This window comes from Salvia splendens, chromosome 8 (assembly GCF_004379255.2).
Source record: "Salvia splendens isolate huo1 chromosome 8, SspV2, whole genome shotgun sequence".
Taxonomy (NCBI): domain Eukaryota; kingdom Viridiplantae; phylum Streptophyta; class Magnoliopsida; order Lamiales; family Lamiaceae; genus Salvia; species Salvia splendens.
Window position 1 is genome coordinate 14385649 of NC_056039.1, and position 144179 is coordinate 14529827.

Here is a 144179-nt window from a genome sequence, read left to right on the forward strand (position 1 = left end):
TTTGTCATATCATCTCCGTGTTATTTAAAATTGTCATTAGACACGCTGAATAGGATTTAATTTTGTCATAACTACATTCAAAGTTGATGGTAAAAATTTGAAGTGGCATATAATTGGACATTGGTGTATTTTTCTATTATTAGGCCTTAACACAACTTATTTGAGAATCGAAAACGAAATTAGAAAAAATCTATTGGTTTCTAATAATTTCCTTGTGGGAGCTTGTTATAAAGCCAATGACTGTTGAATCAACATGATTATATTATGTACTCATATTCAACCATGATCAACAACTCCATGTGAGAGTTGAGACTCGTTTATAAAGAGAAACACCTAACCAAACCAAACCAAATTATCCACCAAATTACTATTTCAAATTTTATTGGTTCACCTGTGATTGTGAATTATAAGGGTGTAGTTGGTTTTAGAGAAAAAATAGATACACATAATAATTGTATAGAAGTTTAATCAAATATTTAGTGAGGTGGGCTTCATACATATAATAATTATATAAAATATTGTTAGTAAAAAATGAAGTCCACCTCATTAGACACAAAAGTTATTAAAAGTAAAAAATAAATTATTTTTATAGAAGTCATAAAAATAGAGGAATATCTATCCTTATGGGATGGGGAAGGTATCAGGAGTAGTAGTAAAATGGTCAATTTGAAACAATAGAGATGTTTTATATACTCCACCTGTCAATAAAAAACTAATCTTATTTTATTATTTGAGATATTCAAAAATATAATTTCATTTTAGAAATAAAAAATTTCTCTCACACTTAGTCCACCTTTTCTCATGTCCTCCAAAGAAACATTTGAGCATCATTTGGTCCCTGTTATGTACCCCTCCTTTCTAAAAATTGGGATTTTGAGAATGAAATCAGTTTTTATGCATAATTGATAAAAGATTAAAAAATAGTATTAATTTTGTGGGACGACAAACAATAGAAAAATGAGTGTATTGTTTAGGGACTAAGAGATAATAATATTAAAATTTGTTTTTGATATTATAGCGATGAAATTTTTTAAATATCAAATTTTCGATAATTTTTTTGAGGATCATGTGTTATAAACTACCATTGTCAAGTGACTCCTATCATGTTATTACGTAGTTAAAGGATGATGTTTAACACAATTTGATATTAATGTCAATTTTCTATTATATCGATCATTAATTTATGCACCAAAAGATTCCTTGATATTTAATAAGTTGTCTGTATTATGTTACTACTACTTTTATCCCTAATATTGTATGCGGATAACTTGACTAATTTTAAAATTACAGAGATATAATTTAATTTTTGTAATATCAATTTCCCAAATCTTATCATTTTGTGCACCCGACATATATATGAGGATCGAGTGTTATAGACTTTCATTGTTGAATGACCCCTATTATGTTACTCCCTCCACTCCATAAAAATATGAACTTTTGAAGGAGACAAATTTTAGTGTTTTATTAATAAAGTAAGAAAGATATAGAAAGAAAATGTGATTGAATTATTATTAATTGAACATATATCTCACCTTATTACATAGAATAACCTAAAATAGAGAGTTCATAATTTTAAAAGACAGACTAAAATAAAAATAATTCAATTTTTTATAAGAATAAGAGAGTATTACAACTTATACATACTAAGATTACAAAATCTGAACAATAGTATTATTTCACTTAATTTAATTTTTAATACAATATCATTTTTCAATAATCGCATGAACTTACGAGACATAAATGATCTCAATTATGAAATTAATATTTAAAATAAATTAAAATATATTATTGAACTATATTTTTTTAAAATCAATTTCTTTTAAGTAATTTTTACATTTGAATTTTAATTTTTCCCTTTATCGTTTATACATTTTTTAATTTTCTTTTGATTTTTTCTATATCCTCCGTCATATTTCTAAAATATAAATTTACGATGTGTATCAATAAGTGAACTATTTAGTAATTTATGATTATAAAATATTTTATTATTTTTAATAAAATATTTTATTATTTTTAAAATCGGAATTAAAACTTTAAAGAAAATGTTTGTTTTACTTAAAATAAACCAACCTTGACTTTAGAAATTATGAAAACGACTAAATTGTCCCAATTATCTCCTACTCTTATTTATATTGAAGATCCTCTCAATTAAATCATCCAATCAAAATTAATTAATGTTTCCCTACCTAATGTAAGTTTAATCTTTATAACAACTCTAAGTTAGAGTTATAAATATGGGTCAACTTCTATTTAGGTGCGTAAATTGATGAGGAAGCAAATTTTTGGTTTCAAATGTTCACCAACCATATTAGTGAACTTTCCAGCGATTGATTATCAATTTACATCAAATGTACCCCATAAGCTTAATTCGAAGTTTCCCCCCCCCCAACATTTGGTAGCTAACTAGCAAACTTAAAATGACAAAACTACCCCTTCAGCTTTCCTAAACATAGTCCTTATACCCTCTGTTCCATAAAAATAGAGATATTTTCCTTTTCTTCCCGTCACATAAAAATAGCTCATTCTCATTTATGGAAAGTTCTCCACAACTCATATCTTATTTACATCAGTTTATTTACAACTTACTCCCTTTGTCCACCATTAAATGTCTCATTTTTCTTTTTCGCCCATTTGCTAATAAATGACTTATTTCACTTTTACTATACATCTTTCTAAAAATTGAAACATTACTCTCTCTACTTTTTCCCTCTCTCTTTACTTTATTCTTTTCATTTACTCACAAAATAACACTACATAAAATTTCGTGCCGGAATAGAAAATGCTTCACTTAGAGTGGGACATAGAGAGTATTTGGTAAGTGGACCATACATTCCGTTAACTCATATCACTCATATTTTATTATAAAACCAATTTGTAAAAATAGGTCCCACATTTTACTAACTTTTTTCTCTCACTTTACTTTATAAAGTTAAACAATTTCTTAAAACTCATGTCGGTCAGATATGAGATATTTAATCATGGACATAGGAAGTATATCATTAGGGCTCATAATTAAACATTAATAATAATATAGATCTCACTATCCATTAACACTATTTTAACTATCATTCTCTTTCTCTCTCCTACTTTACCATTTATGCATTAACTCATGTAGTGTCCCAAATATCCCTATTTTTATAGGACAAATTGAATACTTCTAGTACCAATTTCTAACTGCGACTGAAAACGATCATCCTCAACCAAAACATTTCTTTCGCTTAACTCTTCATCTCTCACACACAAACACACACACAAACACACAAAGCAAAGAGAGTAGTTAGAAGCTGATGATGAGAAGTAAGCAGCTGAGAAAGACCTCCCTCCCTCCCCGCCACCACCGACAGCTCCATCCCACCAAATCCATCTCAAAATAATCCAAATCCCCTCAACAAACGAAATCCGCCTCCGTTTATTAAAAAGAAAAGTAAGCCCCATCGATCATGTCACTCTTCTCCCATCTCCTCTTCTCCTCTCACATCCCTTCTCCACCATGCAGCCCTCCCTCCGCCGCAAGTTCTCCTCAGCCGCCGCCGCCGCCTCCTCCTTCTCCATGAAGCCCGCCGCCGCCGCCGCCCGCCGCAGCGGCAACCTCTCCGCCTTCGTCGTCATCCTCTCCATCTTCCTCTTCGGCTGCTTCATGTACAACGAGGACGTCAAGTCCCTCGCCGAGTTCCCCTTCTCCTCCTCCCGCCCGAGGGCCCTCGACACCCAGACCACCACCGTCTCTGTCGTCATGAACGCCAGGACGGTGGTGGAGACGGAGGTCGAGGGCGCGGTTTCCGATGATGGAGTGAAGGGAGAGACCAAGATGATTCAGTTGCCGGTGCAGGAGGAGGAGGAAGACGAGGAGGATGGGGTGGAGATCCCGCCGGAGGAGTGTGATTTGTTTGATGGGAATTGGGTTTTTGACAACACTTCGTACCCAATTTATAAGGAGGATCGGTGTGAGTTCTTGACGGCGCAGGTCACTTGCTTGAGGAATGGAAGGAGAGATTCTTTGTATCAGAATTGGAGATGGCAGCCTACAGAATGTTCTTTGCCCAAGTAATTAACTTCATTTTATATCTTTTTAATATCAACCATATTGTTGCGTTCGATGCACATCTCAACGCCACATTTGCATGAGTATAGCATGGTGGACTAATACTACATCCGTCGTATCGAGGGGTTGATCGGCGACGGGCTAAGTCCTCATGGTGGACTGATACTACATCCGTCGTATCGAGGGGTTGATCGGCGACGATTGGAGCACCAGATGATACGACCAAGTTCGTATCATCTGGTGCTTTCATTATATTACTTAGTATCTTTATAATAATATATGAGAGATATGGAAGATAAGTCTCTATCACTGAAACTTTCCAAAAGAACTCCTATTAGTAAAGCGGGGTTGCACATATATATATATATTGCTTGTACATTTTCTAAGTTTCTGATTTGGGATGATTTGAACTTCTAGCACGTATATATGGGTCATTTGCTATTAACGTGGTTAGAGGTCATTTATTTGCTTGCACATTTATTTCTAAAAGTGGTCATCATTTAAGTGGGTCTCGAGTCATTATAATGTTTTAACTAATGCTTGCAAAATAGGAAACATGATTGTAAGTTATGTAACTTTTTCTTTGATTATGTGGAGCATTACTTGCTCAAAGATACTCCTTTGTGTTTTTGCTTTTCACATTTGAGTATGATCTATTGATCATGATCTCCTTAGGTTCTTTTCTTTCTCCTTATATTACGGTTTTAATTTGTTGCTCAATTAATGAGCTGATTAATTATTCTCCACATATGTTGATAAATTTGCTAGATTTAAGGCAAGATTATTGCTTGAGAAGATGAAGAACAAGAGATTGATGTTTGTCGGGGACTCGTTGAATCGGAATCAATGGGAATCGATGATTTGCTTGGTTCAATCGGTAGTCCCACCGGGCAGGAAGAGCTTGAACAAGAATGGTTCCCTATCAGTTTTCAGAATTGAGGTAATTATTTTTCTACCAATTATTGCTAATTACAACTCTCTATCTATGTCTCAATCATATCATATGGTTAATATGTGATTATTAGTAGTACTATAATTTAATTATTGGATCAATACAGAACAAACGAAAAAAGGTCCACGAAGCAAACCTTTGATATCGATGTGAATGAATAGGACAACAATTAAGTGTTATTATTAGTCAAAAGTATATGCAATAACTAAGGGTTGTTATTACTTAGCCAAAAGTTTTATGTTATAGAGTATATATATAATATAAAGCTGGGGCGTAAATCCCTTTAGTCTTTACTTTGAATCTCTTTTTTTTAGGATTAAATATTAGATAATGTATCTTTTTGATCGGAACATATTCGAGGCTTTGCCAATCATTAGTTGGTGCGCATGTTACTGAAATTACAAGTATCGAATACGTGCTACATTACACGATACACACACAAATATATTATGTCCAATATTCCTAACGAGCTAACCACCTTTGATATTGTACAACGTGGTAGGTGGGGTTGCAATACGTTATTACAAATTAAACATTCTTTATTACAACAAATTTAGTTTTAATTTCATCCCCTCTCATTTACATTAAACTTAAACCCATTTTTGAGTATATCTCACACGAAAAAGTAGCATTACTCCAATCATTTACACCAAATTCAAAATTTACATCATTTTAAAGTTTTTTCTCACAAAACTTTTACAGTAAACACCATATTTGGTGTTATTCCATAGAACAACCCAAAAATGAGTTTGAGTTTGGTGTATGGTTAGATAAATTTTCTACATCCAAACTCATTTTTAATGTATAATTGGAGATAGTCTAATAGGGTAATTGGATAAAAGTTATGAAGTTTGGTATGGACGATCCAGTAACTTTCAAAATAGTTAATTATATTATAATTGTAACTTTTTTTTTTCAATTGTCTCGTTATAAATAATTTTAATAGCTACGTTTCTAAATTTTTTTAACATGGCACATAAATATGTAAAAATTAAAGGCTACGTATATTAACGACGTCGTTTAAGTAGTCGAACCTTTTGTCCGCGTAATACATAAGGAGTCGAACCTTTTACCTATGGACAGTGGAAAAAATACTAAAATTATGATATAAGTGATTAGCTATTTTTTAATACTTATAAAATTTCATTGGCAGGATTACAATGCCACAGTGGAGTTCTATTGGGCACCATTCTTGGTGGAGTCAAATTCGGATGATCCAAACATGCACAGCATCTTGAACAGAATTATCATGCCTGGTTCAATCAAGAAACATGGCAAGAATTGGAAGAATGTGGACTACCTCATTTTCAACACATATATTTGGTGGATGAACACTTTTTCCATGAAAGTTCTGTAAGTCACACTAACTCCAAAAATATTTATCTCATGCCCTAAAAAAATTAGGAAATTTTGAAATTATTTAATCAACTATAATACGATGTTGTCGCTGCCTAAAACGTGACAACGTTTTGCTTTATGTTTGATAATATCACATAAGTAAGTCATCAAACTATGCTAGTGCCAAAATCTTAATTAGTTGCAAAATCAGAAGAATCATTTAGTTTGGTTGCAAAATCAAAACAAATCAATAGTTTTGTAATTTATAGGCGGATTTCGAAGATGATATGCAAAAAACCATAATTTTGCGAAAGCTTGAGAATTTACAGGCAAATAACCCAAAAAATTATGATAATTAACGTTGTTTGTCGGTCACAAACAGACGAGGATCGTTCGACAAAGGCGCAACAGAGTACGATGAAGTGGAAAGGCCCGTAGCTTATGGGAGAGTGATGAGGACTTGGGCAAAGTGGGTCGACAAAAATATTAATCCCAATCGCACCAAAGTCTTTTTCATGAGCATGTCTCCTCTTCACATCAAGTAAGCTCCATGCCCCATTTATTCTTCCTTTGCTTCCACGCCAACATTTACTTTTTATTCTTTTAAGTTTGTGCTACACATTAAAAAATCAATTTTACTATATAGATGTAGTTGCATTAATCATTCTAGGATCATAAAAAATCAATCATGATTTGATATTGAGTTATTGAGTCTTGATATATCCTTCTTATGAAGGAGCTTGGATTGGAACAATCCAGACGGCATCAAATGTGCTAAGGAAACAAGTCCAATTCTAAACACGACGATGCCACTGAATGTGGGGACAGACCGCAGATTGCTAAGGATAGCAGCGAACGTGACAAAGTCAATGAAAGTGGGAGTTAATTTTGTAAACATAACGAAATTGTCAGAGTATAGGAAAGATGCACATACTTCGGTCTACACGATACGACAAGGGAAGATGCTGACAGAAGAGCAGCAGGCCGACCCGGCCACCTATGCCGATTGCATCCATTGGTGCCTACCGGGGCTGCCCGATACATGGAATGAGTTCATTTATGCTCGTATCATAGCCTCCTCTTGATCTAACACAATACTCATCACCTAAGGTGTTACAACAGATTTTGTTCCCCTACTTTTTTTTTCTTTTTATTATTGGGTTTTTTATATATCGATCATCTATTTTTTTTTCTTCATGCTAATGCGATAGATCATGGGCCTTTTTGCCACCTATTTTTAGCTTATTCATTTTGCTTCGCCCACACTCAATTGTAAAAGAAGTCATATTAAAAAATAATATAAACTGAAAGCGAATAACTATTTCTGGCTTTTGTTATCAAAGCAGTAACATTTATTTAATTATAAAATTTTATTATTAACCTTCCGATTGAATTTATTTTCATACATTAGCATTAACATAAATACTCGTAAAGGCCCAAAGACCAAAAATATAATATTCTAGTGGCCCAACTAACCTATTTTACCAATTTATTTAGCACATATCATACATTGAGTGTACACATATATTCTCTTTTTGAAAAAAAGACTATTACTTAAATTACTGATTAAATTAGTCAACTTGAATTGGTTTTAAAAGATTATTATGAAACATATTGACCGGACCTTTACTAAAAACACTGTTGATATCAAGAAAATTTAAAAACTATCATAGGCTTTTGATATAAAATTATTATTAAGTACCATATATCTCATTGTATTAATTCAACTAAACACTGAAATAGAATATTTACAATTTCCTCAATATTTTCAAAATAGTGTATTTGTCATTGTAATTAATACTACTCCGGAGAATGTTGCGTGTAATACGCTTATGATTTATCAAACTTTATAAGATGAACCATATATGGTAGAGAATATATTTTTTTTAGTACACTAAACGTTTGAGCTTTTTTCGAAATTATACCTAAAATGTATAGAAAAATACAAATTAATACCCTACAATATGTACCGTGTTAGGATGAAAATGATGAAGTAATAATTGTGGATGGATTAATTTGTAATTTTAATAGTATAATATACAATGGTAAACACATCAATAAAGTCGTTAAGCAATCAAATTTCTACAAAGTCTTCGATCTTACATATGGTAAATTGATATTAGGAATGTTGCTTTTCGTCGTAAGTAATCTGAATTATTTGAATTAGGCAGGGATTACTACACGTTTTTTGCACCAATATTTTTGTATTATACTCCATATTATACCATATCTTTTACTTGTAACTTTTAATTTGATTCGAACACTGTTTTGTTTAAGAAAGTCTCAAGTAATTGCGAATTAAATAAGGACGAGGCACATGTGTGGAGAAAAATGTGACTTCTTCTTGCCTAATTTCCTAGTTGATTTTCAATTTTTCATATTCGGTTATCTGTTAAAACCTAACTAAATGATTTGTGATAAGCCTATTAAATGGTATGTAAAAATTCGATTAAATTTAGCGTCCAATAACGTTAATTATCTGATGCTGCAAACTAAACTAATAATAGGATTACATGTATAATTAACATTTTAACTAAAAACTTCCTTTGAATTGATCCCCACTTTCTTCTTAGTCAAATAGAAATAACTAAAAATTTATCCTTCTTGGCCCATCCTCTAAATTTTCCTTTAGAAGTATGTTTGATGCTTTTTCACTTCATGTTTCCTTTTTTAGAGAATGAGAAGGAGCGGAAGTTTGTTCTCTATGCTTTGCAATCAGTATATGTATCTCATTGTTGTGACATAATAGAATAATTGTGTAATCGAAACAAACGGAAACGTAAAGAGATACAGATGTACGTGGTTCATCAATGTTGTGTTGGCTAAGTCCACAAGCAGGAAAGAAAAACATATTATATTCAGATTGTTTTTTTATTACAGAGTTATGTTCTCTACTTCTATACAAATAGGCACACAAACGGCATGCTAGGCCCAATATAACAATTAGACCACCGCTTGGCTAGCGACAAACAATACAGAATTAAGGCATTCTAACACTCATTCATACTAAAATGTTTCATCACTAGACATTTAACCTAATGCTAGAGGTGTAGTGTAGCTATAGTTAAATTTGAATGCTATATTTGCTGGTATTTTTTTCACGTGCATTCTAGTATATACTTTTTACACATGTTATCTAAAAATAAGAAGAAGTGTATATAAAAGAATATTTCCCATTTGTTATATTCAACTCAATACGAGAAGTTTTCTCACATGCTATCTGTAAAATAAGAAAGGTACATAAAATAAATCACGATACATGTACCATTTGTATCTAAAAGGTTAAGTAATGTAAATCAGTTAAGGATCACCTGTTTCTCCACATATTTCCCATTCCATTCGCCTTTTTCAGTTAACTAAGAAAAAGGTGTATAAAAGGATCAGTACTCTATTTTTCCATCATCATTAATAAGAATAATAATAATAATAATAATAATAACATTAATACAATGAACGAACTATCCAAAACTAATAAAAATAAGCATCGACTAGAAACTAATTAATAATCAAGTGGCTCCGATCAAGGGCTTGGTCGTGTTAACCAAGCCTATTTGTTTTAAGTTGATATTCCTTCCTATTTTTATTTGTAATTGTCTCCATAATTAATAGGAGTAGATAAGGTCTAAACAACATCAATCTCAATACAATTAACACCAATATTATATGGTTTAAAAAATATTAGTAGTAATAATAATTATAATTATTGAATGCACGAACTATCCAAAACTAATAAAATAATTATATGGTTCAATAAATATTAGTAATAATAAGAGTAGTAATTATTATTATCACTATAATCTCTTCGAAATCCAGAATAATATTTGGAAGCCATATCAATAATATATCAATTGTTCATGACATGCATGTTAAATGTACGTAAAAATAGCTAATTGCTATTGAGTTGATACTAATCCATACATGTCCACTTAATTACACGCAAAAAAATATTAATCATATTCATCTATTTTTTCCATTGATTATAGATATTTTTCTCGGTTTAAACAATACTATAAGTTATTATAAATTAAATGTTCATGTCTAAAAATGGTCAGGTCAATTCGCCAAACTATTCGGTGAAAAATATGTAGTGAATCACTTCATAATAAACTTAATATACGATTTCAACATGTTTTACCTAATTAAAAAGTTAGATACAAGAATATTAAGGGGAGATGCACCTGCTTAATCCCTGGGAAATAACAATCAATCTCAATTATTATGTTCAATCTTGCTAGCTACTAGTATAAAAAGGGGTAACATCCCCTCCAATCTTCCATACTTCCCCATTTGCAAATTTAATTAATCTAGTCCAAATTTGCAACTATGTCTAAGTTGTGCTTGTTTTTAGCCTTTGGGTTTTCATTTCTAGTTCAAATTCAAAACTCGGTTTCATTGGATTATGGAGCTGCCCTAATTAAATCATTGCTCTTCTTTGAAGCACAAAGGTCAGGGAAATTGCCTTCTAATCAGGGAATCAAGTGGAGAGGAGATTCCGGCCTCAATGATGGCAAGGAAGCTGGGATAATTAATCCATCTAATTCAATTAATTATAATTAGATTTTTTGTAAAATTTAAATTTTACCATGCAAACTAGATGGATATTTATGTATGGACTATATATATTCCAAACAACAATAAAAAGATTATAAATAAGTACATATTTGTTTAATGCAGGTGAATCTTGTGGGAGGATACTACGACGCCGGAGACAGCGTGAAATTTGGGTTGCCGATGGCATACACGGTGACAATGCTGGCATGGAGCGTAGTGGAATTTGGGCCGCAATTTGAGGCCCACCATGAGCTTTCGAATGCTCTGCAGGCTATCAAATGGGGCACCGATTATCTGATCAAGGCCCATCCGAAGCCCAATGTTCTATATGGAGAGGTCGGAGATGGTGTCTCCGACCACTCCCGTTGGATGAGGCCCGAAGGCATGACAACACCTAGAACTGTTTACAAGATTGATGACCAGCACCCCGGATCCGACCTGGCAGGCGAGACCGCTGCTGCATTGGCGGCTGCAGCTGTCGCTTTCCGCAGTTCCAATACCAGTTATTCGTCTGAGCTCATCAATCATGCAAAACAAGTACGACTATTTTCTCCTTTTTTACTCCCCTCCCCCCTATTAAGTGGCCCAGTTTTTCCATTTTGGGATATCCATTATTCCACTTCACTTTTTACTACTCCCTCTATCCCGCACTACTCGCACGTTTCATTTTTGGCACGGAGATTAAGGAATGAGTGTATAGCAAAGTCAAATATTACGGCTGTAGGTGAAATTTTTTACTAAAAATGGAAATAGTGCAAATAACTTGGGACGCCCAGAAAGGAAATAAGTGCAAGTAGTCCGGGACGGAGGGAGTATTTTTTATAACGGGACCCACATTTTGATAACTCACTACACCCACATTATATTACTCCATCCGTCTCACATTAGGATTCTCCAATCAATCATTCCATAAATAGTAGTATGCCTCACATTTCACAAACCTCGTTACACTCACATTTTATTTTAAGACAAATATAAATATGAAATCCACATTCCACTATCGTTTTTCACTAATTTTCATTTACATTTTTTAAAACTCGTGTTAGACTCAATTGGGACTCCTACCTAAAGGAGTATAACACTAACATATAAAGGTAGGACTCACATTCCATTAATTTTCCCGTCCACATTTCTCTGTATTTCTTAAAACCCGCACCGAGTCAATGTTGGACACATAATAGTGGACGTAGGGAGTAAATGTTTTTTGTTTATTTATGGGTTTAGCAATATGATGATGCATGTTGATTCGTATCTATATGAATATGATGAACAGTTATTTGAGTTTGCGACGAAACACACTGGCGTATACCAAAATAGCATTCCAGTAGCTGGAAAATTTTATTCAAGCAGTGGCTACGAGGTATTTGTATATATATGTATAACATAGAGTTGGTAGAGATACGAATTAAACAAGCAGTTAGTTAATTGCCAAATAACATGTGATGACAGGATGAGCTTGTGTGGGATGCTGCGTGGCTGAGACAAGCGACCAACGACAACATATACCTTAAGTTCATCAAATCCGCAAATTCAGGTGGCACCAGAAGAATGTTTTCATGGGACGACTGTTGGGCTGGTTCCATTATGTGGGAGCCCAACTCAAGTTGGCCCAAACTATTTGGGCATATTTCTTTTTGCCTTAATGCTAATTAGTGTGCGTGTTTAATTAGAAATTGACAACACATTGCTGTGATTTGGGTGAATCACAAAATTGAGGCGGTGGAGAAGAGAAAAGAGGGAGAGGGTCAGCTGCTGTATCATTAATTCAGATTTGGAATTGAGAGATTGAGAGCGGCAACAAAACTCCATTTTGTGAAAGAAGGTGAGTACAGATTTTTAGCTTGGTGAAGTTTTGTTCGAGGCTTCGATCGGGTTTTCATTCGTGGTCTGATTGAGCTGAAATTCCGACAGTGGGTAGTCGACTTGAAGATATTGATTTTGTACGGTGGGATTGTCGATCCGTGAACAGTAAGGTCAGATTTTCTGGTATCCAAGCCAGCCCCTGTTTTGGTGATTTTCTCATCTTGTTTTGGGTATTGTGCTTAAGATTGTTTTATCAACCTAGTTGGAGTTTATACTTGTTGTAGAGGTTGGATATTTGATCTTGTAGCAAAGACATATTATAGTGGAGCTTTTGAGTGGACTCTCAAGTCCCGTGGTTTTTCCCTTTTGCTTCGAAAGGGTTTTCCACGTAAAAATCATTGTCTCACTTTATATTTCTGTTGATTGTTTGTCGTTGATATTATCGTGGCACATTGTGTTAGAAATAATTATCGACTTGTGTAATTGGGAGAGAAAGAACACCATTTGTGCTTCCGCAAGTTTTAGGTTGTTTGGTTTCTTCCCAACAACGACAAATATGTCGGAGCTCAAGTCCTCATTGCAAAGGTACTACAAAATACAAATCCAACCACCGCTTTAAATGTGGTGTATATATTACTTCATATTTGAATATATCTTTTTAGGGGATAGTATAAGAAAAACTGCCAAGAGGCGGAAATGAGAAGTTTATGATCTAAGCATAATCATGCTGAGAGAAGCAAGCTTCTACTTGTTTTATTGATCGAATGAAAAGTTACAAAACAAATATGAGAAATCACCTTATATACTTGGTGATCTAACTAACTATCTAACTAACAAGTGCCAACTAGGATAACAAACTATAACTAACTAACGACTAACTAAAGAGCTAAGATAGCCGTTAGCCGAAGCTAAGCTCAGTTCTTCATCTCTTCTCTTCGTCTCTTGATCTCGAAGCTTCCAAGGGTCAGCTTCTCGGTGCTGCATCTTTACTTCTTTACGTTCGATATCTAAGAGCCCCCCTCAAGATGGACTATACACAGTTATAAAATCCATCTTGGACAAGAGTGTATGAAAGGGTGTTGATGCCAAAGGCTTGGTGAATATATCAGCAAGTTGCAGATTATTATGAACATGCACATGCTTAATGATTCCTTCTAGTAGTTTCTCTCGAACAGTGTGGCAGTCGATCTCTACGTGCTTGGTGCGTTCATGGAATACTGGATTGGAGCTAATATAAACTGCTGCCTGATTATCACAATAGAGAGGGACGGGTTGCTTCACAGAAACACCAAAATTTTTCAATAAAGCCAATATCCACACAACTTCACAACATGCCAAAGCCATTGCTCTATATTCTGCTTCAGCTGAAGATCTGGAGACTGTGTGTTGTTTCTTTGAACGCCAAGAAATCAGAGAACTACCCAGAAATAAGCAGAAGCCAGATATACTCATTCTTGTCTCTGGACATGCAACCCAGTCTGCATCAGAAAAAATGCTTAGGGATGGATGGATCTGCTTTTGCTGAGTAGAAGAGGCCATGACCTAGGGTGCGTTTTAAGTATTTGAGGACCTTTTCAGCTGCCAACATATGTCATGAACAAGGCTTGGACAAGAACTTGCTAAGTTTATTCATTGCAAAAGTGATATCAGGCCTAGTTATGCAGAGATACACTAGACGGCCAATGAGTCTCCTATAGGCAGTAGGATCAGAAAGAGACTCCCCCTCATCTTGCTGCAGAGTTTTAGATGAATCCATGGGGATGGTGGAGGGTTTACAACCAAGAATACCTGCATCAGTGACAAGATCTAATGCATACTTGTGCTGTGAAATGAATATGCCACTGTTATTTCTAGCAATTTCAATTCCTAGAAAATATTTAGGTGTGCCTAGATCCTTCTATTTGAAGTGATTAGTGAGGAACTCCTTGAAGCTTGTTATCTGCGCATCATCACTGGAGGCAACAAGGATATCATCCACATAAATGACAATTCCAAAGAAAGATCCATCAGGAGAATGTTTATAAAAATATGAGTGGTCTGATGCAGATTGAGATAGGCCAAAACCAGATAGAACTGCTGAAAACTTCAAATACTATTGCGTAGAAGCCTGTTTAAGTCCATAAAGAGACTTTTTCAGCTTGCAAACAAGCTTTCCAGATACTGCTGAAGCCTCTGGAACAATCAAACCAGGTGGCAATGTCATGTATATTTTTTTTATCAAGCTCACCATATAGAAAGGCATTATTAATGTCAAGATGAGCAAGTTTCCATCCATGTATAGCAGCAAGAGCAAGGACCATTTTAACAGTAGTGAGCTTTGCAACAGGGGAGAATGTATCATGAAAGTCCACTCCAGCTTGTTGTGTAAAGCCTTTAGCAACTAATCGAGCTTTGTATCTCTCTACTATAGCATCAGCCTTGAACTTGATCTTATACACCTATTTGCAAGATATAGGAATCTTGCCTGGAGGCAACACTGTGATCAACCAAGTGTTTGTCCTTATCAGAGCTTGTAACTCCTCTTGAATAGCCAATACCCACTCAGGATATTGAGGTGCTTGTTCGTAGGAGTTAGGCTCAGTGAGGGTGGAAAGAAGAATGATGAACTTGAGATAAGGCTCAGATAGCTTGGCAAGGGAGAAATATGAGGAAATAGGATATTTTGAAGTGGAGACCACTGAGTTACATATATAATCAGTGAGGTGTGCTGGGGTTTTGATAATCCTCCCTGAGGTGGAATGGTAAGGAGTTACAGTTGGCACAACATTGGTGTTATCAGGCTGGGAAATATTTTGCTACGGCAGAGGTTGGTGATTATTCTGCTGTAGCAGGAAAGGAAGGGAAGAAGGAGTATTTTGCTGAGGCTGAATGTTTTCTGGCTCATGAAGAGGGAAATCTGGAAAAGGTGTATGTTTCTGTTGTGAGAGTGGAAATTCAGATTCATGAAAAATAACATTTCTGCTAATGAAAATGTTATTGTTCTCCAAATCCATAACCTTATACCCCTTGTACCCAGATGGATAACCAATGAATATACACTTTATAGCTCTTGGTGAGAACTTATTTCTGCTTTTGTCCAATGTTGAAGCAAAGCAAAGACATCCAAACACTTTCAGACTCGAATATGTTGGAGGTTTATTGAATAGTAGTTGAAAAGGTGTCAGTTTATTAGGTAGGACATATAAGGGAAGTCTGTTAATAAGAAAGGAAGTTGTAAGAATACACTCTCCCCATAATTCTATGGGAAGATCAGACTGAAAGAGCAGGCTTCTTGCAACATTCAAAAGATGTTGGTGTTTCCTCTCCACTCTGGCATTTTGTTGGGGGTTTCTACACATGAGTGTTGAGATACAATTTCATATGTGGAGAGTAGGGAAGTAAGATTGAATTCAGGGGCAATGTCACTTTTCAACATTTTTATCTTCTTTGAGAACTGAGTAAGAATGGTGGAGTAAAATTGGGACATCACAGTGGGGACTTCTGACTTTTGAGTGAGTAGAAATGTCCAAACAAAGCGTGAGAAATCATCAACTAGTGTGAGAAATTATTTGAATCCATTGTGTGTAGGAGTATGAAATGGCCCCCATACATCACAGTGGATCAAATCAAAGATGGCAGAAGATCTGTGAGAAGAATCAGAGAAAGGTAATTTTCTTTGTTTTGCTATTGGATAGATATGACATGAAGAAATCTGAGAATTAGAAGGAGATAAAATATCAGACAAAAGCTTGAGTTTATTGAGTGAGGGGTGGCCCAAACGTTGGTGCCATACATCCAAACTAACTACTGAATTCACAAAAACAGTAGGTTGAGGAACAACATGAGAAGGATGAGTTTTTGCCATACTTGGATAAATGTGTGAAGACTGAGGTAAATCAAGTATGTAGAGGTTTCCAACACGTTTACCCCTCCCAATCATGGTCCCCAGTGAAGCTTCCTGAATTTGGAATTGGTTATGAGTGAAAGTGACAGTGCAAGAGGTATTTTTGGTTAAAGCACTGACAGAAAGTAAATTGAATGAGAAAGAAGGAACATGTAAGACTGAGGTGAGAGTGATGTTTGGAGTAAGATTGACAGTACCTATCTGAGTAATAGGTGTTGTTTGGCCATTAGGAAGGTTTACAGAGGCATTGGATATTGGTGAGGCAGATGACACCAGTGATGGATCATAGCAAACATGGTGTGTAGCACCTGTGTTTAAAATCCATGTAGATAGACTAGAATATGATGAAGATAAAGTGTAAACAAAGGATGAGTGATAAGGCCTATTTCTAGAAGGGGACACGTGCTGATACGTAAGACGCAAGGACGAAGCCGATCATCATTCTGTTATTGAGGAGCGACGTCATTCTAGAAGAAGGGCACGTATCAATCGATGAGGTGCTCAATCCAAGCAAGGATGAATATTCGCTGCCAGAGACGTTACCCCAGCTGGAGATTGTTGCGACGAGCTTATAAATAGAGGATGCAACATCCTAATTAAGAATCTTCCTTCCGCTTCTAGTTTAGTTTTTCTTTTCCTTGTTTCAAGTTTGGTTTTCAAGTTCCTAAGATAGCTTAGTTAGATAATAGCAATGGCTAGTTAGAAGAGAGCGATCGAAGGGAGCGCAACAGAGAAATCAATATCTGTTCGTCGTTTCTCAAGTTTCTGACCGAGAGTTTCTCGGCTGGATTCGCGTTCTTACTTTCTAGTTTTAGCTGCTTAAGTTCAATTCTTCGTTGTTTCGTAGTTAAAGAACCGATCTTTTGTATTCCGCATGATTACAGTTCTGTTTTGAGCATTGAGTATAAAAATTGGAGTTATTTTGTTTTCGTCATCTCGATTACTGTTCCAGTCTAGTTCAACTTTAAAGTCTCTGATCCAGTGTTTTAATCATGATGAATGGCAAGGTGTTTTGTGTTTTCGTAGGAAGCCTAGGTGTTAAGTCCTTTTCCAGCATGATAAGTTACTTGATCCAGTAGTTAGTTTACATTCTGTCTAGCGTAGCCTAGTAGTTTTAAACTCCCAATTTAAAGTGTGGCAGCAGTCGACCCATGTTCACTACTCACACACTCAACGCACCGGTTTCTCTGTGGGATCGACCCCGTACTTGCCGCTTTACTGTTAAAGTAGTGCAAGTTTGGGAGTTATAAATATTTCTTTCGGTGGAGCGAGAGAGAACGCCTTGATCAAGTGACAACGACATTTGCTAACTGATCCACTCAGTTCGGTTATCTTCCATATAGCTTGATCCAATCCGCGCTCTTCTATAGACCCACCAATGAGAAGCAAACCGTACCAGAAAAATGATTACATGATTGTGTAGCTTGAGGCTGAGAGGGTGGCTGTGCGGATTGAGCTGATTCTGTAGTAGTGGGAACTTTGAGTGTGGAATTGGCCTTGCAAGAAATTCACAAGCTGCTGATACTGATCCATGCTAGGTAGATTTGCAGCATCAAGCTGAGATCCAAGCTGTGATCCTTTCCAATGAGAAGAATCAGAGTTATCTTCAACACAGTTAACAGATTTGTGTTTGTATGAACTGGACTGAGTAAATCCAGTAGGTTTAGGTTTGTCTCGGCCATATCCTGGGGGAAAACCATGGAGAAAGAAACATTTATCCACATTATGGTTAGTTTTACCACAATGACTACATAAAAACTTGTTGAAGCCTCTGCCAAAATTTGAAGCAGCATTAGCGAAAGGTTGTTCACTTGTAACTGGAGTAGAAGCTGGAGAGTAGGCTGAAGATATTAGTTTTCCATCAATGCGTCGTTGCCTTTCTTCTAATTGGCCTGCTCGGAACCAATATAGATCAAACAATGAAGGGAACAGAATGCAGGGTGGACCACAAGGCAATTGATCAAGCGGTCATCAAGGAAACTGGTCCAGTGGAGGACAACCTAATTGGTCAAGCAAAATGCAGGAGGGAAACTGGGGCTACAGACATCAAGGCCCCCAGTCAAGCAACCAGGGGAGACAACCAAACAACCAGGTGGTTAGCTATGCCCCGCCGCATCAAAGAGGTAACCAACAGCACAACCAGCCACAGTACCAGCCAGAGTACTACGGGCAGTCCGACTACCCACAGCCCAACCATGGTTGGGGGGCCCTCAAATCAAAGATATAATTGGCACCCAAATGAAGGCCTAGGAGAAATGATTGTTCCGCACCAACCTAATGATGCGATGCTAGAAATTCAGGAGGCTCAGAAGGAGCAGAGGGCAGCGCTGGACATGCTTACAAAGCAGTTATCTTAAGTTGCCATGTCGCTGGGAGAGCTGAGAGGAAACGAAGGGAAAATCCCTGCCACGGAGCAGCAGCCTGGGCGTGAGAACATAAGTGAAGTCTCCCTGAGGTCGGGGAAGGTATACCAGAGCCCCAGCCCACCTGCGGTGTCCCCAGTGTCTATGCCTGGACCAAGCCACCAAAAAGAAGGAGAATCCAGTGGAGTTGATCAAGCCAGAGGAAGAGATAAAGGGAAAGCGAAAGTGGGCGGTGAGACCTCAGGAGAGAATCAAGAAGAAGAAGCCGAGAAGGTCATGCCATATCTATACCGCAGAATGGTGACCAGGAAGAGAGACGCCACAATCGACATGGCCAGTATGTTCAAAGATGTGGAAGTCAAGGTATCACTCTTGACGTCATTGAAGATTCCCCCAATCAGCAAGTTTATAAAGGACTACCTGGCGGGGAAGGTCAAGGAAGAAGGGAGAATGATTACAGAGGAGAACGTCTCTGCCGTGATCCAGAGGAGCGACCTCCCATCAAAAAAGACCGACCCAGGAATGTTCACTCTTCCGATTTCAATTGGGGATATTCAAGTGGAAGAGGCAAAACTCGTCGATACTGACATCATGATACAATTGGCCGACAGATCTTGCATTCACCCGGAGGGAATTCTGGAAGATGTAATAGTGAAGGTGAATGATTTTCTATACCCAGCAGACTTTTTCGTCATCAAAATGACAGAGCCAGCAGCAAGGGAGTCAAGTGGAGGTCTACTGGGAAGGTCGTTCCTGTCTACGGCCAGCACCATAATCGACGTTCGTAATGGGACGATCAGCTTGGATTTCAATGGAGAGCAGTTCACGTTCAATATTGATGAAGCTATAGAGAGTCCAGCAGGTAACGAGAACGTGTACTCAGTTGATGTGACTGAGCCGCTAGTACAGGAATATCTGGAGGGGGAATTCCTACAGAGTCAGTTTACTGACTCTGCTGCAGATGAAGAGGTTGAGAGAAAAGTTGCTGAATGGTATGAAGCCATGAACGTCGGCAAAATGGATGATCAAGCCATCGCGAAAGCAATGATGGATTTTTGCGAGCACCCGCGACCAGCTTGGTCAAGCGGGAAGGCTCAAGTGTCTAGCCTCGAAAAGCTATCTGATCAAGGCAAGTCACTGAGAAGAGAAACAGAAGAAAATCCACTACCTACTGAAGTGCCGAAACCCGCAAAGGAGTTAAAACCCCTTCCAGCACATTTGAAGTACACCTATCTGAGGGAAGACGAAACAATGCCAGTTATCATCAACAGTCAGTTGACCCAGGGGCAGGAAGACAGATTGCTGGAAGTACTAAAGCGCAACCAGAAAGCCATAGGATGGAAGCTGACAGATCTGGTGGGCATCAACCCAGACTTGTGCATGCACCACATCAGATTGGAGGAATGAGCTAAACCGCACCGTGACCAGCAACGCAAACTCAACCCCAACATGAGGGAAGAGGTGCTCAAGGAGATAGTCAAGCTGGTCTCCATAGGAATCATATACTCCATCCCTGATAGTAACTGGGTCAGCCCAGTACATATGGTGCCGAAGAAGGGAGGAATACATGTTGTAAAAAATGAGAAAAATGAGTTGATCCCAACACGGCCAGTCACTGGGTGGAGGATGTGCATCGACTATAGGAAGCTGAATGCGGCCACGAAGAAGGATCACTTCTCTCTGCCATTCATTGACCAGATGCTTGAGAAATTGACGGGGAAGCAATATTTCAGTTTCCTTGATAGGTACAGTGGCTATTTCCAGATCGCGGTGAATCCAGAGGACCAAGAGAAGACCACTTTCACCTGTCCTTTTGGCACCTACGCTTACAGAAGGATGTCGTTTGGCCTCTGCAATGCCCCGGGCACTTTCCAAAGATGCATGATGAGCATATTCTCGGATTTGTTGGAAGACTGCATAGAGATCTTCATGGATGATTTCACTGTCTATGGGAACACATTTGATCAGGGCCTATATAGCCTAAACAGAGTACTGGAAAGGTGCCGGCAGAAGGACTTGGTTTTGAATTTTGAAAAATGTCATTTCATGGTTACCGAAGGAATAGTCCTAGGCCACGTGGTGTCAAGCAGAGGGATAGAAGTGGATCACGCAAAGGTGGCAGTTATAGCGAAACTCCCGTACCAGACAAATCAAAAGGAGATCAGGGCTTTCTTGGGCCACGCGGGATTTTACAAGCTATTTATCAAAGATTTTACGAAGATAGCCCAGCCCCTGACAAGACTACTCCAGAACGATGTGGAGTTCGAGTTTTCTGATGCCTGCAAGGCCGCCTTCCAGTTGTTGAAGGACAGACTGATCAGCTCTCCGATAATCCGTGCTCCCGACTGGAGTCACCCCATCGAGGTGATGTGCGATGCAAGCGACTATGCAGTGGGGGCGGTCTTGGGTCAGAAGATCGATGGGAAGAGTTATGTTATCATCTACACGTCAAAAACTCTGAATCAAGCGCAGAAGAATTATGATACCACCGAGAAGGATATGTTGTCAGTGGTCTATGCTTTTGAGAAGTTCAGGCCCTACCTACTGGGTGCGAGGATGATTGTCTACACAGACCACGCGGCGATCAAATATCTCCTAGCTAAGAAGGAGTCTAAACCGCGTCTGATCAGATGGGTCCTCCTATTACAAGAGTTCGACTGGGAAGCGAATGACAAGAATGGAAGCGAGAATAGAGTGGCTGATCACTTAAGCCGGATTATGCAAGAAGATAATGGGGAAGCTATCTCTGACGCTTTCCCTGAGGAGCATTTATATCTGATCAAGGCAACATCTGAACTTCAGTGGATCAACCGAGCAGAGAGGATTGATCAAGCTGACCAAGGAAGAGAGATCCATCACAGGCATAAGGAGCCATGGTTTGCGGACATGGCCAACTATCTAGTGACGGGCGAGCTGCCCAGAAATGATGAAGCCACGAGAGCACAGAAGCAGAAGCTCAAAAATGACTCCCGATACTTCTATTGGGATGATCCATATTTGAGGAAGATGGGGCGGATCAAGTCATCTGACGCTGCATACCAGATTGGGAACAAGATGACGTGTTGGTCCACTGCCACACACTAGGTTGTGGCGGTCACTTTGGTCCAAAGAAGACAGCGCGGAAAGTGCTTGACAGTGGTTTTTACTAGCCCTCCATCCATAAAGATGCCTACGAGTTCTGCAAGAGATGCCCAAGATGCCAGCTGACTGGAGGAATTTCTGCAAGAGATGAGATGCCACAGATCCCCATAATAGTATGTGAGATATTCGATGTATGGGGAATGAATTTCATGGGGCATTTCCCTTCATCTGAAGGCAATCTCTACATTTTGGTGGCAGTGGACTATGTGTCTAAATAGATAGAAGCAAAGGCGACAAGGACGTGTGAGTCCAGGGAGGTGGCCAAGTTCTTAAAATCAAACATCTTTACCCGGTACGGGGTACCGCGAGCCATCATCTGTGATGAAGGGACTCATTTCGTCCATAACACTATTGAAGCCTTAATGAGGAAATATGGCGTCCACCACCGACTATCCACACCTTACCACCCTCAGTCAAATGGCCAGGCTGAAGTATCTAACAGAGAGATCAAGGCTATCTTAGAGAAGACGGTAAACCCCACGAGGAAAGATTGGAGCAGTCGACTGGAGGACGCGCGCTGGGCTTACAGAACCGCTTTCAAGACGCCAATTGGAATGTTCCCCTACCGTCTGGTATTCGGGAATATGTGCCATTTTCCTGTGGGAGTCGAGCATCAGGCTTTCTGGGCAATCAAAGAGATGAACTTGAACGCTGAGACTTGCGCTGGAGAAAGGAAGTTACAGCTGCAGGAGCTTGAAGAGCTCCGCCTTGACGCTTACGACTCTACCATGTGGTATAAAGAGAAGACAAAAATGTGGCATGACAAGAACCTTTGCAAGAAGGAGCTCAAGGTGGGGCAGAAGGTGCTGCTTTTCCAATCAAGGCTTAAGCTGATGCATGGGAAGTTGCGGTCAAGGTGGATAGGCCCCTATACCATCATCGTCATACGAGCAAATGGAGCAATCGAACTCCAAGGAAGCGATCCTGATACGCCTTCCTTTTTGGTGAATGGGCATAGGCTAAATCCCTTCAGAGATGGCACTGAGGCGTGCGTGGTGGACGACATTCCACTGCTCATGCCTAACTCTCTCCAGTAAGAGCAGGTATAAGGAGTGACTAAGTACTCCTGGGTAGTCTGCTTGATCAAGCAACTGAATTCTAAACCTACAAACTGATCAAGTGACGTCCTAAGGGCACTCAGTCAAGTCCTTGGCAGTTAGTGTAAATATTTTTCATATTATTAATTTTAAACTCTTAGGAAATTAAAAGTTGGAAAAAAGGAAGAAACTGATCAAGTGGTTAATATTTAAGTATTCATCTGGAAATAATTGTCCACTTGATCAAATGGAATTTGAATTTAATTGGTGGATTACAATGGTTGGATTGATCAGGGCAGGGTGATGACAGGACGCATGCACTCATTGAAAAGGTGTCGGAGAGCGCTAACTGCTGCATTGAAAAGTCGTACTAGAGAGAGGAAGCGTATCGGGGAAGCTAAGCCAGCCGTCGCTCTGAAAAAGTGCGCCTGTACTCGAAGCGTCGCAGGGATCTCAACAGTCGGGATCTCGGTATAAAAGGCAGTTTTTTGAACCGTATTTCACTTTTCCCCAACCGTTTACAGTACACTGTATTTGCTCTCATCCATTCCTCTCAAAACTTTAGAACCCTTTCCCAAGTTATCATCCCCTCCACAGAAATCACCCACATCCATCACCAAAAAATGAAGATCACTCAACTTAGCACTTCCTCCTCATCCTCAAGGGTCGGCACCAGCAGTGGTGACCGAAGACCCTCGTCTCCGGCCAAAACAGTACCAGAAACCCCCGGCCCTTCCACACCAACCACCGCAGTCCCTCCGCCACAACCTAGCACCGCCGCTCCACTTCCTACAGTGGACCCGGCTGTTATGAGGAGACTAGAGACCATACTCCGCCGCATACCCACCGGGACAGATCCTGCGGAGGCTTACGCCGCCCTTAAAGCCCAACTCGGAATTTTCCGGTCTGAGGACCCCGCTCCAACTCCTACATATCATATTTCCCCACCTTCTCCTCCCAGAGCACAATCCCCTCCCCCTTCTCCAAAAATAACCCCCATCATCCCGTTGGTACAGTACAACGGGGATGCCTCAGACGAGGAAGAAGAGGGGAGGCTTGTGAGCAGCCCATCGTAGAAAACCCTAGGCCAGAGGAGGGTGCACTTTCCCCCGACATCCTGTCACCAGCAAGCGGTGGCGGTTCTACTTCCGTCCACGGGCCGCACTCGATAGAGGTCGTCGAGATCGACGACGAGGAGATGGAGGATTTTAAGCCGCTTCCCAGCGACATCCTACTTCAGTAGAGGGAGGCTGACTGGAATATCCTTCGAAATGTGGAGGATGAGCCAGAAAAGGTGGAAGAGCCGCTACGCCGCAGAACGCGAAGGATCACGATGGACCAACTTCTAGAGGAAGCAGAGGCCTTGAAGGCCAACTAGTCAAGAACGAAGGACGAGCTAGTGGAGCAGAGGCCCCGCGTCGTGCGGCGCCTGGTAGATGAGGAGGAGCAAATGAACCAAGGGGCCGGTGAGGCCATTGATGAAAGTGAGGCTGTTGAGGACAGCCGTGTGAGAGCTGAGAGAGAAAGAAAGAGGAGGGGGAAGGAGATAGCTCACCCTCCTCCTAAGAAGATACGCCCTGCCAGTGTGGGGATTGTGATCACTGACGCCTACCAGCCTGCCTCCCCACCGCCACGAGAATGAGATGAGGGCAGCGACACAGAGGGCCTAGAGTTGCGCAGGACTCGGACGTCCAGGAGGCAACAAGGAAGTCCTGCACTACCCCCTGCCACCGACTACTCCAAACACACTGTGGTCCTGACCGCAGACGTCCTCCAGCAAATGCTAGAGTTTGACAACCCCAAATGGCAGGAGGAGGTCAACCAGCTGGTGACCAACCAGAAGAGGCTGAAGGCGGGGAAGATGCTCCACCAACCATCCCTGGAGAAGATCCGGATTGAGGAGAAGTTTGTCGAGTACATTACTGTGCCAGAGGTTTTGGCCAAGGAGTTTGTTCACGTCTTTCCGGTTTACCGGCAGCTCGAACCTGGAGGCCAGAAGCGTCTCCTTCAGGGTATTTGGCCGCGACCAAGAGATGAGCCTAAACGAGTTCTCATCAGGATGGGACTCTACACTGAAGCCCAAGTGGCCAACGGGGAGTGGTTTGGGCGTGATATCGGCCTTCCTCACAGGAAGCCTGACTTCGATCAGCAGGCCGTCTGGAAGGCCTTATGCAATGGATGCACCCCAGCTTTCAAAGCCTCTAAATCCCGAGGAAATCACATTGCTGATCCAGCCCTCCGCCTAGCCCAGGTCTACCTCGGCTGCAACTTCCTTGGTCAAGCCAACATGATGGCGATCATAACCCTGGCCGAGCTCTACTTCATGTGGAGCATGAGAGAGCAGAGGAAGGTCCATCTTGGCTTCTGGCTGGCCTACTCCATTAATCAGATTGCTACCCACCCAGCCCGCCATTTAAACGTCTGCCACCTCCTTGGAACCTATCTGAGGAGAAACTGGAATGTGGAGTGTGCCGGACGTACCATTCTTTGCCCCAGCCCTGAATTATTTGACATGGATTTCTTTTTTAGAATTCAGGTACTTGAGAAGACGCAAGGAGGGAAGTTCCGCTTCTATGCCACTGGCCGGCGGGGCGAGCCCTGGCAAGCAACAAAGGCCAAGGCTGGATTTGGTGCCCACTCCGAGGACGAAGCAAGAGGATGATGCACAAGGTGAAAATGGATGGAAGCTCCATGGGAGAAAATGTTGACGCAGCTGGTGAAAAATTCCCATGCCCACTTGGTCATGTTGACCAGGTTGCTGGAGGCAGTCTGCAATCAAACCACTGCCAGGCAACCACCACCTCCATCTACAAGCTCTCCTCCAGTCCGGCATACCTCTTCCAGGCATCCCTCTGCTTCCCCCGGTCAACCCTCTCAGAAGAAGTAGTATACCCCTCACCCAACTCGTTCCATTCAAAATAATTTCTATTTTTAATTTGACCTTTGTCGGGTCTAAGTGTGAGAAGTTTATGCATTCTCTGCTCGTTTTTTACTGCATATGTATTTTTGTTCATGTTTTTCTGTTTTTCGACATGCTTTGATTTTTTGGCACTATCTCCCACTTAGCCCAGTGTCTAGTCTAAGGGTGAGAAGTTTTCCTTGGTTTGTATGTCTGTGTCGTTGCCTAACCCTTTTTCCACTGCATCTAGTCCCTCGAGGACGAGTTCTTATTCAATTGGGGGGGGTTAACCTAATTGAATCATTCATGTCAACTTATAAAAAAATGCAAAACAATCAGTTAGTGATAATTAGGGCAGTATGCATGCAATTGGATAAATGAAAGATATGAATGCCTGGGAAAGAATAAGAAAAAGGATACAGTATGTTTGCATGTGAAACTTGATTGCCTAACTTGATCAGTTTGAACGACGCAAGTATGATGTAAATGCTAAATTTTAAAAACCTTCTGTGAAGCCTCTCTATATGTGAGTTATAGGCCAAAGTAGAACAATTTCTACTATTTTTACAAAAAAAATACGAGAGGCTACTTTTTGATATTTAGATGAAAATTGCACAAGTAGTAAGGACTAAAGGCGTTATGACTTAACCAATTGAGCCATTTCTTCTTTCGTTTCACGAACCCGCCTCATTAGAAAGGGCACCCCCTAGTTAACCACGTTGAGCCCATTTACACTTTTACCCGTATTTTGAAACTGAAACTCACATCTTTGTACATTTTTACAAACGCGTGAGGAAAAGGGGTCAAGAGATGAATTATTTCAAAACAAAAAGGGATAGCAATAGAATAGCCGAATTAAAAGGGTAACCGGGTTGAGCAAGTTAGTCAATCAGGTTTATCAAGTCAGAAATCAGTTTTAAAAAAATGTGGGAAATATTTGGAAAAAGGGAGAGAAAAAGAGAAGTTTGAAAAAGAAAGGGCAGGAAAAAGTTGTAACCTGACCCAGTAAGTCGAAAGCTAGGGAATAAGCCAAAAGTTAAAGGCTGAAGGTCGTAGCTTGACCAAGTAACACATAAAGTGCCCAAATAACAACCCAGCCTGATCCAGAAGAGTGGTTCAGATCTTGGTCCCTTGACTCATGCGTTTTTCTTTTTACAGTTTATATATATTTTTTAATTTTTAAACTTAAAACCCCTAGGACCCTACCCTAACTCACTTACTCCCCTTAAGCCCCGTTACAACCGAAATAAAGACTTTAAGGAACTATCTTGTGCAGTCCGATTCGAGGTATTAAAATTGTGGCAATACAGAGTGAATAGTCCTAACATCTCTGGTGAGAAATGAGTGACTGTGTGAATCAACCAGTTGGTTTAAATTGAGCAATCTTGACAAACTGACACCTTGATCAGGTGAACGCGAAAGAGAAAAACATAAGCTGCTGGCAAATGGATTGACCTCGACCTCGGGTATGATTGTTGGAAGTTTATTCGGTCTAATGCATCTATGTGAATATGTGTTTTTGTTTTGAGTCTTGTTTTCCTCTTTTCGTTTTCTTTCACTTTCTTGAAACGAGTAAACCATGCCTGAAATTTGCCTTATCTTTTTCTTTTCTTTTTCTTTATACTTTAGGACAAGTATGTTTTAAGTGTGAGCAGTTTGATAAGGCCTATTTCATGCATCGGTTTAGGGGTAAAATGTATGCTACTTGATCAGTTTATCGCGCAAAGCGAGTGTTAATTGTGCAGGAATGCCGCTTGACCAAGGGCAACAAGGCCAAGCTGATCAAGGTGGTACAGAAGGCGAAAAAGACCAAAAACCGAGTGGGTTGATCAAGGGAGTAATCAAGCAGTTAGCTAGGGGACCACTTCGTTCTAGAAGAAAGACACGTGAGGCTGATGCGCTGGATGGCGATCATCAATCGGTTATCAAGGACGACATTCTAGAAGGGGACACGTGCTGATACGTTGACGCAAGGACGAAGCCGATCATCATTCTGTTATTGAGGAGCGACGTCATTCTAGAAGAAGGGCACGTATCAATCGATAAGGTGCTCAATCCCAGCAAGGATGAATATTCGCTGCCAGAGACGTTACCCCAGCTGGAGATTGTTGCGACGAGCTTATAAATAGACGATGCACCATCCTAATTAAGATTCTTCCTTCTGCTTCTAGTTTAGTTTTTCTTTTCCTTGTTTCAAGTTTGGTTTTCAAGTTCCAAAGATAGCTTAGTTAGATAATAGCAATGGCTAGTTAGAAGAGAGCGACCGAAGGGAGCGCGACAGAGAAATCAATATCTGTTCGGCGTTGTCTCAAGTTTCCGACCGAGAGTTTCTCGGCTGGATTCGCGTTCTTACTTTCCAGTTTTAGCTGCTTAAGTTCAATTCTTCGTTGTTTCGTAGTTAAAGAATCGATCTTTTGTATTCCGCATGATTACAGTTCTGTTTTGAGCATTGAGTATAAAAATCTGAGTTATTTTGTTTTCGTCATCTCGATTACTGTTCCAGTCTAGTTCAACTTTAAAGTCTCTGATCCAGTGTTTTAATCATGATGAATGGCAAGGTGTTTTGTGTTTTCGTAGGAAGCCTAGGTAGTTAAGTCCTTTTCCAGCATGATGAGTTACTTGATCCAGTAGATAGTTTACATTTCGTCTAGCGTAACCCAGTAGTTTTAAACTCCCAATTTAAAGTGTGGCAACAGCCGACCCCTGTTCACTACTTACACACTCAACGTACTGGTTTCTCTGTGGGATCTACCCCATACTTTCCGCTTTACTGTTAAGTAGTGCAAGATTGGGAGTTATAAATATTTCTTTCGGTGGAGCGAGAGAGAACGCCTTGATCAAGTGGCAACGCCGTTTGCTAACTGATCCACTCGGTTCGGTTATCTTCCATATAGCTTGATCCAATCCGCGTTCTTCTACGAACCCACCAATGAGAAGCAAACCATACCAGAAAAAGGACTACATGATTGTGTAGCTTGAGGCTGAGAGGGTGGTTGTGTGGATTGAGCTGATTCCGTAGTAGTGAGGGAACTTTGAGTGTGGAATTGGCCTTGCAAGAGATTTGCAGCAACAAGCTGAGATCCAAGCTGTGATCCTTTCCAATTAGAAGAATCATAGTTATCTTCAACACAGTTAACTGATCCATGCTAGGTAGATTTGCAGCAACAATCTGAGATCCAAGCTGTGATCCTCTTTCCAATGAGAAGAATCAGAGTTATCTTCAACACAGTTAACAGATTTGTGTTTGTATGAACTGGACTGAGTAAATCTAGTAGGTTTAGGTTTTTCTCGGCCATATCTGGGGGAAAACCATGGAGAAAGAAACATTTATCCACATTATGGTTAGTTTTACCACAATGACTACATAAAAACTTATTGAAGCCTCTGCCAAAATTTGAAGCAGCATTAGCAAAAGGTTGTTCACTTGTAACTGGCGCAAGAGCTGGAAAGTAGGCTGGAGATATTAGTTTTCCATCAATGCGTCGTTGCCTTTCTTCCTGAATAACTAAGGAAAACACCTTAGAGAGTGAAGGCAAAGGAGTAATAGCCAGGATATTAGATCTGATCTATGAAAAAGTAGGATTTAAACTGATCAGAAATTGAACTGGGCAATCATTCTCCTGGTGTTGATGCCATCGAGCTGCGCTATTGCAGGTGCAACAATTGCAATTGCACCAAGAGATAGGCTGATAATTTTTGAACTCATCCCAAACCGTTCTCAAATTAGTGAAATAGCTGCTAACATCAGAGTTTCCTTGATTGAGAGTCATCAACGGCTGCCTCAATTGATATAAACGAGAAGAATCACCAAGTGAGAAATGATCATTTAGATCTGACCAGTTCTCATAAGCATTATCTAAAAACATGATGCTCGAACAAATTTGAGGAGAAACTGAGTTGTGCAACCATGCAACGACCATGCTATTACACCTGATCCACGCTTGATACAGCAGATCATCACCATTTGGACGAAGAATGGATCCATCAACAAAATCCAATTTGTTCTTAGCTAGTAGAGCTGTGATGAAGGAGCGGTTCCATGTTGAGTAATTAGATCCAGTCAACAGTTGTGGAACGAGAACTACACCAGGATTATCACTCGGATGAAGAAAATAGGGGCTAGAAGTATCATCAGAAGGAGGAATCTGAGCACGATTGCGTCCATTCATGATGAACAGATCAGAAAAAAAGGAAATCAGAGAGAGTAGCGGAAGATCTTAGTTTGCTCTGGTACCATGAGAAGTTTATGATCTAAGCATAATCATGCTGAGAGAAGAAAGCTTCTACTTGTTTTATTGATCAAATGAAAAGTTACAAAACAATATGAGAAATCACCTTATATACTTGGTGATCTAACTAACTATCTAACTAACAAGTGCCAGCTAGGATAACAAACTATAACTAACTAACGACTAACTAAAGAGCTAAGATAGCCGTTAGCCGAAGCTAAGCTCAGTTCTTCATCTCTCTCTCTTCATCTCTTGATCTCGAAGCTTCCAAGGGTCAGCTTCTCGGTGCTGCATCTTTACTTCTTTACGTTCGATATCTAAGAGGAAATTTAGAACAATACTAGAAGGGAGCAGAAGAATTCATTTGCAACTGCATCCAGAAAGGGAATAACAAAGTGCAGAAGAGCAATGCAGGTCTTTTGTGGTTCCTCCCATGGAGCAATTTACAGTATGTCACAAGCGCGACATTCCTAATAACTACCTACGCCGACATCCTCGCCAAAACCAAGACCACCATCCAATGTCGGGCCTAACGATCTATTGGGCTTCACTAGGTCTCAGGTGGACTACATATTGGGATCCAACCCGAAGAAAATGAGCTATATGGTCGGGTTCGGGTCAAACTACCCGAGACGGGTCCACCATTGGGGAGCATCTATTGTGTCGATCTAGAAAAATCCACAGGTGGTCGGGTGTCAAGAAGGTTCCGACTGGTTCCACAAGAATGGTGATAACCCTAATGTGCTTGAGGGGGCCATCGTCGGTGGACCCGATCAAGGTGACCAGTATATTGATTCCGGAGACAATTATCAGCAAGCCGAACCTGCAACCGCAAACAATGCCCCTCTGTTGGTGTCTTGGCAAAGCTAGCGTCTTAGATTATAGTCATCTACTCTAAGATAGCTACAACCGCTTTAAAGTCTTACCTTGTATAGTTGTATGTCATCGTTTCTTACACAACTACCTATAATTTCACAAACTATTAATTACTTCTAATAGTTTACTTCTATTATAAAGTTGGTGAACAAGGGTTTTATATAAATAATGGATACATTTGTTTTAAAATGAGTATCAAATTAACAATATCCAAATTGCATATATTCGAATGATAAAATTTGATAATTTTATTTAAATTTTCAATATTTCTGATACTCAAGTGAATGTTGACATACAACATATAACGTCAACTAGTTGTGTAAACATACTCATATCTGAGTTGGCATTTTTAATATACTATTTGACACGAGAATCATGAAAATTGTCATGGCTAAGGTGTCGTTTACGTCCACAGGTAATAAATAAAGGGATTTTAATAGAGATAGGATTTATTTGAACATATTTATGGAAGAATAAGATATCCACAAATAATAAATAAAAGAAAACAATTCCTCAAAGATAGTGGTAGGGGTCGAAAATTAGGGGATAGGGATATATGGTCAAAGGCTCAAAGCCTAATTGGGAAATGATATTCTACACAAGTAATTAATTAAATCTACAAAATAATTCCTTCTCCTTCATAATATATGTGATTTTCATTTTCAAAAATCACATGTTAAAAAAGTGAGGGGGCCCATTGGAGTGAGAAAAATAGGGGGAAAGGGTTTAGATTTAAATTGGATAAATATCCCAAAATAAATCAATAAATCTAAGAAATAATATTAATTTATCTCCAATAAATGATGAGGGTCAAAAATTACTAAGGAAAATGGGCTAAAGGAATTATACATGGACTCACTTAATTAAACATGCCCAATTTTGGTTTTAAGCAAAATTTAACTACGTCGTATAATTGCACACTTTAATATAAATCACATAAAGCAGTTTCTCAATCAAATAATCACGTCAAAAAAATCATAAAATCACAACTAAAGACATGGAAATTTGTTGCGCTACATTTGAGTTACTTTTTTCACATTTTCTTTCCCCTTTTACCCTTTTCGTCTTCAAGTGCACTATTCTACTATCTATCTTTTCTGGTGGGATTATTATTTATATTCAAATTTAATTATTTGTACTCCGTTTTCTATCAAAATTCAAGATAGTTAAAGCATCCACATCAGCGAGCACAAGCTCGTCCGTCCGTCCGTGTCAACGGCGCGGATGAGTTGTCCGCCGCTGGCACGGCGCTGCTCGATGCATCGAGCACGTCAGTGCCAGCGAGCAGGCGACGTGGCAGCTTCCTATTGGCCAAAGGCATAGCCGTTGGCAATTTATTTTTTTATTTTTTTTAAATCGGATTTTAATTAAAAAACCTGATTAAAAATAAAAAAAATTTCCCACTTCCCAATAAATTATATCCGTTTTCTACCCACTTTTAATTTATTTTTCAATTTTTCCCCCAAAAATACACATTTTCATCTATAAATACCTCCACTTACATACCAAAAATTCACACCACACTACACAATGCTCATCTAAATTCTCTCATTTCCATTCTCAATTCTCAATCTTTCTTTCACTCTTACTCTTACAACAAAACAATGTCCGGCCACGGCAATCACCCCCCGGCTCCCATGGTTGGAACCCCGATTGGTTCGGTTCACAACCGTTACCTAGTCCGGAAACGGAATATTCGGCCCCTCCTCAAACCCAAGGTTCGGATGATGACTAGTCTTCCCAGGGGGCATTTTTACGCTTAAATTACGTAATTTATATTTTTTAGGAGTTTAATTATGTAATTTTTATTTTTTAGGATTTAAAGTATGTAATTTTTATTTTTTAGTATTTTAATTATGCAATTTTTATTTTTTAGGAATTTAATTTTTTTTGTAATTTGTAATTATTTCTGGTATTTTTAATGTATTTTAATTTTGTGGAAATGTTTTTATTTAAATTGAATAATGGAATGGTGGGACCCTTGTTCTCGTCCTTGCGGAAGAGCACGGATGTGGGTGTTGTGCTCTTGCCTAAGAGCAGGCAGAAAAAGTGGGGCCGGGCCCACATCCGTGCTCGTTTGTAAGAGCACGGATGTGGATGCTCTTATGATTAATACGTTATTCTTAAAATTATATTTGAAAGATTTTTTTTTCTTTGTTGTTTTCATTTGATTTTACTCATTAATGATAATTTATTCAAATTATTATTTCTAATTAAACCAAAATATGCTGTAAAATTAAATATATTTTTTATTAATATTATTTTCATTAAATGTTTTAAAATATTAATTATTTTGAAGTATAATTAATACTCCCTTCATCATATAGAATAGGGCATTTAGAATAGACACGAGTTTTAATGTTAACTGGTAAAATAAGAGAGAATGAGAAAATGTAGTTGAAATTGTGTAATGGGTGATGGAGCCCACAAATGATAAAGTAAAAGAGAAGAAGAAAAAAGGTTGTCATAAATAGATATAGACTATTTCTATAGGATGAACGAAAAGGGAAATATGACCTATTCTATGGGTTGGAAAGGGTATAATTTTGAAAATAGATAAATGAAATAAATGAGAAAGAAAAAAATATAGAAAAGATAAAGAGACAAATAGAAATCAGAAATAAACTGGAAGAGTGTAGTGAGATAAGAGATATAACTCATACTTGACCAAAATAATCAGCTCAATTAGTTGCCTAACTATTGGAAGAAAAATACAATTAAAGTGAATCACCTCATAGGTAACTTTTTTTTTTTTTTTTTTCACCTCATAGGTAACTTATCTCTCGTGTTTTTCCCAATTAAAATGGTATATACTTGACCAGAACATTAGAGCATCCACAACGGTGGTGGGAGTGAAGGCCGCCGTCCGTGCCAGCGGCGAGGACGAGGACCGCCGCTGCTGCGCTCGCGCCGTGCCAGCGAGCAGGCGACGTGGCGGCTTATGATTGGGCAAAGGCATAGCCGTTGCCTTTGAATTTTTTTTTTATTTTAAAAATCATTTTTAAATTATATAAAATGATTAAAAAAAATTTCCAAATCCCAAAAATATGGCCGTTTTTTTCCCATTTTTTCTGAATTTTTTTTATTTTTTTTTTATTTTTTTTCCCCAAAAATCATCTATAAATACACACATTCATCATCCATTTATCACATCAATTCATCTCCCATTCATCTCTCATTCTTAATTCTCATACAAACTATCAACACATTCATCCCTCATTCAAAACCTCAAATGGATTTCACCCATATTATGGCGGAAGCGGAACGCGAAGAACAAGAATACTACGAACAACATCGTCCCGCTTACGAAGCATATGTCGCGGCGAATACCCCCGCTCCTCCTCCTCAACGAACCAGATCAAATCGGCGCTACATTCATCGTGACCGGGAGTCGAAAGAGCTTTCGGGGGTCCTTCAAGCCCGATTCAACATTGTGAAGTCCCCGGCTCGGCTATGGTACGTGAATAATATCGCCGACATCATGTTTACGTGTATTATCTTACACAACATGATTATAGCCGACGAAGGGCCGAGGGCGGCTAGCTTCTACGACGAGGACGAAGCCGGAAGCTCAACAGCGAGGTCTCCCCCACGCCAAGGCGAGCATACGACGGTCGGCCAAAGAATCGAGACAAGGCACACAATGCGCGATACTCGAATCCACAATCAACTACAAGAAGACCTAATCAAACACATGTGGGCGAAATTCGGCAACGCGTAGTGGTTTTTTTAATTTTTAGTATTTTAATTATGTAATTTTTAATTTTTTAGGATTTTAATTATGTCGTTTTTATTTTATTTGTCATTTGTAATATTATTTAGGTTTTTTTAATGAATTTTAGTATTATTGAAATGTTATTGTTTAATTGAATTTTAAATTAATTGTGTTCGTCCTTGCGGAAGAGCATGTATGTGGGTGTTGTGCTCTTGCCAGAGAGCAGGCAGAAAAAGTGGGGCCGGGCCCACAACCGTGCCGCTGGCAAGAGCACGGTTGTGGATGCTCTTAGAGCATCCACATCCGTGCTCTTTCCAACGAGCACGGATGTGGGCCCAGACCCACTTTTACTCCCTGCTCTTAGGCAAGAGCACAACACCCACATACATGCTCTTCCGCAAGGACAAGCTCAAGAGTCCCACCATTCTATTATTCAATTTAAATTAAAACATTTCCACAATATTAAAATGCATTAAAAATAACCGGAACAATATTACAAATTACAAAAAAATTAAAAATTACATAATTAAAATCCTAAAAATTGAAATTTTCATAATTAAAGTCTTAAAAATTAAAAATTAAATAATTTAAATCCTAAAAATTAAAAATTACATAATTAAATTCATAAAATTAAAAAAACCCACTACTCATGGCCGAATTTCTCCCAAATGTGTTTGATTAGGTCTTCTTGTAGCTCAACGTGGGTTCGGGTATCGCACATTGTGTGACTTGTTTCGATCCTCTCACCCACCGTCGTATGCACACCTCAGCGTGGGGGAGACCTCGCGGTTGAGCTTTCGGCTTCATCCTCGTCGTAAAAGCTAGCCGCCCTCGGTCCTTCGTCGGCTATAATCATGTTGTGCAAGATAATACACGTGTACATGATGTTGCCGATATTTTTCACGTACCACAGCCGAGACGGGGCCTTCACAATGTTGAATCGGGCTTGAAGGACCCCAAAAGCTCTTTCGACGTCTTTACGAGCGGACTCTTGACGCTGCGCAAAAAGAACCCGTCTCGGGTCTTGCGGGTTGCTGAACGTCTTCACGAAAGTCGACCACCTTGGGTAGATACCATCGGCGAGAAAGTAACCCATGTGGTATCTATTTCCGTTGACGGTGTAGTCGATCGCCGGTGCTACGCCATTCAACACATCATTGAAGAGTGGTGAAGAATAGAGCACGTTCAAGTCGTTGTTGGATCCGGCAACACCGAAATATGCATGAAAAATGGATGATGAATGTGTGTATTTATAGATGATTTTGGGGATAATAAAAAAAACCAAAAAATCTAGAAAAAAAAGGTAAAAAAAGGCCAGATTTTTTGGATTCTGAATTTTTTTATTTTTGGTATTATTTTCGATTTTTTAAAAAAAATGAATTTCCAACGGAAATGCCGTTGGTCAATCAGAACGCGCCACGTCAGCTGCTCGATGGCACGGACGTGCTCGATGCATCGAGCAGTGCCGCGCCAGCGGCAAGAGCGCAGCGGCGGACAGCGGTGTCATGCCGCTGGCACGGACGGACGGACAGCGTCCTGCTCACCGTTGCGGATACTCTTAAGGGGAGATGCACCTGCTTAATCACTAGGAAATAACATTCAATCTCAATTACTTTCTTCATCTATGAAAAATAGTCATATTTTACCATTTTATGGTGTCCATGAAAAAATAATAAAATAGAAACTTTTCTCACATTCTATCTACTTTACTCCTTCTATATCTTACTTTTTCTCCTCTCTGTTATACTTTATCAACTTTTCCTCTCCTATCTTTTATTTTACAAATGTATAATTAAAATTCGTGCCGTCCACAAATAAGATTACTTTTTGTGGACGTAAGGACAGTGGCGTATCCACCTTAGAATAAGGGGGTACAACTGTACCCCAAAATAAAATACTAATACTATGTATTGTGATAGCATTTGCAAATGGCCTTTGTGGTCTAGTGGTTTTGCCACCAGTTTTCACAGCTGAGGTGCTGAGTTCGAAACCTGGCTCATAATCTATTTTCTTTTCCTTGTTTAGTTTTATTCTAACATATAAAAGTCTATATCATATAGTATTACTTATTTCAATTATTTTTTTTTTAGTTTTGTTAATCCAATTTGTTTACTTATTTCATGTTTTATTTTATTGAATTAAAAGTTCTGTAGCCTTTTACTTCTTTTCTATATTTCTTATTAGAATAATGAATTTACTTTTTTGTTGTTTACTTTTATTCAAACAATTCAAAAAATAAATTTATATACTTCTTGATCAAATTCTTACATAATCAAAAAATTTACTTTAAACCTATATTATCTGTTTTGCATCAATTATGTGCAAATCTATATAAAACATTTACAACTCATAAAAAAATATATAACTTTTAAAAAATAATTGACATTTTGCTTAAAGTATTTATATCCACGAGGTTTTACTCTAAAAACTGTCCATTAAAAAATATTTAAAAATTTACTCAAATATTTCATGCATGTCAAAAAAATTAATTTATTTCTAAATTATACTATAATTTATGTCTATAAGACATTTGTATTTAAGAGAACAAAAAGGATTGTTTGGATTTTTAAACTTCGAGAACTATTTTCGTACCCCCGAATTAAAAATCCTGGATTTGCCACTGCGTAGGGAGTATTAATTTCAATCTTGGTACTAGTATAAAAAGTGGTAACATCCCCTCCAATCTTACACAAATTGACTTAGCATATTTAATTAATCTGGTCTAAATTTGCAACTATGTCTAAGTTGTACTTATTTTTAGCCTTTGGGTTTTCATTTCTAGTTCAAATTCAAAACTCGGTTTCATTGGATTATGGAGCTGCCCTAACTAAATCATTGCTCTTCTTTGAAGCACAAAGGTCAGGGAAATTGCCTTCTAATCAGGGAATCAAGTGGAGAGGAGATTCATTCCGCCCTTAACGATGGCAAAGACGCTGGTGTAATCCGTCTAAATTAATTAAATTATTTATACTCATATTCAAACTCAAATTATAAATTAGATTTTTTGTACCATGCAAAATATTCATGTACGGACTATATATATTCCAAAAAAAAAAAGATTACTAGTATGAAATACATATTTGTTTAATGCAGATGAATCTCGTGGGAGGATACTACGACGCTGGGTACAACGTGAAATTCGGGTTGCCAATGGCATACACGGTGACAATGCTGGCATGGAGCGTAGTGGAATTTGGGTCACATTTTGAGGCCGGCCATGAACTTAAAAATGCTCTAGAGGCTATCAAATGGGGCACCGATTATCTGCTAAGGGCCCATCCAAAGCCCAATATTCTATATGGAGAGGTCGGAGATGGTGGCTGCCACCATTCCTGTTGGATATGACCACACCCAGAACTGCTTATAAGATTGATGACCAGCACCCTGGATCCGACCTCGCTGGTATCGCTTTTCTTAATTCCGATAGACGTTATTCGTCTCAGCTCATCAACCATGCAAAGCAAGTATGATTAATTCATAATATCCTCATTATTTTTCCATTTTTTGTTTGTTAACAGAATTAGCAATGCATGTTGATTTGTGTATATTACATATGATGAACAGCTATTTGATTTTGCGACGAAACGCACTGGCGTATATCAAAATAGCATTCCTGTAGCTGGACAATTTTATTCAAGCAGTGGCTACGAGGTATATGAATATATATATGCAAGAATGCTGCTAGAAAGGAAATTTAAATAAGCAATTAATTTAATGGAAAATGATATGTGCTACAGGACTAACTTTTGTGGGCTGCTGTGTGGTTGAGTCAAGCGACCAATGACAACAAATACGTTGAGTTCATCAAATCCACGAATTCAGGTGGCACCAGAGGAATGTTTTCATGGGACGACAAGTATGCTGGAGCTCAAGTGCTCTTTGCAAAGGTACTGTAAATCAATCCATTGAATTAAATGTGTACTAAAATTGAATTATCTTTTCAGGAGAGGAAAACTGTCAAAATTTAGTGGAAATTTGGAACAATACAAGAAGGGAGCAGAAGAATTCATGTGCAATTGCATCCAGAAAGGGAATAGCAACGTGAAGAGAAGCAATGGAGGGCTATTGTGGTTCCTAATGTCAATAGTCTCGCATTCCTAATGTCAACCTACGCCGACGTCCTTGCCAAAACAAAGAGCACCATCCAATGCCCTGGGGGCCATGTCGGGTCTAACGATCTATTGGGCTTCGCTAGGTCTCAGGTGGACTACATATTGGGATCCAACCCGAAGAAAATGAGCTACATGGTCCACCACAGAGGAGCATCCATTGTGTCGATCAAGCAAAACCCAAGGGTCATTGGGTGCCAATAAGGTTTCGAGTGGATGCGCAGGAATAGTGATGGCCCTAATGTGCTTGAGGGGACAACTACACCGATTCTAGGGATAACAATGCCTTCAACCGTCAACAATGCCCCTCACTTGGTGTCTTGGCAAGGCTAGCGTCTTAGATTCTATCCATCTACTCTACCCAAATATGCCATCGTTTCTTACTCAACCGCCAATAATTTCACAAACTACATCTATTATAAAGTTGGTGAATAAGTGTTAATATAAACTATGATGCTTGTGTCAAATTAATTACTAAAGTTCGATTATTTTTTCTTAATTATTTGATTCAACATGACAATTAAAAACTACTACACAAAAAACTTTTCTATGTAAGTTAATTTAATAAACTATTCATACATAATCTTTAACTACTACCACATATTCTTCCAAACAAGGAACTTTTTTACATGATGTACTAATACTTCTAAAAAGCCAACAAATGTTATTCCAAACAAGGAACTTTTTAATGGCTTTGACCAAGAAATAATCACAATTTATTCTTTCACATGTTTAATGAACAGATAAACAAGCACAACTAACATACACCCTTCTCATTCTCTATTGAAGAAAATCATCGGTATTTAAGTTACAAAAAAAAGGTCAGATTTTTAGTACGATGAGAAGAAATCTTGTCAACGACAACTTACAACAATATCATTGCAATTTTGTGCGACCAATAAATTTCAAGGAAAGAGGAGATAGATCTGGTGGTGGCAAGCCCATCTAACTTTTTCCATATTAATATTATGGAATATAAGATATGGTAAATTGAATATTATCCTTATATGTTGGATTTAGATTAATTTATTTTTACGTAGATAAAAACTCTAAGTTAATTATAATCAATGGAAATAAAAACGTATCTGATGGTTTGGCGAATTTTTGATGGTAACAAATGCGGGTGAAAAATATAGATCACGGTAACAAATGCGGGTGAAAAATATAGATCACGACACAAAGAATTACGTGGTTCGATTTACTGAGGTAAATCTACGTCCACGGGAAGAAAGGAGGGCAAGATTGTATTGCTTGATCTAGTTTTCAGCTTACAAATACAGACTTGCTATATAATATTTTGTGTCTCGAGAGCTTTTCTATCTGATCTAAGTTCTATTTATACATTGAACTAAGATCGTGGCTTGCATCACCACTAACTAGGTCGTGGCTTGCATCACCACTAACTAGGTAGTGGATGTCGTGGAGGTCATGAGATCCTGCATGGGTCCACTATCTCTTTGTTTGGTCCGCTATCCTGCATGAGATCCTGCATGAGTTGACACCACTAAATAGATCGTGTAGTGGAGGTCGTGGAGGTTCTGCATGAGTCCACTATCTCCCAGTTCGGTCGAATACTGAGACCGAACTTCTGAACTATGACCGAGCAGCTTTTGCCGATCTGAGAGTAGAGCTTGATTGGTCGGCTTTTACCGAGCTGTAGGCTGGGGCCGAACTCTTTGGTAATGCCGAACTGATTGGTCGGCTTTTACCGAGCTGTAGGCTGGGGCCGAACTCTTTGGTAATGCGGCTGGGGCCGAACTCTTTGGTAATGCCGAACTGATACTCTTCCTTGGGTTTTGGGCTGATGGGCCGTCACTGCTATTGGGCTTGTTTAGTACGTACTCCATCACTACCCCCCCCGAAAAGCGAAGTGAATCACTTCGGCGAAGCGAGTCACTTCGGCATTCTGGATAAAGGTACGGGGGAGGCTGACGTCAGGGGACGTGCCTTGCGCGTGACTGCATTAAATGCGACAGTAAAATCCGGCCGTTGAATCCTGAAAAGGTGGGATTCGAAACGGTGCGATGATTTTGAAATCTTCTCCGAATCTGATAAATACGTCCTTTCTTCATCATTTGAACACTTTTGCTATTGCTTCTTCTGCCTTCTCTCTCTTTTGCGCAAAAATTTCCTTCCACTTTCAAGAATTTCTTCAGAATTTCTTCAGACTTTCAAAGAGTAAGAACCATGTCTTCTTCTTCTTCTTCTGAGTCAGGTAGCGGTAGGAAAGGGGGTAAGGGGTCTTCTAGCCGGAAAGAATCCGGGGAGAAGACCGTAGAGTATTTTCACAGCATCTTGAGTAAGGATACTGTGATATCCTTACACGAAAAATATTTTTTTCCTGGGGGGAAGGTTGCGATTCCCGACGACCTTCATAGGGCTGACTCGCCGCCGGAGGGTTACGCCACCGTTTATGAAGCCGGCTTGGAATGCGGGCTTCGTTTCCCTCTTCCTCCTGCCTTTGTAGAGCTGCTAGATTTTTTTCAACTCCCTTTAGGTCAGGTGACTCCGAATTCTTGGAGGCACTTATCGGCCTTTGCTGCCGAACTGCGTAGGCTAGATAAGGATCTGTCTCTGAGGGCAATCCTTAATTTTTTCCAGTTTAAGAGGAAGGGATCTTGGTTTTACTTGATCCCTTTACAGCCCTTTAGAGCCTTTTGTAAAACCAAATGGCCGAAATGGCAAAATCGCTTCTTTTTTTATAATAGGACTTCGGCTTCGGACTTTTCCTGGAGAGGGCCGAAGTCCGTTATTCCTCATCCTCGGGTAGAACCGTTGGACGAGCTCGAGGCCGAGCTCAATAAGATTCCCATGATTAGGAAGCAGTACTCGGAGTCTGAGCTCGTCAAGGGCGACTTCGTGTTCGACTCCTCGTCTTCGGACGAAGAGACTGAGGGTGAGGATTTCTTTTTTATGCATTACTGCCTTGACGACGAAAACTAACCTTGTTTTCTTGCTTTTTGGCAGTGAACTTGCTAAACAAGATTAGCCGCAAATCCTCCGAGCTTAAGAAGCCGGAGAAAGAGAAGGCTACCAGCTCGGCGCCTGATGCCGAGAAGAATCCGAAGAGGCAAAAGACCTCTTCTTCGGATCCAAAAAAGCCGGAGTCGACTTCGGCAAAGGGGAAGGGGAAGACCCAGAAGCCCCCAAGAGCGCCAGAGAAAGACGTGGTCTTGGCGCCTCCTTCGGAACATATCTGTGAGCCATTTTTATGGCCCACGGATTTTGCCGAGGTGAATTCTCTTCTTGATTTTCTGGCCTTGCTTTTTTCCTGTATTTTTTTGGTGGCCCCTGTTGACTCTTTCCTTTTTCCATTTTCAGAGGAACGATATGCTCTCCAAGCTCGTCGCCGTTGAACTCTCCAAAGCGTCCAACGATTATGCTGAGATGCAGAGGAAGTTGGCGGCTGCTCGTCACCAGGCCGAACAGGCTAAGGCAGACTTTGAGAAGGCCAGAGCTGCTAGGATCTCGGCCCAGGATGAAGCCCAGTTTGCCAAAAACCAGCTCGTCATCCAGCGAGAGCAGACGAAACGGAGGGATGCTGCCGCCGTGGTTGCCCAAGGGGAGGTTCTCCGTGCTTTCGCGGAGAAACTCTTTCTGAGCAATCAATTTTCGGCCTTTGTCGGTGATCTGCTGAAACTGATGACCGATAATGCCGAGCAGGGGCCCGAAGTCGTTCTGCCGCTGTACGGCCGAGAGATAGCAGCTCGTCTCCAGAGTCTGCCGCTCCTTGAGGAGCTTGCTTCGTCCTCGGTCCTGCTTTCTGCTGACCGAGTTCGTAGTTGCCGAGCTGACCGGGACGAGAATATGGAGGCTATCTTTGCCTCCTTAGGGTCAGTTTCACCCGCTCCAATTTTCCACGGAGAGGGTGAGACCGAGCAGCCTGATCAGCAGACCGGAGACAGGCAGGCCGAGCAAGAGGTGCTGCTGATCGGTGATGGGGGCACCGAGCAGGCTGGGAGGAGCAGGGAGGCCGAGGCTGAAGCTGAGGCAGACAAGGAGAAGGAAGCTGAACCTCACCGAGGAGCCGGAGACGAAGCTGGCGGAGTATGATTTCGTCTCCCTTCTCTTAGTTTAGTTTCTTCCTTGTTGTAAAATGGCTTTGAAGCCCTCCTTGTGTAAAAAATTTTTTCTTATGAATGAAAAAATTCTTCTTTCTGCACTTGTGTCTTCGTATAGCTTTTCGTACTCTCTTTTACTCCTGTTGTGGTTTACTACCTGCTCAGTAAACTGAAATGCCGAACTGACATAGCTGCTTTGTATTCTTAACTCTTAAGGAGCTGGAGGTACTTCACTGGAAGCGGCTGTACTCTTCCGCTTTAGACGAAGCTGAGAAAAAAGCCATAGCTGACCAGATGAAGAATGACGAACTCTTGGCTTGTTTAGTGAAGCTGGAGGCCGACAATAAGGACTTAGAGTCCGAAAAGAAAGATCTGGAGGCCGAGCTGAACACTGCCGTCGCTGAGAGGACTGCGTATGAGGATTTCATCTGCAGGCGCGGGGGAATGACCATCTCTGAAGTTCAGGAACGAGTTGACGAACTGTGGGAGGAATATCATGTACTCCGGAGGAACAATGCGCTGGAGAGCTCGGCTTGCCAACAAGTCGTGAAATCATTGCGGCGCTGGGCTTCTCGGTACGACATCATTCTTTCCCGGCGTCCCTCAATCGAGAGATTCCTTAGGCATTTCCCGCCAACAGATGGTCACACTCCAGCTCAAACCCCTGATTCACTTGCTCAAAACCCTACTCCAAGTCAGCAACGAACTCAGGAACAGCCGGAAACGTCAAGACGAGAACGGACTCAAGAGCAACCGGAAACGTCAAGACAAGGACGGACTGAAGTTCGTAGAGGAGCTGTGATTATGAGTGAGCAAGATCAACAAATGCTTCGTGAAGAGACTCTTCGCCGCCGAGGTGCTAGAGCTTCCCGGGCTCAGGGAAGAGGCGGTAGGTCGATTAGAGCATCTCGTCGACCTGCTTATTCTTCAGCTGCCGAGAACGCCCGAACTCGGCTTCACGAGGATTTTGTGAATAGATGGCTCAACTTTAGCAACCAGGGACAGTAGAATAGTCCTTTGTAATGGCGTAACGCCTTCTCGTAGGGCAGCAGAATTGTATGCCGAACAAGTTTTAATAAATGAAATCTTCATTTCGCTTCTATCACTGCGTATTTACAGCTCAGCGAAAAAAATTTCATCGTGCTCGTCCTCGGTCTTATGAAGTAAACTTCTTTGACCGGACTCGTCCTCGGTCTTATGAAGTAAGCTTCTTTGACCGGACTCGTCTTTGGTCTTATGAAGTAAACTTCTTTGACCGGACTTGGTCCTCGGTCTTATGAAATAAACTTCTTTGACCGGACTCGTCTTTGGTCTTATGAAGTAAACTTCTTTGACCGGACTAAGCTTGTGTCCTAATTTGGCGAGTTTTATCGCGTGGATCGGACTTTCCCTTGTCCTAATTCGGCGAGTTTTATCGCGTGGATCGGACTTTCCCTTGTCCTAATTCGGCGAGTTTTATCGCGTGGATCGGACTTTCCCTTTGTTGCAGTTCGTTTTAGACGGACTGCTTGTTTCTTAAGCTGAATTGTGGTCTTGTATCCTCCTTAGAAGCTTGGACTCACAATCGTTGGCTTATATATGTTCTAAAAAGGGGATCAGCCTTCGAAGAACAAGATACCTCAGTAACATTTGTAAGAGACGACACGCACATAGACAGACAAAACGCACATAGACAAACAAAACGCACATAGACAAGCATGAAAAACAAGTAAAAAACAAAGAAAGCACATACCCCTAGGACCGAACTAGACACAAGACTGACTGACCGGACTGTCTCTTACAAATGGAACTTCTTGAGGTTGGAAATGTACCATGTTCGGGGTACTTGTTCTCCTGACATGTGAGTCAATTTGTAAGACCCTTTGCCGAGGACTTCTGACACCCGATATGGACCTTCCCATGTGGGTTCGAGTTTGCCCAGCTTTTCTGCTCGGCTTACTTCGTTGTTTCTCAAGACGAGATCTCCCACTTGAAATTGCAGCTTTTTCACCCTTTGGTTATAATACCGGGCTACTTGCTCCTTGTACTTGGCTGCTTTTATGCAGGCCAATTCTCTTCTTTCTTCGGCCAGATCTAGTTCGGCTCTTAGTCCGTCATCATTCATTTCTGAGGAGAAATTTAGAGTTCGAGGACTGGGTACGCCGATCTCAACCGGAATCACGGCTTCAGTGCCGTACACCAGACTGTACGGAGTTTCACCGTTGGAGGTTTTGGGTGTAGTTCGGTAGGACCATAGGACTTGAGGGAGATTTTCTACCCATTGTCCTTTGGCTTGTTCTAACCGAGCTTTTAACCCTTTCACCAAGATACGGTTTGTTACCTCCGTTTGTCCGTTTGCTTGTGGGTGGGAGACCGAAGTGAACCGCTGTTGAATATTCAGCTCTTGGCACCAATTCTTGAATGTCTTGTCGGTGAACTGAGTCCCATTATCTGAAATAAGGATGTGGGGTATGCCAAATCGGCACACTATGTTCTTCCAGACGAAATCCAATGCCTTCGAGCTCGTTATCGTAGCTAATGGTTCAGCCTCCACCCACTTCGTGAAGTAATCCACGGCAACGATAAGGAATTTCATTTGCCGAGGAGCTTGTGGTAGTGGTCCTACTATGTCTATGCCCCATTGCATAAAAGGCCAAGGGCTTTGCATAGCACATAGATCGGTCTGCGGCATCCTTGGGATATTTGCATGAATTTGGCACTTCGTACATGTCTTGACGAGCTGCACTGCTTCTTGTACCAAAGTTGGCCAATAATATCCCCATCTCAGAACTTTTTTAGCTAAAGCTCTAGCTCCGATGTGGCTACCGCAAGATCCTTCATGAACTTCTCTAAGGATGTAGTCCGTCTCTTCTGGTCCTACACATCGCAATAACGGTTGAAGGTAGGACTTTCTGTATAGGACTCCTTCATGAAGTTCATACCGAAGTGCTCGGCATGTGATTTTCCGAGCTTCTCTCTTATCCTCGGGCAGTTGTCCTTGATCTAGATACTGTAAGATCGGCGTCATCCAGTTCGGCGAGCTGGTTACTGAATGTACCTCAGCTTCATCAATGCTTCGGTGTAGTAATTCCTCCACCTTTGAGCTCGGATATGAGGCCAACTTACTTAAAGTATCTGCTCGGCTGTTTTCCGCTCTGGGAATGCGGATTATCCGAAAATAAGATAAACTTCGGCTAATGCTTTGCGCTTTGTCCAAGTATTTTTTCATCCTCTCATCTCGGGCTTCACTTGTACCCAGCATGTGATTCACTATGACTTGTGAATCACAATGGATTTTGAGAGATTTGACAAATAGACTTTGCGCTAAGTGAAGTCCGGCAAGGAGGGCTTCGTATTCGGCTTCGTTATTAGTAGTTGGGAATAAGAACCGAAGTGAATAAGTTACCTCGTGTCCGTCGGGAGCGATAAGTAGAATACCAGCTCCACTTCTCGTCTTATTCGAAGCTCCATCTACGAATCCACTCCAGCAGTCCGGCGGTTCTACTTCGGATTCTTGGGGCTGTGTTAGTTCGTCATTGGCAGGATTTTTCTGTTCAGCAATAACAGGGATTGCTTGATCGAACTTTGTCTCTGCAAGAAAATCTGCCAAGGCTTGTCCCTTGATGGCTTTTCGAGGTAGATATTCTATTGAGTGTTCTCCCAACTCTATGGCCCATTTGGCGATTCTGCCTGATGCTTCTGGCTTGGTCAAAACTTGCCGAAGTGGCAGATCGGTTAAGACGCATACCTTGTGAGCATAGAAGTATGGCCGCAGTCTCCTTGCTGCATTTACTAATGCCAGAGCAATTTTTTCCAGAGGTTGATACCTTGTTTCTGGACCTCTTAATGCTCGGCTTGTAAAGTAGATGGGAAGCTGCTTTAGGCCTTCTTCTCGTACAAGCACCGCGCTAATGGTTTGATCTGATGCCGCTAAGTATAAGAATATCACTTCGGCATCTGTTGGAGCAGAGAGAATTGGAAGCTTGGCTAAATAACTTTTGAGCTCGTCAAAAGCCTTTTTCTGCTCGGCTCCCCACTCAAACTTTGGTGCCTTTTTCAATACTTTGAAGAACGGTAGTTGCTTTTCGGCTGCTTGGGAAAGGAATCTATTCAGTGCGGCTAGACATCCAGTTAGTCTTTGCACATCATGTATGGACTTCGGCATCGCCATGTTCTGAACAACTTGAACTTTTGAGGGATTTGCCTTGAGTCCGTCCCTTGAAACCCAACAACCCAGAAACTTTCCCGAATCTACCAAAAAGGTACATTTTTGGGGATTGAGTTTGAGGTTGGCTTTTTTGAGCACGTCGAGGGTGGATTTGAGGTTGTCTTCATACTCCGAGGTGCTTCTGCTTTTGACGACTATGTCGTCAACATACACTTCAACCTCTTTTCCGATCAAATGCTGAAAAAGCTTATCTACCATCCTTTGATATGTGGCTCCGGCATTCTTTAAACCGAATGGCATCTTTTTATAAGCAAAGATGCCGAAGTCAGTAATGAAAGCCGTTTTTGAAGCATCATTCTCATCCATTAAAACTTGGTGGTAGCCTTTGTATAAATCAAGAAAACAGAAAATTTCGAAGCCGATCAAAGCTTCTACTTTTTTATCTATGTTCGGAAGGGGATAGCAATCTTTAGGACAGTGCTTGTTTAGATCGGTAAAATCTATGCACATCCGCCATCCTCCTTCTTTTTTCTTGATCATCACAGGATTGGCCACCCAAGAAGGATATTTCACTTCGAATAATACATCCGCTTTCAGTAATTGGCGGACTTCGTCATGGATGACTTGATTTCTTTCTGCCGCAAAGAGTCTTTGCTTCTGTTTTATAGGCCGGACTGAAGGATCAATATTTAACCGATGAGTGATTACCTCAGGGGGCACTCCGGTCATGTCCAACGGAGACCATGCAAAGACATCTTTGTACTCCTTGAGGAGCTGGATGGTCTTTTCCCGGAGTAGAGGCGTTCCCGCGAAACCGATCTTGACCGTTCTGGATGGATCATCTTCGTATAACTGAACGGTCATTGAGTTCGACTCTGGTGTGACTTCGGTCATTTCGCTTGCCTCAGACTCCGGCTGCTGTGATTGCTATGCTTGATGATGCCGATCTGATTGCTCGGCACTTTTAAGCGCAATCTGCAGACACTCTTTTGCTCTCTTTTGATCACCTCGGATGACCGCTATCCCACCTTTAGTGGGAATCTTGATGGTGAGGTGATAAGTAGAGCAAACGGCCCGAACTGCGTTGAGCCAGTCTCTTCCCAAGATGATGTTGTACGGGGACCGAGCTTTTACCACAAAGAACTCGATCATCGTACTGGAGCTTGTAGGCGCTTTTCCCACCGTGATCGGAAGGCTGATAATACCTTCAGGGCGGGTGTCCTCCTGGGCGAAACTTTTCAGAGGAAGTGGAGCCGGACTGAGCCGAGCTGGATCCACTTCTAGTTTATCGAAACATTCTTTAAAAAGAATGCTGACTGACGCTCCGGTATCCACAAACACTCTGTGGATCAGTTTGTTTGCCACTCCGGCTTGGATGACAATAGCGTCTTGATGAGGAGAGATGGCCGGGACGGGATCTGCATCTGAAAATGTAATCACTTCGTCCTGCTTCAGCCTTTTATGCGTTGGCTCCTCTCGATTGAAGCCTCTGCGTTCTGACTTCAGGGACGATTTAGTCTTCCCGGCAGGGAGAGCATCAATAGTCAGGATTACTCCATCATATTGCAGCTCGTCATCGTCTTCAGGGTCCTGTTGCTTTTTCAGATCCTGAGGAGCGCAGTTTGCACCTCTTTGCTTTTTGTTCTTTTTCGGCTGCTTGCTTTGGTATTTTTTTAACGTCCCTGCTTTCACAAGAGCATCAATACCTGCAGCCAAATGTCGGCACTCCTCGGTATCGTGACCGTGGTCTTGATGGAAGGAGCAATATTGATCCTGAGGTCGACGCGCGGCCGATTTCGTCATCCGCTTTGGTTTTTCGAACATATCGGAATGCAGTTCGAAAATTTCCGCTCTCGACTTGTTCAATGGTACGAACTGAGCGGGCGGCTTCTCAGGATTAAGACGTGGCCCCAATCGGTCTTGCACCGGAGCCCTTTGAATCCTTTCAAAAGGAGTTCGGCGAAGATGTCCCTGATCGCCAAAAGGAGTTCGGCGAGGATGTCCCTGATCGCTATGATCGGGCTTTCTCCTGTCTCCTCGGGATGAGCTGTCTAAAGACCGTTTGCGACGGTCTGCCTCATCGGCACGGGAGAACTGGTCCGCAATGTCCCACATCTCTTGAGCTGTTTGCGGACTGCATTCCACGAGCTTTCTGTAGAGAGCTCCGGGCAGGATTCCATTTTGGAATGCCGAAATGACAAGTAGATCATTGAGATCATCTACTTGTAGGCATTCCTTGTGGAATCTCGTCATAAAGTCGCTGATCTTTTCGTCGCGACCTTGACGTATAGAAAGCAGCTGAGCCGAAGTGATTCGGGCTTCCGCTTTCTGAAAGAACCTCCTGTGGAAAGCATCCATTAGATCTCGGTAAGATCTAATGCTGCCTTGGGGGAGGCTATCGAACCACCTTCTTGCGTTCCCGATAAGCAGCTCGGGAAACAGCTTGCACATATGGACCTCATTGAGACCCTGGTTCGCCATGTTATACTGATAGCGTCCCAGGAAGTCATGAGGATTCTCTAACCCGTCATAAGTTATCGACGGAGTTCGGTAGTTCTGTGGCAAGGGAGTTCGGGTGATATCGTCCGAGAACGGAGTCTTCAATGCTCCGTACATGGCGAACCCGACATCTCTTCGGTATGGAGGAGATGGAGTTCTCCTGTGATTCCGGTACCGAGGAGGAACAGGAACATGTCGGGGTTGAGGATTCTTCTTCCTGGAAGACACGGCACTACTGCGGTAGTGACTTTCATGTCTGGATGAGGAGGGAGAATCCACCGTTTTCGTCTCCGGCTTTTGGCCCTTTTGCAGGAAAATTAAGAACTCTTCCTGCTTCTCGGCCAAAAACAACTTGACAGCCTCGTTCAAATCGGGCTGCTGGGAAGACTCGGTGCGATGAGTCTTTGAGCGGCTTGTTCCTTCTCCGTGAGAACTGGAAGTAGATTTCTCCCGAGGCTGTTTTCCAGACCTGCGGGCTGGACTAGCTTCCTCATGGTTATCATGAACGGTATTATGGGTGTTACGTGATCTGGTATGCATTTTTTTTTTGGGGTGGAAAAAGGGTCAAAAATTCGCTTTATCACAAATTTGGTTCTCTGTTTCCCACAGACGGCGCCAGTGATGGTTTGGCGAATTTTTGATGGTAACAAATGCGGGTGAAAAATATAGATCACGGTAACAAATGCGGGTGAAAAATATAGATCACGACACAAGGAATTACGTGGTTCGATTTACTGAGGTAAATCTACGTCCACGGGAAGAAAGGAGGGCAAGATTGTATTGCTTGATCTAGTTTTCAGCTTACAAATACAGACTTGCTATATGATATTTTGTGTCTCGAGAGCTTTTCTATCTGATCTAAGTTCTATTTATACATTGAACTAAGATCGTGGCTTGCATCACCACTAACTAGGTCGTGGCTTGCATCACCACTAACTAGGTAGTGGATGTCGTGGAGGTCATGAGATCCTGCATGGGTCCACTATCTCTTTGTTTGGTCCGCTATCCTGCATGAGATCCTGCATGAGTTGACACCACTAAATAGATCGTGTAGTGGAGGTCGTGGAGGTTCTGCATGAGTCCACTATCTCCCAGTTCGGTCGAATACTGAGACCGAACTTCTGAACTATGACCGAGCAGCTTTTGCCGATCTGAGAGTAGAGCTTGATTGGTCGGCTTTTACCGAGCTGTAGGCTGGGGCCGAACTCTTTGGTAATGCCGAACTGATTGGTCGGCTTTTACCGAGCTGTAGGCTGGGGCCGAACTCTTTGGTAATGCGGCTGGGGCCGAACTCTTTGGTAATGCCGAACTGATACTCTTCATTGGGTTTTGGGCTGATGGGCCGTCACTGCTATTGGGCTTGTTTAGTACGTACTCCATCAGTATCTTATCTAGGGTTTCTGTATTTTAATTATTCAAAAGGAAATGATTATGGATTTAATTTTTTTCTTGTGGATTTGATTAAGATTTTTCTAAGAAAATATCTATTTGTTGAGTTCCTCTGTTTTTTCAGGGTTTTTTCAGCGATTCGCTGGCTTCGTTAGTGCGAATCCTAGGATCTGCTGGTATCAATGTATCATGCATTTGTCATTTCTTTAGTGTCGTATTTCATTCTATTATTCATTCTCCTCACACAATGCATGGCTACAATACTAAAATACTATTCTCTCAAATATTTCATTTCAGTTTTACTATTTTTAGCAAATAGAGATCACATTCCACTAACTTATTTTACTAATATTGTTTTATAAAACTAATACATTATATAAAAGTATGACTCGCATACATTATTTTTTTTACTCACCTTCTTTAATAAAGTCAAATAATTTTTAAAAACTCAAGTAGATAAAAAATGAGACACTTATTACTGGACGGAGGAAGTTTCACTATAAATTTCAACCTTCTTTTACAAAGTGCATATTATTATTATTATTATTATTATTATTATTATTATTATTATTATTATTATTATTATTATTATTGTTATTATTATTATTAAATATGACTACAATTACATTTACGTTGTCAACGTAGAAACAGCTAATTTGCTACATCGTTTAATTCTGTGAGTTGACTTTAATCAATAACGTAAAAACCAATAAATCATGCTTTGCTATTTTTACAATTGAATACCCTTTTCTATTAATTAGATGTACTAGTATTTTTTTTCTTAGTTTAGCAATATATGTTTTTATTTAATGTTTCTTCTTTAAAAATAGTCAGCTCAAGTCGCCTAACTATTGTGTGAAAAATATGATTAATGAGGATCACCTCGTAATTAACTCAATGGTAGATACCATAACATTAATGGGAGAGGCTCCTGCTTGGAATTTGGGAATAATATTTAATATCAATTATTAATTTTGAATCTTGCTACATGTATAAAACTGGTTAACATCCCTCCAATCAATCCTTCTCACTTTGAGTCGTAAATATAATTAATCTGATGTACATTTACAACTTCATATTAGATGAAATGTTGAATGTGTCTTGTTTCTATATTAGATGAGTTTTTCACTGTAGTCGTTTTAGAAAGCTTTGAGTCATTTGTAGCATTCGAGTAATACACAAATATTGTAAAGAAAAATTCCAACAATTGCTATGACAAATATGCTATTGAGTGCATTTTTTTTGTCTTATCATTTCCATCCAAGTATAAAGGACTTTAGGATTTGTTTAAAATTGTATTGTAGCCTTATTGTGAGTTTCTCTTTTTGAATTGAGTTTATCTATGGAGTTCCATTTTCATGGTTGCTTGGGTAATTTTAAATAGTATTGGAGAGCAGTACTATATAGCCTTCTAATGGTCAAATTAAATATCAACAATATATTAATGGTTCATGACATGCGTGTTAAAACATTAATAGGTTACGATTTAAGATGTAATCTAATAATTTTTATTTTTTTGACCAACGGTATCCACCGGTGAACCTATAATTATTTTTATATTGATTTGTAAGTACATCAATGGATAGAACATCCGATTCAAAGATATAAATTAAAGTTGATCCATTCTCAAAGATAGTAATTGCATCCCTATCCATTTGGTCATGGACAACAAGTCGTATCACACTCGACAACACCCCTTTATATTCTTTTTTTTTTCATTTTAATTGCTAATTGCAACATTTTTAGTTCAGCGAATTGATACTAACCAATATTTTACCGCATAAAGAATCATTAATCTGGTTAGATATATTTGCAATTGAATACATTCTTTTTATATACAAATACTATTAAATGTTCTTGTCTAAAAATTGGTCAGTCCTAAATATTGGGTCAAAAAATTAAAGAATGTGAATCACTTCATAAGTACTTAATGATCTGTAATGCTTTACCCAATTAAAATAGTATGTACCAGATCAGAACATTAAAGGGAAATACACCATCTTAATCCCTGGTAAATTACATTCAATCTCAATTTTTAATTTCTTTTTCATTCTTGCTAATGCTAGCTACTAGTATAATAAGGGGTAACATTCCCTCCGATATTCCACACTTGCAAATCTATATTTGCAACTATGTCTAAGTTGTGCTTATTTTTAGCCTTTGTGCTTTCATTTGTAGCTCAAATTCAAAACTCGGTTTCATACGATTATGGAGCTGCCCTAACTAAATCACTGCTCTTCTTTGAAGCACAAAGGTCAGGGAAGTTGCCTTCTAACCAGAGAGTCAAGTGGAGAGGAGATTCCGCCCTTAACGACGGCAAGGCTGATAGGGTAATGTCATTTTTGTTAACAAAATTCGAATTATCTACCCTATCAAACATGGCCTTAAGTACATATGTATTTGATGCAGTTGAATCTTGTGGGAGGATACTACGACGCTGGAGACAACGTAAAATTCGGGTTGCCGATGGCATACACGGTTACAATGCTGGCATGGAGCGTAGTTGAATTTAGGCCGCATTTACGGGCCCGACATGAGCTGTCACATGCTATGCAGGCCATTAAATGGGGCACTGATTATTTGATGGAGACCCATCCAAAGCGCGATGTCCTATATGGAGAGGTCGGAGATGGTGGCTCCGACCACTCCTGTTGGATGAGGCCCGAGGACATGACCACGCCCAGAACTGTTTACAAGATTGATGACCAGCACCCCGGATCCGACCTCGCTGGTGAGACTGCGGCTGCTTTGGCGGCCGCAGCTATTGTTTTCCGCCATTCCAATTCCAGTTATTCGTCTAAGCTCATCAAACATGCAAAACAGGTATGATTAATTTCTAATTTTCTCTTTTTTTCCAATTTTTTGTTTACTGATGCCGTTAGCAATACCCGCTAACTCGTATGATGAACAGTTATTTGAGTTTGCGAAGAACCACACTGGCGCATATCAAAATAGCATTCCTATAGCTTTGAAGTTTTATACAAGCAGTGGCTACGAGGTATATGAATATAGAGATGCAATCAAATGCAAACTCCAAACATTGATCTAATCAATTAGATTTCAAGATTTTATGTCAACAAAAAATGTGTGTTAATTGGTTGGCAATGTGTTGACATTTTATATTGACATTAAATCATATATATGCAAGAAAGTTGCTAGAAAGTCGAATTAAATAAGCAGTTAATTTACTGAGAAATGGCGTGTGACGACAGGACGAACTTTTGTGGGCTGCTACGTGGCTGAGACAAGCGACCAAAGACAACAAATACCTTAAATTCATCAAATCAGCAAATTCAGGTGGCACCAGAAGCATGTTTTCCTGGGACGACAAGTATGCTGGAGCTCAAGTTCTTATTGCAAAGGTACTACAAATCCAGCCACCTACTTAAATGTGACGTACAATTTATATATTTAAATTATGTTTTCAGGAGATACTAGGAGGAAAATTGGGAAAAAATGAAGATTTAGAAAAGTACAAGAAGGGAGCAGAAGAATTCGTGTGCAAGTGCATGCTGAAAGGGAATATCAACGTGCAGAGGAGCAACGCGGGGCTTATGTGGTTCATCCCATGGAACAATCTACAGTACGTCACCAGCGCAACGTTCCTAATGACAACCTACGCCCAAGTCCTCGCCAAAACCAACACCACCATCCAATGCCCTGGGGGCAATGTCGCGTCTAACGATCTCTTGGGCTTGGCTAGATATCAGGTGGACTACATATTGGGATCCAACCCAAATAATATGAGCTATATGGTAGGGTACGGTTCAAACTACCCAAGGCGGGTCCACCACAGAGGAGCATCTATAGTGTCGATCAAGCAAGACCCACGGGCCATCGGGTGTAAAGAAGGTTTCAGTGAGTGGTTCGTCAAGGATGCAGATAACCCTAACGTGATTGAGGGGGCCATCGTCGGTGGGCCCGACCAGAGTGACAAGTACTCTGATTCAAGAGACAATTATCCACAAGCGGAGCCTTCCACCTCCACCAATGCCCCTATTGTTGGTGTCTTGGCAAGGCTAGCGTCTTAGATTCTATCCATCTACTCTTAGGCCCTTCTTCGTATAATGGAATGGAATGGAGTGATATTTCTTACTTCCATTCTGTTCCATTCCTTTGTTTGGTATTTTTTGTTCTTTGAATTTAACATTTTATTCTCTATGAAAATAGTCGTTCCTTCATTTTTATCCAAAAAAATGACCATTCCATTATATTCCATTTTCATTTCTTCTTATTTTAGATTTTAATATACTCCATCCGTCCCAAAAACCAGACAATGTTTTTTTGATCGTTCCGCAATATTAGACAAAATCTAAATTAGGAAAGTTTTGAACAACCACACACCACTAAATAATGTGGACCCCACCCCATAATTTAATAACACAACTTCCACTACATTTTTCCCCTTCCCTCTTACTTTTTCTATCTATCTTTTACTTTACCATTTCCACATTATAACCTATGCCATATACAATTTTGTCAATTTTTGAGGAACAGATGGAGTAATATATAATACTTCTTCTGTCCACCATGGAAAGATCATTTGTCATTTATAGTTTTCTATGATTTAAAGAACCATTTACTTTTTTCCACTTTTAGTACACATCTCACTAACTTTTTACACTCACAATTATAAAACTAATAAAAAACGGATCTCACATTCCACTTACTTTTCTTCACAAAGTCAAGCAATATTTTAACACCCCGTGTCGAGTCAAAATGGATCTTTAAATGATGGACAGAAATAGTACTCCCTCCGTCCCACCGAAGATGACTCACTTTCGTTTTTGGTTTGTCCCAACCAAGATGGCTTTTTACCAAAAATTTGAAACATTTTTTATCTCTACTTTATTCTCAATCTCTTACTTTACTCTCTCCACTTAACACACAAAAAAAACTGCGTAAAATCTCGTGCCGCTCAAGGAAGGGTCATCTTCCTTAGGACTGAGGGAGTATATTATAGTACTCATTCATTTCCACAATAGGAGACACATATGAAGTGGGCACGGTTTCTAAGAAATGTAAAGAATGGTGAGTTAGAAAAGTTAGTAGAATATGGAGCTCACTTTTTTATATTGGTTTCATAAAAAATGTGAGCGAAGTGAGTTATTGGAATGTGGGACCTATTTATTATTTATGGTAAAAGTAAAATAAGACTCATATTGTGGGATGGACCGAAATGGCAAAATATGACTCTTATTGTGTGACGGAAGGAGTATTATATTACTCCCTTTGTTTCCTAAAAATAGAATTTTTTTCCGTTTTGGTCCGTTTCCTATAAATAGAAACTTTTCATTTTAAGAAATGGACTCCACAATCCACTAACACCATTTTCACTACTTTTTTCAATCTCTCTTTTACTTTACCTATTTTTTCTCTTCACCTCTCTTATTTTATCAGTTTTAAATTAAAATCTGTCTCATTTCCAAAGTTTCTATTTGAAAATACGGAGGGAGTATATTAAAATTTTAACAAACTTAATTAGATTTCGTTGCTCTGTCACAATTTCGACCCTAACTTGGGCACTTTGCGTTTTATGCCTAAATAGAGGAATAAAACTTAATTCAATCTATATGTAGTCAAAATCAAGCAAGCCAACCCCTAAGGCCACCCGCAACGCGTCACGCAGGTGGCCCGTGTTCCGTCACGCTAGGACGAGAAGGCGGCGTGACGCGTTGCGGCGCCCCATCTCGTCCCCAGCTCGTCACACGTCCCGTTCCGCAGCGACGGAACGCGAGACGGCTCGCCACGCGCCGAGGCGACGTGGCGCGCTCCCAGGCCATGCGTGACGCCCACTCGCCGTCCCGCGAGTGGGCGTCGTCACGCTGACGCAATAATTCATTTTTTAAAAAAAAATCGGATTAAATAAAATAAATAAATAAATAAATAAATAAATAATGTTACAAGGTAATATTACCGTTAATAGAGCCGTTTTACCTTTTTTTTATTATTTTTTATTTTTTACTCTATAAATACTCCTAATTCATCCTCATTTCACACACAACTACACATCTATTCTTTCCAAATCATCTTCATTTCCTCTCCAATTTTCATCTAACATCTCATCACAAAATGTCCGGTGACGGAAACTCCGGCGGTGGTGGCTCCGGCTCGTAGGATCTCAACGCGTTCAGCGATTGGGGGAACATGTACAACACATTGGGTGGTTCCGGTTCGTCGATGTCGGGCACTCAGGGTTCGTCGACGCCGAGGGGGTACCAACCACCCAATTTTGATGTGGATGCATACACTCGTCCCTCCGCCCCGCGGTATTCGCAGGGACTCTCCCAGATTCGGGAGGATTATCCGGCTCAACCCACTCCGGAAGAAGGCCGAGGTGGGGGAGGAGGCCGAGGCGGGAGAAGTTCCAGGATGGAGGCGAAGGCAGACGAGGAGGAGGAAGAGGATCTAGGCCGGCATCCGTACGGCCCCAAAGAAAACTGGCGGTGTACAACGCCAGGATCAGCGTCTCGTACGATTCCATCGTCGGGAATCAACAACCCCGGAAGTGCTTCTGGGAAATGGTCACTGAGGCCAACCACGAGATTAAGCCGAAAAAGACCCGCCGCCGCACATATAAGATGCTTTGCGCGCACTTTGACCGAGTCGACAGAGAGGTCAAACGATTCTGCACCATCTACAAGCATGAAGCGGCTCAGTACCAAAGATGAGCCACGGGAGCCGACATTCTGAGGTCGGCTTTGCGGGTCTAATAAGAAGACACCGGCAAACAATTCAAATATGCCGATGTTTGGGAGGTCATCAGGGACGAGGAAAGGTGGGCCGACGGTGTGCGGTCCAGCTCGGGCTCGACCTCGAAGCGCACGAAGCACAGGATGAGTGGCCAATACTCGTCTGGTGAGGGTGGTTCGGGCAGCAGGCCACAAGAGATTGCCTCGCAGGAGGAGGAGACCCCGGCAGACGATGCCGGGGGGTCCTCCCGTGGGCGCCGTCGGCCGCAAGGGAGAAATGCGGCGAAGGCGGCTAGAGGGAGGTGGGGTCGAGCCGAATCAAGCCAGGTGGGCTCGGGCTCGGGCTCAGGGGGACCCTCGAACTCCCTTATGTCCATGTACATGACCACCACAATGGCGGACACTTCCCGCTTTACGCCCACCCAATACCAAGTCTGGCTTAACGGAGTTACGTTTATGGCGGCACAACTTGGCATTCCGCCTCCTCAAGGCTTCGGTGCACCTCAACCGCCTCCTCCTCGGATGATTCGCCGGCGGAGTAGTTTTTTTATTTTCTATAAAATTGTATTTTAAATTATGTCATTTTTATTTTTTTAGGATTTTAATTATGTCTTTTTTTATTATTTGAATTTTAAGTTGTATTTTTTTATGTTGTAATTTTATTTTATTTTTAATGAAGTGTGTTTTTTTAATTGAATTTGGTTGGAAATAAAAATAAAATGAAATTGAATGAATAGTAATTTAAGGGACGGTTTAAGAGAAGGAGGGTTGCAGGTTATGTCCCTTAGTTAAGGGATGGAGTAAAAAAGTACAGTGGGGCCCGTGAATAGTAATTTCAGGGACGGTATAGTGACAGCGTTGTGGATGGCCTAAATTTGCATAAAATTTGTATAGATCACACCATTCACACCATTCACCATTCACCATTCACCATTCACCATTCACCATTCACCATTCACCAAGGCTGTATCCACAACTTCCTCCAACTTCCTCCAACTTTCAGTCCAATCCAGCAGCTAACTTAACCTAGCTCCGAACAACATCTTTTATTCTCCTTCATTGTTTGTCCCTCCATCAGAATATAGGTATGATAATTAATATGTTTCTTACCAACCATGTATCCCATAATGTCTCAAATCTACACTCAGAGTCTGAATATATGGTGGTGAGCAACTCTATTTTAAAGTCGATATTGTTCAAAAGTATACACTTTTGATTGGGCACGAGTTTTAATGTAAAATTAGTAAAGTAAGATAGGGATAAAAAGAAAAAGTAATTAAAGTATTGTTACTGAAGAATGAGTTTCACTTCATTGGAGAGAAAAGAGTTTCCAAATTAGAAAATGCATACTCTTAGAGCATCCGCAATGGTGTGAAGATCGTCCGGACGAGGCCTCTTCATCGTCCTCGTCCAACCATTGCAAGTTGACGGACGATTGTCCGGACGAGCAACACGATGGAAATTTCGTTCGCGGAGACCGTGTTGCCCGTCGCTCGTCCGACGCGTCTTCCGCCCATCGCAAGCACACGGACGAGGACGAGCGAAATGTTTTTCCTCTCTTTTCTTTTAAATTTGTCAATCTAAAATACTCCTCATTTTCACTCATTTCTCACACAATCTCTCTCAAATCTCAAATCATTTCTCACTCAGTCACTTTTCCAAAATGTTTCCCGGCGAGGATCCAAATCTGGCTATGGAGCGGATAATGTTCAATTTAGAGGACCAGATTGTCGCTAGTATCCGTGCAATACAAGAGCAAGAGCAGGCCGAAGAGCATGTCCTGAGGCCAATCTGCCACCAGACATCCGTCTGTCGAAAGCATGACGTAGCTCATCAACGTATGCTTGAAGACTACTTTGCTGATGAACCACGATGGGGACCGACTGTTTGTATCTAGCACTTTAGGATGCGGCTAGACCAATTTCTCCGCATTGTTCAGATGCCGGAGGGGCGCGACGAGTACTTTAAGCAGCGAAAAGATGCAGCCCACAGAGTCGGGCTATTCCCACTTACGATGGACATGTTCAACTAGTATCTACACGTCGGGGATACAACTGGGTCGGAGTGTGGCGAAATATCGTGAGCAAGTGTTGGACGCCTTCGGCGCCACATATTTGTGCAAGCCGTCTGCTCTGATTGCCAGGTCCTGATGGACATGAGCGAGAGGGTGCACGACTTTCCTGGAATGCTAGGAAGCATAGATTGTATGCACTGGGAGTGGAAGAATTGACCGACAAACGTGGAGAGGTCAATCCTTGAAGCCATCGTTCACCACCGTCTTTAGATCTGGTATGCTCACTTCGGCATAGTCGGTTCAAACAATGACATAAACGTGTTGAACACGTCAAATCTCTTTACCTAGCAATGCAACAACAACGGTTTAGTTATCGAACTCACTACCAACATTCGGCAGCATCATATGGGTACTACTTAGCCGATGACATATACACGACATGGCCATTTTTCCTGAAAACGATCTCTTGCCCAACGGATCCGAAGAGAGCTTTATTTGCACAGCGCCAAGAGTCTACACGAAAGGACGGGGAGCGAGGATTTGGTGTGCTTCAAGTGCGTTGGGCAATAGTGAAAGGCAGGGCTTGTTCATAGTACATGCATTATATAGCCAATGTCATGTACGTGTGCATCATCTTGCACAACATGATTATTGACGATGAAGGTCCAAGAGTTGACGATTGGTCCGACAACAAAACCGGACAAAGCGCAAGTCATGCAACCCCGCTGGTCATTCGAGGTTTACCGTATGGAGTCAATGAGAGATTATGGGCAGAGGAGAACATGCGCAACCGGCAAGCCCATCTTCAACTCATGACCGACATGGTTGAAGAAGTTTGGCCCATAGTGATCATTGAAATTCTATATTCTTCTAATTATTTCCGTTGTAACTTCTTTTTTTAAATTAAGTAAAGTATGTTTTGCATTTAATTTAATATTTAGTTTTGTAATTTATAATATGTGAAAAAAGTATATAACATTAAAAATTAAATGAAAAATGGGTGTAATTGATAGGGGAGATACTAGTCCGAAATCACTGCCGAAGGAAGGGCGAGACTAAGAAATGCTGATGTGACAACCACTGTGTATGCTCTTATGGTATTTGAGTATAATTCTTATTCTCTTTTCATACAATCCTTAAGAATTTTCTATTATGTTCACCCTTTGTCTTATTATATGAAGTACTCCCTCTGTCCGCGAATAAGAGTTCCGTTTTTTCATTTTAATCCGTCCGCGAATAGGAGTCTCGGTTCATAATTATCATAAATGATAAAGAAGCCTCGCATTCCACTAACTCATCCACTCACATAGTCATTTAAATTATACTCCCTCTGTCCCATTAGAAATGAAACGTTTTCCTTTTTGGTGTATCCCATTAAAAATGAAACGTTTCTAAAAATGAAAACAATACTATCTCTACTTTTTCTTCTCTCTTACTTTACTTTTTCTTCATTAACTCACAAAACAACACTACATAAAATTCTGTGCCGAAAAGCAAATGTTGCATATTTAATGGGACGGAGGGAGTATATACAAGTGAGACCGACCCATATTCCACTAACTTTCTTCCACCCACTATTCCTAACATTTCTTAAAACTCGTGCTAGAAAGAAATGGAACTGCAATTCGCTGAATTATAGTTCAGCCGTTTAAATTAATACAAGACAAAATGAATACCCGGATTAGCAAGAATTTCTGAGCATATGTGCATATTTCTTCGATAGTGGTGGCAGTGATTATCCAAAAACCTCAAAGCCACAAGTTATACTTCTACTCCACTAAAAAAGGTATATTTCCAAGTCTTCACTTCAACTGCAAAATCTACTGGCAATGAAGTGAACTATGCTACGTATACATGACAGAAAACAATGATTACATAACCATTTCCACCATCATCTTTTCAAGCCCAGTTTTCTGGAAACCACTTGCGAGATAACGACGACGATGAGATTCAGGTGGCTTCAACCTTTCACCTGTGAAGATGTCAAGAATCTATTGATGGCATCAAGTGCCACAACATGAGTTGTAGGGAACACCACCCGCAACAAGGGGATGGACGGGCTTGTCTTAGCACATTTTATGCTCTCCACAGCTCTTTTAATATCTAGCGGCGAAGGCACATTGTACCATTGTAGGTACCATGATAGGGTTATACTGGACTTCGCCACAGGGTAATTACCCCTTGGCCATTTCCCAGAAAGAGCGTACTCACAAATATCTTCGTTCAAGTCTGTGGAAAAATTTAGAATATCTTCAACTCGCTTCTTGAGTGAGCCCAGAAAAGTTGATTGCATAATTTCTCCTCTTGAAGTAGTTAATCTTCCATTTGAGAGAGCTTCATAATAGGCTAGAGCAACCTGTTCCCCGGAAGCACGATAAGTCAATCAAACAGATAGTAGAAGCAATCTTTATAAGAATGATTATGAGTGCAAGCCAAAAAAGGAATCGATTCGTTGAAGTTTTGTAAAATAGTTTTGATTAATTGACTAAGGTCACATATTTGATTACCTTAACAAACAAATTAAATTAGTTTTTCTAAAATAGTTGATATGAAACATTTGGTTTTTGAGAGAGGAGTGAGCTAGGATATAGTTTAGATTTGTTTTTAGACTAGAAAATACAAATTAAATTAAGTTGAATCCATATCAAATTGTTGGCTATCCTATTTGATTTTGGTAATCAAACTTTTAATTAGATGATATTTGAGTCCTCATTCCGCACAACAAGTGGTTACAGTTTCAAATTTATTTTAACTCAGAAGTAAAGGATGTGACTGTTACCTTCAAACTAGAAAGAGAGAGTGAGTCCCCTATAATGCATGTACCACTAACGACCGAATCCACGATGTGTCCAATTGTAGCATACAATGACAGATAAACCTGAATATCAAAACCACTGTGTTGAACAATGCTCGACGAGAAAGATCAAACACTAAATTGCTTTTGTAGATGGATAGAAAGTGAAATCCATAATCTGGGAAAAGAGCAAATAGAGCTGTAACTTTGATTGAATACCTGCAACAATGCTGGTCTGTCCTTGCTAACGCACTCAAATAACACTTGCTGGCAGAATTCCTGGAAATCGAGCTCAAATCTGTAGAAAACGATTTTGCATTGAATAACTACTTCATGGGAGTATTTCTCAACTAGAACTTTAAAGACAGTCAATTAGAACCATCGTTCAATGGATTTATTCCATTGAATGCTGTAACGTACGGACAGACACGTGTATACTGATTATATAGGACTTGAGATTACTACCACTTGATTTCCATTCAAATAGTAGTATTGGCATTAATTGGTGTATGTAGAAAATACAAAAAACATAAGTATCTGATGCGCAAAAAACTTGATGCAAACTTGCCTGTTACTCCAAGATGAATCACAAAATAAATGGGCGAAAGCAATCAAGCTTGGATCTGATGAGAAAGTGCTAACCAACTGATCTACTGGGATTGCATCAGTGGTTGGAAGACAGGATTTTGGTTGAGACAAAGCACTCATCTGCAGTGAAAGGGATTCCCTTCTGCTAAACAACATGATATGTGTAGAAGGTAAACAAAATTATTAAGAGCGATGTAAACTGTAAACCTTGTGCATTGCTCGTGATAACAAAGATTGACTTCCAATTGGATCGTCCACATATGAACATGCTCCGACCTTTCTCTTCACGTACAGAACACCTGAATTAAAAGGGTGATGTTTCTCTCCAGAACTCCACCATGGTTTTTCTGTACACGCACCATTCTCCATATAGTCAAAGTGCAACCAAACAAGTTGATTGTGTAATGGAATCATTCATACCTTTAGGACAAAGCTCAATGAGTTGAGGCCAGTATCGAGGACCGCAGACACGGACAGACTTCAACTGTAAACAAGAACAGACAGGTCATCATAATTTCGTGCTTCAAACGTGACCAAGCCAGCATAGTAATCAAACCAAACTACTATTAAAGGGAGTTGATGTTATTTTGTTTCCATCAATGTTGTCAAATAGCGGCTATAGCGGGGATATTGCGCTATAGCATATCAGTTTTTAATGAAAACGCTATCGCCACACCGATACGTAGCATTTTTCTGTGGCGGCCGCCATACCCGTGGCGGTCGTGGCGCCATAGCGCTACCATATCCCGCAATAGCGGTATTTTAGCCCAATTTTGACTTTTTGGTGCTAATTTCGACTTTTATTGGGCTTTTTATTTTTTAATTTAATTTTGCATAGGCCCAATCAGCCCACCCCAATAATTCTAAACCCTAATTCCACAACCCCAATCTGCCGCTTTTCATCTCTACTCCTGCAGTCCTTCCACAATCTGCCACCCACCGTCGCGCCGCCACCACTGTCGCGCCGCCGCCTGTTGCCGCCTAGCCAGCACCTGCCAGCCCCCTCCAGCCCCACTCAGTGACTCAACCACCGCCCAGCCATACAGCCCTTCCTATTCACAATCTGCACCCTACAGCCCCTCCTATTCACAATCATACCTAGAAAAGGGAAAGGGAAAAGGAAAAGGCTTGCGCTTGTAGATGAAGAATCGGAAGAGGAAGAATTTGAGGATAGTGTAAGTGGAGATCAAGAGGATGAAGCAATGGAGGATGAAGATGAAATGGATGCCGATGATAGTGATGATGATGAGCTAGAAGACTATGTTGAGCTTGATGATTGATGTCTATTGAGCTTATCATGGTTTTATGTTTTGTTGAACACTTGAACTAAAGACTTTAATTGCTAGACTTTTATATAATTGTTTCCTATTTTATGCTTTATTACATGTTTTTAGAGTTTTTAATGTTATATTTTTATTATTTTCTAATTTTTTGAATTATATATGAATATATAAATATTATTTTATATATTAAATTAATGACCGCTATATCCCGCCATACCGATACGCTATATCCCTGTGGCATTTTTCGGGCGAACCGCCATGAACCGCTATACTGCTTTGACAACATTGGTTTCCATAGAGTTTAACGCCCATGGTAATGGTCATCTTTGTGAATGCCAAGAATGAGATGCTAATCATGCTATTGGAAGTGATTAACTTCAACCATCAAATCTCTGTTGAGCGATCAATCATCAGGGTCTGGAAGTTAATGTTTGTCACCCCAAAGACAAGTAATGAGTTTACACGAGAGTGACTATGTGCATGGGTATTGGATAATAAGACTTACAATAGCACGTTCTGGAAGGCTGCAAGGAGTGACCTCACAGAAACTTGTTTCAGAGTAGAGATCAGTTTCCTTATTGGTTATTTCAAGAGGCACATAAACTGGTAAGCCAGTATCAACATCAACAGTTTGAATCCAGCGTGCTTCAGTAGCTAGAACATATAAATGCCTGAATGCCTGAAATTAGAGGAGGCACGCGTCAAGAGGATGGAACTTTAGAATAGAAAAAACTAACTCATTAATCATGACTTTAACATGATAAGCAAGGTTTTCAAAGACATTTTAAGCCCGGGGCAATTTTCAGTGGTCCACTAGTCGTAAGCCTCAAGGCATAAGCCTGAGGTGGAAATCATTGTACATGAAATTCCTAGAAGTATAATAAAACACATAAACATAGAAAATATAATAAAACACATGAAGTTTCATGCTGATGTGTACACTCATTCGGCAAATACTGTGGCTTGTCAGTGGGTGTTCACTATAAAATTTCTTGCTGAAGTGTACACTCACACTTGTGTCAGATTTCGATCCGTATCATTGTTCTCATTGTCTTTCAAACTCTGTTGACTCTTAGTAATGTATTAGCACAATGAAAAGAATGTCGTTATCTGTGGTAGTCTGACTCCAATTGCCTTTATGGAGCAACCTCAGGATATGCTTCTCAAGGGGAGGATGCCTACTAAGGTTGACTTCTTAAGAAGACAATATATTATCATAAACAAAGTCGGAAAGGTTGGTTGAACAAATTTAGCAATGTTCTCGTAAACATTGGGTATAAGCAATGCATGTTTGAATAGCTCTGTTTTTGTGTGAGATCAAACATCTAGAATTGTCATTCTCATTGTATATGTTGATAACATAGCTATATCAATGATGTACAAGAAAATGATGACATTAAAACATACTTGCAACAATGACAATTTCTTGGGAATTGAAACAGCTCTGAAGTCTCCATCTTAGCATACGTATGATGTAGATTTACTGAGAGAAAATAAAATTGCTTACAGCATGTCTGAAGTCTCTCCTATGGATATTGATCCGAGTGTTTGGGATGACAGTGGAGAATTCTTGGAGGACAAAGCTAAGTATAGACGACTTGTTGGGAAACTAATTCACTTGATGGTTGACATTTCCTTTGTCATTGGTTTGATCAGTCGTTTCTTGGGTAAGCTTAAGCAAGTCAATTAGGATGCTGCTATTCGAATTCTTCAATATATATAGAAATTTTAAGGAAATGATTGTTGTTTAAGAAGAACGGTCATCAAAAGATGGAAGGATATTCTGATATTAATTATGAAGCCTTAATATGATGCCTGCTTCTGGGTAATGCACTTAATATGGGATTAAAATTTGTAACTTATCAAAGTAAGAAACAACACAGGATTTGATACGGATACAGGTGGAAGGAGAGAGAGAGTCTGGCCAAGTGAGTGCCAGCAGGATAGCTCCACAAACAAAACATGAAACTGAAACAACAAACTTAACAATACTGCCTATTTCTTCTCCAATATCCTATCCATCGGTTAGCTTGAACAAACTAACTAATCAGCTAGATTTGTGGAGCTATCCTGCTGGCACTCACTTGGCCAGACTCTCTCTCTCCTTCCACCTGTATCTGTATCAGGATTGATTGGTCTTCTCGTGAGTAAAGTACTGAGCTATGGCACTGTTACTGAGATGATTGGGGTAAAGAATCTACCTGGAAAATTGAGGTTCACTTACAATGAACCTTTACCGATGCACTGTGGTAACCAAGCAGCTATCTTCATTATCAATAACCAAGTGTGTGTTTAATCAGACTATTTCACTGGGACAAACTGCCCATATCCTTACAAAACTGTTGAGTACTTGAGTAGGAAAAGTTTCTCAGGGTTATGCACCAAGATGGACATGATCAATATACATGCTCCAACTTGGGGGAGAGTTGTGGAATATTATTGTATATAAATTTCTTTATTTACTTTACCCTAGTTTTCCCTATATCCTACACTTGTATAATACACTAATAAGAAATATGGAGTACTTTTCTTCTCCTCTCTACATCACTCTGTAGTCTGTACTTACTATTCTCCACAGCCAAATAAATTCTTCAAGTGAGAGGAAGTTTATAGTCCCAAAGCATTATCAAAATGAGTTATGAAGGCTAAAAAGAACTCTAATTAATTCAGTCAAGCAAAATACTACTCCGTCATATAGGAACAATTATGAAAAACAAGAAGATAACTGCCATACAATTATGCACAAGATATCACAATAATAATGCATATCACTTGTACAAATTACTTTACCTGGAGATGGCATCTGTTGTCATTTGGTCCGGTAGGCAAACGTGGATAAAGTGTTATCAGTAAAGCTGCAATGGAACAGTTGCCAGTTGAAAAGGTCCACATTCCACCTCCAAGGAACAAGAAACCACTAGCTAAGCTTACCTACAAAAATTTACCATCTTATTTGTTTGAACCAAAATCCAGGATGGCTATTCTCCACACATTCCTTTGAACAATCTTCTCGTTATGGCTGGAAGCATTAATGAATATAACTAGTTTTTCTCTATTCTAGTAACTGAATGTAGACTTCTACCATTCTTATGTTTGGAAGAACATTATGTGGAATTCCTAGCCAAAGGTACCATATAAACTTAGATTCTTCTAAAGTTAACCCATTTTTGCATATAAGTACACATAGAGAGTATTTTTGTTTAGAAACTTACGGCCATTTGAGTACCAAAACCAGCATGACCATCAGCAGAGTTGCGACTCCGGAGAAATTTTAAGAATCTGAATGTTTGTAGATGACCAGATCCAGCCATTACCTGCAACCACAACTACCAGTCAGAGGTAGCTCTGATCTAAAATCATGGATAAACTGACAATCAAAATACTAACCACACATAGGGAAAGAACAATAAGATGAAGATATGTCTCCAATGTCCCCCGATCAACATAAACGGATAGGCCTTTGGGTAAATCATTTGAATTGGAAGTACAAACAGGCTTTATCTGCAGGTCAAACGGTGAATATCCTAAACAACGTCAAAATAATATCCACCAATAACATTTCAAGACAAACCTCATTTAAGAAGTAGACAGCATATTTGTAAAGCAACTCTTGTGCATTTCCATCTCTTGTACCTGCAAATCGTAACCCTGCAAACATGTTTTGATGTTTTCAGCAAGAAACAAAGCAATGAACAGAGTAGAATCATCCAAAACAAATAATTCAGGAGGTTTCTATTATTCGGGTCAGTTTGATATTTGTTCTTCTTTATTTCTTCCACGGATAAATATAAACTAAGTTGAGTAAATGAAAGTTTATCCTACTGTACAAGCAACCAAAGAAGAAGCCATAATGTCAATACCAGGAAAATGTCACAAAAATAGAGTTTCTTTTAAAGGTAATTCCATGTAAAATGACCATCTCAAGTATTATGACTACACACTGAAGCATAAATAAAATGGAAAATGCATTGATTCAAGCTCAGAATATATGGTCAAGGACTGTCAAATTTCAGATAAACATAACATAAAGTGTATACTAGTTTGCTCATTTCATTTAAAGTAATTACCTATGTGGAAAGTTCATATACTCCCTCCATCCCACTCTAAGTGACACATTTTCCTTTTTGAGATGTCCCACTCTAAATGACACATTTCTAAATATAGAAACATCACTCTCTTACTTTTTACCCCTCTTTTACTTTATTCTCTCCAGTTCACTCACAAAACAACACTACATAAAATCCCGTGGCGAATTAGAAATGCTCCACTTAGAGTGAGGAGGAGGGAGTATAAAAGTTTATGTATGGTTTGGTTGGACAATATTGATCATCCTAATTGAAACAGAAAACATGGAAAGATACAAAGGAACTTGTCAGCATAGTAAAATTTACCTAGAGAGATACATGCTCCAACTATTATATTGACATATGCCTGAACAAAAGCTTCGGCATCCATTTCATATACATCATCCGTTTTGTTCCCAAGGCCTGACACCCCATTTTTTACAACTTCAGGTAACTGTGACTGAATCCAGTTCTCTGATGGTTGGATTCTTTGAAACATAAACTTGGATTAATCAAATTGCAGATAAAAAATTATAAGCATCTTCATCTCATTACCAACTGAAGATTATACCTGGTCCATTGTATCAAATTCCGAGCAATGACACGGAGCAATATGAAATCAGGCCTTATGTATTGCAACTCAAACTTAGTTTGGGGGATCGACAGCCTAGACACTACAAGTTCAGACTCTGTCTGTTCAAGTCAAGGATAAAGGAAACAACTTATTAAAGTAAAAATTATGTAACATTACGAAATTGTGGTAAGTTAGTGGCAAATATAAGAGTTACCTTCAAATACATCAATGCCAGAGCGATTATAGCACCCGGTGCAGTGACATCAATATTAACCACATTCCCATCTGCAATCTAGAAAACAGAGAATTTGGATATATATATAAGAGAGAATGAGAGTGAACGCAAAATAATCAATCCCTTGAAAAGAATTTAAATCAATATCTGATAGAAGCCAAAACTAAAAATAATACTCCCTCCGTCCCATAAGAATATGTGCATTTGAAATGGCACGGAATTAATGCACAAGTGATAAAGTAAGAGAGAGGAGAAGAAGGGTAGTTAAAGTAGTGTTAGTGGATAGTGGGACCCACATTATTTTAGTATTTAATGAGTTGTAATGGTGGGCCATAGTGGTATAATTTGTAAATAAATTGATGTATATGGGTAATGAGTTGGGGATAATTTTCTATAAATGGAAATGCCCATATTTTTATGGGACGGGCGGAAATGGAAAATGGACATAGTTTTATGGGACGGAGGGAGTATAATATTGCTCATATAGATAACTAGACAACCTGTCCCGCACTTCGGTTGTACTCATCAGCTGATGATGAAAAGAGCCCATCCTGATAACAGTACATGTGAAACAAGAATTACTTCATAATGTTGATTACTGGGAAGCTCAACCAAAGGACTGTAGCATAATTCTAATTCAGATTCAGATATGGCAGAACATACATTATGAAGTTCTTTGCCACCAATGTAATGGAATAACCGATCCACCAAGGTGTCTATGGAACCAATGGCATCTTGACCACGACCTTCATTTACACAAGAGGCAAGGGGTGTCAGCAGAAACATCAAGTCATCCAAATCAGAAGAATTTTAATCCGTACCCAAAGCAACCAATCCTAATGCAAATCCAGCTGAAACTGCATAACCCTCCCTTTCGTGCACATTATCTCCTCCACTTCTGCGACCTATTTCACTCTAAAACAGAAGTTATGCACATCACTAAAACAAGGTTTGCATCTGGAGAAATAAACGGGGACAGACATCTTTCTTAAATAGACCATAAAAATGCAAGATGATATGAATAAATAACAGGGGAGGTAATAACCCTTTGATTGGGAAATCAATCAACATAAATAGAAGACTCTAAGTTTCTTCTACTAAGATGCTCCTGACCCAACAATTACCTCCCGCATATTGTACAACTTTAACAAAACGAAAGACAAGGTCAAACTCATGTTGGGCCTCGAATACATAGTACTGTCTGGAATGGGAAAATCATGAGAGGAACAGGCTGCAGCTCAATGACCATACCCAATCAAAGATGTTACATAGCAAATCACATATTGCACCGTTAAAAATTAAATATAAGATGGATTTTAAATTCTGTGTTTTAATATCCATTGTCGTGTTGAAATGATTGGCTATCTTTTCTTGTTTGGTTACTTAAACTATTTATTTGCAAAACTCCATATTTTTCTCTTTCTTCATACGACAAGACTTGAAACTACTTGCCCATTTATATACTACAACCATATAGATCCGCATAAAGATGTAGGATGGCTTAAACATGTGGCAATCAATAAAAATACTGTTCAAAAGGCAACAATCAGAGTAAAATTATCTTCACATTCAAATATCAGATTTATATATACGTTCGCAGGAATTTCTCGCTGAAGCAAAGAAAACATTGCAAACTTCAATAGGAACAGCTTGTCTAATAATTTTAAGAATTAGTGGTAACAGCTAAGTGGTAGAATAAATTGCTATTTGATTTTCATGTTAGCTTTTGCCTTAGTTAATTGCAAATGTTTAAGGTCATTAGCAATTGGTTTTCATCAATAATTTTATGATACTGATACTGATCGCCCATGGTGCGTCTACAAGTGAGGAAGAAAAGGTGTGGTCAATTCCCGTGTCGGAGAGGATCAGCGTGAGCAGCAACAATCGAAGAGAATCAGTTTGAACGGCAGCAAGAGGAATAGTCGTTGGGAAGTCTACTGATGCATGGTTATTTTTTTCCTTGTTTTCATATTTATGCCAGAATATGTAGACTAAAGACCCTGACTTCTTAATTAATTATAGTATTCATGAGCAAGACGCGATCAGATAAAACCACCGTAGGAATTACAACTTTTCAATAGAGTGCAGGCGAGTCTTTTGTTTAGTGGATAGGCTTAGATTTGATTTCCATTGTAGAGTAGGATTAGGAGTCTTGCGTAATTCCCTATAAATAATCCTAAGTTCCTAACACAAATGATGAGAGGTAATAATCCTAAGTTCCTAACACAAATGATGAGAGGTACCCAGGGGATCAAATAGTTTGTGTCCGGCATGTGCTGTGATTTTAGGACTTTGTCCTTTCTGGGTTAGGATTCGTCCTTATCAATTTCAGTTGCTATCTTTTCATGTCATATTTCATCGTGTTCGTCTTGTGCAATTCATTAAAACGTTTGTCATTTCTTACATTCACTTGTAAACAATTTTTGTATCCAACCATTTTACTATGCCGATTGTGCAATATGATTTGTATGCCGATATCTTATTAAGTGCATTTAATGATTCCACCTTTCACTCCATATCAGATACAGATACAGTTCTGATATATGACATACACCAGTGTACCACCGATGAACTCATATTGATACTCTAAATAAGTCCGGGTGGCTTAAAGAGACACCTAATTGTAATTATGCAACGATGGGTTATATTGTGATTTGAGAAACGGCCTAAGTTTTGGGATATAAGGCAGCAGTTGGCTTAACAGAAAAGTATATTCAAGTTTGATAATGATGCCCAAATACCTGAATCTAAGTCATGATTATATATACATTCCCCCTAAATCCTACTATGTAGACATTGAGAACTTACAGCTTTCGCTATTATATATTCCCATGAGAAAATCAACAAACAAACCCAACAAAAAAGTAGACTATTCTACAGACTGGAGTTAGACTAAAAGAAAATCAACAAACAAACCCAACAAAAAAGTACTGGAGCCATAGGCCCTTGCCACCGTTTTGGCCTTGGTACTCCTCACTGTTTTTTCATTACTTTTAATTTGAATTTGAGTAGGGTTATGTTAAGGGGCTCCTGAATATAGCATGTCACAAACTGGGACTCATAGATTGCATTAAGTTGTAGAATTACCAGAAGAATTTGCATTGTTTGTGGGTGTGCTGATCCCTCGTAAAGAAGCCCAACAGAAATTAACGCTGCAGACTGCAGAATTTAAAATAGAGTTTAAACTTAAAATATATAAAGAACAAAAATCGAAGCCAATCCATTAGGTATTTCAAAATCAGATAACAGATAACGATCTACTGCCCTAAGAAGATTGACCACATCAAATGCTATCATGGCTGTCAACAGAAAAGGAAGATGATACTGAAGTAACTGAACTCTTTAGAGGAATAAGAGTACAAACATGCAAGATTTGTATAAAGCATCTGATAAGTAGGTCTTACTGATAGTACTAAAGAAGATAAATTTATCAGAACAAGCTCAAACAAAAAGCTAATGTGTATCTTATGTTAACATCAAGCTACACAAAAAAGTATAAGGGAAAATGGCAGATCAAGTGATCAAAATGCAAACTCCATCACCCCATAATAAAGCAGCTTACCTGTATAAGGGTTGGGAGTTCTAATTCTGGAAAGGAAGATGGATGGCGGGCAGGTAAGTGCACGTACAGAGACTGCCAATATTAATAAAGTACATCAATGAGAGTCAATAATTAGATTGAATCAGTGTGACTGGGTCCTCAGGCTGAAGATCTTCAACAAAAATAAACTCACGAGTACATAAAATGATTAACTTTACAGAATTTGATCAGCTCTTGTCAATTACTCAAATTCTAGCCAAAGAGTGATGTAATGAGTCCATACTACAGTTATACAGCAACTGATTGCTCTATACTCCAGTTACAGTTCTGAGCATAAGATCAGCAACATAATAGCTGACAACAGTTCCAAATAAAAATAAATACTCCGTATATACTATTTGCAGCATGATACCAAGGCCTTTACATCCATAAAGGAAGATATAGTTAAATCAAAATTCAGATATTTCAACATAGTATGCTCTATTAATTATATTTTGGATCTGACAGCAATATCATATTGCTTGATTATACTCCATAAGATAATTTTTTAAAGACTAATCCCTAACATTTTCCCAAAAAAACTCTTTGGTCTTATACATTAAGTGTGTCATCTTTTGGTCCCAAACAATATGCTTTGGTCCAGAATTTATATTTCCGCTAACTTTATCAGTCAAATGTATTTTGACCAAATTAATAAATTAATTATTAATATGAATCTAATTGACCAGATTAACCTAATTAATTTAATATTAAAATTTATAAATATTTTTTTAACCTAAAATTAAATTAAATTAAATTCAAATTTATCAAATATTTAATAAAAATTAAATTACATACAAACTAAGAAATATTTTACCTATATTTTTTACCCATAATAAAAATTAATTTGTGAATATTCTATAAATTTTTTAATATTTTTATTATAAATAAAAGAATATTTTATGAATTTTAATATAAAATTAATTAGGTTAATCTGGTCAATTAGATTCATAATTAATTTGGTCAAAATACATTTGACCGTTAAAGTGAGCGGAAATGTTAATTCTGGACCAAAACATATTGTTTGGGACCAAAAGGTAGCACACTTAATGTATAGGACTATATAGTTTTTTAGGGCAAATGTAGGTACCAAATTTGGACTTTAATCTTTTTTTTAATGATTGTAGTGACTATCCAACAGAATGTCTGTCCAGTTCAGGCATATATCCAAAAACTAAATGCTTGCAAAGAAATTAAATTCAATTTGGACCTTACTGCTGAACCTTGCAGTTATTCCTACCTATTGATAGATGCACACATGTATGTTTGTGTGTGCTTACATGCTATTGGATTTTGATGAACATAGTTACATACATACTTTTTCATTGATAGGATTTTCGTCAAAAACCGCCATGACATAGTGCCATGGCAGATATTTGACAACATTGTCCAAAATATTAGTCAACTACTAATTGGTGGGAGTACATGCTGGTGAAAAGAACCAGTGCTAGAAATGCAAGTTTAGCTCTTAGTCTTACAAATTAAATGTTGCAATTACAAAAAACACCACAAAATAATGCAAGTTGCATACATTTGCAATAGTAGAAGAAAAAAAAGAAAGTATAAGGAAAAATGACCACATAAGAGGAGAGGCTGGGAGAGACCGATCTGCATTATACCTTTGAAATAGATGGTTGCATGGTTCCTCTATATGAAGCCGCAAGGCCAATCATCAATCCTACTGTGGTACTTTCATGCTCCTTCAAGAGAAGGATCAATGCAATAAAAAGTTTAGGAAAAGGAGTTGTTATAGACAGCTACAAAGTTGAATGGAACTAAAATATTCAGCAACACAATGGATGTGAAGTTAGCAGGGATGCAATAGATTATAAACAATATTTATTCTTGTGCAGGAAAAAGTAAAAAAAACATATTCTATATGCAGGAAAAAATGCAAAATTATTCTTCTCCAATTTACATGTGAAAAGGCTTCATTATAGCAACTAATCCATAATTGCACGAGAGTCCAGATTTAATAGGCCAAAAACCAATAATTAGAAGGGGTAAATGGGTGATGGCATGTTTGTTCCAATCACAAACGAAAAAACAATGAATAACGATTTGAAACCACATAGATTGTAAATCACATAAACCAAATGGATACAGCAGAAAATCCAGCTTTCACAAAGGGCTGCTTGCATTCTTTTTGAAAGAGAAACAAATGTATATATAATAAACAAAACAAAAATGTAGAATAAACAAGACTGATACAGTAGGGTCTAGAAAAACAATTAGTGACCTGTGAATAATACTGGAAAATATCGGTTATTGTTAGGACACAAAGATGTCCATGTAAACCCAGAGCAAGGAGGAGTCCTGCATGAGTAACATTAGGCTCGTCTGGCTTGTTATAAAGTATCCATGTTCTAGACATTTTCCCCTGCTTATAGAAATAACCCTAGAATTAGAAAAATATCAGAACAAAACTCATTCAATATGATTGTATACAATCCAGGAAACTGACAAGCAAAGTGAACAGCTGTTGAGGCCAACTATAAGGCAGAAATAATGAATTCCTAAGACATATATGTTGTTAACTAAACAAGAAAGGGAAAAAACATAGCCTGTGCACATGACTGGCTAATGGATTAATCATGTGAGGTCTAAGATAGACCTGAAGTGGAGACAGTCTCAAGCCAGCAGCAACAGCATTGTGAAACTCCGGCCAAGATTTAAGCTCTTGAATATTTCTAACATTGGGATCCAAGTTAACCTGTGACATTTCCATATTCATGCACAATTACAAATTGTATAAATAACCAAAAAACACCAAAACAATTTCAACAATGCATACTGTTGCATTTTGTTGTGCAGGTAACCGACCGGCCAAGACAAGCTTTGGAACAGCAAGTGCCTGGGAAAAAATAATACAGATACCAGATAACCTCATCATGCACATTTATATAGTAATTAAGAAAAATAAAGGTGAAATGAATATGTTCTAGTCGTCATTAGAGAACAACAATACAAGCTGGAAGAGTCAAGAGAAGTACTAGAGGCTGAGCACCTCTGTCAAAAGAGTACATATGGTACCCAGTGTAAATGCCCCACGGCCAAATGGCAGAGCTGTAGTTCTTTGGGCAAGATGCCAGAGCTGAGTCTGCAAATGTCATATCAAGAGTCAAAAAAGGAAAACCTATGAAAATCTAGCATGGTAAACTGAAAATGTACAAAGAATTTGACATACTTAACCGCAAATATTGTTTATTGCATTTTGTTTTGGCAGTTAGAAAAGGGAATGCAAATGGCTCAAATTTAACTTCAAATCAAAATCTTGAGTAAATTAAAGGGTTATATTATGAATCTAACAAAATAAGCTATCAAGAGTAAACTATATAACTCTGGTGGTTAAATAGATACCATATAATTAATTTTCACAAAACAATGTTATGGCTATGGCCAATGAGGAGACAAATTTAAAAAAGTAATGGTATATGATTTCACATCTAGACACCAAACCATGACTTTTACAAAAAGGTGATGATGATTGGGGGGAGATGCATATGGCTCAGATACAGCAACCTTCAGACGTTCAATATGTTCTCAAATGCAGCATACATTTAAATCATGATCTTCAGGAGAGTGTAGCTTATACTGCTATGTGCTAACTGAACCATAACGATAAGCAAGTGAATTATTTCTATTGATCCATGAGGTCAGACCTATAGAGATCAGAGTGCACAACTATATCCTGGTCATGTTTAGGGAAAGCTACATCATATTCAGTCATTCTTTTGTCAATTCAAGTTTTCCACGCTTTTACCGAGTCTAACTTATTTTGGTAAAATCAGAAAGCGTGGTTTGATAGTCATAAATTCATAGCAATCAATCATGATACATTACAACTCAGAGTTATACATTGGTGGATTTGGTCATTTATCCTTTTTGAATTATCTGTGGCATTTCAACTGAGTTATGTTTGCATGGAATATGCAGTGGAACATAGCAAACATTTAGAAAAATTAGTGATAAATACAACAAGACACCAAATACAAACGTAGACAATGCAACTGAGCAGATAGTTGGTCTAAGATCATAAGCATTATTGTACAAGTCTTTGAATTACTTTGTAAAACTAAGAGAATCTGCAGAGTAATGAAATCAATACCTGTTGGAAGTCCTGATCAGAAGCTGTAGGGTTAACGGGTGTTTGAATAACTACAGGCCTAGCAGAGCATAGAAGGCGCCTAACCTATCAGAACACAGTTGAACTGTAAGTATATATCATCAACTAGATCAGCATTCAATTGCAGTGGATTTGAAATTTATCACTCAGAAAACAAGACAAGTTTCTCAATCACTGCCAGAGTATATCCTAATTCCTAAATCACAGAAAAGCATATCTCTATAGATTATAGTAAGTTGATGCAGAGCAAAATTCCAAGCTTAAAGGAATAGCATGGCTGCATTATGAGATCATGTTACAAACACTAAGATGAGATCTAAGCAATATCCATATAACTTGAGTAAAACGAAAAAATGCTCTATTCCACAAAGGGCCACAACAGTAAACTCCAATCTCTAAAGATCTCATTCACAAGAAAACCATAACCAAGTTATTCCACAAGCATTATATTTGATGGAAAATACATATGAAGACGAGGTGAACTAAACTAAATTTCCTGGGGATGTATTAAATGTCTTAAGTTTATCCCTTGCATAATCAAGTGATCCAGTAATGGATGTGAGGTCGTGGAAGAAGGTGAAGCAAAGGTAATATGCACAAACTCCATGTGAAATATATTAAATTTATTCGTTGTCATTATGGAGTAAAATCAGTATCAACCATTAAAAATAACTGAAAAATTAAAAGGATCTAAATGAGTAATTAAAAATTAAAAAAAAACATTGTGTTCAAGGAAAATCTTAACTATCTTAAATGCGACAAAAATACAATTGACAAAAGGTAATATTGCATATACAATTACACCCAAAAGTAGGTATTCCAGCAGGCTCCAACTAAGATAAAAGTATTCATTTCAAGTGCACCTCATTTAGCCGAAGATCACGACCATAGCGTAACTGTGTGCTAGAGTTGAAAATATGCTCCATTCCATCAATGACTGGTCCCTCAAAATTGTCTATGTCATCTAGCTTCGAATTATCCATTTCAAGTGTATCAGAAACTGAGGAGGGTATAGTCACTGGATGTAGTGGTAACATGTAAGGCGTAGACCCCAAGATTAAATTTGATCTTGTACAATCGAGTTCAGAATACTTTGTGGTATCTCTCGAATGGAGCAGTGCTAAATCTTCACGACCGAGTAGCACATATGCTGCAGCAGGCCAATTTACAGGAGGAGATTCACGGCACTTATCTATTGCCTGTCATGAGTGATAGTTAAGATAAATGATGATAGCTAAGTGCTAACAGAAATAGAAACTCCAAAGGCCAGATGAGAACGCAGAAAGAAAGGATGTGGGAAGTCAATATCCATAATAGCTACTGTGAATCATCATGGTCACAGTCAGTCTTAAAGATAGAATAGTAATACTATGCAAATTCAAGCCTCTAGCAAGACAATAATGGTATTCAATTCAGGCCAAGAAATACAATTTGGATTCAACTGTCACCAACATTCTATTGCAGGAAACATTAACACTTATGCGGGATTAATAAAAATGCAGCTAAGCTCAGTAAGTATATACTCTATTGTGACTATTCACACCAAGTCATGATGCATCATCTAAAATGAGAACATAAAATAGAACTGGTCTCCATAGAACTTAGAAAAAATAAGCATCCTAACTATGAGGTATTGACTTACATGCCTAAGAGGAAGAGATACACCAGCCGGAAGCAAGTCTAGATGATGCAACCCAAATTTTTCACCAACCATTCCCAAAACTGTTAGCTCTTCTCGAGTATGATATAATCCAGGCGCAATATTACAGGTAACACCAGTTGAAAGACTCTTTCCAGATTGCTCTGCTCCGCACAACAGACTATAAAATGAAATTATCTTCCTAGCCCAGTTCACTACAGAAGTTCCAGTTCTACATACCAGAAGTGGAAGATCACAAATACTAGCAGAAGCACATCCATGCTGCAAGCAGTTCTCAAGCCATCTAAATAAACTTGGAGGAGTTTTTGAGGCAGGCAAGAACTGTGACATTACAAAGTCTTTCAGAAGCATGGGAAAATCACGTTTATAGTGATCCATGTAGCTCGGTTCATTTAAAAAGTTAGCAATGTCATATAGAAGAACAACCAATAGGCCTAAGTCCCTGGAGAAAGATAAAACATTTATGTGAGAAAGGTACTGCAGACAGTTTTTTCGCATAAGGTGGCAGGTAAATCACCAAACTACCAATCAAAAATATCTAAAAAGAAAGAAGCAGGGGGCTATGAGCTGGCCAGTATGCACCCTCATATTTGTTGTTCTTTCAATTTCTTTTTGGAAAGAAAAATTTAATGCCCTCAGATGCTTCTTTGGAACCAGTTCCAGCAACGAAACACGGAGGTTGAATTTATGGTGTAGCCACTTGTCAGTCTGCCAACAAGTGGCAGGGATAGGTACTATCAAGGGTTGAGTTGATATCTTGCACACAACTGCTAGGCGTAGCCTACTTTGACAGGCTTATTTATGATAATCGGAGTAAGATTAATGAATATTAAGTACACATATGCATAGTTATGAAACTTATTTCTTTGTTCTCATGAAAAGTTTATCCAGGTGGATTATGTAGATAAGCATATCATGTTAAACAATATATATAGTACATTCTGGTGCACATAGAGTCACCTCTCTTGCTTAATATCCCTCCGTCACATAGAAATAGGCTGAATTTCCTTTTTCATCCGTTCCATTGAAATAGTCCATATCCATTTATGGGCCACCATCCACTACATTTTTTAACTACTTTTTCTCCTTCTCTCTTACTTTACCAATTACACATTAAAATTTGTGTATGGGATGGAGGAAGTACTATTGTGCTTAAAATGCACACTACGCTTTTTTATGAATTCCAAGACCCAGAATAGAGGGAGCTATAGTTGCAAGTCGCCACCCATAGCAAGATATGCAAAGCCTAGATATTGCAGAGTTATCAACTACTACTCCCTTCGTGTGTGAAATAATGTCCCATTAGCTTATTTTGGGGTGTCCGCGATTTAAAGTCCCATTTACCTTTTTTCCATTCTAAGTAAATGGACCGCACCATTCACCTAACTTATTACACTCACATTCTATTATAAAATCAATATATAAAAGTGGGGTCCACATTCCACTAACTCATTTCCCTATTTTTTTTCACAAAGTCAAACAGTTTTTTAAAACCCGTGCCGAGTCAAAATGGGACTATAAATGGCGGACGGAGGGAGTATTTAAATAGCTTACATGAATAGTTGAATTACAAGTACAACCAATTATTTTAAATGATGAAATGTAAAGCTTCGCATACATACAGAACATCAAATAGATTATATCAGAAGGAATCGCACCTTTTACGGAGATTGTCAAGTTTAAGTGTTTCATATACTGCATGCAACGAATCCAATGTTTCTGACAGCAATTTCATGCAAAAAGCTCCCTCCGTGTTCTCGGTGTGATTTGCAATGACAGCCGATGAATCAGATTCCTTCGAGTTAGATAATAATCCAGGGAAAGCACCAGCAACATAATTACTCCTTAAATATTGTTGATTATATTTGCTCTTAACTAAGAACTCCCAGGATGAATGTGATAACTGAGAGTTTCTAATGGGATTTTGACATAATTTTGTTATCACATTACAGAAGGACTCCCATTCTGAATCCGCACACAAATCCGCCTTAGCTAAATAAGTTGAATCGTCACCACCCCACAGAAGACCAAGAAAGTATTTATATAGACTAGGATTAAGCCCTTCTGCCATTGCCGCAACACACTCACTAGTTAAAGACGATGAAGGACTGCGTCGCAATGTGCATCTGTAATTCTGAAGTAGAAAAAAGTATAGCAAACTGTAAGCATCGTTATCGTTGTAGATACCACAAGGGGTGAAAATTTTGATTTCTTTTAGTGCAGTCAATATCACGGCAAGCACATTGACTTGTACGTCAATGCAGTATTCTCACAAAAAATTGTAGTCCTCAGGATGACCAATCCCTGTATATTTAAGGGTTTAGGGTATGGGACTGTTTTATTGTGAGAATGTTAGAGCATTGCACTTGACGCATAGAGTATATGCATTGAACATATGAAGTATACTATGAGAACACTACAAGAATATAATGCTTTAATATTATGACGGAGAATATTTGAACTTTCAATGTAGATAAAAATGCACATATGCCATATGCTCGGCTCAGTGCAATTGATTCTCACATTCTCACTTTAAGAAGGTTCTTAAAAAGGCTGATACATGATATAAAGCTTACTTTTCCATTGTTGAGAACTAGGTTGATGCGTCCTTCAACAGCCTCAGCTAATTCTACAATTTTAAAATCATCTAAAGTGTCGTTGACTCCTGAAAGATCCCCTCCACCCGAAAGTTGTGCAATGACCAAAGGAGAAGGCATAACATACTTGCACAAGCATTGCTTCCCACACTGCAGTTATAAAGGGCCAAAGTCACCAAAAAAAATACTGACACATAACTTCAATTAGAAATTAATATAGCAAAGCGTAACTTAACACATGGATTCTTCGAAAAGATAAGGTTCTGTGTAACTTATTCACATTCACACAATAAATGCATTTAATAGGTATATGTGGTGCAATGTTAGCACATTATAACAAAAGGCTTCTTTGTTATAAACTAGTAAAAGCGAATCAACATTACTTAACAAAATAAAGAAAACCATTTTGCGTGGAGAATCATAGTCGGACCTTAAGAGGGCACATCAACTTTGTCCTATACCAATCAACAACTAGCCTAGGTCTAGAAGTTTGAATCAGGTTAATCTATTTTAACAATATACTCACATAGCAACTATGCAGAGACTCGTCTATACTGCAAGATAAATAGCTGGGGCCAATAATTTCTACGGACCAAGACAACCAAAATTTAAGTCCACAATCAACTGAGTCTAGAAATATAAAGTGGCAAGAGTAAAAGAATGTTCAGAAGAACACAATCAGTTGTGTACTAATGAATAATTAACTGGATATTAGGTATACACATTATGTATGTAGTCTTCCAAAGCAAGAGAGTAGAATGAAAGATCAGTCTCAATTAGTCAACCCCTAGCTAGGGTGAAATTAAGGTGAGATTGAAGGAAAAGCACATTATTAGTTTGCAAAAGCAAACATGGATCATCTCTTCAATTTTATCGTGTATACATCTCTACAGACAGCTTATGGTGAAAGTTTCAGCATCTTACATAGAGAAGTAGTGTGTTTGCAGGGGTCAAAGTTATTACATCCCTGTGTGGAAGTTGTCCCACTTTTACTCTGCATAAGTCAAATTCAAGTCAATATACCAATAAGGACAAACTAAGCAAAAGAAAGATGTTAATATTACTTGGGTCGAGTGACAGCAACAGCAGCGGCAGCAATTGCTGATATGCACCAGCTCATATCAGGCTTAATATCATAGACTGTCTCATTATTTACTTCCAGACTCTGGAGTTGTAAAGATAACAACTTCTTCTGTTCTAGGAGAAGGAAACATATAATAGGTGTACCATCATCATCCACCGCCAGGAATACCTGCTAAGAGTAGGGACAGACCAAAAAATGAAAAAATAAAAATAAAAAAGAAACAAAAATATAGCAATAAAAAGTTATCATAGTACATAGGCCTTCATCAAGAAGGTAACAAGAAAATATAAAAACTCTCACCTTACTGGCAGGAGTATGTGAACCCTTGCCCTGCCATATCCTTCTGAAGTAATGCTTTGTTGACATCGAAGGAGAAATTAAATCAGATGGTTTAGGATTCACCACTTGAAGGTTGGATCCATTGACCTCTACGACCCAGAGCGAGTGTTGCATCTTTCCTGTGGAGAAATATACTACTTACTTAGCCAATATATCCAGAGAAATAGCAGTACCAAATCTTGAAAAAATAACTCCATTTACCCTTATTGTATGACACCATTAAGGGCAAACAGTCACTTGTCCAAATTGTTCTTTCATCAAATTCCCACATCAAATTCAACTTGCCTCTTTCTTCAATATAAGTTATCTAAGGAACATCACATAAAAATTTCTCATAAGTAATGATATTAAGAGATGCATAAAATTGAATCAACATGTTATGGGGGATCATTAAATTGATACCTGAGGATCCTCTAGGGGATCCTTCAATATAATATGGGAGGACATTGATGTCCCATCGCTTCTTGTACAATATTCAAACATATGAGTTGGAGTATAAATATCCCTTTTTTGGCGGAAGGCATCACGAGCACTTAAGAACGGGTTAGAAGATGATAATGAAATATTTGATAGCAAGCTCCCTTCAGATGCCCGCTGGAGAAGTAAACCAAAGGGCAGAGACCATATTGATGTGATGGCATAAGGAAGTGGGACAGAAACTACTTCACCTGTACAAGAAAAGCCTCAAGCTTACATGTCCAAAATCAAATAAGCACCGAGGTACAGGCAAGGGTCATTCATCAAAGATTCAAAAGGAAACATATAAGAACAAATCCCTTCAAATGCAGAAGCCCCAAGAAAGAAACTTAGATTTCATTACAAATACAATATTTGGTCAGTGACAACCTTCTCGAACCTAGATAATTGTATGAAACTTATAGAGAAAAAAAGATGATTATTAACTCACCTGCTATACCATAGATAGTTAATCTATCAACTTGAAGAACACAAAGCAAGGCTTCAGACATATCACTCATCCGGGACCAGCATACCTGATATATTTTTATTATCAACCCAACCATGTCACTCAATAAAATATAGAAATCAGACAAACTAAGTTTAAGCCTCACACAAACAGAATGATGACTTTCTTTTTTTAGATTCACTTGTATGAGAATATAGTATGGAAGAAACTAGCATCAAGAATCTCCAACTAAGCAATAAGATTTTACATATTTAAGTATTATTGGAATTTTCCAAATTATGAAAAGGTTTGGTCTGAGTTTCAGATCATTTTTAATTATTTTCTTACGAATTTCAAGTTGTCTGGTAATTTAAATCCATGTGTAATAGTATAAAGTTAGTACAACCAAATAAATGCTCAGTCACTTTATAACTATAGAAATGTGTGTTCATGCTTTTTTTATTTTTCGAGATAAATGATCCCGTAGTCATCTGCCATCAGCACATCAGAATCATAGTAAGGCTAAGAATAAAAAACTTTTGGAAATTAGTCACAATACATTAAATGCCCCAGTAACCATGCTGCTCATCCAACCCTATATAGACATGTATATTTCTCTCTTTTTTCCTTTATTCCTGTGTGAGGGATGACCATATCTTCTTCTGAGACAATTTTTAATGGAGAAAATTCATTAGAATTACTTAGAGAGATAAACTTGACAGGATTGATATATTATGAGGAAAATCTTTTTAGGATTTAACAATTGAGTGTAGGGTTTCTCTATATTAGTCATTGGCTTATGGCAGATAGCTAGATACAGAATAAATCTCCTACTTCCATGATGTAGCCCTGGTTTAGCCAAACATGTAAGTTATGACATACTCCCTATGTCCCCAAAAATTGTCCCTTTTTGCCATTTTGGTCTGTCCATCAGAATTAGTCCACTTTTATTTGTGGAAAAAAATTTGCCATGTAGTACGCTACTTATGATGTGGGTACCACTATCCACGAACAATACTTCCACAACTTTTTTTCTTTCTTTCTTCTACTAGATCAATTTCGCATAAAAACTTGTGTCATCCCTAAAGTCGCTATTTTTAGGGGCCAAGGGATTATTATATTCTCTATTGGTTTATTACAATGTAGTATTTGTTGTATAATCAATTAATGCATAATTTGATCCAAGAGACTCAACTAACAATGCTTAATGAATTCCAAAACTTAATTACTCTTTCTTCATTATCCTGGGAAAGAGGAACTTCCAAATAAAAGCTTCAACGTTCTTTTTAAATGGATCAGTGGTCTAAATGCAATCACATCCTTTTTAATTAGAAGGTACATAAGAAAAAGATGAAGACAAACTTTAAAGAAATACAGATAATTAAGTTCGACAAGAATGTTTTCCCTGTCAATTTTAGCGTATGCTAAGCAACATAAAGTTGTATCACCAAATCTTATATAAAACAATAGAACTCAGTGACACATAAAGGAGGGAGACACAAAACCATAATAAATTAGCTTTCCAAGTCAAATAATTGTACATAGTTTGCTTGAAACCTCAATCACCTTAATGACTTTGGAGGGCAAAGTAAACCTTTTATACAATCTAGAGCCAGCACTCCATATGATTCTGTCAAAATTAGAAATTATCCAAAGTTACAAACTACAATTTTCATTCCATAAATCTTAATGCAATAATTTATTCAATAAAATTTTAAAAATTTAAATTTACTTCCTACATATGCAATAAAAACAAAAGATATGCCAATTCATTCCAACAAACAGTTCCTTAAGTGACTATTACTAACATAGTCACATCTATTGGCTGCATTTCCACAAAAGTTCAGAAAAGTGAACATTGTGTTCAACCACAAAAATTCAGACGGTACCTATTTCCCCTGACAAATAGCTCGTGATCACTGCTCGAAGCATCTTCAACCTCGATGGCCTCATCTCGTTGTTTGGCAACCTGTGGGTCGAAAAGAAAGAAACGGTAATCACCATCGTCATCACCGGAGGGACTGCCGCCATCCAATGCCTCAGCAGTCAATCCAAACGGCCTAAATTCTGCAAGTACGGTGAGCTCCCGTACACCGTCGCGAGGCATCGTGGCAACTGAAATAATACAGAGCAGCAGCTTAAAGCTACAGGCGAAACCCAACATTTACAGATAAGAAATTACCTCTCTTTCTACTAACTGTCGCAATTTTTCATTTTGTAAGTAATAATAAAGCAGTGTCTACGACAAGTTCCTTCGCATTAGACTAGGAAATTCTTCCCCTTTGAGATTTCTTCACTTGAATCCCAAGTTCCAAACTTTCTTTTAATAAATTAAAATTCCTATTTGGAATTCTTTACATAACCGAATAACATCTTAAACTTAAAATTCACATAGATTTCTACAGAAGTAGTCGATTACACGATAATATCATAAATTCAGGATAAAACTTAGACAACAAATCCCTAGAAATGCATATATTTTACCTGAGCTTTCCAATTTGCTTCAGCGGCGGCGGTCAGGAGTTCGGATTGGCTGAGAACGTGAGAGAGTATAGACACGACGAGAGTGGGACTGAGAGTGGGAATGGAAAATGCTGCTATGCTCAAAACGCAGAGAAGAATGAATGTAATTAAATTAGACCAAATATATTAATATTTCTTTTTACGCTATTTATTTAATTAGATTCAAAAATTTGCTGCTATTTACTTTCCCTTTTGTATGATGTTTTTTTTTAGCATTTAATATCTGGGTACCTAGGTATTGGTTACGATATTTTCTCCATTTTTTAATACTCCCTCCGTCCTAAAGAATATGCACTTTGGAACTGCACAAGTTTTAATATAAAATTATTAAGTAAGAAAGATGTATTGTTAGTGAAGAATGGATCTCACCTTATTAGAGATAAAAGATTTTTCAAAATTAAAAAGTGTATATTCTTGTACGACGAATGTAGTATTTCTTTTTTTATCTCTTTAACTTTCAGAAAGTAAAAAAAAAACTTAAAATAAAATATACTATAAGATTCTTAAATATATTAAAATATAAATTATGAATTTAATTATCAAAATAGCTTTGTAGCTAAATATAATTTTGGTTGTGGTTCGATTATTTTTAATATTGAAAATTATAAATTTAATTATTTAAATGATTACAGTAAATAATTAACAACCCTAGAAATGAGGCCTAAATTTTCAATTTCTCTGCCAGGCATAGAGAGGCGGGAAAATGAAAATGGTAATAAGAAGATGAAGAAAGGCGGGAAGAAAGGTTTAAATACCCTTTTTTAAATTAGAGCATCCGCAATGGCGAACGTCCACGCGGAATTCCCACTGGCGTACGAGAATTCCGTGGCGGACATCCGCCGTTGCGTGTCCCTTCTACGGATACGGAATTCCGCGAAGGAATTCGCAGTTTCGCGGCCATGTACTATCATGCACAACATAATCGTCGAAGATGAAGGTCCAGCACTGACTGAGTGGCAGTGAAGGGTCCCGCATGGCTGTGGTATGTTGACAACATCGCCGACATCATGTACGCATGTATTATCATGCACAACATGATTGTCGAAGATGAAGGTCCAGCACTGACTGAGTGGACCAACGAGGACGCTGATGCTGCGGGTCCAAGCCACGGCGTGGCCACTGGCAATGTCCGCATGGGGATATCCCACGACGATGTCGATTGAGTCCGTGCATTCGCCGACATGCGCCAAAAACAAGCTCATGTTCGATTCCAGAACGATATTATTGAAGAAGTATGGCAGCGGAGGGGTCGTCGTTCATGTGGGGGTGAAGCATTATTGAAATGTATTTTTTTAATTTGGTGAAATGTATTTTTCTTTTTTTTTAATGGAATATTTTTCCCTATTTGTGTCGACTATTTAATTCCGTAAATTTCTTACTTCCGGAAATTATTTAATTTGTGAATTTGTGAATTTTTTTAATTGTGGGAATTCCTTTGGGAATTCCGCCACTGTGCAGTGGGAATTCCTTATGACGTGGCAGGAGGTGTTTTTGGGAATTCCACCGAGAATTCCGCACCACCGTTGATGCTCTTATAGTAGAAATATTTTCTTTTTGAAAAGGATTCTGGTGTTGAAAAGTGTGTTCAACAAAGAATTATTTTAAAATAGAAATAAGAATCATTATACTCCATTATATATTGAATTAAATGATTCATGCACATGTCATATGTCATTTAATTAATTAGTTTGATTTTTAATTAATTATTATTCTTAATATTAGTCAGTTGTTAAAAGAATATCAATTCGAGATAAAACAGAAAAATATATTAGGGAGTTAATAGTCTTTTTCTCTCTCTCAAAAATGTATTTCAAAACTCTAAATAACATAAGTTTCTTGATTTACATTAACTTTTCACAAAAAAATATAAAATTCAAAGTATTTTTAGATAAATCTAACAAAACTCTAATTGCATATATGTTCAAATAAAAATTTGAAAATATTTTGTATTGTGTTCATTTATACTATTTGGAAAGAAGTCAAATGAGTTACATACCATTTTTTAGTGCAAAATATATCAATTCTTTATTACATCAATATGCATTTGACTGATTTTTTAAAATATATGAACATGATACAAATATTAAATACTAGTCCTTGCTTTCCTAATTGACCTGATTTGATATTACATTGGTTTTTGGTGACTCCCATTATAGGCAAATTCACTCCTTATTGTCGAACCATACCAAATTAAAGCTTTTAGATCTAGTTTTTTACTGATGAGATGCACAAATTTATAAATTATTTTCGCCTTCATCACGAGCCTATTTTAATTCATCCGAAGGCAAATAAGTCATACTAACATGTTACGAAGATTTAACTTCATTCCATAATATATTACTTCATTCCAATAGTTTTTTACTTCATTCCAATAGGATTATTACTGCATTCCATCCAGTATGTAAATGCGGTTTCGCCGTCGCATACCGTTCTTTCTCTCTACAATGTCTATCACCACCGCCACAGCGCTTATATGGTGTAATAAACACATGGAATGATATAAATTATTTGAATGAAGTATGTGTAGAAGTATTTGAAGTCCTATTGGAATGAAGTAAAACCTTATCAAATGAAATAATAACGTTTCTGAATGAAGTACTCCTAATAAACTCTCTTGAATAAATTGCATTTTTTTAAAGGGAAAAAACTCAAGTCAATGAATTCGAATGAAGCATATGTTGAATCATTTCAAAACCTACTGGAAGCAAGTAAAAACATGTCGTAGTTTCAAGGTATTACGTACATATTAGACCATCAGCAGTGGGGCGCCCTAAGGCGCGCCCTATGGCGCGCCACGTCAGCATTTTTATCCTCTTCCTTCTCCACCTGTAGTGGGCGCCCTAAGGCGCGCCCTAAGGAACGCCCTATGGCGCGCCACATCATCAATTTTGTAATATTTACAAAATACATACGAATTAAAAAAAAACTAAAATACATTTAAAATACGAATTTTAAAAACTTCATTCATTTAATAAAAATTAATACATTACAATGCGAAATAATAAAAAACGCAAACTCAACGACGGCGGTTACGAGCCCACACTTCTTCAATCATGTCGCTCATGAGCTGCGCATGCTCCTGTTGGTTGCGCATTGAGGCCTGCCTAGATAAAACCTCATCGAAACCTAACGGTAACTCTCTATCGGTTGTCTCGGTCGATGTGCCGGCAGAGCTAGATGCACGGTCGTCGTCATTCCAATCGGTGATGCTTCCGCCTTCACTCTCGACTATCAAATTGTGCATGATTATGCACGCAATATGACATCGGCGATGACTTCCTTGTACCAGAAACGAGCCGGCTCTTTCACAATTGCCCACCGTGATTGGAGCACCCCAAATGCCCGCTCTACATCTTTCCGCGCCGCCTCTTGCTTTTGCGCAAATAAAACCCTCTTCTCACCAATCGGGCAGCTGACTGTCTTTAGGAAAACTGGCCACCGTGGGTAGATGTTGTCGGCCAAGTAGTACCCCATATGGTATTGGCGTCTGTTGGCAGTAAACTCTATGGCCGGGCCGTTGCCGTTACATTGGTCGGTGAAGAGAGTGGACGAGTTGAGGACGTTGATGTCGTTGTTCGACCCGGCTACGCCGAAGTAAGCATGCCAGATCCAAAGCCGATAGTCAGCGACGGCTTCGAGTATCATCGTTGGGTGGCTGCCCTTGTATCCACTTGTGAATTGGCCTCTCCACGCCCTCGGACAGTTCTTCCACTGCCAGTGCATACAGTCGATGCTCCCGAGCATCTCAGGAAACTCGTGCACCGTCTCGTGCATCTGCATCAAACCCTGGCAATCAGTGGCAGTCGGCTTGCGCAAATATGTGTCGCCATAGGCCTCTACTATCCCCCGACAAAAGTACTTCAGACACTCGCGGCCTGTAGTTTCCCCACAGTAGAGGTACTCGTCAAAAAGGTCTGTCGGGGTGCCGTATGGCAACTGACGAATAGCAGTCGTGCACTTTTGCAATGGTGTAAGGTCGGGTTTCCCGATGGTGTCCTCCCGAAACGTGAAGTATTCTTCACGTGAAGACAATGTACGAACAATGCTGAGAAAAAGGTACCTCGACATTCGAAACCGGCGGCGGAAAACAGTCGGGCCCCAACGTGGTTGATCGGCAAAATAGTCTTCAACCAGACGCCTGTGAGCTTCCTCGTGGTTGCGTCGGACATACGTCCTAGGTCGAATAGGACGATGGACTTGCTCAGCCGCCGCTGCAGCCGCCGCCTTCTCGCGCTGCATTTGCGAATAGCATGCCGCCATGGCCTCTTCAACGGCTGCATCTAATGCTTCGTCAATCGAACGACCGGAATCAGACGAACTATAACTATTGGTGTCTTCGCCGGGATTCATTTTCGTTGGATGTTGAGAGAGAATATGTTGAGAGATAGTCGATATGTTCGTATGCACAACTGAATGAGAAACGAGATTTATATAAAAAAACGAAACCGCGTGCCATCGTCCGCGTGCCATCGTCCGAGGCCTTCACAATGGGGCGGACGATGTCGCGGACGATGGCCGACGTCCGCGATCATCGTCCGCTGCGTCCGCAATGAGGCGGACGATGGCGCGGATGATGGCCATCGTCCGAGGTTTAAGTCGCGCCCGAAGCATAGGCCGCGACTATCGTCTGCGGCCTATGCCACACACCCACAGTGGGGCGGACGATGAATGGCGCGGACGATGCGCGCCATCGGGCGTGCCATCGTCCGCCCATTGCGGATGGTCTAATAAACCTAATTACCTAATACAATGGAGTAAATGGGCTTGTAATGAAGACTGAAAAAAAGTTTACACAGCAGCACATCTCATCAAAAAATAGATCTAATGGGCCCTAATTTGGTCTCTAGTTCAGTTTTTAAAATTGGTTCGACATTGATCACTAACTCGTTTTATTGTACTATATTGGTTTGAACATGTGTAATTAGAATGTTGTTAATTTGATATTTTGACAGTCCCGAAATATGAGTCCCTCCCCCTACCCCTACCCCTACATGTGCAACCACGAGATGTATTGTCGACCTTGCTTTCCTAATTAACCTGATTTGTCTAGCACTAGCTAGGTGTCGGCCGCAACATCTCCCCCATACGTTTCCATCCTATTCTTCTATGCTTAATCTTTTGCAAATTTAGGTAACTCCATGTGAATCTATGATCCGAATTCCAACTTCCAACCGAGTCACTTCAACAAAGATCTCGATGTGAATGACCCGAGCAATTGGATTGTAAACGAAAACAAAGAAGAACAAGGGAATTACGTGGTTCGGCCTTTGCAAGCCTACGTCCACGGGAGGGAATGAATAGAGTTTATTTATGAAGGATTATACAACACTCACACTCTATCACAATCCCAGAACTGAGATGCAACACGACCTACTCACAAGAATCGCTTGATCACAATCAGATTACAAAGAAGAAACTCGACTTCCAAAATTGAGTGTTGTAGTTGAATGAACGAATTATGTAGCTTGAGAGAAACTGACTCCTTTATACTTCATAGAGCTCATCACAACTGCTTGCCCATGCTAACTGATTCTTGAAGCCTTGAGCTCTTTTGCAACGGTCATTAACCAAACTTATTGAAATAACCGCAGCAGCTATGCATCCATGCATCATTATTCAACCTTAATTCCTAACAAATCTCCACCTAGGTTGAACAATGATTACCAATCCTCTATCCCATTTATCTCTGAACCACAGACATCAAATCCAAGCAATGAGAAAATTTGGACACCGGCAGAACCTTAGTCAACATGTCCGCGGGGTTATCCTCTGTCCCTATCTTCTGAATCTTCACCTCTCCTTTACTCACTTCATCTCTGATAAAGTGCAATCTCACATCTATGTGTTTACTCTGTTCATGAAACACTTGATGCTTCGAAAGGCTAATTGCACTACTGCTATCACAATGTATCTTGATAGCTTTCTGCTGCAGTCCAAAATCATTTAAGATTCCTTTCATCCAGAAGCTTTCCTTGACTGCCTCCGCAAGTGCAATATATTCAGCCTCCGTTGTTGATAAAGCTACCACAGATTGCAATCCAGATTTCCATGAAACTGCAGAGCCATACAAGGTGAATACATAACCTGTCTGTGACTTCCTATTGTCATAGTTTGTGGCGAAATCAGAGTCACAAAATCCCATAGCAGCATCCTTTGTTAAGTCATACCTCTTTCTGTATAAAATCCCAACATTCCCAGATCCTTTAAGATATCTCAAGATCCACTTTAGAGCTTGCCAATGGATCTTACCCGGTTCTGCCATATATCTGCTCACACAGCTTATGGCATGAGCTATATAAGGTCTTGTGCACACCATAGTGTACATCACACTCCCCACTATGTTGGCAAAAGGCAGGTTACTCATTTCTTTCACCTCTTCTTCAGTTTTAGGCTTCTGCTCCGAGCTTAGCTTGAAATGTGGGCCAAGAGGAGTCATGACTGTTCTTGAGTCATCCATTTGGAACTTCTTCAAGACTTTATTGATATACTCTTGCCATGTTAGCCATAATGTTCCCTTCATCCTATCCCTGATGATATCCATTCCCAATATCCTACTTGCATTGCCCAAATCCTTCATCTCAAAACATGCGCTTAAGTCTGACTTTATCTTGTCAATCTCATGCATATCTGAACCTGCAATGAGCATGTCGTCCACATAGAGAAGGAGATATGCTACTACTCTTCCATCCTTGTTCTTCATGTAAACTCAGCTGTCATAATCTGATCTACTGAAGCCAATAAGCAGCATGTGCTCATTAAATTTCTTATTCCATTGCCGGCTGCTTTGCTTCAATCCGTAGAGGCTCCTTTTCAAAAGACAAACTTTATTCTCATTTCCCGGCTCTATAAAACCCTCTGGCTGCTCCATGTAAATACTTTCCTCCAACTCACCATGAAGAAATGCCGTTTTTACATCCATTTGCTGTAGTTCCCAATCATTTTGACATACAATGGCCATCAAAATCCTAATGGAGCTGTGCTTCACCACAGGGGAGAATACTTCGTTGTAGTCTATGCCCTCTTTCTGAGTATATCCCTTAGCAACAAGCCGAGCCTTATGCCTCACTTTATTCCCAAGAGCAACTTCAATATTTCTCTTGAAAATCCACTTGCAACCAATCAATTTCTGGAACTTAGTTCTCTCAACCAGAATCCATGTGCTATTCTTAATGAGTGAATCGATCTCTTCTTTCATTGCCTTCACCCATCTGGTGCTCTCACTACTCTTCAATGCCTCTTTGTAATTTTGTGGCTCTGAGCATTCAATTCCCTCAGCCACACAGAGAGCATAATAGACCAAGCTGGAGTTGCTGTATCTGACTGGTGGAGCAACTACTCTTCTCTGTCTGTCTCTGGCAAGTTGATAGTTTCTGAGGTCATCTCCTTGTTGATTTGGTTGAGTGTTTGGTCCCATTTGAGGCTCTTCATTTCCATCAGACTCTACATCAGAATCTGATCCATTCTTATCAAGAAGCTCCACCTCCACTGATGTGCTGTCTTTAGCAGCCTCATTTTGTGAACTCAACTCAATGTAGGGCATCTCTCTTTCTCTAAAAGTCACATCTCTGCTGATTATAACTCTGTTATTCCCAGGCTCCATCGACCACAGCCTATATCCTTTCACTCCCCTTTGATAGCCTAGCATAGCACATTTTATTGCTCTAGCTTCAAGCTTGCTTCTCCTGATGTGAGAGTAGGCTTTACACCCGAATGGCTTTAGCCTTGCATAATCTCCATGAGAGCCAAACCATCTAAAATCAGGAGTGTCCATATTGATGGCTGAAGATGGACATTTATTGAGCAAATTTACAGCAGTTGCAGCAGCCTCTCCCCAAAACCTTTTCTGCATCCCAGAGCTTGCTAACATGCATCTTACTCTTTCTAGGATTGTTCGGTTAGCTCTCTCAGCCACACCATTTTGCTGAGGATTGTTGGGCACCGTTCTATGCCTCTTAACTCCCTTCATTTTATAGAAATCATCAAACTCATGCGATAGAAACTCAAGTCCATTATCTGTCCTAAGGCATCTTAGTGATGTTTTCTTTTCCACTTCTACTTCAGTGCACCACTCTCTGAACTTATCAAAAGTTTCTGACTTTTCTTTCATGAAGTAAATCCATACCTTTCTGGAAAAATCATCAATGAAGGTCAAGAAATACCTGCATCCTCCAATTGTTGGAACTGGGGAGGGACCCCATATGTCACTATGCGAGTAATCCAGAGGCAGCTCTGATGTGTGTTTCCCAACACCATAAGGCAGTTTCTTACTCTTGCCCATAACACATTCCTCACAATGCTTCAATCCAGTAGAGACTTCAGTGCTTATTACACCCTTCTTTGCAAGAATTTTCAGACCAGCCTCTGAGACATGCCCAATCCGAAGATGCCATAGATCAAGATCTGTGTTGGTGACTGCATTTGCACCTCCACATACCACCTGAGCTTGCATATAGTATAGATTTCTTTTCCTCAAAGCAGTGACGGCAACCTTTTAAGTCTTTGATGACTTTCATTACTCCACCAGAGGATACAAACGAGTACCCCTTCTGCTCAAGTACTCCAAGAGATATCAAATTTCTCTTGATGTGTGGGATGAATCTTACTTCTGATAGAATTCTTGTCGAACCATCTGCCATTCTCAGTTTGATGCTTCCAACACCAGCTATCTTGCATTCCTGATCATTCCCTAGAAGCACAACTCCCTCAGATTCTTGCAGATCCTCAAACCACTCAATGTGAGAACTCATGTGGAAGCTACACCCACTATCCATGATCCACACATTTCTGATGTCTTCATCTGCAATATTTATTGCTTCTGCGGTTTGAACTTCCTCTACCATATCTGCTGTATTCTATGCAGCTTGTTGCCCTTGTTGTTTTCTCTGCAAGACAAAACAATTCTTCTTGATATGGCCTGGCTTTTTGCAGTAATGGCAAGACCTTGTCTCCTTTTCCTCCATAGGCTTCTGTTTCCAAGGTTTGTTCTTCTTCATAAACTTCTTCTTGCCAGATTTCTTGAAGTCTTCCTTGATATTCAGACCCTCTGATGCCGGATCATTGGGCCTTGATGAAACCTTCTGAAATTCCTTCATTTTCAAGGCAGAGTGCACCTCCTCATATGTCACCTTGGACTCTCTTCCAAGAAGGATAGCATCCTTAAATTGCTCGAAGCTTTTAGGCAGGGAGTTGAGGAGCATGAGTGCTTTGTCCTCATCTTTGATATTCTCATCGATGTTCTCCAAGTCATCCACACACTTAGCAAATTCCTCGAGCTGCTCACTGATGGTTCTTGACTCGGTGAATTTGAAAGTAAATAGGCGTTGCTTCAAGAGAAGTCTGTTGGAGAGGGATTTCATCATATACAATGACTCCAGTTTCTTCCAAACACCAGATGCAGTTTCTTCCCTTGAGATTTCTCTCAACACACGATCATTAAGGCTCAAGATCAAGGTTGAATAAGTCTTATCTTGCTGTTCTTGAAATTTAGGATCAGCCTTTTCCTCCTCAGTGATCGTCTCCTTCTTCAATATCTCCCATAAACCCTGCTACATGAGCACAGCTTTCATTTTGAGCCTCCATAGCCCAAAATCATTAGTTCCCGTGAACTTCTCAAGATCAAACTTGGCTGTAGACATTATGTCGAATATCAGATGCGCAGCAGCCCAGATCAGCTATTAAGATCCGATGATCTTCTCCAAGAAAACCTCCAAAGCTTTCCTTCTTCGCCGATTGCCCGTTCCCACAGACGGCGCCAATTTGTGAATCTATGATCTGAATTCCAACTTCCAACCGAGACACTTCAACAAAGATCTCGATGTGAATGACACGAGCAATTGGAATGTAAACGAAAGCAAAGAAGAACAAGGGAATTACGTGGTTCGGCCTTTGCAAGCCTACGTCCACGGGAGGGAATGAATAGAGTTTATTTATGAAGGATTATACAACACTCACACTCTATCACAATCCCAGAACTGAGATGCAACACGACCTACTCACAAGAATCGCTTGATCACAATCAGATTACAAAGAAGAAACTCGACTTCCAAAATTGAGTGTTGTAGTTGAATGAACGAATTATGTAGCTTGAGAGAAACTGACTCCTTTATACTTCATAGAGCTCATCACAACTGCTTGCCCATGCTAACTGATTCCATAACTGATTCTTGAAGCCTTGAGCTCTTTTGCAACGGTCATTAACCAAACTTATTGAAATAACCGCAATAGCTATGCATCCATGCATCATTATTCAACCTTAATTCCTAACACTCCATCTTCTTTGCACAACATCCATCTTTTTTCTTCCTCAAGTCTCTAGTAGTTCAGTCCACGACGACAATAGTGGAGGTGGAGGTGGAGGTGGAGGTGGAGGCTGTGTTCAATTTTGATTTTGGCTTACTAGATTTGAGTTTTGTTCTCACATAAAATATATTCAATTTTTAGGGTGAAAATATGCTAACTTTTTTTAAATGACTAACTTCTTAACTCATCAACGCAGTGTATTAAAAATGTCAACATGATCACGTTAAAATATCAACATATATTTATGTTGACATTTAAATATTAATGTCAACACAATGTATTAAAATATCAACTTAAGTTTATGTTGACATTTTTAATACACTACGTTGTTGAGTTAGCAAGTTAGAAACTCAAGAAAAGTGAGCAACGGATCACACCCCTATTTGTTTATATATTGTTGCTTTGATATGAATGTATTTAGTTAAGGGTTTTTTCTATTCAAATTAACACGCTCTTCTTATTTCTCTTAGTTGTTAAAATAAGAAAACGGTCTATATGAATAAATGAGTTTGATTGTTAGTAATTGTCGTTATGCAGATCGAAGAGAAGTTTGAATGTCTAAATGATACATAGCTTTTTATTACTATTTAATTTTTATAATATTTATAATGACTTTTTTTATTATTTTTTCTAAAACTCTCCTTATATATGTATTATTATTATTTATTTTTATTTTTTGTTATAAAATTATACTTTACTTTTATTCTTTATTCTTGTAAATCAGGTTTAAATCGTGTAAATCATATTTAATAAATTATGTTATTGTTGATCAAGTAAACTAATTAGATGATTTATTAATTTAAATTAAATTTTGCTAAAGTTAAACTTAAAAATTAAATTAAAGATAAATTAATTAATGTTATTAATTTAATAATTAATTAAAAAATCCAGGCTTATAGACGAAATTTAGCAGTAAATCAACGTTATTATTTAACCAAATTAGATAGAAATAATCAAGCAAGATTTCAGCCTTCAATTAAATACTTTAATTAAGAGCATTAGAGCAATGCCTCAAGGTCTCAAACTTTTCCCGGTGATAGTCTTAAGAAAAGCTCATATAGTGGCGCACATAAAATCATCTCTCTCTATATATTTACATTTTGCACAGTACTTCGATTGGACCGATGATTCGACCGGTTAGACCAATTAAACTATGATTTTGTGAACTAATAACTTTATCGATTCACTCACTTATCCAGTTTTAAAACATTTGAAATAGTAAAACGAGAGCAGCAGAGACTGAACCGAGACGAGGCGAGACCTCCCTCCATTTTATACACGAAAATGTCAAAGAATGAACAAATCCATGCGTATGCAAAAACAAATTTTAGATCATTAAAGCATATAATGGTGATAAAAACTTGGATATTCAATTTACAGGGAAGACTGTAACTAATATTATGATCGAATTAAGTGCTACAGATATAGAAAGAGCAAGTTGCAGAGATTGACTAACCAACTCCAACTCCAACTCCAACTCCAACTCCCTTAATATTCGTTGAAATGGATGGCTCCGACTTTCCACACAACGAAAGTAGTAGCAAACATCACCGATTCACCGTACTAATCAACACGAAAGATAATATGATGAAAAAGACATCCATACCGCCCGGGAGTTCTATCGTCCAGCCCTCCTTGGGCATCCCTCGTTTTCTGTCGTCTAACATGTTAGTCGGTGCTTCGGGGAGCCCTGGCCGCTTCTTCCCTTTATCAGACTGTTGCAGAGCGTCCAGTAGCCTGCTGCCGAGCATGGGCTTTGATGGCTTTGAGTCTGTGTAGCGGCTCAGTACCCTCGCAGCCCTAAGCCTCTCCCTTGCTGTCAATGGAGCTCTTTTCACGTTCGAGCTTGGCTTGCTCTCCTCTGCAGGACTGATTGCCCTGCTTTGTTCTTCACTTTTGCCACTTTCTGTTGAAGGGCTTACACCAGAGGCATTGTCTGAAGGCTCGCCACTGGAATCTGATGCCTCAAAGGATTTAGTGTCTTTGTCGCTAGTCTCTGTGGCGACATTATCACCTCCAACAGCTACGAGGCAGGACCTTGATCTTTTCCCTCGAGTAGATTTCCTTAATCCGACTGGTCCTGAGAGAGACGGGAGCTTCAGTAACAGAACCCCAGCATTATCTCTCCGCCCCTGCTGGTAATTAGTCTGCAACATGCAAAGATATAAAAAAACTCATCAGTTGGTACAACGGTTCATAGTCACTACTTTGTATTTCATCATAATATGTGTTGGACTTCCAAAAAATTGCTAGATGATCGATGGAAATAATCCGATTTTTTTAGAAGCTGCCACAGAACTGAAAAAGTCATATCAAGGCAAAAGATATTTTTTTGGAATAATCAACTAATAAGGGTAATAGATCTGTCACGATGTGCTTTAAGAAGAGGCACTAATGAGGAAATTTAAGTACTAAATTTCGCTTATCGATTGCCTATCAACAAGGTTTATATTATTATTGACATTTAAACATGACAGATAACGTTTTTTCTCTCAGTTCTTGTTTAGTTAATCAACTTTTCCCAGAATTACCCTAGGCTATAATGATTTATAATCCCAGTGCATAATAGCTCTGGTTTAATATCATCTTTTCAAATTCTGAGACATATCTTAGAGGAAATATTATAGTAGATGGGTTGAATAAAATGTAGTGTTTCGAATGGTGGATATGTCGTCATTTCAAGGACCATGCCTTTACAAACGCAAAGACACTTTTCTTAATCCAAAGAAGGAAAATACACAAACAAAAACGAAAATAAAAACTGTGTTTAATTTTCTTGAAGCTGGAAAGATTGAATCTAATATTTGAAATAGCATAACTACAAAATAATAGCTAGAGACCTACAAGCAACACCAAAATTTGCGTCTCGATCAGTACAGCTAGCTTGAATAAAGATAAACCAAAGGATCTAGCTAAATAAAAGAGAGCTCTCTTTAGGAAGATTGAAAGTTATGTAAATTCCAGCTCAACCTCGACTCAATGTCAGCTAGGAAACCTTTGAGTGGTTATGCTTTGTCAAGTCCTAGCTACATGTGTAATTAATCGAGTCGTTGGAATTTAACGTGTTCTGCTTGCTAAATTCTACTAATGGTAAAACCAATTAATAGTAGTCGAGTCAAGCATCCACTGCTAGGACAAGAACAAATGTATAAGGGGGAAATTGAATTGTTAAAAGTGGATGATTACTTATAAGCTATTGTGAGTTCAACAAGAGGCAAAAAATGATCATATAATGAAAATGAATTCACTAGACTAGCAAGTGTACCTCTTTATGGAACTGGTTAATAATCCAATTCTTTTTTCTCAGTGAACTGATAAAAAAAATTCTAGTCTATAGGAGCACAAATTTCAGAATCAAAGAGCAAAGAATATGGCTTTCATTTAGCCTAGATTTTATCATAATTTCAGCTGGACGAAACATGATTCAAAAAATGCATACTTCCAACACATATACCTGGAATCAAAATTACAATTAGGTAAAATATTACCACTAATTTAACAATTCATGAGAAATACAGTATCAGATTTTAAATTTTGTGGAAAAACAAATTGATTCCCAAAGTCGATAAATCGGGACTGCATAATGAAGAAAACAGCGCACAAACTAGGATAAGAAAAGGAGACGTACGGAGGGGTTGAAGCTGAGGAACGAATTCAGTGAAACAGCCATGGATGAAGGGTTGAGAATGTTTATCAAGGGCCAACCATGAAGCTTTCTCAGGAGGGAGTGGGGAACTGAGATGGAAGTGGGAGTTGGAAAAGGCTTGCAAACGGATGGCGCAGAAGCATGCCAACTAGTAGTGTATATTCTGCTAAGATTTTTTCAATCTAATTTATTCACAAATTAAATTTTGATTTTTCTTTAAAACATTGCTGTTATGCTGTATACTCCTACTAATTTTTAAATTTTTGATTTTTCTTTGATCATCTAAAACATTCAAGAGAATATTAGTCTCTATAATTATTTTTTTTAAATTGATATTTTCTACTAATTTTAAAATTGATCTAAAATGTCATAAAACTTTACCTTTTGTTTATTTTTTTTACATGGTGGGCCAATCACAATATCCGTACATATCTTTTAATCCTAACTGACACTACCTGACACTACTAAATTAACGTGGCTTTCTATCTAACTTGTTATCCTACATGCCGAAAATTTAAACTAATCTAAAATATTATAAACATTTCACGATTTACCACGCTAAATAAGTTTACACCAAATATATCTTATGATATTTTAAATAAGAGTGAACTACATCAAAAGTCCCTAATTTTCCATTTGTGTCACTGCAGGCCCCTAACAAAAAAATATCGCCAGACAACCCTAACCTTAAACATAATCACATATCGTATATTTGTAGCCATTTTTCGGACCAAAATGCCTAAATGCCTTCAGGGGCATTTTAGTCAACTTACCAAAAACATGTACACATACACTACAGACCTCCACTACCTTACAGACCTACCATCTGTAATGTCATGTCATATTTGAAATTTCCCATGATATATACATATTGTAAGGGGTTTAGGGGTATGCTTCATTTTCATTTCTCACCCTTCAAATCATTTATCTCACTTGGGGGTTTTGAGTCTGCACCTACCGTCGTTTACTCACTCATTCATCCATATCGCTGAGTTTGACATCGCAATTTAGGTAAGTTCCACTGTGACCGGTAAAATGTAGGATGTTTTTTGTGTGTTCCTGCAACTAATTTTGGTTGTGTTCAATTTAGGATTTATGTGTGTTAGGCTGTGTCGTTCCAATTTTTGTGCCGTGTCATTCCAATTTTTGGGGATTCGTTTGACAAATAATAGCGTATAAGTTATGAAAACATTTTTGGTTTTAATTTTCAATTCAGTTCATTGTTGCAATGTCTTCTTCTAGTTCTCAATCTTATGAGTCAAGTTTTAATTAGAATTGGCATCGTCCAGAGATTGTGAACTGTAATCATGATCTTGAGGTTGAGCTAGTGATATCTAGGACGGCTGCTAATCCCGGTCGACGTTACTATCGTTGTCCAATATGGAAGGAAGATGATTGCAGATTATTTCGTTGGTTTGATGCGGGTCTATCGCCAAGCCAAGACACTTACTTTCAAAGAATCAAGCTCGAACGAGACAAGTTTGAAGAACAACTCCGATGCAAGAATATTGTGGAAGGTGTTCTTGAAGATAAATTGCGCATGAAAAGTGACGAATGTGAAGAGCTGAATTTAAAATTGAGCACGAAGACTGAGGAGTGTGTACGTCTTAATTTAGAAATTGTTAAACCACCAAAATGTCCCGAAATGTGAAGATTGTAATATTGTTGTTATGTGTTGTAATTATTTTCCTAATGTAATGATAACACTTTTCTTCTTCAATCAATAAGAGGGGATTTTTTAGTACTAAACCTTTGAAGTTCCACTGTAAGTATAAGGGGTAAATAAGTGACACTTTAATTATTGTACACGAACAAAGTTTTACAATCACGAATAAAGTCCCCGAATGAAGTTTTATAATCACGAATGAAGTACCTTAAATACAATAGGTACATTAAACTAACACTCTGAAGTTTTATAATCACGAATGAAGTACCCAGCTTTTGGTGAAATACCACCCTACGTACAAACTTTTTGTTGAATAACACCCGACGTATAAATTTTTTTGTGAAATAACACCCTACGTACAAAGTTAAAATAGACAATACTCAATTAATAACACCCGACGTACAAGACTTTTTGTGAAATAACATCCTACGTACAAAGTTAAAATATGCAGTACTCAATTAATAACATACGTATTGGTAGTTATCAACAAACAAGAAGGGTCTTCCCATAAAGGATACACAAAAGTATAGTCATAAAATACAGACAAAAAATGCAGTTAACTACAACTACATACAAGAGCCTTCCCATAAAGCATAGACAAAAATATAGTCATAATGTTTGACAAAAAAGGCAGTTAACTACATACAAGGGCCTTCCCATGATGATCCCTAACAAGCATAGTCATAATATAATACCAGCATAATGTTTGACAAAAAAAAGACTTCAAGACACTAACAAAAACCAACACCATTGTTTAGACTTTTCAGGTTCCCAAACTTGATCACCGCGATTATTCAACCCTGATCCCCGCGACGGCCACAGCGTTGTGGCTGGGTCATGGTCCGAAGTGTGCTAGCCCTAGGACCAGTGGGATTGGTCTACAACAAATAACAAACCGGTCAAATTGACTGCCAATGGTTAGGAAATGAAAAGTGAAAAATTGATACCGAATACTACCTCTTGGTTTGGCCGCGTAGACCGACATGTGCTAGGTCGTCCCCGACGAGGTAGATTGGTCTGTAACAAACAAACCATTAAAATACAGGCCAACGGGTAGGGAATTCATATAATTGTACTGAATGGTACCTCTTGATTTTGAAACACGTTAGACGACTCAGCCCTGTCACCGCCATCCGTCGTGGGTGGCTCACTGGGCTGTGAACTATATCCAACTTCGGTTCGAGCATCTACACGGGGATCATTGGTGCATGTTCTCCTGTTATGACCATCTTGTCCCCACCGACGACATCTGAGTACAAAGGTTCGTCGTAGTGACTTAGGTCCATTCTCATGATGACGAACCCGGGGCTCTTCACGCCTCAGTTTCTTTGGCCGTCTACGCTGTCGCTTTGTCCTCGGGGGCGCCAGTTCAAATCCAACGTCAGAAGTCTTGGGCCAATTATCCATCTCATTGATTGGGTACAGGACATTCTCGTACAGAATCGACATTATGGACCGTAAATAATAGCGGGAGACATAGTCTGATACATCCTTCTCATTCTTGTTGATTGTAGCGATGGCATGAGTGCACGGGATCCCAGTCAGCTGCCATGATCTTCACGAGCAAGTAAATTCACGCATGCTCACTACATATTGGGCTGACAGTCCCGACACTTGGTACGAATCCTCTCCGTTCCATGTTGGTCTCCAAGAAGAAGCCATCACGTACAACTTATCCACAATCTCATTGATAACGGGCGGCAGTGCGTGATAGTATGTCTTGATCCACTGGCCTCTAATCTGAATTCTCTCCATTTGACTCGTCCGGATCTCCTCCAACATGGTGATAATGGCCAACTCTCGAGCAATTGTTATCTTCGAATTAAAGGTCTCGCAGATATTGTTGAGGATAACATCACAACAAACATGTGAAGAGAAATATGTCTTCACCCATTTTTCTTTTGGAGCAACACCGAGTAGGTATTGATGTGCTTGGGGATATATAATCCGCAACGCATCCATCCGCTCCACATACTGTTCGTGGGTTGTACTCGACGCAAGCTCCCATAATATTTCCTTAAAATTCTCCCCGATGAATCTCTTCTTGAAGTTGTTGTATATGTGCTGAACATAGAAGCGATGCTCGCTCTGTGGGAAATCCTCAAGGATGGCTTTTGCAAGACCTTACCAAATTCATGTAACACAACACCCATTAGCACATGTATAAGCCACAACACAAAATCTATAATCACAATCGAACTATTAATCTATATGTCAAATCACAACTAAAGTATTATTATTTAAAAAATCACAATTACAGTATACACTTTTTACTGAAACCACATTACTCGTACCTTTTGCTGATCAGACATGAAGATGTATCTTGGGGCATTCTCATGTATGTGAAGGTCCTCTGATAGGTAGGCGAGAAACCATTTCCACTGATCATAGCTCTCTGCCTCAGTCACCGCCCATGCAAAAGGCCACCAACCGTTGTTTGGATACTGATCATAGCTCTCTGCCTCAGTCACCGCCCACGCAATAGGCCACCAACCGTTGTTTGGATCAATTCTCATGGCCGTCATAAGTTGGCCTTTGTACATACCTCTCAAGAAACAGACATCCAAGAAGATAATTGGACGGCAAAAACGCATCCAACCATTTTTCAAAGGCCCAATACAACAATAAAACCTCAAGAATCTCTGGCCTACAACTTCAGGATCCCTGAAGTTCTCGCAGTGTATATGCACACTCGAATCAAGGTGTGTCCGTTCCAATTCAGATTGGTAGTATAACAGTCTCCGGTATTGGAGTCCCGCCTTGCCAAAGATACCTTCTAATGCACTGTCTCTTGCGCGATATGCCTTCATCCTACCAACTTTCAGCCCGAACTCCTCATCCACACACTGCCGTATAGCTGCCAATGGAATGTGAGGATTCGCTTTGATTTTCTCCATGTAACGCTCAGCTAGCCACTTGGACGTGAGCCATCTATGATCCAACACTTGCGAGCACGTGTGAGCATGATCTCTCTGCATATTCATTACCACATAATCGGTATTGTTGTGGGTTTCGATCTTCCTTGCATACAAATATCATTCGCATGCCTTGCCTTTACAAATGACACGAAGTCTCTTGCCATCATTTTTGGATACATGTACACGTCGTCTGGTCATAATCGCGTACTGGCGAATGACCTGACAGAAGAAATCTCGATCCTTAAAAATATCACCAGGCTTCCAAATTGGAAGCTCATTGGTCAGTTTGAATGAGGTGTACTTTATACCCTTCTTCTTTAACCCCTCCAAATCTTCAAGATCTTGTAGATCTTGTAACTTATCCACTGTTTCTTGCTCACATAGTAGGTTTGTATCCGTCGAGTTCCTTCGTTCCACAACAGGGGAATACTTTCGCCGTTTCTTGGACCCTCCACTGCCCTCCACTGTTCGGTCTCCGCATCCGCACTCCGCTGCTGTTCCTCTTGTTGTTCCGGTTGTAGCTGACATAGGGATTGGTAATAGGATGTAAATAGCTGCTCATCTCGACACATGTTTGCCAAGGAGATAAAATGGCCAACCCCATCCTCATCATCATCACTCGTATATCCCTCATTATGAAGATGACATCCGTCCGGAACATACTCGAAATAAGGACAATAAACATCATATTGGGCAACTTGTTGGGGCACTTCTCCTGCAGTTGGTTCGGCTTCTTCTGAAACTACAGCAGTTGGAGCTGACTCTTGCACAGGGGTGTCAACTTCGGACATGAACTGTTCATGGGTAATGTCCTCAAGAACCGAGAAGAATGAACTGTCAACCCGTATGTCCGCTTGTGGTTGACACCCACCGTCCATGACCGGTTGGTACACATCTTCTAGTACATTGACACCCACAGTTTCATCCTCAACGCATGACGAACCAATTACATCCTACGCAAAATAAAACTGAATCAACACACTGATAAAAGTAATGTAATATCCGAAAAAAAAAATGATGTTTTCTTTTATTTAAGGTTTGAATTGTGAATTTCTTGTTTAATACATGGTGTGGAAATCTTAATTGATTTATATTATGGTTGTGGATGTGATATTATTACCTAAGCTTTTTGCAAATGGGGTTAATTAATTAAGTCATGAATTAAATTACTCCTAATTAACTAATTATCCCTCCCTCCTTCTCTCTCTTTTTTTTTCGAAAACCCTCCCTCTCTCCCCACTAATTTCTCAACCTCCCCCACTCCCTCTTAACCGATTCCTCCCCCTTGTTCCAATCTTTTTCTCTCTTCGGTCTCTCTCAATCTCTCATCTCTCTCTCGAAGTGTTCTCTCGCCGGTAAGCTCCCTCTTCTTCCCCTCTCGGTTTTTACCTTTCCTCATTCACTCCCTCTCATCATCCACTTGGATTCTTCAAGGTGTTACGCTCTCTCGTTGTGAATCGGAGTCGGAAGAGGAAGTAAATCGTTCGAACTACGGTTGAACTCTCCGGGAAAGGTAACCCAAGACCCTAACTCGTGATAATTTCGAAAACACATGCATATAGGACGTTTTTGAGTTGTTTAGATGCTGTATAGGACTTGTGGTTATGTGTTGTTGTTGAGCATGTTTTGGTAGTAACTGACAGTGGGTTCCGACCCCTTTGTGACTGAGCAAACGATCCCCTTTTGGTACGAAATTTTAACTGTATAAACTTGGATGTGTCTTCTGCGTGGTATGTAAATTTCAGCTTCATTGGGTGTCGGTTGATTTTATTATGATTTTTGTAAGTGAACTGCGCTTTTCTGATGGATGTATGTTTTTGGGTGATGTATTTATGTGCAATGGGTGTGAATCTGAGTGTGTGGTCTTTGTGATGTATGTGGGTGTGTTTGGCCAAGAGATGGCTCGGGGAAAACAGCGTTTGGTTCGGGTGGTTTGTGTGTGTTGGCCGAGAGTTTTGGGGTTCGGCCTAGGGCAGTGTTGTGGGGAGTTTTGAAGGTTTGATCTCATGTTTTCGGGTGTGTTTTGGGTTGTGGAATGTGTGTTGTGATTGTCGTATAAGGTTTGAGAATCGTTGGTTGGGGGAAAGTTTGTGTGCACGTGATCGAGCCAGCGGCCGAGACGCCGAGCCAGATGTCGGGCCAGGTGCCGAGCCAGTGCCGAGACAGGTGCCGCGCCAGGTGCCGAGCCAGATGCCGAGACAGGTGCCGAGCCAGATGCCGAGACAGGTGCCGAGCCAATGCCGAGACAGGTGCCGCGCCAGGTGCCGAGCCAGATGCCGAGACAGACGCCGAGCCAGTGCCGAGCCACGCGGCCGAGACGGTCGGCCGAGGTGCCGAGCCAGGCGGCCGAGACGGTCGGCCGAGGTGCCGAGCCAGGCGGCCGAGACGGTCGGCCGAGGTGCCGAGCCAGGCGGCCGAGACAGTCGGCCGAGGTGCCGAGCCAGGCAGCCGAGACGGTCGGCCGAGACACCGAGCCTGGCGGCGAGACAGCCGGCCGAGGTGCCGAGCCAGGCGGCCGAGACACCGAGCCAGGCCGAGACGCCGATCCTTTTTCCGAACCTTTTCCGAGCCAAGTGAGTCGTTTGCACAGTGAGGGTATGCCGGGGGTATGAGTGTTGCGTGTGTGTCGTGTGCGCGTCTTGAGTACGTTGTATGCGTGTCGGGTGCGTGCGTGGTGTGTTTCGGACGTGTGTTTTTGTGTGATTGACTTATAAGATGTTGTTAAGTGTGCGTACGTGTAACGTGCTAGATGTCGAAGTCATCCACGTAGGATTCATGCATTGTCGTTTAAACCCCGTCTTTCCTGATTCTAATTATGATACTTATTTATCTTTCAAAAGGGTGATCTTTTACGAGGAAATTGTGGTTGAAGAAGGAAACTGTTTAAAAGCTAAGCAATCGAGGTGGGCTTTTCTACCCTACTATTTTGTGGGTTATTTTTTCTACGGACGCTGTTCCGGAAATGTTTATGGAGGTGAACTGTTTGTCTTGCCAACTGTTTTGTTTTGAAACCTATCTGAAGTGGTTTACCACATATGTTTAATCGAATTCGGGTCTGTTGGGCTGCGAACCCTCAGGCTAGTGTACACGAGATCGGGAGCCATCTGAGAGCAAGTTGGCCGGTCTAGTTGACCTGGGGTGTGGCCACGCCCCTTGTCACCCGTTGGATCAGATAGTGTATGATGGTGGGAATAAGGGTGGCAATATCTGAAAATGACTGCGCAGTCGAATTTATGAAATATGTTTTAGTGTACTTGGTTATTTTCTTTACACTTAAAACCCCAAGGTTACACTGTTATGGCATGACAAACTATGATTTTGGCGTGTGTCCACTGAGTGCAATAAGTACTCAGCCCTGCATGTTGTTTTTCTTAATGTGCAGGTTGAGCGACGATGGGGATGACGGATGTTGAGCAATTAAAGTCAAAATTGTGTTTTTACTTTGCCTTTTGGATGGTGTCGTGTCGTCATACCCGGCATTATCTATCTCTTGGTCTTTTCCGCTGCTTTGTAATCCGATACAATGTTTTCATTTAAACTCTGTTTACTTTAACTTTAGAAATGTCGCTACAGTACTTTGTTTTGAAGTGAACTTCCTCTAATTAAACGTTTTCGGGTCAAGTATTCTTGTTCTCCCCTTTCTTCCCCGCTTCTTTATTCCTCCCCTAGTCGCGGTCCACCGTACTTCCTATCCTTAGGAAATGCGGGCGTGACAGAGTGGTATCAGAGCCTAGGTTTTCTTTCTGCTCTGGATCCAAGAGTCTTTTTCTGTTTTGAGTAAGTTTTCAAAAGTGTCATTGGCTCAACATCCGACTCATCGCACTCAACCTGAAATGCGGTAATGAAAATTTTGAATTTTTGGAAAGTATATGGAAGTGGAGGAAATTGTGATTTTGGGTTTTGAAAATGATTTTTGGAAAGTAAGTAAATATTGATGCATGTGGAAGGGTACAAAGTGATGTGAAAAGTGGAAATTGTTTGAATTATGAACTGTTATGGTGTATTATGAACTGTTATTGTGTGTCGAATGTACATGAAAGCATGTGACTGATGTGTGACGATATGGTGACGTGAATGTTGATGTGAGCTTTTATGTGAGTATGTGTTGGCCTTTTGAATGTTTGAACTTAGACGTGATAGGATTTCACTAGTGCTTCTTGTACCTATAGTAGATAAGGACTTATGGCCTTTGAACACCAGCGGGCTTGAACAGCGATACGTCTGCATACACATATCTCTCTCTTCTTCGGTTATGCACCCTGTTTTTATATGCGAGGCGATTGTTTCTGTTTTTCTATAGATGGCGCGTATGTTCCGAACCCCGCGACGGAGTGATCGTGATAGACTTAGGGCACAGAGGGTGCTCAGAGAGTATAGAGTGTATCGAAAGAAGGATCACATACCGTTGATTGAGTTCGTAGCGCACTTCGACACCCTCTGGAGGGCAGCTCAGGAGTTCGGAGTGACAGAGCTTGACGGCATTGAGAAGCTAATAGAATTGCTCCCTGACAGCTGGAAGGAGTGGGCTGAAAGAACGGCGAGGAGGTACACGTGGCATGAGCCCGTTACCGATGACATGGTGGGCGACATGGCTGGCTTTCGGAAGGCCGTGTATTGTGCACTGGTAGACTCTCGAGAGGAGCAGCCCCCACAGGATGTGCAAGAAGGGATCGTGTATCAGGACAAGTACGTGAGTATGTACGAGGATGAGCAAGGGTTTGAAGATGACTATGAGGAGGAACCCGAGGAGGCTCCGCAAGGGAACTCCGAGGAGGACGATGACGAAGACCCGGAGGAAGGGCCTATGGATGAGGATGATCGAGTCGTAGTCTAGAAATAGAATAGTTGATGTCTTGTTAGTTTTGTTTTTAGTACGATCTGCTCTTGGGAATCAACGTTTGACCTCCTTTCTTTTAATGAGAATTTGATTTTGATATATATCCTATGTGTTGCATCTTACTACTTGAAGATTATGAGAAAATTTTGAGAAAGTGGTAATTTTGGATGAGAATTGTAGTAACACTTTTTGGATTTTGAATCAGAATGCCGCCAAGACGTGAACGCCGCCCACAACAAGGACCCAACGCTGAGGCACCACCTCCACCACCACCTCCACCACCACCTCCACCCCCGCCTCAGCAAGAAAGATTCATAGTTACGTTCTCCAGGCAGAATCCCCCTAAATTCGATGGACAAGGAGATCCATCAAAAGCTGAAGAGTGGATACGCGGCCTCGAGCGTATTTTCAGGGTCATGGAGTGCACAGATAGGGAGCGCATTGCTTGCGCCACCTTTCAACTATCAGGTGCTGCCGATTACTGGTGGGAGACTCGGCAAAGAACTATGAATCCTGCACGCTTGGAAGCGTTAACATGGGAGGAGTTTAAAATGGAGATTGATAACAAGTATGTCCCAAAGACGTACAGACGGGCCAAGGTGGTAGAATTCCACACGCTGAGCCAAGGCCGAATGACTGTAACTGAGTACGACCGAGCCCTCGCGCAGATGGCACGATATGCGCCCGAGTTGATGGACACCGACGAGAAATGGGCGGTGAAGTTCCGGGCCGGGCTCAAGGATGAGATAAAGGCCGCATTGGCTTGTCGAGGAGAACTCTCCTACTCGGAGATCTTGACTTGTGCACTGGACGTGGAAGATGCACTCCCTAAACCAAAAGTGGTGGCGACAACAAACGCGACACCCCTACAAGCTCAGTCAGGTCATCAAGAGAAGAGGAGGTGGGATGGTGATCAAACTCAGTATGGTGGCAAGAGGCCACAACACATGAAGAACCCACCCTACAATGGCGGGAGACAGAATACCTATCACCCGAGGGCAAACTTCCCGCCAAGGAACCCTCAATGTGGAAGGTGTTTCAAGTATCACACCGGAGAGTGTCGGGACCCCAGGTGCTTCAACTGTGGTGGAAGTGGCCATTACCTCCGAAATTGCCCGAGTAAGAATATGGGAATGAGGCAGAACCAGCTAGGTTTCCGTCCGCAATCTCAGGCACTACCTGCACCTCAACCGCAACAACGCCGCCAAGGACTGCCGTCGCAAGCAAGAGCCTACGCCTTGAAGGGGAAGCAGCCGGCAAACGGGAAAGAAACCTTTGGGCAAGGAAACTTGGCAGGTATGGGCACCCTTCTCAACACGCCTATAGTTGTCTTGTTTGATACGGGTGCATCGCATTCCTTTATATCAACTTCTTGTGTGGATACATTAGGATTACCTACTGTTAAGACCGAACCCACTATGAGTGTGACCTCACCGGTAGGCGGGACTATAGATATATCCCGATCTTGTGCGTGTGTGAACTTTGGAATAGGTGAACTCAGTTTGTTGGCTCATAATTTACAAGTAATGACGATGGGTAGCGTAGACATAATCTTGGGTACGGATTGGTTAGCGGAGAACCACGTTACCCTTCATTGTAGAGAAAGGGAAATTTCGTTTGAAACCCCAGGAAAAGAGCCGACGAGGTTTTACGGAATCTCAATGAACCGACGCAAGTCCATTGTCTCCGCGCTGCAAGCCACTACAATGATGAGGAAGGGATGTCCAGCGTACCTTGTTTATTTGAATGGGGAGGAGAAGAAAGACAGGAAGATAGAAGATGTGGCGATAGTGAGTGAATATCCCGATGTCTTCCCCGATGCATTGCCGGGACCCCCACCCGACAGGCAGGTAGAATTCACGATCGATCTGGAGCCCGGATCGGCACCAATATCCAAAGCACCTTATAGGATGGCGCCAAAAGAGTTGGAGGAGCTTAAGGTGCAACTACAAGAGCTACTGGAATTGGGATTCATTAGACCTAGCGTGTCGCCATGGGGAGCACCAGTGTTGTTTGTAAAGAAAAAGGATGGAACGATGAGGATGTGCATCGACTATCGAGAGCTAAACAAACTGACGCTGAAGAACAAGTATCCACTACCAAGGATAGACGACTTGTTTGACCAACTTCGAGGGGCAGGAGTCTTCTCTAAGATGGATTTGAGGTCTGGGTACCATCAGCTGAGGGTTCGGCGAGAAGATGTACCCAAGACGGCTTTTCGAACAAGGTATGGTCATTATGAGTTCGTTGTGATGCCTTTTGGACTGACGAACGCCCCGGCAGTGTTCATGGACCTTATGAACCGCGTGTTCCATCCGTATTTGGATCGGTTTGTTCTAGTTTTCATCGATGATGTGCTCGTTTACTCGAAGAACGTGGAGGAGCACAAAGAGCACTTGAGAACCGTCCTAGCAACTCTAAGGGACGAGAAATTATATGCCAAGTTCAGTAAATGCGAGTTTTGGCTCAAGGAAGTGAACTTTCTTGGACATGTAGTAACCTCAGATGGGATTCGTGTAGACCCGGCCAAGGTGGAAGCTGTACAGGAATGGAAGTCACCTTCTACACAAAATGAAATTCGAAGCTTCTTAGGACTGGCAGGCTATTATCGAAGATTCATTGAGGGATTCTCGAAGATAGCAAGGCCAATGACACAACAACTGAAAAAGGGAGTCAAGATGATTTGGACACCAGAATGTGAGGCGAGCTTTCAGTTGTTGAAGGAGAAATTGACCACCGCACCAATTCTAGCTGTACCGGAGTCAGGGACTGACTATGCGGTGTATACGGATGCGTCGAAGGTGGGACTTGGATGTGTGCTTATGCAGAAGGGGAAAGTGATTGCATATGCATCGAGACAATTGAAGCCCCATGAGCTGAACTATCCGACACATGACTTAGAACTGGCAGCCGTGGTACATGCACTGAAGATCTGGAGACATCATCTCTATGGAGTCCGTTGTGAGATATACACGGACCATAAGAGTCTAAAGTACTTCTTTGAGCAAAAGGAGTTGAACATGCGCCAGCGTAGGTGGCTCGAGTTGGTGAAGGACTACGATTGTGGTATAAACTACCATCCGGGAAAAGCAAACGTAGTGGCCGATGCTCTTAGTAGGAAGTCTCAATCTCAGCTGGCCACCTTTCTTACTACCGAGGAGAGTCTAATCCAAGAGTTCAGTAAGATGCGGTTGGAAGTAGTGAGAATGCCCGAGACTGTGGAAGGAATAGTAGCCACGTTGGTGATGGAATCCGACTTAAGAGCCAGAATTGTGGAAGCTCAACGGCGAGATACGTTACTAGAGAAGATTCGCTCGGAAGTGAGGACGGGTGAACCCGGAAACTTTCGTGAGGCAGCTGATAATGGTCTCACATACAAGGGAAGGTTGTGTGTGCCTAAGGATGAAGGCTTGAGGATCGAAATCATGAGAGAAGCACATGAAACCCCATACGCTGCACACCCAGGAAGCACCAAGATGTATCAAGACTTGAAGAGGCAATTTTGGTGGAACGGTATGAAAAAGCATGTTGCAGCTTTTGTGGAGAGACGCCTAGCATGTCAACAAGTAAAGGCGCTACACCAACGGCCCTATGGGAGATTGCAACCCCTCGAAATTCCAGAATGGAAGTGGGAACATATTGCAATGGACTTCGTGATAGGACTGCCAAGATCCCAGCGAGGAAACACTGTGATTTGGGTGGTTATAGATCGTCTCACCAAATCTGCTCATTTTGTACCGGTTCGTGCTACCTATGGATCCAACCAGTTGGCTAAGATATATGTGCGGGAGGTTATACGTCTGCATGGAGTACCAGCGACAATTACATCCGATCGCGATGCCAAATTTACTTCTAGATTTTGGACGAGCCTGCAGCGCGAGTTGGGGACTAAATTGAATTTTAGTACTGCCTTCCACCCACAAACCGATGGGCAGTCAGAGAGAACGATTCAAGCCTTAGAGGATATGCTACGAGCCGTGGTGCTAGATCGAGGTGTAGGTTAGGAAGAAGTGTTGCCATTGGTTGAGTTCGCGTACAACAATAGTTACCAGGCGACTATCAAGATGGCTCCATACGAGGCATTGTATGGAAAGAAGTGTAGATCACCACTTTATTGGGATGAAGTGGGTGAGAGAAGGATTCTCGGACCAGACTCTGTAGAAGAGATGATAGAGATTGTCCGACAAATCCGTGGGAGGATCAAGGAGGCACAGGATCGACAGAAATCATATGCGGATGTTCGAAGGACCGATTTACAATTCGAGGTCGGAGAAAAGGTCTTTCTGAAAGTTTCCCCTTCTAAGGGAATAACTCGTTTTGGAGTGAAAGGAAAGCTAAGACCCCGATTTATCGGTCCGTACGAGATCTTGGATAGAGTCGGCGCGGTAGCGTATAGATTGGCCCTACCACCAAGCTTTGGAAATGTGCACAACGTCTTCCATGTGTCACAATTGAAGAAGTACGTGTTTGACCCCACACACATAGTTCACCAAGAAGAGATGATGGTCCTAAATCCCGATCTAAGTTATGAGGAGAAGCCCGAGGCCATCTTGGATCGAAGGGTGCAAGAATTGAGGAATAAGTCATTTGCTTCGGTGAAAGTGCAGTGGAGGAATCATGGAGTCGAAGAAGCAACATGGGAATCAGAAGATAGGATGAGAGAGAAGTTTCCAGAACTGTTTGAGTAATCTAGGCAATTTTCGGGACGAAATTTTCTTTTAAGGTGGGAGGAATGTAATATCCGAAAAAAAAAATGATGTTTTCTTTTATTTAAGGTTTGAATTGTGAATTTCTTGTTTAATACATGGTGTGGAAATCTTAATTGATTTATATTATGGTTGTGGATGTGATATTATTTACCTAAGCTTTTTGCAAATGGGGTTAATTAATTAAGTCATGAATTAAATTACTCCTAATTAACTAATTATCCCTCCCTCCTTCTCTCTCTTTTTTTTTCGAAAACCCTCCCTCTCTCCCCACTAATTTCTCAACCTCCCCCACTCCCTCTTAACCGATTCCTCCCCCTTGTTCCAATCTTTTTCTCTCTTCGGTCTCTCTCAATCTCTCATCTCTCTCTCGAAGTGTTCTCTCGCCGGTAAGCTCCCTCTTCTTCCCCTCTCGGTTTTTACCTTTCCTCATTCACTCCCTCTCATCATCCACTTGGATTCTTCAAGGTGTTACGCTCTCTCGTTGTGAATCGGAGTCGGAAGAGGAAGTAAATCGTTCGAACTACGGTTGAACTCTCCGGGAAAGGTAACCCAAGACCCTAACTCGTGATAATTTCGAAAACACATGCATATAGGACGTTTTTGAGTTGTTTAGATGCTGTATAGGACTTGTGGTTATGTGTTGTTGTTGTTGAGCATGTTTTGGTAGTAACTGACAGTGGGTTCCGACCCCTTTGTGACTGAGCAAACGATCCCCTTTTGGTACGAAATTTTAACTGTATAAACTTGGATGTGTCTTCTGCGTGGTGTGTAAATTTCAGCTTCATTGGGTGTCGGTTGATTTTATTATGATTTTTGTAAGTGAACTGCGCTTTTCTGATGGATGTATGTTTTTGGGTGATGTATTTATGTGCAATGGGTGTGAATCTGAGTGTGTGGTCTTTGTGATGTATGTGGGTGTGTTTGGCCAAGAGATGGCTCGGGGAAAACAGCGTTTGGTTCGGGTGGTTTGTGTGTGTTGGCCGAGAGTTTTGGGGTTCGGCCTAGGGCAGTGTTGTGGGGAGTTTTGAAGGTTTGATCTCATGTTTTCGGGTGTGTTTTGGGTTGTGGAATGTGTGTTGTGATTGTCGTATAAGGTTTGAGAATCGTTGGTTGGGGGAAAGTTTGTGTGCACGTGATCGAGCCAGCGGCCGAGACGCCGAGCCAGATGTCGGGCCAGGTGCCGAGCCAGTGCCGAGACAGGTGCCGCGCCAGGTGCCGAGCCAGATGCCGAGACAGGTGCCGAGCCAGATGCCGAGACAGGTGCCGAGCCAATGCCGAGACAGGTGCCGCGCCAGGTGCCGAGCCAGATGCCGAGACAGACGCCGAGCCAGTGCCGAGCCACGCGGCCGAGACGGTCGGCCGAGGTGCCGAGCCAGGCGGCCGAGACGGTCGGCCGAGGTGCCGAGCCAGGCGGCCGAGACAGTCGGCCGAGGTGCCGAGCCAGGCAGCCGAGACGGTCGACCGAGACACCGAGCCAGGCGGCGAGACAGCCGGCCGAGGTGCCGAGCCAGGCGGCCGAGACACCGAGCCAGGCCGAGACGCCGATCCTTTTTCCGAACCTTTTCCGAGCCAAGTGAGCCGTTTGCACAGTGAGGGTATGCCGGGGGTATGAGTGTTGCGTGTGTGTCGTGTGCGCGTCTTGAGTACGTTGTATGCGTGTCGGGTGCGTGCGTGGTGTGTTTCGGACGTGTGTTTTTGTGTGATTGACTTATAAGATGTTGTTAAGTGTGCGTACGTGTAACGTGCTAGATGTCGAAGTCATCCACGTAGGATTCATGCATTGTCGTTTAAACCCCGTCTTTCCTGATTCTAATTATGATACTTATTTATCTTTCAAAAGGGTGATCTTTTACGAGGAAATTGTGGTTGAAGAAGGAAACTGTTTAAAAGCTAAGCAATCGAGGTGGGCTTTTCTACCCTACTATTTTGTGGGTTATTTTTTCTACGGACGCTGTTCCGGAAATGTTTATGGAGGTGAACTGTTTGTCTTGCCAACTGTTTTGTTTTGAAACCTATCTGAAGTGGTTTACCACATATGTTTAATCGAATTCGGGTCTGTTGGGCTGCGAACCCTCAGGCTAGTGTACACGAGATCGGGAGTCATCTGAGAGCAAGTTGGCCGGTCTAGTTGACCTGGGGTGTGGCCACGCCCCTTGTCACCCGTTGGATCAGATAGTGTATGATGGTGGGAATAAGGGTGGCAATATCTGAAAATGACTGCGCAGTCGAATTTATGAAATATGTTTTAGTGTACTTGGTTATTTTCTTTACACTTAAAACCCCAAGGTTACACTGTTATGGCATGACAAACTATGATTTTGGCGTGTGTCCACTGAGTGCAATAAGTACTCAGCCCTGCATGTTGTTTTTCTTAATGTGCAGGTTGAGCGACGATGGGGATGACGGATGTTGAGCAATTAAAGTCAAAATTGTGTTTTTACTTTGCCTTTTGGATGGTGTCGTGTCGTCATACCCGGCATTATCTATCTCTTGGTCTTTTCCGCTGCTTTGTAATCCGATACAATGTTTTCATTTAAACTCTGTTTACTTTAACTTTAGAAATGTCGCTACAGTACTTTGTTTTGAAGTGAACTTCCTCTAATTAAACGTTTTCGGGTCAAGTATTCTTGTTCTCCCCTTTCTTCCCCGCTTCTTTATTCCTCCCCTAGTCGCGGTCCACCGTACTTCCTATCCTTAGGAAATGCGGGCGTGACAAGTAAACACAAATGTACTAAATTCATTGGGACCAGTTGGAGAAGACACTGAGACCAGTTAGTGTGGAATGTTCAACACAACAAAACAGAACACAAACACAAATGAACTAAATCACAAATGAGGTACTAAATCATTTATGGAAATCACAACTGACAAACGGGGTACTAAAATCAATCATGTAAATCACAACTCACAAACGGGGTACTGTATCATAATCATTTATTGGAAATCACAACTAATTACCTCTTGCACGTGTGCATGAAAGTCTTCTCCTCCAACTTTTTTCATAGCTTCAACCTCAGAGACTGGGGCTTCGAATGGTACTGCTTCGGATGATACCTCTTCAAAGGCTTTCTCCAAATTTTGGCGTGCTACCTCGTCGTCCCTTTTCCACTTAGCACGAACATCTTCTAGATTTTTTATAAGAAATTCATCGAACTCAACATCCTTATCATACCACCCAATCATCAATTGCTGATTCTTTTGCACCACCTCATGCTCCTGCATCCTCTTCCTTCTCGGTGGACGCTTTGGGACAGTTGGTTGAGCTTCTTCAATCTCTTTAATAATCACTCATGCAGATTTCAGCGGCCAGATTTTGAGAACCTCTTGCACTTCATCTTTCATCTTTTTTAGTATAGCGGCCGCCCGGGTTATCTCCAAAACGTATATGTGAACTAGCTTTGTGCTAGTAGCAGCAACCTTGAGGAATTTGATTAGGTGTGCATCCTCAACAATGGGCATCAAAGGGCCTCCTATTACTTTGTCCTCACAGCCAGGACTATACTTTGGATGACAGTAATAAAACTCGCATATTGTCTTCCTGTCTTACCTCAACTCAAGTACCATACTAGACAAGTCTATCAGCTCGAACTGGTTAATGTCGTAGTCGTCGAAGAAAGTCAAATAACCACCAACATACTTCTTCTCTTCTTTGGTTTCGAAGAAAGAACCACCATGATGGAAAGCAACGGAAAACTTCCCAGGAGCGTCCTCTGTTAAGATTATTCAAAATCAGACAAAATTAAATAACCTAACTTGTGACAAACTGAGAAATGGAAATAAATCAAACCAAGAGATGGATCTAAATTACCAAAATTTAGAAAATTCGGAGCCCTAAATCACAAACTGAGACTATCTATCAGTGAAATTGTAAATTGCGATTTTAAAGCCTAACTTACTGTATTCTTCTTCGGGATAGAAAAAATCCAGTTCAGGATCTCGGACATCCCAGGTTTCTTTATCCACATCGATGACCTCCGGTACATGTCTAGGTGGTCGCGGTGGCGATGGCGGTGGTGCGGGATGTTTTTTACGCCAAGACCCATTTCGCGAGGACGAAGCACCGGAGGACCCAGCTCGCTTCCGTTTTGGCGCCATTCATGCAAGAGACCTCAATGACGAAGGGAGGGTTTACAACAGATACTGAGTAGGAGTGTGGGAGTGAAGTGGTGTGGAGGGAAATATTGTGAAGTGTAGAGTCAAAATTGTGAATAGTTTGAAATGTTTTAAAATTATCGCTCCAAGTGTATATGTGAAGAATACGAAATGACTGCACAATATGTTCAATCACCAACCATCACTTGTGTCAGGAACAGTAGAAGTCGTAGCATGCAGGCCGTCAGAATGTTCACTGAAATGACCGGAATGCCCTTTTAGGACTTAAGGGCAATATAGTCAGAAAAAACATGATATGTGATTATGTTTAAGGTTAGGTTGTCTGGCCATATTTTTTTGTTAGGGGCTTGCAGTGACACAAATTAAAACGTTAGGGACTTTTGATGTAGTTCACTCTTTAAATAATTTTAAAAAATACAAAAAATTAGGTAAAGTTTATGATTTTAGGGATCAATATCCCAAAATTTAAATAATTTTTTTAATTTTTAATAACTAAACAATGTCCGACCAAGTTTATCGTCAGCTATGGTTGACCACCACGAGCATCTCCAATGCACGGATGTCCCACTCGGACATCCACTAGGACTTCCCAAAAACACCTCCTGCCACGTCACTAGGACTTCCCATCCCACTGCCACGTCACTAGGACTTCCCCTGCACAATCCGCCCTTCCCATCGCCCTTCCCACTAGGACTTCCCGCAATAAAAAAAAATCACAAATTCACAAATAAAGCAATTTATGTTTACGGAAATAAAATTTAACACGAATACGAACGGGAAAAATTAACAACTTCATTAAAAAAAACATACATGATTCGAAAAAAAATTTACATAGTAATAAAACAAAAAAAATAAAAATAATACCGGACGTCCGACCCACGCCACAATGGCGGACGTCCGCCCGCCCGTCGCCCGGGCGTCCGAGGACATCCGACGTCCTTACGGGACGTCCGTATCCGAGTTGCTTCGTTACAATGGCGGACGTCCCAGTCGCCCGTCGCGGATGTCCGACCGGATATCCGCTATTGGAGATGCTCTTAAATTAAAAAAGATACAAATTGAAGGTCTCCAAGCTGGCAAGCATTGAAGAGATAGTGACGTGAAAAGAAAATGTAGACATTGAGCGTATCCTCACTTTTGTATATAATATTTCACACAATCAACCCATCTCCCAAATCCATTTTTACCATTTTTGCTATTAAAATATTCTCCTTTTAGGAACCTTATAAAAAAAACCGTTCAAACAGGGAGTATAATTTTTTTCCACATTCTAAAGTTTCCAAATGCTCAAATTGGTGCTGAGAATTAAATACAAAAGAGCTAGAAATAAGTAGCCAAAAATGTAATGAATTCACTTAATCGAAAAGGAAAAACGAAGTTTAGTTACATTACACAGCCTCGACAAAGGAAGAATCGCCAACCAGCCACAATAGAGTGAATTTACAAATTTGAAATCTAAACCACAAAATGAAAAAGGAAATTGAACATTCAGTACAAAATGTCACGTTCCTGAACACTTGCTTGTAGTATAAAGTACACATTATCCTCAGCTTTTGCCTAAAGCTGCAAAAAAATTGCCTCATTAACAAAGAATATTACAAAGAAATATAAATATATCCACACCATCCAAGACAAAACACCAAATCAAATGAATTTCTTCGACTAGGCCTCAGCTTCAAATCAATTTACTTTCCCCTTGAAGTAAACCTCAGCCTCTATAATCTGACCCATCAATGTTCCAGTAGACCAGGCGATTGCTATGAGAAAATAACACGACAGCTAATGAAAACATGACATCCCCGCCATGGATGCCATTTCCAACCAACTGAAACGTCCAGCTATGAACAATCGACACATCAGTAGGATCCCATTTGTGGCATGCCAAATGGGGGCATCGGAGGCATGCCCATACCACCCATGGGTCCTGGACCTCCCATGCCTGGCATGGGAGGGGCCGGCAAAGCAAGAGGAAGTAGTTGCGCATACATATTCTGCAGCAATTGACCGAGCAAATCAGTGACAGGGCATGAAATTTGTAGTTTAACGTCAGATTATAAAATGAGACTTCCTTTTTCCTTTTTCTGGAAAAGGAAATGGAAGATGTAACATCCATTAATCAATGATAAGTACAATTAATTTGCATTTCAAAAGGGTTCTTCCTGCAGCTTGAACATTTAGACGATGCCTGGTTCTTGTTTCAGATAAGAGAGAATAGAATACCTGATGCAGGACAACATCTTTCTCTTCTTCCTTTTTAGCCTTCTCTTCTTTCATAGCCTCAATCTTGTCCTTAACTAATTCATCAACTTTGCCACTGTATTCCCGGATAAACTGCACAAGAAGATGAAGAACGTACATCCTTTATAATCTAACACATCACCGATAAAAAGAAAACATAAACCTTAAGGTTCTCCACAGGTGTAGTTGTCAATCAACATTCTATAACTTCCTAAGAAGATCCCAACTCTTGTACAGGATACATGCACCTAAAGGCATGCATAAACAACCAGGAGGACAAGGAGAGAGATTCACCTGTAAAAGATACGGGAATGCAAAATCAATCATGTTATTCACCCAGGCGAGTTCCAGTGCAACATCTGGGCGGATTAAATCATAGCAAACAAAGAGGCACGAAGCGAAACACTCCTTCTTACCCTACAAAAACAACAACCACCATTAGAATCTTCTACAACCTAAAGGGCACCAAGTCTGTTACAATATGAATAGGGCAGGACATCATCATAGACGCAAGGACAAAATATTGATAACCATGTGTATAACACGAATATTTACAAGAATACTATAAAGAAAACACAGACACGTTATTGACATTGTTTAGAGGTAGAAACATAAATCGTGCAGATAGAATGACCAATTCAACCTGTTCAATGAAATAAACAAGCAACTCCTCTGCAAGTTCACGATCACCAGATTGTGAAGCAGTCTCCATTGCATCTTTGTAAAGGTTGTCTTTTTTTGACAAAGCAATTGATTGCTTCCACCTCCCTGCCTTCTTGTAAATGTATGTAGCAACTCGTCTCATTTCAAGAAGTTCATGTTTCTCGATCTGCCAGGTAAAGAAGAATGTATAAATATAAATATCTAAAAGCCAATAATTATGATGTGGAACACAATCACCTTTTGAGCAAGGCCGATTTGATCAAAGTTATCATGCAAGTCAATTGATTCGCGTAGCCTCTCATAATCCTCTTCTTCAACATAGATCTCGTTGAGAGCTTCATTGACGGCAGACACATTATTGCTTTGAACAGCTACCATGTATGGCTTAACAAGACGCAGGTGACCCGCCTAAAAAACATCAGAAAATGTAATCAGTAACAGGTAAAAACTTAGACCACGATCACAAATTTGTGCAACGAGATAGGAGGAAGATATCCAAAATAAATCTACACCTTTCTCATTATGTCCACAACTCGGGTATGATCGACGCGAAGAGCAAGCACATTGAGAACATCATTGATGAGATCAGGGTGCTCTTGCAAGTAAAAGTGCACAGCTTTATAATATAGCTCCACATTGGCAACTTTGACAATGATATCTTTGAATTGCATGTGATCCCAAGCTTCTGGAGAATGATTCATCACAGTTGTCGCTGCATTATCAAACTCATCGTACTGAACATATAAGTAAGTTAATTCTAGCCAGTGCTGCTGTTCATCACATGCTCGAATCAGTTTGGGGATATTGAGACGAGTAGAAAACAATTTTATGTGCTCCATGAGTTTCTCATGGCGATATCTAGCGTAAAGGACACCCAGCTCTGTAAAGATGCCCATATGTGCACGTTCCAATCCTAGACCACTCTCCATAAGTGATATGAGCTCATTAAAGCATCCTCTATTCTGATAATACTCGCTAACTTCTTCAAGGTCATCAACCTATAAAAACCACAAAAATTATGAGACTGATTATGAAACTAAAAGACGTTATATAACAGAGTGCACTGCATTCAGTTACCTGTACTATAATGTTGAGGCCACAAATTTGAGCCAAGCGGAACTCCTCAGCATCAACACAGGCAAAGCATATTTCCTTCCATGTCTTTGCGCTATTAGCTTTCCGCGCAGCATCAACAGCACCTTGGAATTGCTTCAATTTCACTAAAGTACTTGCCAATTTTCCCCAATTGGATATGAAAGCAAAAATAATTTTTGCAGCCTCATATAGAGCTTCATCGTACAAGCGATCACCAACATTCGGCAGATTGGCCACATTAGGCATAAGAATAAATTCTTCAATTTCACCCAGCCTATCAATTTTGGCATAAGCATAAATAAGCTCACTGTCTACTTTAGGTTCCTTTGCTTTCTGTCTGACCATGAGAAGATACTTCACAAGGTCATGATAAACATCTGCATCTTCTGAAGCTCGGATGACTTCCAAAAATTGAGTTGCGTCATCAGCACGAATAAATGATTCTATTGCATCACTCACTAGCCCATCCCTTAGTTGAGCTTTAGCCACTTGACTCCAGACAGCATCTTCTTCAACACGGTAAGCAAATTCAACAGCACGGTTGATGTCTCGAATATTATCCAACAACACATTTACAGCCTGGACATTCAAATTAAATTTCTTGAAAATGTCATAGGCTTCTTCATACAATTGAGCATCCACAGCCACCTCTCCAACCGCCGGGCCATCAAAGTTATCAAGTCTATTAACATAGTCCATAACCCTAGATGGATCAGCCTTGATTGCAGTCAAGATAAGCAAGTTTTGCAAGTTGAAGTTCCCACTGAAAGCTGAGTTCTGAAGCACAATCTTTTCAAGCAATTCAATTAGCTCATGAGGAAGATCTGCAGTCATAAACGCTTTAACAGCTGCAGACACTTGCTCGGGGCTTTTGCTTTCTGGTAAAGCAGTGGATACAACTTGGTCAATGAGCAGCCTTCTAAATTCATTTTCTGGATCAAGAACTTTGGCCCAGAGATCACCATCCATCCTCTCAACTACATACCTACAGTTATAAAACTAAGGTTCATATACTACATAATATTTGAAACTAAAAATACATGGCACTAAATCTACACTAATAATAAACCTGGCCTGCAGCTTGAACAATGAATTCTTATTAGTCACGTTAATAAGTTCATCATCACATTGTTCCCTCCGGTATGCGACAACAGCAAGGGTGGGATCACGCTTCTCACAGTATTTACCCACAACACGTGAATCATAGTACGGGTTTGTTGTGAGAAAGTGCTCTGGATTGTTGTTGCTATCAATAATGATTTTACCCAGAGCATTGTGGACATGCACATCTTGGCTTCCTTCACTTACAAGATGCTCCAGAAATTGAGTAAGCAGGCGAAGTCGGTTCCTGCACCCCACACACCACATATAATTTATAACAATTCAAAAAACAAGAATCCTTTAAGAGAACACATGAAAACATACAAGATACCTTTTTTCACACTCCTCCACCAGAGGCTCAACTGGAAGCAGCGAACGGACAGACAAAATAAGGCCTTTAATGAAATCTTCAGGGCACTCATCATCTAGGAGCTGCCCAACAACTAGTGGAGCATTTCCTGGATTAACCTATCACAAGAGAACAATTAGTTCACGAAAAATGGATTTTTCAGAGTGGTAAAAAACATTGATAAAAAATATAATACCTTCTGCACATATCCTTCAATGTAACGGAGCATGTTGTTGGTGTACAAGTAATGCGTGAGGTCAGGAACAAAACCAAAGCGGTCGCACACATTGATCAGAGGCCGAGCATCAGGAAGTTTTGCTTCCATTAAAAAGTTCTTAGCCTTTTCAGGATCATAGAAATTTGATTCTCTTGTAACACGCTCGACCTCTTTAATCTGTCCAGTCTTGGCAGCTGCTTCAATGTACTTGAAATGAATGTCAGGATCCTCACTGCCAGAGATGAATAATTAGCACGATAACAAGCAATTCAGTACCATGGATAGAGACCATTCCTTTGTAATTTGCATGAAATGGCTATCAAAATATCACCTGGAGCTCAAGTACGACCCCAAGAAGAAATATAATCCTTCATAGGACTTGAACTGCTCAAATAGCTTTATGCATGCTTCAACTCCCAATTGTTCACAGTACTCTTTAGCAGTCTAAATAAACAATGAATAATCAGATCCAGGAAACCAACAAACAAGGAAAATGTATTCTTAGTCCCACATTTTCCAAGAGAATGGTCTCCAAAATAATATCTAGACATGTAAGCAAAAGAATTCTTGGACACCATACTCTTAAATATTATAAATACTTCACTATAGAGCTAACATTCATACCTGGACAATAATCTGAAGGTTTCCTCTTAAATTGACAAGTAGAAGATCTTTCATGCACTCTAGTGCCCATTCTTTGGAAAGAGTACCGAAGAATTCCACAAGTGCCTGAAATGCATACATTATTAAGCATTGAATACCCATTTAGGGAATGAGATAGATGTAAGCAGGTTTTCAATTTCATAACCTGTGGCTCAATCGCATGAGTATTAACAATGACACGCTTAATATCAGGCAGCTCCGAATAATGCTGCAGACACATAATAATGTTTGATCAAAATTTTGGAAAAATGAATATGAAGATGCAAATCCACATTCCACAGTAATATGAAGATATTTTACCTGAAGCGCTCGCACGTATAGCCCTGCTTTCTCACAGAGTTGTGCAACGCGTGGTCTGTCATAATGACTAAACATCCCATTCGCCAATATAGCATCAGCCACATTAGGAAACGTCACAAGATTGATTTCGAGGACCTGAAATGAATAGGATATAGGAAATCATGATTACATCTACCAAGGTGATCATGAATGACAATAGCTCCACAAAGGATTAGAAGAGTAATGATTGACCTTAGTTTGCAGGTGTGCATGCTCTGGTAGATTTGGTTTCAAGACATCCAACAGAAATGCAGTTGCTTCACGAATCATATTCCGCTGAAGAAAATAGTTAATGAAGAAAGAAGCTCAATCAGCTGTCTCAAACCTTTGACATGTTATAAAGAATTATAAACGTAAAAAATGAAAAACACTAACCAAGAAGTCAGGCTGTTAAAATACACATTTTATCAGACAAGATGAGAACAGAACTCAAACCTGAAGAAATAGATCGGTAATGGTGTTGTAATCAACAGGGCATCCTCCCTCCATTTGAGACATCATAAGGGCAAAATTAACAGCTCCCTTCACACAGCAAAAAGAAATCATTACAACTTCACAGTTAGAAAGATGAGTTTGCTATACTAGGATCCAAAAGTACCTGTGGATTAGACCGGAGAATTGTTTGCAGAAGGAACAGGTAATCAGGAGTATAGCCAACCTGTTCCACGACAAATATATTTTTTTATTCAATAATCCCTTAAATTATATAACATCAGAAGGATAATGACAAAAATGAAACAAAAACACCTCAACAAACATCACTATAATCCAGGGTAAGATATATGAAAGGGGTACAATATTCATATACCAACACTGATCATGCACATTACCTGCTTTGAGTATATCAATATTTTGTCAAACTCTTGACGCTCAGCAAATGCTGCAACAACTTTTGGTGTAACTCTAGCTTTGATAAATATCTTCAGGGCAAGGTCATTGTCAACCGTCTACAAAACAGAGAAGGAAGAAACAAGTTCATACAATGCAACAGAATGTGGGATCTCAGACAGAATGCTGAGAATTAATATAATACGAAGGAAGCCATTGTTTCAAACTTAGGCTAGATCTGACCTTTACAAGGTCTCCCAGTTCCTCACTACACTCCAGTTTGTCTTCAGCCAACCAGTTCTCTAATAAATTCTTTTTGTTTTGGTTGACAACAAGACGAGATAACTCAAGAGACTCAAATGCATTAAGCTTTCCTTTAGTCAACAGAGTTCCAAAATACTGCAGCAATGGTGGGGTCTGCCCAGCTTGAACAGGAACACTCTGAATATATGAAAAAATATTATGCTAATTAATAATCACCACACAATAGAAAACAGGCAAGTTTTCATTACAGATCAGTGCTAACATAATTATTAGTGGAGATTGATGGTATGGGGAATTACACCCTCACTGGCCACATATATGATGCTGATAAAGATATCTAATATTGAAAAGTCAAGAAATACCTGAAATTTGGAAACAGTTTCAGGTGTCCGGAGGATGCCTTGGGGGGATTCGGCAGCCAGCTCTGCAGCCTCCTTATACTTGGTCTGAGCAAATAATTCTTGGAAACGCTGGACAACCTAAAGTATTTTTATGATAAACAACAGGTACAATATGTGTTATCAGTGTCCTTGAACTAAAACCAGAGACAGTCTAAAGGGCTAAAAAGTTGAGCACTTTTCAAATGGTATGTTGTAAATCATCATCACCACCAAAATACCCCAGAAGTGACATGCATTTCATACAGTGAGAATGAAATCATTATACATGCTTGTTCTTTTATAAACAAAAAAGGTAAGAGAATAAGTGATTCACATGTTTACTATAGCTGTAATTAACAGTAACAATTAAACATTTACTAACAAGATTCTTCCACTATGTGTAAAGGGACATCTGCAGCCAAGATCGACTTACCAAATTCTCAGCGCCAGGGAGGTTTCCTCTTTTAGCTAGATTGACGGCAAGCTCCAGATTGTTTAACTGCAACAATTGTTGAAGATTGAATGTGTTCAGTGAAAAAGAAAAGAAAAAAGAAAAAAAACCGCAAAAGTCAACAAACATACTTGGCCACTGACAAAAGGCACAATAGTTGCTTCATTTACTGTAGCAAGTAACACCTGCCCTCGCCTATTAATCGCATAAAAACCTCCAATAGATGAAGCTTCTGATGTCAGAAAAATGGGATCTGGACTAATTCTATTTCTGTATACTGCTGTGGCAGTTTCTAGATCATATACAAAGAGTAATCCGAGCTTCGTAATCACATATATGAGGCCATACTTATTTGATATCTGGGTAAACAAAATAACAAAGGAACAGTATGAGATATGAAGAATAGACCACAAAATAGACATACCCAAGAAGACAAAAAACCTGCATGGCTACTGGAAAATCGTCAGCGAAGTCTGGAGGGAAGAACAGATCTGCTTGTTTTTTAGTAAAAGATGGTTTTCCTACACATGCAAACTTTAATTAAGCAAATACCGCAAGTGAAGCCGGTAAGAGACTGCTAGGCCTATTGTATCCTACACAGGTTTTTAATATATACTAGAAAAGAATTATGAAATATGTATCTACCTGGCTGAGCACCAAGCTCAATAACATGCAACTTCGATGTCACCTGACCCGCATTAGAGCTTTTTGAGGCAAAAGAAATAAGGATGGAGTCCTTATCATTCCCAGCTACCTGCTCAAGAAACAATGTAAGAAGTAAGATATTGAAGACAGAAACAGCATAAGAGCATCACACCTGGAGAAGGAACACATTACTTTGAAAGAAGCAAATGATGCAGCATGAGCTTCAAGAGCTTGACTTCTTTGCTGATCCACGGAAAACAGCTGCATATTTCCTTTGACCAATTGAGGCCGCTGAAGAAAGTATTTCATCTTAGTAAGATTATGGAAGTAAAATGAAAAAGGCGTGCATTGCTATACTTCAGTTACAGATGCTAAAAAATATATTCATGGCACAAAATCAGAAAATCAATATATCAAACTCTGCCTGGAAAGAATGTAAGTGCCTCCAGTGTTGCAATGTCATTTAATAGATGTATATTGCACGAACATTAGATAAAAATATTGTATCTACTGAAATGGTTTATTCAGCCATATATTGATACTGCACTCAAAATAATCAATGCTGCACAATACATCAACACATAAAAGTAACTCAATACATTTGCATGTAAGAACTTCCTTAAGTCATAATAGACTTAGATACATTTGCATATCAAAACTTCGTAAGGAATAATAGACCAGAAGTGTGTTCATTGCCTCATTCACGGAATACTTTAGTCGAAGATTAAGGAATAAATGTTTAGTGAGTTAAGTGGAGTGCGAATAAAATACGAGAGAGAATATAAGTGGTAAGTGTTAACTGAAGAGAGAATAAATAGATAGTTGAACTGTTGAAGAGAGACTAAGTAAGAGAGAGATTAAGTGTGTTAACTTTTGCCATAAAGGGAAATGACTCAACGGTAGTGGGACGGCCCCAAAATGAATACGACTCGACTCTAAATATCTAATGGGACAAAGGGAGGTATTATATATCAGAAAATGCAGTGGCTCGTACTTGCGATTATTACAGGTGGTACGTACGAACTCTATTATGTTCTATCAATCAGCATATTCAAATAAAGCATTAGAAAATTGGCAAACAATGCTGACGCTATGCAAAACATACCATGCTCACTTCGAAGAATTATTCATAAAAATGATACTAGATCTAGAGATATTAAAACAAACAAGTTTACATATCAGTTACAGTTATTCTAACTGTTATGGCAAAAGGCCATAGAGAAATAGTTAATTGATGAAACCGTTATAAAACAACTTAGAAAATAGCTTTTATGCATACGATATTGGCATCATAAATATTAGTATTATTAATATCTTGTAATTGCAAATGACACAAGAAAAAAACAGTTAAAACGCACCTCAGGCGAACCAGGAGCAATCCCAATCAAAACCAACCACTTTTCAGAAGGATCACATTTATAATTGATTATCTGGTTGTTTGCTAAATTTGCAGTTCTATCGAACATCTTTACAGGTTCCGAATCACCTATTCATAGCAAGATGGAAGAATTTCAAGAAGGAAGGTAGTGCCGAGTGCGGGAAAAAAAGAAGGAAAAAAGTGATGGTATATCACCTTCAATTGACCAGTGATAAACTGAGGACTGCGTGACTAAACCCAACATCTTAGGAGTTAGCCACTTCCAAAACACAACCTGCCACAAAGCATATTAAAATACTGCAGCATTTGTTGATCCATCCTTCAATTTTATGCTCATATCTGAAGAATATATGTATACCTGCTCAGGCATCTGATGGGACTTCATCTTTGCTTTTGCCTCAATGTTAAATATTTGTAGGTGATCTTGAGTGGTTCCAGGAAGTTGAGCTTCATCAAGGAAACTAGTCTTTTCAGTAAGATCACAATAAAAGCAAGCAGAGTTGATCATCCTTTACTCAGTAAATTGTTTCTGATCAGCAATAATGTGTAACAAAATACGATATGTTAATCCTGATGATTTCTAAAACGAAACTTATATTTGTCAATGGGAAAGGGGCAGTATATTGTTCCACGACAATCGTGCAGAAAAGGCAAAACAGTTCGAGGGATCCATCATTTTAACAAGAATTCTTAAAGAACAGACCAGCTTAAATTAATTGTTCGTTAATCAATTCTGAAAGCTTAAACATAACTAGGAAAGAGACATCTTCAAATCACGGCCTTGTCATTCCTAGGATATTTTTCCTGAATCAGATTCTCAGCAATGTTTCCTCAAGCATGTCTACACTATTCTTTGGTGGCTCTAAGAGTCTAAGTCCAATACATTTCCTTGTTAACCATTCTTTTTTCATTTCCAATCTCTAGAATATTCCCAGTTGTTTATCTCATTTGAATACATGAATAGTCAAAATAAAACTTTATAGTAGAAATTTCTTTTCGTAGCCCATATCTAGTCCAATAAGCTATTTTAAGATCTTGCTCTCACTGTTCAGATAAATCAGTCAGTAATGCAACTTTTTCTGAGCTTGCAACATGAGAGATACTTTTCAGAAATGAAATACACGATTTAATCAATCAGAAGAGCTCAGTAGAATTCGTTCACCTTTCAATGCCAATATTCTAGAATTTGGATTCATAAGTGCTGAATCAGCCGTAATTGGCCGCCGCAGCGGTTGTGATGGCATGCTCATATCGATAATCACCACACTGTTTTGTGGAGCAGTCTCACGAACACAGATGTACTTATCAGATTCCATCGTCACATTTGTAAAAGTAATGAACTGCGGATTGATCCCTAAGCTAGTCAACTGTAAACACCAAATAAAACACAGTCAAAGTTCATTCCAGCAGATCTGAAACTAAAGTAAACAGGAACCAGTAGTCTAAACACGAAACGAACAATCACCAGCAGCTTGCAACTAACAAAGCTTCAAATCAAGCAAAAAATCATCCAAATTGAGAAGAAGAGGAAAACATTTGAAATTAGCAGTCACGGAGCGACAATGAGTAGAATTAAGTAAGAGAGGGTGAGAACATTGGGAAAATGATTACCGTAAGGGCTTCTTTCATGGTGATCGGAGCATTGGCGGCCGCCATGGCTGGAGACGAACCGAGGGTTCGAGATCGAAGCTGCGGATTTCAGGAGATGTTTTCGAGATCTGCGGAGCAAAGAGAAACCCTCGTACCCTCCAACCTAAAGACAGAAGCTAAGTACATAAGTGTACGTAGAAAAATGGTAGAATTAGAAATGCACAGAAATGCGAGAGCGATAATGGAATTTTACTGAGTCGGAAATAAACTGATGAGAGGAGAAAAACAAACTGTGATACGGGAGAAGGATGATTGTCTCCAGTAGATTCTCCTGCAATTACATTCGATGACTCTTAATAACGTGTTATGGTATGCCTTCCTGTAAGTTGTAAGTACTACTTAAGGCGATTCTTTTTAAGCTACCAGTCCAAAAGAGTAGAAAGCATGAATAAATTTTCAAAAGCATCTAAAAGTGTAGAGAAAGCATGAATAAATTTTCAAAAAGCATGTGTTTTAGTCACATTAATATAGAATTATTCAAACAAATCTAACACCTCAAAAACAAAATAAAAGTATACCCAATTTACAGAAATATGGCCTTCATCATGCAACACTCCTATGAAAAGAAAAACAAAATAAAAGTATACCCAAATCAACAAAAAATATACTCCTACACAACACCCACTATTTCACGGTGATTTCTTTAGTAAAACTTCTTTCTTTTGCTATTTTATTGTCTATATATATCTAATATGATCGATATGTTGGTATATATTCATATTTTTTGTTATGGTATTTTATAGAAAAACTAGGATTCGAATTTTTGTTGCCCAAAATGAGGTTAATTTGATCATATACTCATTTATCATGTGTAGTAAGTATGTGTAGAGTTGGTTCTTACATGTAATTTGATGTTTTGATTAGTGTATGCTAATTTATATGTTATTATTATTTATTAAAATTTGTAGCGTTAAGAACATGTTGTCAAATTTGGTTGAATTTGTGAAGTTAATGTAGTTATTGTTTAGGCTAGCTTGTCCGGAACTTTTTTTTTTTTGCTCGGTCAAGAAGATCTATTCGTTTTTTATTTGTAAAATGAACCTATTATGTATGTCATTTAGGCTAAGATAAAACATCTTAGGTAAAACTGTCAAAAATATAAAGAAAAGATAAGGGATATGTCCATTGTTTATCACATTATGTTGCAGTAGTTTACGAATATAGGATTAGGGGATTTGTTGGATTGACAAAGACCTACAGACAAAGACCATCATCTCATTAAAGCATCTCCGAGGAAGTAATAAGACAAATATAATACTTAAAAGATTTTAGCAATCCATCAACTTTCTATTGGCGGAGAGATAAAAATATCTCTTTAAAATAGAAAATAAGTACTCGCTCTGTCCCATAAAAATATTTACACTTTTCCATTTTAGTCCGTCCACAAAAATATGTGCATTATATTTTTGCAAAGTTATATCAATTTAATAATATAGGTCTCACTATCTACTCACTCTACTTTAACTGTCATTCTCCTCATCTTTCTTACTTTACCAATTTTATCTTAATTCCCGTGTCATTTCATCCATCCATATTTTTATGGGACAAAGAATATAATATTTTCTCAAATATCTTTCTCATTAAAAAATATTTTCTCATGAAAAGATACTATAATTATAAGACTTATGCTCATACCTCATTAGTTAAGCGGTGGTGCCCAGTGCCCACAGACACATATATTACATCTACATACGGGTGAGGCAACCATTACTCTATGGGATGTGCATGTTAATTGGGGTCTCAAAGTTGATGGCATGGCTGTCGAATTCTATACATGAGTTGGATGGTTGTATATGTGTTCACCTGTAGTTTATACCCTCTTCAAGTAGATCATATTATTATTTTTATTTATCTTATAAAAATAATTCATATTTATTTATGATAATTTTTTCTGTACTCTTTTACTTTATTATTCATGGGTTCCACCATTCACTACACAATTTCAACTATTTTTTCTCTTCTCTCTTATTTTACTAATCACGCATTAAAATTCATGTCAATACAAAATAATCTATTTTATGGGACGGAGATAGTAATAATTAATATTATCAATTAAAAAGTTAGATACATTATATAATATATTTGTACTTTAGTACTATATCTGTCCCATTAGAAATGAAACGTTTTTCCTTTTTGATTTGTCTCATTAAAAATGAAACGTTTCTAAAAATGGAAACAACACTCTTTTTACTTTTTCTTCTCTTTTACTTTAATCTCTTTTCATTAACTCACAAATATTGCATATTTAATGGGACGGAGGGAGCAAATGTTGCATATTTAATGGGATGGAGGAAGTATATAACATGTACAAATATTATAGAAAGTAAGTACTCCTTCATGTAGCTGAGTTGTAGGAGTATTTTTTTTTGGATTGTTCTATTTTAGCTAAGTCATTTCAATTTTTCGGCAAAAGCAATCATATTTTTATTTTATTCTTTCATTTCCTCCATGTAGCCGAGTTGTATTTTTTTAAAATTGTTCTATTTTAGCTGAGACATTTTCAATTTTTCATCAAAAGCAATCATATTTTTATTTTATTCTTTCATCATCTCTCTTCATTTTTCTTTTCCTACTTTATTCTCTTAAAAAAAACGTCTCAAAGATATATATGAGCAGGTTTTTGGTTACTCGCTACATACAGAAGTTGTACAAGGATGATGACATACATAATACTATTTCATGCACTATAAAAAAGAATCCGAATTTAATTATGCATATATTGGAGGGGTGTGGTGTGGTGTGGGGATAAACGTTAAAACAGTGCGTCAGCAGAGTCCGTGTCATTCCCTCCGCCACGTTTCAGTGTGAAAGCTACGTGTCGTCATGGCGCCGCCTCGCAACTATCCTATATAAAGATGGCGCTGCCGTCGCACACCTTCATCACCATCAAATATCACTATCACTATCACTATCACTATCTACAAATTATTGCAGGTTGAGTTGAACAAGTGTTAGCATGGCGTCTCAACAACAGGACAGGTCCGAGCTCGATGCCAAGGCCAGGCAGGGAGAGACGGTTGTCCCCGGCGGCACCGGCGGCAAAAGCCTCGAGGCCCAGGAGCACCTTGCTGAAGGTTTAATTAAATATAAATTATATTCCTAATTAGTTACTCGGGTCACTTAGAGTTTGAGTTATTTTTTTTATTTTGAAAAGTTCTTTTATAACTGAATGAATCATTTTTATAAATGGTTCTCTCTCTTATTTTTTTATTTTTTTATTTTAACACGCTAAACGTTTATTTCTTAAGTATTTTGGCCGTTCTTTTTTTTTTTATTGAAAAGTTCTCATAATTGAGTTATTTTTATATACGGTAACACTTTTTTTCTCTCTACTTTTTGTTATCTATTTATTTTAATTTTTTATCTATTTATTTAAACACATTAAACGTTATTTCTTGAAGCATTTTACTGATAAATTTTGTCTCAATTATAAGAGAGCCGATATATTAATATGAAATGGGAAATGTAGGGAGAAGCCGAGGAGGGCAGACTCGGAGGGAGCAGCTGGGGACGGAGGGCTACCAGGAGATGGGGCGCAAGGGAGGGCTGAGCACTGGTGACAAGTCCGGTGGGGAGCGGGCCGGGGAGGAAGGAGTGGAGATCGATGAGTCTAAGTTTAGGACTAGGAATACTTAGAACTACATATATCCTTTGTATCGTCTCTGTCTCTGTCTCTGTAGTAGCTACATTAAGTTGTTAGTGTAGAAGTTGTCACCTCTTTTCTCAGTCGCTGCCGTAGCTTCTACTAGTTTCGGTGTTGTCTTGTAATAATGATAGTTGTGTATCAGAGGCGTATGTTATGAGTTATTTCCATTTTCTATCATTTCATGTGCTCGCATGTTTTATTTTAATTTATTCCTTCCCTGTACTGACATTCGCACAACTTATAGACTGAAACCTCTTTTTATTAATAATAATAAACATAATTTGTGTCTACTGGGGAATGAGTTTTAGTCCCTTATACCATTTCTAATGGTGCACAAAAATCTGGGGTAGACACTTAATGCAAAATCATTTCTATGTTTAATTTTTGGCTAAAAATATTTATTTTTAGGTTTATACTAAAATAAAGTTAGTTTGTTTTTTAAATTTTGTCAGTAAATAAATAATATAGAAAATGTTTAAAAAAAATTAGGTTTAGTGTGTATTGGTTGGATTGAAGTTATATTTAATTTAATCTAAATGGTTGGAGATGGTCTTAATTATATTTTTATTAATGCAAGTTGATAATACACATTTTTTTGAACGAAAAAAAAACTAGTATAGAACGTTTTCATTAATGCTTCTTACTAATCAGATGCTCAATATTGATCTACACATTTTCTGAACGAATGCTATTTAAGGGGCTAATTTTGGTACTCCAAGAAATCAACAAATTTGCGTATTTAAGCATTACATAAAAGGATTAAAGAAAATATTCAATGATTAATAAGAGTAACAAATTATAATCCAATCTAAAGAAGCAAAGCCTAATTAATGTGAGAATCTAGAAAAAGAACACATGCCTAAAACTATAATAAGGTGATCAAGGAAATCATATCAAAAGTCCAAGAAGCAAAGCAGGGACGAATGCAGCAGCAGGGAAGAGCGCAGCGGCGGCGCTTTCCATACGAGGGGGCGGCGGAGAGTCCGGCTCCAAGACCTTGACGATCATCTTAAGCCCCCTCTGGCAGTGGGTCGAGACGCCGCTAATGAAATAAAACAAGCCGGGCCGCTCCAGAGCGAAAGCGGTGTCGCCGTTGTTGGCGAAGAAGACTGGGTGCGATGACCGGCATTTCTCGTATTCCTCCTCTGTCACCACCATCACCGAGTCCTTCTTGTAAACAAACCCTATAGTTTCGTAATCTCAATATTTAGTTACTTAAATAAAATAATATCAAGATATAATCTATAATTAAATTGTAAAATTATTTTAGTCAGAATGGATGGATTATTAATTATTACTACTATTGAGTTCTGAAATTCAATACCATAAAACAAATATAATACATATATCTAATAATATGATGGGAGTAGTATTTTTAATATACTTACTTAGGGTGTCGTTGACGTTGAACCTATTTTTGGAAGCCCAATCATTGTACAAGAGTTGATTTTTGGATGAAGGAGTAACCCACCCATCATCTCCTCCAACATTCAACTCTACACACTCCACTTTGTGGATGCACACCATTGAGATAATTACCACTACGCTCAAAGGGAATGATAAACTCATCGAAGCCATTCTAGGAGATTTTTGCTTTTGCTTCTGATTTACTAATTCATCATAGTAATATATAGAGCTGAGAGAGAGAGTGGAGAAAGTGGTCGCGGCAGTTTAGGCTCATACTCGACCTTCCTTTGACCAAGTCTAACTGTATTCCGCATTTATATATCAAAATCTAACTATTTTCCAAGTTTGAATAATTTTGAGAAACATATTTTAGAACTGACTTTTGATTTTATATAATCAAATTAACTAAATTATGCCCATTTAACCTTAACTAGTGATAATTTATCTTTAACGACACAATCATTTTCTGGTGCAAAATTCTCCCTCCTAACAAAATTAATTTTTGATTAATTAAATTCAATTAAATTCAAAATTGAAGGATATTATGTACAAGTACAATTTATGTACATTTATCTTTTCTCTTAAAAGAGATTAATTTTAACTTGATGCGAGTTTTAGAAAATTGTTCGAAAAAAATTAAGCAGACAAAGTTTGTATGATATAGATTTCATTTAATAGGAAAAAATTAATAGAATACGGAGTCTACGTACTAAAATTAGAAAAAAATAAATAAAATTTTAAATTATACACCTCCTAAAATGATAAAAATAAATCTAAATCTTTAAATAGTAGACAAAGTGAGTATGGAAGAATATTGGGATTTGAAAATAAGGCAAGTTGTGGATTTAACACTATTTTTCAATTATGTTTATAGCACTTAATTTTGAAGCTGTTTGATCTGTAACATATAGTATATCGTTCAAATACAAAAGCTTACTAATTAGTACTCTGTCCTTCACAAATAAGAACTAGTAGTTACTATTTTTGTATTTCTGTTTGTTCTTTCAAATTAATTATGCACTATCTGTTTTATGAAACTTTTGCCAATATAATATAATGAGATGTGACCATTAATAGACTTCAATTACTTTTCTTTTTATCTCTCTTTTTTATTAATTATATATTAAATTTGTATCCTTTTAAAAAAATTATTTTAAGAGACAGGAAGATTAATATTTGATCATAAAAAGAAGCAATTGGCGTGACACCAATGTTGAGCTACAATATTATATTAAATATATTTTATTCATAATAAAATAGAATATTTGAGTTTTTAGAATACTATTTATATTTATAATTTAAATAATATATTAAATATATTTTATTCATAATTATATTTATATTTCACAATAGTTTTATAATTTAAAAATTATATAAAATATATTTTATATATAATAATATTTATATTTTATGATACATACCTTAAATTACGGTATTACCGAATTTCGGTAAGCTGCGGTATACCGCGGTATATGAAAATTTATATCTTTACTTTACTAAAATCTTTCTGTAAGGTATCATATCGTACCGAAAATTTGATATTTTCGGTACAATAAGGCCGATATTTCGGTATTTTTCCCAGCCCTACTCATATTTTCTCTGTCCTACTCAAGATGTCCACATGCTTGAGTGACACGAAGTAGAGTACAAAAAAAGTAATTAAATATTTTAATAAAAAGATCGGAGAAAAAGATTTTTTTCCAAATATAGAAAGTGGACATTTTGAGCGGAACAAACTAAAAAGGAAATGTTGACATCTTGAATGAGACGAAGGGAGTACAAAATATTTCACATGTGTTTTATATTAGTACTCCTATAAAAAGTTTGAAGTTTACATAACAAAAAAGTTTCATTCGTGTTTCATTTTAATACATCCCATCATATACGACGTTAACTTTTTACTTATACGACGCATAAACCATAAAATAATGATGAAATTTTTTGTACCAATATAAAACAATGATAAAAATTTTGTACCAATATGAAACATTTTGTACTTCACATAGACAAATAGTTAAGGACGTCCAAACAAAAATAACGGAATGTACTAAACTGAAACATGAATGAAACCTTTTGTATTATTTATGCAAACTTAGTGGCGAAGCCATGTTCGGGGCCTTGGGGCCAAGGGGGCTCCTAGTCCCCCACCCATTTTTCTTGTACCGATATATATATATATATATATATATATATATATATATATATATATATATATATATAATATTTATACTAAATTCATATGTGGTTACAGTTGCGTAGTTGGTTGGAAATATAGACTCATATTCATTTGGTTGTGGGATCAATTCCATTTGGCAATGTTATAATTTGTATATTTTGTTTCTCTTTTGCTTTCTGTTTTTTGGAACATACCATCATTATACTCATAATAAAAGGCCCACCATTGTAAAGCTTCTGGCTTCGTCACTGTGTAAACTTAAAACCTTTTGTACTAATACTCCCCTTGTCCATAATAAAATAGACTAGTTTTACCATTTTGGGTCGTCCCCCAAAATTAGACCAAGTCTAAATATGAAAAGTTTTTAACCAATTACGCACCACTAATAATGTGAACCTTTCAATCCACTAACATTATAAAGTAGCTAGAAAGAGCGTGTGCACTTTGATATATCTCAATCCTAGGTCCAGAGGATTCACTAGATCACTGGGTCTAGGAGATCATGAATCTGTCAGAATTCGGTCGTCGGACACGCTTTTTTTGCTTCAAAACCTCAACCCACTACACTATTGGCTAGTATAGAGAAGCAAATGATCGATCCCACGAGGACGGATGTGTTAGCAAGCATTTAGAGGGGTTTTGGAGGGTTGACTGTTACCACGCAACAAGTGGGTCGAGAATTTTAAACTATTGGGTCACGAGAATTAAAAACACTCAAGTACTAACTAACTATTAGACATAAGAAACAAGAAAAACACGTACGCACGCATGATTCGAGAGATGACTTAACTAAGGAAATTTTATCAAAACTACCAGGTCAAGTAAAAAAATTTCCTAAAACTGTTAGACAAAAGAGCATGAAAAAGCTGTGGGACAGATTACCGATTTAGCTACTGCGACAGGTAAAGCTGCAAAAGCAAACAATCGGATCTGGATCTAACTACCAACGATCTTCATCTTCTTCAGCAAATAAACATGAACATGAACGAAACAAAGCATCAAAAACACAGCAAACTCAGATCGAACGTCAAACATTATGATTAAACAGAAAACTATCAGATCTAAGCTACCAAGTCGAGTAAATCGAAAGCAACAGTAAAAGCAACCATAACCATGCAGATCCACACTAGTACGTTTTAATTCCACAACTCCAAATCACAATTCCACTCCAGTGCAACCCGATCCAAACTCAACCACATTCAGATCCATCTCCATCAACCCCGATTCAACCAATTCAACAACAAACACTCCGATTCAACCGATCTCAACTCCGATTCAAACACCAATTGCGAAAAGCATCCAAATCAGTAAAAACCATCATCTAGCAACAAAGCCGAAGTAAAACAGAAAACATAAACTTCCATAGCCATTGAAATAAGGTTCAAACAGAAATATCAGTCGCCGAGCTTTCGGCAATGAAGTTCACAGTGAGGCAAAATAACAGAAAAGCAACAACGATTGTATCTTCGCCCTCGTGAGGACGGTGTTACACCACAGAAACTACACTAAACCGCCAAGTCTGCCCAGAATTACCCCATTGATGCCAAGTGCGTGTGTGAAATGAGCTAACTAAAGTGAAACTAAGGAGTATGTGGAGCTGGTGTCGAATGATGATCCTCTCTTTTTTCTTCAAGATAGTTGCCCTTTTTATAGCTGAGGCTCAGATCCCTAAGGCTTCTTTCTTCATGATTTGTCATTTTTTCCCTCTGAAATAGGATCTTTTAGAACTGCTCCTTGCTTCACTTTTGCTCAATTATCTCTGCCCCGGGTAATTTGTATGCATTTCCTAGGTCTGGCAGATTTTTCACGCACCTGAACTTACAAACACTTATTAGTTCACTGAATTTACAGAATTTAACCACATAACCAATGCATGAAATGAGCCTTATCACACTACTTACAATGCATTTTCCATCTATCTCTTATTTTATCAGTTGCACATTAAAACTCGTGTCATTTACAAGTTTGGAAAGGGTTACGGAGAAGAATGTCCACGATTGACATCAACATTCTCCGGTGCCTGCGGCATGAGAGCGTTGTCTTCCTCATTTTCAGGGTTGGTGAAAGCATCAACCACGTCTCCCTCATCTTCATGGTTGAAGAAGTCATCAACATTATCCCATGCAGGATCATCAGGATGAGGAAGGGCAGGGTCAGGTTGCGGGTCACTGGTCAGGGATTGGTTAGGGTCTTGGTGAGGGGGAATTGGAGCAAGAAAATCAAGATCGACAAAAATGTTATCAAATGTCCACGATTGACATCAACATTCTCCGGTGTCTGCGGCATGAGAGAGTTGTCTTCCTCATTTTCAGGGTTGGCGAAGGCATAAATCAAGTCTCATTCATCTTCATGGTTGAAGAAATCATCAACAATATCCCATGCAGGATCATCAGGATTAGGAAGGGCGAGGTTAGGTTGAGGGTCACTGGTCAGGGATTGGGTTAGGGTCTTGGTGAGGGGGAATTGAAGCAAGAAAATTGAGATCGACGAAAATGTCTTCAAATGTCCATGAACATTCTCCGGTGTCTGCGACATGAGAGCATTGTCTTCCTCATTTTCAGGGTTGGCGAAGACATCAACCACGTCTCCCTCATCTTCATGGTTGAAGAAGTCATCAACAATATCCCATGGAGGATTATCAAGATAAGGAAGGGCAGGGTCAGGTTGGGGGTCACTGGTCAGGGATTGGGTTAGGGTCTTGGTGAGGGGGAACTGGAGCAAGAAAATCGAGATCGACGAAAATGTCTTCAAATGTCTACGATTGTCACGACCAAAACTCCCTAGTACTAGTGAGTGTAGCTATTTCGTGACTAAAATAGTCTCATCAATCATAAACTCAACATAAGGGAAATAATCAACTCGAGGTAATAGTTTCGAAGGCGAATGGGTACACAGTCAAAATGAAATCGGAGTATCAAGACCAAATTCATAAGTTCCTAGAACATAGTTATATTGCAGCGGAAGAGTCCAAGACAAAATAGTACGTATGGAGACATACTACTTTGAGCTACCTAGTTACTTATTAACGGTCATTTCCCAACACCTTCGCCTCCTCGTTCACGTTCAACCTGCACGTTAGAAAAGAAGCATGCATGGCTGAGTAGTTGATATACTCAGTGAGCATAGTGCCAAAAACAGTTCTATTTAGTTTGTCAGCCATAGTAGAGTGAACACAGGGTTTTTATTTAAAAAGGCCCGAGTCACTAAATTCCTTTCATTTCATAAAATTGATTGCGTAATCACATAAACACAAATACCATATCTGAACGTATGTGAACCGGAAATATGGCCACATTCCATGACGGTCACTGGACCGGCCGACTCGAAAGCTAGCACACAGTCCCCATATTTATACACTAGTCCGAGTAGGGTTTGCGGCCCTATTGGGACCCAAATTCGATTTAACATGATTTGGCATAGCCAAGCAGATATGTAATCGTAAAACAGAACATGACATGACAAACATCTTTAGAAACGAATTCACATTTTCATATTAAAATCACGTTTTGAAAAGAATGTCCACTTTGTTCGCTTAATTCCTTAATTGACAGTCCCTCGACTTGGTCTCACTTGACGTGCGACGACGCCCCTTTATAAACAATAAGTATACTTAAATTAGACTTAAGTAACTATTTATTTAGCGTGCATGCATTCCTAAGCGTGTGATCATTTTTATTTTATCTTTTCCTAAATCCATAATATCCTTAAGTATTGATTAAATCAAGCGATTTAATTTATTTGGAAATTTGCCGAATTATTCGAGCATTAGTTAAATTCCGGAAATTTTTATCTTTAAGTGCCGCGAAAATTAAATAATGGCTACCCATTATTTATTCGGCTTTATTTGGAGAGCCTATCGACTAAATTTGACTTTTAGTCGTGCTTGTATTATCATTTTTTTAAAAATTGGTAGCCTCTATGATTTAGTTTATCGTTAGTCCATCCTCAATCTATTTCTCTTGGATTAAATTAGTAAGGCCAAAACTAATTGATTGTTGGTGCAAGTATTTAAAATGCTCAACATAATTCGGTGGCCCAAAAGAACTAATTTCATGGTCCAAAATTAATTTAAATTTAGTCCAAAGAATTTAGTCTCATGGCCCTAAATCAATTAAATGTAGTGGCCCAATTTAATTAAGGCAGTGGCCCAAATTAATTAAAAGCAACATTGGGCCAATTACAAAAAAACGTCCCTGGCCCAAAATATAAGAAGGGCCCAAAACAAAAGAATGGAAGAAAAAAAGTGAAGAGGCCCAATTCAATTTACTCCCTATCACCATCGGCTCCTCCCTCATTATCAGGGTGTCCCCTATGGAGTGGACGCGGCGGGCGGGCTATAGTGGCGAGGTTATCCGCCCCGGGGGCGGACGCGGCTGACGTGGCGAGGGTGGGCGGACGGGCGATCGCCGGGTGCGGGGCGAGGACGCGGCGGGGTGGGCATAGCCGCGCCTATAGGCGCGACGACCATAGTGTGGACATTTGCCGCAGCGCATGCGGCGCGATTTTCAATTTTTTTTGTTTTTTTCCTTTATAAATACCACTCTCCACCACCTATTTTTCACCATTTTCACAAAATCCATCCACTCACTATCTACACAACCACTCTCTAAAAAGGAAACGTATGCGGTCATACGCAGGGGAAACTGACCCGTACGTCAGGAACGTCTATAAGAGGCTCATCAATCGGATTGAGAGTCGACTGGGGTTGGTTGATAATGCGCCTGGGGATACCGCGGCCGGCAGCAGCGAGAGAGGAGGAGGAGGAGAAGAAGAAGAAGAGGAAGACGAGGAAGTCGACTCCGACACCGAGTAGACGGTGACGGAGTTTTGTAGTTGTATTTTATTTTAATTAGTCGTTGTATAATTTTACCGGTTTGCAATACAACGAATATTCGGCCCTAATTACCTCGTATTCTAGTTATTTACAATGCGATTATTTAAATTACACTTGATTGAAACTAAAAATATTTAAAAATGAAAAATTGATTATAAAATTTGGGGGCTATTGGAGGTGTCCATTATAATGGCGGAAATAGAATTTTGGGGCTATGGACAACAAAATTGGGGCTATGGACAAAAACTGGGGCGGGGCTATTGGGCGTGTCCACCTTATAGTGGACACCATCACTTTTTCCCCAAATCAATCTCAGAGCATCGGCAATGGGCGGACGATGGCACGCCCGATGGCGCGCATCGTCCGCTCCATCCATCGTCCGCACCCATTGCGGGTGCGCGCCATAGGGCGCGGACGATAGTCGCGCCCTATACTTCGGTCGCGGAGGATAGCGCTGACGATGGCCATCGTCCGCGCCATCGTCCGCCCCATTGTGGAGGTCGCGGACGATCGACCGCAGACGATGGCACGCAGTTTCATTTTTTATAAATATCGTTCATTTGTAACATTTCATTTCACGCGATTTCATTTTCGAAACTTACATTTACATAATTACTACGAAATGGATTCAAGCCCCAATAGTCCTACGTTTAGTGCAGGGGCGCATTGGCCGGGTACAGAACCCGACGATTATCGTTCGTTCGATACCAACACCCATTACGATCCCGATTTCAGTACGAAATCGTATGGGTTGTCTGACATGGAGCCGTCTCCGCACCGCCCAACCGCAGCGGCCGATCCCGACCCCGCCGCGACCGCTTCCGCCCCAGCCAGAAAGAAGCGGAACCGGCAGCGGCCGCAGAAGTTGCCACCTCCCGGTGATTGCGATGAGTACGCCCCCGGCCGTACGAACTACAACGACGACGAAACTCTCACTTTGTCCCGGTGTTGGGTAGATATATCGGAAGATCCGATATTCGCGAACAACCAGCGACAGATCGCGTACTGGAACACATCGCGGACCTCTACAATTCGGTCAAGCCGCCGACCGCGTACAAGCGCAAGCGTGAGCAACTCCGCAAGCACTGGGATCAAGTCAAGAAGCAAGTGAACTTGTACGCGGCGGAGTTCGAGAAGTTCACGCGGTCACAGGTGAGCGGCGAGAGCGCGAGCGACGTGCGCACTAAAGCGATGTTGTCGTACCGGTCGATGTTCGTCAATTTCAAGCACGAGGCCATCTGGGCGCTCTTGAGAGAGAAGCAGAAGTTCCAAGGTGGAATTCTGCACACTGGTGCGCCGAAGAGGACGAAGGTCACCGAAGTTGGTGACTACATGAGCAGCGGCAGCGACAGTCACCCGGTTGACCTCAACCGGACGTACGTGGATGAAGGGAGTTCCGGCACACCGGCGTCCTTCCGGCGTCCTCCCGGCGTCAAGGCTGCGAAGGCCAAGGGGAAGGCGACCGCGACCTCATCGTCGACCGCTGTAGGTGGCGCACTATTTGAAAACAGTTAAATTAATTAAACAAAACAATAAAATGATGATGTGGCGCGCCATAGGGCGCACCTTAGACCAT

At 39.6% G+C, this 144179-nt stretch overlaps 7 protein-coding genes and 3 pseudogenes across 7 annotated transcripts; 5 read left to right on the forward strand and 5 right to left on the reverse strand.

The window, feature by feature from the left end:
• Nucleotides 1-3203: 3203 nt before the first annotated feature.
• Nucleotides 3204-7653, forward strand: LOC121743685 (protein ESKIMO 1-like). The gene is made up of 5 exons (XM_042137013.1): nucleotides 3204-4044; nucleotides 4811-4982; nucleotides 6148-6347; nucleotides 6715-6873; nucleotides 7069-7653. Exons 1-5 carry the CDS (start codon nucleotides 3491-3493, stop codon nucleotides 7415-7417), a joined length of 1434 nt encoding a protein of 477 aa, XP_041992947.1. The 5' UTR covers nucleotides 3204-3490; the 3' UTR covers nucleotides 7418-7653.
• A 3002-nt stretch (nucleotides 7654-10655) lies between these two features.
• LOC121745807 lies at nucleotides 10656-31108 on the forward strand (annotated as a pseudogene).
• Nucleotides 31109-31501: 393 nt separating this feature from the next.
• Nucleotides 31502-39273, forward strand: LOC121745809 (annotated as a pseudogene).
• A 13893-nt stretch (nucleotides 39274-53166) lies between these two features.
• Nucleotides 53167-55083, forward strand: LOC121745810 (endoglucanase 13-like). The gene is made up of 5 exons (XM_042139759.1): nucleotides 53167-53364; nucleotides 53444-53857; nucleotides 53946-54032; nucleotides 54247-54396; nucleotides 54463-55083. The coding sequence occupies exons 1-5, from the start codon at nucleotides 53167-53169 to the stop codon at nucleotides 55063-55065; spliced, it is 1452 nt and encodes a 483-aa protein (XP_041995693.1). The 3' UTR covers nucleotides 55066-55083.
• Nucleotides 55084-61353: 6270 nt separating this feature from the next.
• On the reverse strand, nucleotides 61354-86187 carry LOC121743500 (anaphase-promoting complex subunit 1-like). Its single transcript, XM_042136809.1, has 38 exons — nucleotides 86053-86187; nucleotides 85458-85683; nucleotides 85135-85198; nucleotides 83572-83656; nucleotides 83067-83332; nucleotides 82866-82971; nucleotides 82626-82783; nucleotides 82306-82493; nucleotides 82166-82235; nucleotides 81221-81391; nucleotides 80303-80778; nucleotides 78627-79086; nucleotides 77848-78183; nucleotides 76967-77050; nucleotides 75866-75958; nucleotides 75653-75712; nucleotides 75473-75571; nucleotides 75098-75238; nucleotides 74478-74558; nucleotides 72841-72912; nucleotides 72366-72437; nucleotides 70100-70193; nucleotides 69942-70024; nucleotides 69779-69829; nucleotides 69258-69335; nucleotides 69041-69162; nucleotides 68797-68957; nucleotides 67977-68053; nucleotides 67793-67906; nucleotides 67618-67719; nucleotides 67196-67336; nucleotides 64911-65084; nucleotides 63543-63606; nucleotides 63330-63469; nucleotides 63103-63242; nucleotides 62754-62832; nucleotides 62520-62618; nucleotides 61354-62096 (listed from the first exon to the last, which is right to left on the reverse strand). Exons 2-38 carry the CDS (start codon nucleotides 85673-85675, stop codon nucleotides 61701-61703), a joined length of 5415 nt encoding a protein of 1804 aa, XP_041992743.1. The 5' UTR covers nucleotides 85676-85683; nucleotides 86053-86187; the 3' UTR covers nucleotides 61354-61700.
• An 11514-nt stretch (nucleotides 86188-97701) lies between these two features.
• Nucleotides 97702-100197, reverse strand: LOC121745562 (annotated as a pseudogene).
• A 2567-nt stretch (nucleotides 100198-102764) lies between these two features.
• LOC121745811 lies at nucleotides 102765-104686 on the reverse strand. Its single transcript, XM_042139761.1, has 3 exons — nucleotides 103997-104686; nucleotides 103306-103790; nucleotides 102765-103257 (listed from the first exon to the last, which is right to left on the reverse strand). The coding sequence occupies exons 1-3, from the start codon at nucleotides 104684-104686 to the stop codon at nucleotides 102765-102767; spliced, it is 1668 nt and encodes a 555-aa protein (XP_041995695.1).
• Nucleotides 104687-119606: 14920 nt separating this feature from the next.
• Nucleotides 119607-130727, reverse strand: LOC121743568 (clathrin heavy chain 1). Its single transcript, XM_042136893.1, has 30 exons — nucleotides 130502-130727; nucleotides 130053-130257; nucleotides 129249-129337; nucleotides 129086-129164; nucleotides 128871-128998; nucleotides 127705-127803; nucleotides 127513-127621; nucleotides 127309-127388; nucleotides 126999-127226; nucleotides 126850-126915; nucleotides 126399-126515; nucleotides 126016-126213; nucleotides 125775-125891; nucleotides 125543-125602; nucleotides 125380-125466; nucleotides 125137-125220; nucleotides 124906-125040; nucleotides 124751-124813; nucleotides 124567-124671; nucleotides 124274-124386; nucleotides 123922-124174; nucleotides 123708-123844; nucleotides 123345-123623; nucleotides 122258-123260; nucleotides 121693-122178; nucleotides 121418-121588; nucleotides 121161-121346; nucleotides 120812-120934; nucleotides 120500-120610; nucleotides 119607-120270 (listed from the first exon to the last, which is right to left on the reverse strand). The coding sequence occupies exons 1-30, from the start codon at nucleotides 130544-130546 to the stop codon at nucleotides 120136-120138; spliced, it is 5091 nt and encodes a 1696-aa protein (XP_041992827.1). The 5' UTR covers nucleotides 130547-130727; the 3' UTR covers nucleotides 119607-120135.
• Nucleotides 130728-133491: 2764 nt separating this feature from the next.
• On the forward strand, nucleotides 133492-134326 carry LOC121744181 (em protein H5-like). The gene is made up of 2 exons (XM_042137628.1): nucleotides 133492-133614; nucleotides 134010-134326. The coding sequence occupies exons 1-2, from the start codon at nucleotides 133497-133499 to the stop codon at nucleotides 134174-134176; spliced, it is 285 nt and encodes a 94-aa protein (XP_041993562.1). The 5' UTR covers nucleotides 133492-133496; the 3' UTR covers nucleotides 134177-134326.
• Nucleotides 134327-135018: 692 nt separating this feature from the next.
• LOC121744284 (mavicyanin-like) lies at nucleotides 135019-135760 on the reverse strand. Its single transcript, XM_042137768.1, has 2 exons — nucleotides 135575-135760; nucleotides 135019-135370 (listed from the first exon to the last, which is right to left on the reverse strand). Exons 1-2 carry the CDS (start codon nucleotides 135753-135755, stop codon nucleotides 135075-135077), a joined length of 477 nt encoding a protein of 158 aa, XP_041993702.1. The 5' UTR covers nucleotides 135756-135760; the 3' UTR covers nucleotides 135019-135074.
• Nucleotides 135761-144179: the final 8419 nt, after the last annotated feature.

Excerpts from the sequence above, each read along its gene's own strand:
- LOC121743685 (XM_042137013.1), top strand. The coding sequence starts at position 3,491 with ATGCAGCCCTCCCTCCGCCGCAAGTTCTCCTCAGCCGCCGCCGCCGCC. Across the intron at positions 4,983-6,147 it reads TATCAGTTTTCAGAATTGAG|GATTACAATGCCACAGTGGA; the intron begins GTAATTATTTTT and ends TTTCATTGGCAG. Across the intron at positions 6,874-7,068 it reads ATGTCTCCTCTTCACATCAA|GAGCTTGGATTGGAACAATC; the intron begins GTAAGCTCCATG and ends CTTCTTATGAAG.
- LOC121745810 (XM_042139759.1), top strand. The coding sequence starts at position 53,167 with ATGTCTAAGTTGTGCTTATTTTTAGCCTTTGTGCTTTCATTTGTAGCT. Across the intron at positions 53,365-53,443 it reads ACGACGGCAAGGCTGATAGG|TTGAATCTTGTGGGAGGATA; the intron begins GTAATGTCATTT and ends TATTTGATGCAG. Across the intron at positions 53,858-53,945 it reads TCATCAAACATGCAAAACAG|TTATTTGAGTTTGCGAAGAA; the intron begins GTATGATTAATT and ends TATGATGAACAG.
- LOC121743500 (XM_042136809.1), bottom strand. The coding sequence starts at position 85,675 with ATGCCTCGCGACGGTGTACGGGAGCTCACCGTACTTGCAGAATTTAGG. Across the intron at positions 82,494-82,625 it reads CACATACTCCTGCCAGTAAG|GTATTCCTGGCGGTGGATGA; the intron begins GTGAGAGTTTTT and ends TACTCTTAGCAG. Across the intron at positions 75,572-75,652 it reads CTGCACAACAAAATGCAACA|GTTAACTTGGATCCCAATGT; the intron begins GTATGCATTGTT and ends GAAATGTCACAG.
- LOC121745811 (XM_042139761.1), bottom strand. The coding sequence starts at position 104,686 with ATGAATATGCAGAGAGATCATGCTCACACGTGCTCGCAAGTGTTGGAT. Across the intron at positions 103,791-103,996 it reads TCATGTCTGATCAGCAAAAG|AGCGAGCATCGCTTCTATGT; the intron begins GTACGAGTAATG and ends GATTTCCCACAG. Across the intron at positions 103,258-103,305 it reads TCGTACCAAGTGTCGGGACT|ATCATGGCAGCTGACTGGGA; the intron begins GTCAGCCCAATA and ends TTGCTCGTGAAG.
- LOC121743568 (XM_042136893.1), bottom strand. The coding sequence starts at position 130,546 with ATGGCGGCCGCCAATGCTCCGATCACCATGAAAGAAGCCCTTACG. Across the intron at positions 127,804-128,870 it reads TTGCTCCTGGTTCGCCTGAG|CGGCCTCAATTGGTCAAAGG; the intron begins GTGCGTTTTAAC and ends TACTTTCTTCAG. Across the intron at positions 124,175-124,273 it reads GGGTCGTACTTGAGCTCCAG|TGAGGATCCTGACATTCATT; the intron begins GTGATATTTTGA and ends CATCTCTGGCAG.
- LOC121744181 (XM_042137628.1), top strand. The coding sequence starts at position 133,497 with ATGGCGTCTCAACAACAGGACAGGTCCGAGCTCGATGCCAAGGCCAGG. Across the intron at positions 133,615-134,009 it reads CCAGGAGCACCTTGCTGAAG|GGAGAAGCCGAGGAGGGCAG; the intron begins GTTTAATTAAAT and ends TGGGAAATGTAG.
- LOC121744284 (XM_042137768.1), bottom strand. The coding sequence starts at position 135,755 with ATGAGTTTATCATTCCCTTTGAGCGTAGTGGTAATTATCTCAATGGTG. Across the intron at positions 135,371-135,574 it reads CAACGTCAACGACACCCTAA|GGTTTGTTTACAAGAAGGAC; the intron begins GTAAGTATATTA and ends ACGAAACTATAG.